Raw genomic sequence first — 142,106 nt, 5'->3', positions numbered from 1 at the left:
GTTCAAAGCAAAGTATTGGTAGCTTAGATTCTTTCTTGGTTTCACCATTTACTTGTGTCTCAGTTTCCTCCTCTGTGAAATGGGAGTGATAATACCTGCTTCTCCTACATCACAGTTTTGGGGAAGAGCAAGTTAGATAATTTACATGAAAGTGACATGTACTTAGTATAGACCATTACCTAAGAGCATAAGGGATAGTGTTACACATAGCAGTGATTCAGAAAGTGCTTGATTGATATTAGTCACTTTTTTTCTGCATAAGAAATGTCCTTTCCTTATTTAAAATATTCTGCTCTTTTCCTGTCAATCCTAAAGAACCATGTTATTAAGACATGATAGGGCCAAGCTCATAAAGGGTTTTTATTTTTTTCACATGCTTAAACTTTTTAAATGTTTTAATAAAAAACAAAATTTTTAGAGCAGTTTTAAGTACTTAGCAAAATTGAGTGGAAGGTGTGTAGATTTCCCATAGATATCCCCACATAAGCACAGCCTTCCCGGTTATCAGCATCCCCCACCAGAGTGATATATTTGTTACAGCTGATGAAACTGCATTGACATATCGTAATCACCCAAAGTCCATAGGTTACCTTAGCGTCATTCTTGGTGTTGTACATTCTGTGGGCTTGGACAAATGTATAATGACATGTATCCATCATTATATCATATAGAATATTTCATTGCTCCAAAAACTCTTTTGTTCTGCCTATTCATCCCTACTCCCCACCTCCCACCCCTGGCAACCACTGATCATTTTACTGTCTCCATAGTTTTGCCTGTTCCAGAATGTCATATAGTTGGAATCATATAGTTTGTAGCTCTTCAGATTGGCTTCTTTCACTTAGTAATATGCATTTAAGCTTTCTCTATCTCTTTCCGTGCTTGATAACTAATTCCTTCTTAGTGTTTAAGAATACTCAATTGTGTGGTTGTACTACAGTGTATCCATTCACCTACTGAAGAAGAGCATCTTGGTTGCTTCCAAGTTTGGGCAGTTATGTATAAAGCTGATATGAACATCTGTGTGCAGGTTTTTGTATGGACACAAGTTTCGGACTCCTTTGGAGCTTGATTGCTGGATCATGTGGTAAGAGTATATTTAGTTTTGTAAGAAGCCACCTATCTTCCAAAGTGGCTATGCCATTTTGTATTCCCCACAATGAATGAGAGTTCCTGTTGCTCCATATCCTTGTCAGCATTTGGTGTTGTCATTCTAATAGGTGTGTAGTGGTATTTCATATTTGTTTTAATTTGCCTTTCCCTGATGACATATGATGTTGAGCATATTTTCATATGCTTAATTGCAACTGTGTATCTTCTTAGGTAAGGTATCTGTTAAGGTCACTGGCCCATTTTTTTCAATTGGGTTTTTTTTTCTTATTGTTGAGTTTTAAGAGTTCTTTGTTTTTGGCTAACAGTCCTTTTTATTAGAAGTGTCTTTTGCAGATATTTTCTCTGAGTGGTTTGTCGTCTTGTTCTCTTGATACTGTCTTTTGCACAGCACAAGTTTTTAATTTTAATGAAGGTCCAGCTTATCAATTATTTCTTTCATGGATTGTGCCTTTTCTGTTGTATCTAAAAAGTGATAGCCACACCTAATACCATCTAGGTTTTCTCCCACGTTTTCTTTTTGGAGTTTTATAGTTTTGCATTTTACAATGGTCAGTTTTGAGTTAATTTTTGTGAAGGATGTAAGGTCTGCGTTTAGATTCATTTTTTTGCATGTGGATGTCCAATTGTTCTAGCACCATTTCTTGAAGAGACCATCTTTGCTCCTTTGAGATAAGTTGACTGTATTTATGGGGGTCTATTTCTGGGCTCTTTATTCTGTTCTCTTGATCTATTTGCCTATTCTTTCACCAGTACCACATTGTGTTGATTACTGTAGATTTATAGTAGGTCTTAAAGTTGGGTAACATCCATCCTCCAGCTTCATTTTGTTTTTTTTTTTCCTTCAGTATTGTGTTGTCTATTCTAGGTTTTTTGCTGCTTCATATAAACTTTAGAATCAGTTTGTCAATTTCCACAGAATAACTTCCTGGGATTTTGATTGGCATTACATTGAATCTATAGATCAAGTTGGAAAGAACTGACATCTGAACAATATTGAGTCTTCCTATCCATGAACATGGGCTATCTCTCCATAGAAGGTTTATAAGAAATTGCATTAGCAGTGCACAGAACATACAGAAACTCCGCTCATGTGGAGTGTAATTTCCATTTGGGGAATATGGACCCTTAACAAATGAGTAACTTATAGTACATTAGAAGGAATGACCTTTTTTTTTCTTTTTCTTTTTTTTAAGATTTTATTTATTAGAGAGCACACGAGCGGGAGTGGGGAGGGGCAAAGGGCGAGGGAGAAGCAGACTCCTTGCTGAGCAGGGAGCCCCACATGGGGCTCGATCCCAGGACCCCAGGATCATGACCTGAGCTGAAGGCAGACACTTAACCGACTGAGCAACCCAAGTGCCCCTAGGAGGAATGACTTCTAAGAAGAAAAATAAAAAGGGAAGAAGATACGGAGCGTTGGGAAAGGTGTGCAGTTTTAAACCGGGTGGTCAGGAAAGGGCTCTCTGAGGGGTTGATGTGTCCGTAGGATCTGTCAAAAGGTGGGACAGAAGGCCGTGAGGATGCCCGGGGGAGGAGGTTCCAAGTAGAGGGAACAAATACAAAGACCCAGAGTTTCGAGGAATAGAGGATGTTAGTGTTACATGACTTCTTTTGAAATATTCATTTAAATATGGAGTAGGCAACTCTGTGAAAACTAAATAAAAAATATTTTCAGTGCCCTTAAAATGTTGAAGGGCTACCAAAGGACCGTCCCTCAGTGTTTGTCATCCCTTTGCATTTGGGAGGGTGGAGATGGGGTAGCATTGAAATGCGGGGTGGTATAGTAGCATAACCAGCAAATGGCTGCCTCTTCTCCAGGCCTGGCTTCACTTAACGGTCTGGCTGGCTTGTAGCTGCAGCCTGTCACGGGGGAAAAGCCTAACTCTTAATGTTGAACTTTCATACATTTTTGTCAGGCATGGTTTGCAATCCCTTGGGAATCTCACAAGCTTCATTTCAGGGCTAAACAAACTGACCTTCTGAGGGCTTGAATGGCTGATGTAAAAGGAGCCTGTGAAGACTAGAAGCACCCCTCAGGCCTTCAAGTTGGCCTGAAGTTTATTTTATTTTTTGAAAAACGCTTTATAATGGTGTAATTTTAAATTTGCAGAAGAGTTGCAGAGAGAGTACAGAGAGTTCCCATACACCCTTGACCCAGCTTCCCCTGATGTTAGCGTCCTCCATGACCTTTGACCTTCAGCTGTGTGTGCTTGTGTGCACATATGCACACACACGTGCGTACGCACACATATACACACAAACACACACACGCAGGAGGGAGGCAGCTCTGTTACCACTCGGGCCTCTGGTAGCTCATCACCCTCACACCTCTTGGGTACAGAGTGGACTCTGGCTGCGGCAAAAGCAGGCAGGGAGCGACTTCGAAGCTCAGGGCTCCAAAGTGGGAGATACGGGGGAACAATCAGCTGTGTGGAGAGTGCCGAGGATCATGTGAACTCAGTGCCACTTGAACTTTAGGAGAAGATTGGCCTCAGATACTTAATATAGACATCCCAGCGATCATGTGAGAATTCCATTCTGCTCAAGCACAAATACAAGAGAATTTGGAAATGTTCACTTTTGCTTCTGTCAATGCTAAGTCATCCCACTTCTTTCCCATTTAATTTCTGAATCTGAAGACCAGCGAAATGTACCAATGTACCAATTTATTAGTTTCTGAATCAGGAGCAGCAGAGCTATTCATCCATCCATTTGTCTGGATTTTAACTTTGTCCAGTAGGATTTTGTTCTGGAAGTGGTACAGGTTGCTTTGGAAATGGACGTTCAGTCCAAATGGTGACAGCCACTGGCTCTCACTCTGGGGCTTAGGAGGGAGCCCACGCCCTTCTAGGATGTTCCTGACGCCATCACTCTGGAATGCAGCTGTCTCTGATGGAGGCTCTGGGACAGCTGCTTCTGACCATGGCTGCCCAGCTGTGGGAGAAAGGAACATGAAATTGCAAAATGTGTGGTGGCCAGGATCCTGCTCAGGTGTGTGCAGCAGGAAAATCTGGTAGTGGACAAGATGTTGTCAGTGATGCAATGGAATTTTCCAAACCCGGGAGTAGAATGCTGCCAGTTACTTATGGGAAATCTCTTATTCTCACAGAGGACTATTGGTATGATAAAGGGCTGCCCTATTAGTGGAGATGCAATGCTTTTAATTCCTTTTGGCTGTGGATAGATTTTTCAAAAAAATTTTGAATACTTTTTTTTTCCACCAGGGCCAACTTGAGGAACATAAAGCTTGTGCTCACATGTTTCAAAAATGCCAGTTATGCTTTTAGCATTAGATATATATACATTTAATATATATATATTTTTAATATACATATACTTGTCTCAGAGACTGTTTTCTGCTTAACCTCTCAGAAGTTATAAAACCAGCTTAAATACAGTATGATTATATTGCTGTGCTTCTGAACCAACTTTGTTTTGAGTAAAATACTTCTTTTGCTCATTTTGGTATTTTTTTTTTCCTTCTCATTGACCATGTATGCTCCTCATTTGTGACATACTGGATGTCTCAGTACTGTCTGTATGCCTTAAAATAAGGTATTTTGCTGTTGAAAAAGAGCGAAACAGTGCCAGGTCTTTAACAAAGAGTGTTCAGTCTGGTGAGAAATATAATTTTCATAGTGAAGGTTCCATTTCATTGAAAAACAGTCCCTTCTCTCCTGCCCAGCTGGATTTCCCCATGACCCCCTCCCAAGGAGCTGTTCTTTAGGCCCTGCAGGCTGGAACTAAGGCATGCTTGTTTTACTGAGGGGGCTGCTGTGTATCCTTCCCCCCAGCCACCATGGGAGATGGATGATATTATCCCTGTGTTGTAGATGCAGGAAATAAACCGGAAAGTTAAACCAAGGTCACGTGGGTAGCGAATAGTGAAGTCAGAATTCCAGGCCTGGTTTTCCATTCCCAAATCCAGTACGCCTTGTCCTAGACCAGGGGTCTGCAAAATACTCCCTTCCACCGCCTGTTGTTGTAAATAAAGTTTTACACAGTTTCACACAGCTACCCCCATTCATTTACATGTTGTCAATGGCTGAGTTCCTTCTACAAAGGCAGAGTTGAATAGTGATAGAGACTATATTGCTTCAAAGCCTGGAAAATTTCTATCTTGCCCTTTACAGAAAAAGTTTGCCAACCCTTGTCATAGTCCATAGCTGAAGAAGCATTCAAGTTCTTTGTGTTATCAGACTTGTTTCTTCCAGGAAAGCCTTTGTGGCTGAGTCCTGCTGTGAACGAAGACAAGGGAGGCAGGGGCAAGGCAGCTGTCTTACTGTCTCAGGGGCCTGATACTGTTGGCCATGTGGTAGGCCACAGATTGTTGCCATGCACCTGTGGAGAGGTAGAGTCTCTCTCCTTCCCCTGGAATGTGGGCTGGGCTTGTGACTTATTTTTTTACCAGTAGACTGTGGCGGAAGTGATACTGTGTAACTTTCAAGACTAACTCGAGAGAGATCTGTAGTTTCTGCCTCATACCTTGAACACCACCTACTAGGGTCTGGCCACCATATGAGAAGCCCAAGTAGCCCCATGGAAATAGCATGTTGCCCCACATGAGAGAGAAGTCCCAGCCTTCCCGCCATGCCTGCCAAGGTGCTAGACATGAGTGCACCCATTTTTAAATGCTCTAGCCCTTGTTATCATCTGACGCATCATGAGAGATCCAAGTGAGAACAGCAGAAGGACCACCTAGTGAGCCTCTGCTACTCCCACAGAATTGGGAGAGATAGTCCATCGTTGTTTTTAGCAAGCGTGTTTTGTGGTGGTTTTTAGTACAGCAAGAGAGATGCTGCTCCGAGACCCAGGGGAGATAAAATCTAGGGGACAGGCCACAGATGCCTTCTAGATTGGGTGGTGGTGACACATCACAAAGATGTGAATTCTTAGACAGCCCCGTGTTAGTGCCCGAGGACTTTGACGTGTGAAACAAACTTTTGAACTTGCCATCTGGGTTACCCAGGTGTAATTCTGAAGAACTCTAAAAGATTATCAGCTGGAATTTGGGAAGCTATCATGTGATTCTAGACTAATAAGAATAGAATGAATGTTGCTTAATTATGAGCTTATCATGGAAAAGCAAGTGAACAGTGAGCATTTTAAGGAGCTGACAGAATGTTTCCTAAAATACTGAAGTTAAAATATTTCTGTTAGACTTCCCGGAAATGAAAGCTTTTCTGAAAATGATTTGTGAGTTGCTTTTACCTTGGAATAATAAGGGTTTATTTCCAGTGGGTTAAGTAGCTGTGTTTTTGGTTTTATTTTTTTTTCCAGCAGTCACATGGCGTAGGGCTGTTCAGTTTGATTTTGCTTGATTCTAATCAGAGGAATTGTAGAAGGGCTGGAATTGGTTTTTAAAATACATGCCTTTCTGCAGATCTAAATCTATGGCACTTGTTGGTCCTGAGCCTTCCTGAGCCCCCCTGGCCATGAAGCTCTCTCCTATCAAAGCCCATGGTGTCATCTTAACTCACTGGGCATCTCAGGATGAACTTGGCAGCCCAGAGAATTTCTTCCATGGTAGATTATTTGCCTACTGGATAAAGGCCAATCTCTTTTTAGCATGGGGCAAGAAGGCCAGGATCATCTTAGTGTACAGTTACATAGATTACAGTGACAAGTGCCCCCCTGGAACTGTGTGATGATGCAGCCTGCACCTGCCCCTGCCTCTCCAGCTTCATCCCTTGCATCTTGAGTTCCACCCACATGGAACCTTTTTAGGGTTTTCTTGCTTCTGCTTTTCCTGCCCGTCGGACTAAATAAACAACCCCCTTCCGCCTTGTTATTAACAACAGCTGCTTATTATGCAACAACAACATGTTGACACATTGCACTCCAAATAATTTAAAATTGGCTACACCCATACCAGTGCCATCAACACACCTACTAAGTAAGATTGGCTTTGTGCAATTCTTTTTTTTAAAGATTTTATTTATTCGTCAGAGATAGAGTGTGCATAAGCAGGGGGAGTGGCAGGCAGAGGGGAGAAGCAGACTCCCCGATGAGCAGGGAGCCTGATGCGGGACTCGATCCCAGGACCCTGGGATCATGACCTGAGCTGAAGGCAGACGCTTAACCAACTGAGCCACTCAGGCGTCTCTGTGCAGTTCTTTTTCCTTGGAATGTATCTCGAGTGTGTACAGAGTATTATGTGCAAGAGTGACTTTGATGATTTCTTCTTCTAGTGCTAATGTTACTCATTTGCTCTATGACTGTGATCTCTTCCTTTTGTTGGCATGCAATTTCAGTCTCCCATCCTCACTGACTTAATTTTTTGATTATGTAAACCGTTAACCTGACCCAGGGTCCAAAATGTAGGAAAGGGTGCACCCAGAGACAGTGCATGTTACTTTCACCCTGTTCCTACCCACCTGGAAAGGTAACCAGTTTTCAGTTGTTTGTTCCTCCTGTGTTTCTTTTTATAAAAATAAGCAGTGTTGGGGCGCCTGGGTGGCTCAGTCGGTTAAGCGTCTTCCTTCTGCTCAGGTCATGATCTCAGGGTCCTGGGATCGAGCCCTGCGTCGAGCTCCCTGCTCGGCAGGGAGTCTGCTTCTCCCTCTGCCTCTGTCCCTTCCTCATGCTTATGCTCTCTCGCTCTCTCTCAAATAAATAAATAAAATCTTAAAAAAAACAGCTACTTGTATGTGAATGTTTTATTTCCCCTTCTTTCTTGTACAAAAAGCAGTAACCTTTTATACCTTTTTTTTCTTGCACTTAGCAGTATATTCCAGAGACTGTTCCATAATCTGTTTATGAAGATCTTACCTCATAGATATTTTTTTTTTCTTTACCACTGTGTGGGATTCCATTGTTTGGTTGAACAAACTACTTTATATAAACATTTCTGCTGCTTCTGATATTTCCCTCTTATAATTTGTGTCATGATGAATAACTTTGTATGATTTTTAAGAATATTCTCCTACGTTGTACGTAATCTTGTTCAGTTTATTTCAGAGTGGTTTATTTTGCCGTCATATGTGGGATTTCATCTGCTGTCCTAATTGCTGGTTATTGTTCGTGGATGTGAAGGCTGTTGATGTTTGTGCTAACATATCCTGTTACTTTACCAACTTCCTTTATTGAGTTAGTTTTGTTATTCTCTTGGTTTTTCTAGATATATCATCATATCATCTACAAAGAGAGCATTTTACTTCTTCTTTTCCCATTCTTATGCTGTTAATTGTTCATTTGTCTAATTGTGGTAGCTAACACCCCCAACACATTGTTACGTGGTAGTGGAGATAGTGGGTGTCCTGACCTTCTCCTAACCTCACTGAGAATGGTGCTATTGACGTGTATGTGTGTGTGTGTGTGTGTGTGTGTGTTGTCAAGGCGGTATTCATCAATTCCTGTTTTATGGACTGTTTTTACTAGATGTAGGTTGTTGAGCTATATTGAAGTCTTTTTTAGTATTTGTAGAGATAATCATTTTTCTCCTTAGACTTAGTAGTATGGTGGACTGTATAAATGGGTTTTTTAAAATGTTGAACAGTTCCTGGAATAGATCCCATGATGTGTGTGCATGTTTTCTCATTTTTTTTTCCTTTTTAATGTGTCCTGGAACAATTTTAAATGTGATTGGGAATATCTGGTCTTTGAAGGTCTAATAGAATTCCCCTGTGAAATTCTGATTGTAAATCAAATAGTAGTGTTTGATGGAGAAGATTTTCATTATGGGAAGTGTAAAGCTTTCTTTAAAAATTTTTATGTTGGGATATATGTTCTCTATTATAAGTATAAACAAGAAGGTAACCAGGAATTTATCTAAAACCAGTCCCTTTTCCACAGGTTGGAATTTTGCAAAATGATAGAAAAAAGGGGACCTGCCAAGATTGGAATCATGCTGTATTAAAGGCAAAGCTATTCCAGAGTGTGGCCTCTGTTGGTACAGAACACGCTAGTGGAGGCCAGGCAGAGAAACACCAAGGGGTGGACCAGCTGGGCATCAGATAGCAGGGAGGGGTGGGGACTGTGGCAAATGGAGGGTACCTGCTCTCTAGCTCCTGACCAAGTGCCGCCTCTCAGGACTGTGAGCCTGATGTTGCCAGATCTCCAAATTTATCGGGAGGCTGAGAAATCCAGGTATTTTTTATGTGAAAACTTTTGACTTTTAACACTTGGCAGTTAGTTCAAAAATTAACAACATGGGGTAGGCCAAACATAATAGAGTTGTGAAAATGTGACCCCGTCATTTTTCCCGGGACCACGCAGGTGGTGTGGTTTTGAAGTTGTGAGCAAGCTGTCTTCCTTGGGTCTGCCGTTAAACTTGCAGTTGTGAAGAGGACGCTCTGGGGTGCGTTAGACTCACCAAGGCCATGGAGAGATGTCACTTGTTTGTCCTGGAAAGTTGATGAAGAGGGAAAGGGATAGCCCAGCTTGGGAAAGCGGCGTGTGGGCCTTGATCCCCCCAAGTGAGGTCATGAACAGTGCAGAATTAGTGCCTCTGTGGGACCTCCACTGTTGGCACCCTGGGGGGCAGTGACTGGTGGGAGCCAGGGAGGTGTCAACACTTGTTTGCTTGGAGTTGACTTAGTCCGCCCTGCCTCCCACCCATCCAGGTCCTAGCCAGTGTGTTTCCTCCTTCTGTTTCCTATCTTGCTATTGCCTTTATGTTTTGTGGTTATCATGGCCCGTTTACCCTAAGGAGATTTTACCATCCCATGAAACTACATGTTGACTGCAAGCCAACTGTCAGGATTCATTCAGTGTGTACATGGCTGTTTGACCCCTTCCCTAGTAGCAACCCTGTTAATTTTGGAGAGAAAGACTAACTTGGTGCCGTGTGTGTGTGTGTGTGTGTGTGTGTGTGTGTGTGTGTGTAAGTAGGATCCATGTCTAGCATGGAGTCCAACACAGGGCTTGAACTCAGGACCCTGAGATCAAGAACTGAGCTGAAATCAAGAGTCAGATGCTTAACCGACTGAGTCACCCAGGCCCCCCCGGGTGCTTTTTTCTGTGGGGAAAGATATGCTTCCTTTAGCCCCTTGGTAGCTGTGGTCTCTGACCTCTCTGCTTTCTGCGACATCCCCCGCCCCCCCCCCCCACCACGGTATCCTCATACAGAAACTTTTGGCTTCTACTCTCAATACCATGCATTCCTAATTATTTGTGCTACTTCTTGAGTAATCTCAAAGTCTGCTTTGGATTACTTACCAAAAGTGGATGATAAAATTGAGCCATTGGTTTCCCACTTCTGTGCAGATGCCTATGTTAATGATTTGTAGAAAATTTCTTCTTTGGCATGATGATTCAAGCCCAGAATCTGATTTTTAATGTGGACCAATCACTTGCCTCTTGGGGGATTATTTCGAACTAATAAAATCAGGAATAGGAGATTTTTGTGTGTATGTACCAAAGTATGAGTTGTTAGATGAAGGAACTTTTGTGGGTACAATTTGTTTAGAGAGTTCAGATTTTAAGGGCTTTATTAATTATGGTTAAGCACATTTTATTGAAAAGAACAACCTCTGGAGCTGATTAGCTGTGTCCGAACTGAGAGCTGTTTCTTCTCAGTTGATCCTACGGTGAAGTCAGAATAGTGACAACTTCTGTTACCATAGCTACGGAGTCTGTTTTCAAAAACACAAGGCTATGATTTCACTATAGTTTGGTGCACATTGAGAAGATGATATGGAAATGGGAATGAAACTTTATTCAGAAATACAGTTGAAAATAAAAATTTCCTGTCCTCTGATGCTTAGATGAGAATTTTTCTTCTCTTTCCAGCTTTCAGGTTTTGTGGGTCAATTTTGGAAGCTGACCTTGGTTCTGTCACTCAGGAAGCCCCTCAAACATTTCCTTCTCACTTCCTAATATGACGGATGACTCAGTGGAAATCCATTGTACTTGAGAGTCACCACAGTTGTGATTAGCCTGTCATGTAGTTGTAATTAAGTCAGAAGATTGGGTTGGGGTTATAGTCAGTTGGGTGAGTCATGTAATTCTTTCTGCATTCATGGAGCTTTTACTGTCCCAGGCACTGAGGCACTATATTCCATCACACAGCAATGAACAAAAGAGGCAGAAGTGAGTATTTTAGTCAGGTTCTGTCCATATGATATGAAGCATAGAATATAAGCCGTGTGTACTTGAACTTTATATATAGCTTGATTGTAGGAAAATGCTTGTTGAAATAGGGTTCCCATTTTCTAAGCAAGTTAACTCCCGTTAGGGGAGCTGCTCTGAGCATTTACTCTGTGTGCTTAGAGTGCATTTGCCTTTAACATGTTATCTCATTTAATCCTTATGACAGCTGTGCACGCTTAGGTACAGTTATTACGTCCCATTTTATAGAGGAGAGCACTGAGGCTCATCGAGGCTAAACTAACTTTAACCTGCCCCACCCCACAATGACTAATGGTGACTCTTTCAAAGGGGTTGAACTTGTCCTGGGAGTGCTTTAGGAAATGCATTTGTTCCTGTGGTGAGGAAATGTGCTCATACTCAGACTGTTCAAAAGTTGTGGGCATCTAGGAAGGTGCAGTGGTGCTAGAACTCACCCAGCCATCGAGAGGTGAGGGCTGGACTGTTGTGTGGGAGGACAGCCAGGGACCTAATAAGGAATGGGTAGCAGAGGACTCTTGGGTGTAGTTCTGTGGGTGAGGATAGGGCACGAGGTTGGGATGCTTATGAAGAGGACATATCCTTTTATTATATTTATATGTGTCTTGTTTTTATTAAAACAGATAGCCCATATTCTGCACCTGCCTTTGTGGTCTGCTCTTTTCCCATTAAATCTGTCCTGAACATCTTGGCTTGACCACCATACGTTTCTTTGCACTGACATTAGAAATGGTGTTATGGGGGTACCTGGGTGGCTCAGTCAGTTAAGTGTCTGCCTTCAGCTCAGGTCATGATCCCAGGGTCCTGGGATAGAGCCCCACATCGGGCTGCCTGCTCAGCGGGAAGCCTGCTCTCCCTCTGCCCTCTTGTGCTTCCTTTTTTTTTTTTTTTTTAAGATTTTATTTATTTGAGAGAGAGAGAATGAGAGAGAGAGAGAGCACGAGAGGGAAGAGGGTCAGAGGGAGAAGCAGACTCCCCGCCGAGCAGGGAGCCGATGCGGGACTCGATCCCGGGACTCCAGGATCATGACCTGAGCCAAAGGCAGTCAGTCGCTCAACCAACTGAGCCACCCAGGCGCCCACTTGTGCTTTCTATCCTCTGTCCCTCCCCCTGCTGTGTTCCTGCTCTCTCTCTCTGTGTCAAATAAATAAAATCTTTAAAAAAAAAAACAAAACAAGAAAAAAGAAATGGTGTTACGGTCAGAAGTGTACAGATGTGTTATATGGACGGGCCATGCTTTATTGAATTGAAATCCGTGTTATTAGACATTTTCATTTTCTAGCTGTTCTCTGTTGTGCAGTGCTGAGAACAGGAAAGTTCTCTGTCCGTAGTTATGATTTTTTCCCCTAGGAAATAATTGTAGAAGTGGAATTGCTTTTGATGCACGCCCCTGAACATGAAGCTAGTTCATTATCTGCGCCCTTGTCAGCAGTGTAGGCTCTACCTAGGGGGGAAAAAAAGCGTGTCTGTTTGATAGATAACAAGATAGTATCTCATTTTTTTTTAAATTTTATTTTTTAAAAGATTATTTATTTATTTATTTGACACGGAGAGAGAGCACAAGCAGGGGAAGTGGCAGGCAGAGGGAGAGGGAGAAGCAGGCTCCCCGCTGAGCAGGGAGCCCGATGTGGGGCTGGATCCCAGGACCCTGGGATCATGACCTGAGCCGAAGGCAGACGCTTAACCGACTGAGCCACCCAGGCGTCGCTGTCTCATGTTTTAATTGCTATTTCTTTGATTTTGTGTGTGTGTGTGTGGGTGTGTGTGTGTGTGATTTTCTCCTAAAAACTAGTACTGAATTTCCTTTATTAATGATTGATAACTAAGCATTTTCATTGGGGATGTTAACATTTTTTAGTGTAAAATGATCTTCATGATTTCTTTGAAAGCGTTTGTCTCAAAACTGACATTATCTTATACTATTAATTTCTTTTTCATGAAGGGGATTGCTCTTTTTATGTCCTAACCGTCCCGAAAAATTTTTGATCTCCATGAGTGGTAAGAGAAGAATACCATGAACAAAGCTGACGTCCACCTTCTACATTTATTGGCATTTGCCGTGTACAACACATTTGCTATGTGCACTATGCAAACAGGCGTGGGTTCAATACCAGCCCCACCTCCAGGTCCTCGGACTGTGGGCAAGTTGTCTCCAGCCCCCGTTTCTCCATCAGTAACGTGAGGAGAGGGCCACGATGCAGGCCCCACTGCCGTTGAGTTTTACGTCAGCACGCCTGGGGGTAACGCACCCAGCCCTGACCAGGCACATGGTCACTGTGCAGTAATCAGGAGCCATTAATACTCTTTTTCCTTGTTGGAATCATTAAAAGCCAGACTCCTCCCAGGGACTGAGTGCCATAAAAGCCAGGCCCTAAGGAGGGGTCATGCACAAAGAACTGTTCCCTTCTCCTCTCCTCGTCTCCCACCCCTGTCCCACACTCCCGGGCCTCCTTCCCACTCTGGTTATTGTATTAACTTTATCCTGGAGCACGATAGCTTGGCAACAGCTGTTCTTGGCCAGGCAAGTCTTACTAATTAAGGCCTATACGTCGAGAGGGCAGGTGAGGCCTCATATGCTTGCCTTTCCCCAAGGATCTCCGCTCTTTCCCCTTCCCCATTTTTTGCTCCCCCGAGACCCCGTGCCCCTTCAAAGTGATGGACACATGCATTTGGGCTGCAGGGCTTCCTGATGAGGACATCTGGCTCTTTTCAGGGACTGTTTCCTCTTCAAAGGAGCAGTCCTCCAGCGTGGAATCGTGGAGATGGCCAGCGAGCCATCCCACCCTGATTCTGGATGAGGTTACCACCCTTGCCGCACTCCCCGGCTTTGGCCAGCCTCCAGAACTCCTCCCAGGCGTCCTGGGAATGTGAAGGGATCTCTGCTGTTATTTTGGATTTTCTGATTGGGTTTCGAGATAGGGCAGGGCACATACGGCCGCCTCGGTCCTGCCTGCCACCTGTCGGGCTGGCCTTGCGCCCCGGGGCTGGCCTCGCACCCTGGGGCTGGCAGGATAAAGTGTCCAAAGGCTGCTCTTTGTCCTGAATTGGTCTGGGAATGCAGAGTGACCCTGTGGTGCTGGGGAAGCTCCTCTGGAGAGCAACATGCTAGAGTTACCATTCCTCCCTGGGCCTGGGAGCTCCATCTCTGAGGGACCCACAGCTACGTTTTGAATGTCTTCTCCAGCGTTTTGGGGTGGGGGGTCGGGGTCTCAGGTGCCACATGTCTGTGCAGGGCCCTGGCAGCTGGTCTCTTGGAACTCGCTTCGTGCTGGAAGGCGCAGACAGTGTCCTTTGCGGACGGAAGGGGAGAGAGGCAGGCTGTAGGCGAGCCTCTCCTGCTCAGCCTCCCAGGCTGGTCCCGTTTTGCAGGAGAGGGAGCTATTTCTGGCGTGGTATAAATCTGCTGCCGCCAGCTAGGGAGAGCTGGGACTGTTACGTAAGGCTGTCCGCACACAACCTTTGATTTCCTTGCTTCCCTTCTTCTGGGAGACAGGGCTGGGAGGTGGCGAGGCTGGGCATTTCTCTTCTCTCCAGTGTGGCAGGATTATTTTTGGAAACTAGGGGATCTGCTCACATGACAGCACTTTTCATTCATGAGACCCGATCGATGAAATGGGCCTATCTTCATAGCATGGACTTGGGAGGGGGGCAGTGCCATGTGTGGGCAGCTTTGCTTCTCTCCTAAGCAAGGTTTAGAAAGGACAAGGGAGTTATAGGACCAGACACCATAGTTTTTTTTTCCCACTTGCCTGGAGTTATAAGCATTTTCTTTGATTCTTGATTTTCTTTCAAAACCATTTTGGGGATTCACTTTCTTTGGAACCAGAGAACGGTACAGCCTCGAAAATGGCATTTATTTCCTGTGTGTGTGCGTGTGTGTGTGCGCGTGCACGCGTATGTGCACAAGAGCGTGGGAAAGTGGGTATCAGGGAGGAAGACACGCATGACAGTCACTGGAGCACCGTCCCCCTTCTATGCCTTCACCCAGCCTAGTGGAGACCATGACAGCACCCAACCTGCAGTCCCTAGCTGTCCCCAGTCCTGGTCTCTCCCTTTCCAGGGCCCCTTTCCAGGCTTCTCGGAGGAGTCCACAAGAAGTCCTGACAGTCATCCTTGAGACCATATGGCATCTCCTTTCCTGTGCCTGGGGGTGCCCCGGTGTGGCCCTGACTTCCAGTGGCCGACACTGCCTCCTCCAAATATTCTTCCTCATTCTGCGGGTAGTCACACTTGGCCTCTTCCAGGATGCCCCCTCCCTTTGTTGTGTGGCGTAGTAGTCGTTGAAGTTTTTGTGTTAATAAGAAATGCTTCCCAGAGGCACCTGAGTGGCTCACTCGTTAAGCATCTGCCTTCGGCTCAGGTCATGATCCCAGGGTCCTGGGATCGAGCCCCACATCGGGCTCCCTGCTCCGCGGGAAGCCTGCTTCTCCCTCTCCCACTCCCCCTGCTTGTGTTCCCTCTCTCGCTGTCTCTCTCTCTGTCAAATAAATAAATAAATAAACAAATAAATAAATAAAAAAAGAAAAGAAATGCTTCCCAGTCCCGCTTCTGTTACCCGAGATGAAACTTGGAGCCAGGCACTTAACCAGTCCCCACCACCATTTTCCTGAATGAGAAGGGCTCCACCAGCCTCCAGCGTGGGTTTGGTTTTATGGGACAGAGGGCTTCAGGCATGTCGAAGCCTGCAGTGAGCCGTATTGTCCCGTGGGGCCAGCGGCTGCTTCTTGGCGGCCTCGCTCTTTCTCCCACATGACAGACAGCATTGCCGCAAAGTGGCAACTCATCCCCTCCTCATCCTCCAGCTGTTCCAACTGTGCATGATATTTTCCACTACTTCGCTGCCTGTCCAGTTATTTAAGAAGCTGGCCGGGGCTGGTGGGAGTGGCAGAGAGGTCAAATGAGGTAGGGAGGGAGCAATAAGATGGAGAAGTAAGGGAGGACTGGACCTGTGTGGTTGCCGCTGGGCGGCCTGCCTGCCCAGCATGGCCCTGGAGGTCATGACCCCACCTTGGGCTGGCTGGGCGGGGACGCATATTATGTGTAGTTGAATGGTTTCAGTGGGGTCTTCACTTTGGGTTCCTTTGCCCCTTTTATGGCAAGAGGGTTTGTTTGTTTGTTTTTAAAGATTTATTTGTTTTAGAGAGCGCACGCGAGCGTGGGGGAAGGGACAGGAGAGGGAGAGAGCATCTAAGCAGACTCCGTGTGAGCGCGGAGCCTGATGTGGGACTCGATCTCACGACCCTGAGATCACAACCTGAGCTGAAACCAAGAGTTGGATGCTTAACCCACTCTGCCAGCCAGGCGCCCTAGGAGGGTTGACTTGAGAGAGAGTGGACAGCTGTAGGAGAAGGGTCAGCAGTAAGAGATCACGTGGGATATGATTCTCCACTCGACTGAACGACATAGTCACACAGGATTACTCACAACTGTAATAGGGCAGTGTCTTTGGGGCCATTCAGATCTAGGTTCAAATCCTGGGCAAGTTATTTATCTCTCTGAGCCAGTTCCTCTCCTGAAAATAGCAGCTGCTGATATTACTTTTATGGGTTGTGAGCCATGAACGAGGTCATGCATGGAAATTACTAAGTCGAGTGCCAGGCCTGTGGCTCATTTTACAATTACAGGAGTGCTGAGGCCATCTGCATTCTGAAATAGCACACGAAGCTCTCACCACCTTCAAAGCACACAGCAGTTTGCTCAGAGAAGCAGTTCTAGAATGGCTGGCCTGGGAGTGGGGCGAGCCTAGTGCTCGTCGGACCTTAGTCAGGCACCTTTGTGAGCGAGTCAGCCTCCAGGGAGTGTCCGGTCCCGGGAGTGGGTGCCCTGAGTCCACAGCCTGCAAGTTACCTTATTCTTGAGAGAAAAACAGTGTGTTGTAGACATAAATATGCCTCCGTGGTATGTTCAGGTGCTAAGGCTTAGGCTCCCATCCCAGGCCTGGCAGGCCATCTACTTCCATTATGTCTACTTCTGGCTGCTTGGTGACCTGTTGGTGGCACCTGCATTTTATAGATGAGAGACGTCTTGGAATCCCCAGTGTTGGGTCTCAGTCATCGTCCTGTGGGGCCGAAAGGGTCTGGGCTGACTCTGATTTGCCTTCTCACCAGGCTGGGGGTGACATGGGGGGCTCCTGAGGTGTACTGTGGCTTCAGATCCAAAGGCCCTTGTGTGAGGCAAAATTCTGAAGTCATTCTTTCAAGATTGCCATCCCCTGGCTTTAATCAGTCCAGCACTAACCTAGGTTCTGGCTCAAAGGGGCCTGCAGTTGGAATGAAGGTTATTGATCACATGACTTTAAGACAGGGAGCCTGCCCTGGATTATGTGAATGTAATCACAGGAGTCCTTAAAAGCAGAGAAGGAAGATGGGAGAGGAGAGTATAAAAATGTGGAGGAAGGTGGGGGGGGGTAGGTTCCAGGTGTGAGAAGGATTCAACATGCTGTTGCTCTGAGATATGGGGGGCACAGGAAAGGACAGGGGAACTGTGACAAGGAAGGAACACAGGATGGCTAGGAGCAAAGACTGGCCCCCAGTGGACAGCCCAGCCAGGAAACTGGGATCTCATTCCTGCAAACACAGGAAACCAATTTCTGCCAACCACCTGAATAAGCTTGGATTCAGGCTCTTCCCCAGAGAGCCAGGAAGGAGCACAGCCCTGCTGACCTGTTGCCTGGGGCCCAGTGAGGCCCGTATCAGATTGCTGACCTAGAAAAAACTGCGAGTTGGTAAATAGGTGTCTGTGGCAGCTTGTCACAGCATCAGTGGGGGACTGATACAATCCTGAGGAGCAGTTTGTCCCTTTTTGAAAACTTTTGCCGTACTTGGACCTGTTTGTGCAGAATTGCTAAGTTATGACAGTAAGTCACAGTCCCAGATATATTGAATGCCTTTGCCCAGAAAATGGAAGCCTCGAAAGCTCAGGCACCTGGCTGGCCGTGGAGGGAGTCACCCAACACCGGCTTCCCCTTGTCACCTGTTGGGCCACCAACCTGGAGCCCTGGTCTAGTTTTTCCCCCCGACAGCCTCTGAGTTTGTCCTGACGGAAGCTCCTTTTTTTGGCCCTTGGGAAGTAGGTGATTCGTGTCCGCAGAGGGCAGCTGCGTCTGAACAGTATCACTTGGCTCTCCTGCCAGGGGTCCCCTGTATGTGGGTGAGGGAGGAGGGTTCATGCGGATAGTACTGGGGAGGGGGTTAGTGCGGGGGAGGGGCTGATGACACAGAAGCCTTCCCATAATATCCTGTGCTTTTTGGGCTCCTCATGTGGCTTAGCTGCAAGGGACAGTCTGGGTTCATGCTCGCTCAAGGTCTTCCCTGATCCGGATGAGGCATCTGAGGCCCAGAGGGGCAGCGCTACCTCCTCAGTGTCACACAGCTCTCTGGGTTTTAGTTCCGGTTTCCAAAACTCGCATGCTGGGGGGTGGGGGTGGGGGACGAACTTGCACACGTGTACTTGTCAGCAACAAACTGGAGCAAGATGAGTGGCCCGTCACGTCCCGTGACAACCAGGGGGCAGGATCGAGGACCACAAGTTGAGAGGAAGAGTGAGGCAGGGGAGCCAGGATTAAGGGCCTCAGGCCGGAGGCCAGAGAATTCTCTCAGCTCGAATGCGAAGCTGCCTCCGGGCGTACTTTCTCCTACTTCTTTCCCTGGCACCCCTTCGGCTGAAGAATTGACCAGGTTGCAGAATTTCTCACTCCTCTGCTGAGAAAAATCCCTCCTTGGCGCAGGCTCGGCAAGCAGAATTCAGGCAGGGAAACAGAGGCGCTTTCATGGCTCAGGACCATGCACTCTCACTTTGCCTAAGCCCTGTTTGTTCCCTCTGGCTGAAAGAGGCCTTTTGCTCGGGGTGCCAGGGTTTGCCGGAGCCAGAGAGCACCCAGGGCTGCGGCTGCTTTGTTCCTGGACCCCGTGAAGCCTCACAAATGCTCGCGTGCGGTAGACGGAGGGGAAGGCAAGAGACCGGGTGCTGGGAATTGTCTTCACGTTGGGTTTCCGTCACTTGTTGCAATGAAGACGTGGATTGCTGGCTCTGTGACCTTTGGAAAGTTACTGAACCTCTCTGAGCATGGCTTGCCTCAACTGTAAAATGGGGCTGGTCACAGGACCCCAGCAAGGACGGGGAGGTGGTGGTGGGTGGTGTAAGAGCTTCCAAAAACAAACTCTTAATAAAAGTTGATATTGGTGGGGCACCTGGGTGCCTCAGTCGGTTAAGCATCTGTCTTCAGCTCAGGTCATGATCCCAGGGTCCTGGGATTGAGCTCCGTGTTGGATTCCCTGCTCAGCGGGGAGTCTGCTTTTCCCTCTCCCTCTGCCCCTCCCCCACTCGTGCCCATACTGTCTCTCTCTCAAAAAAATAAAATCATAAAAAAAAAGTTGACATGGTTAAGACTTTACAGATGTGCACTGCTTCACAGAATACCGGTGTTCAAAATTGTGCACCTTTAGGTACATTCAAGGGTCACTTCTCTTAGTAAATAATTTTGGGGGGGAGCCAATTTGTGAATTTGTAAAACTGGAGGGTTTGCTGTGTGCTTAGCATGGTGCTGGCTACTTTACTTATATCTGTGTCTATAATCTGTTTAACAGTCTGAGAGATGTGGGTATTATTGCCTCAGAGAGGAGGAATCCGAGGCTCTGAGACATACAGGAGCTCATCTCTCCCCCCTCTCCCCCAAATGATGCTTTGGGATTGTTGGGGTCCCGTGCTGGGTGGCCTCCTTTGCAGCGGCTGCTTGCCTCTGGAGTCTGATTGGGTGCCTGGCTCTGTTTATTTCTGATCCTTGAGCTCTTAGAGACCCAGAGTTACCAGCAGAATACTGCATTATGAGTAAAAGCGCTGATAAACCACTGTTCTGGGAAACCTGATTTTTGAAATGTTAGGGTGTCTCTCACAGCACTCCTCACCTGCCTACACTTTGGGGAAGAAGAGAAGCATCGTCGCCCCTTCCCCACCATCCCTGAGGTCTCCCCAGGGGACATGGGCTCTGACTTTCTTCAAGCTAGAAACGGGGTGAGGAACTTGCAAGCCAACTTTTGAGGGGTTTATAGGTGAGACTTCCTGATTCCTGAATTGTTGTGTGTGCGTCATCTTACACGAAATCACATTTGGTGTGTATTGGTCAGTAATGGAAATGATTCGGTGAGGTTCGATTGGCGCCATCCTGGAGAGCCCACGGGGTCTGGTCCTCATCCCTGGAACACCTCAGGCGTGCTTCAGAAGGTTTCCTGTTGATTTTTGTTAGTCCTCAAGGTTAGCATTTGGAGTTGGAATTTGGGAGTTTAGACCCTTTGGTTCATATGTGGATCATAGAACTACCACTTCATAGCTTCAGAAGATCCTCAGCATCATTTGGACCAAATTCTTTGTTGTTCAGTCATTACTGTTTATTCTGTAAATATTTACTTAGTACCCAACAGGTGTCAGGACCAGCTTTCAAGATGCTCACAATGTGTGGGAGATGTGTGTTCGGGACAAGTGATGATGGAGGCATGGAGGTTGAGTCAAACACAGGGAGGCTTTTCCCAAGGTGAACTCCATTAGGTAAACGCCACACAGCTAGGTATCACGTGGAGAAAGGTTTCACAGTGAAATAGGATGGGAAGTGCTGGCAAGTGAATATTATGGTTGAATCTGCGAATCTGTGATTATTTTGAGAATGTTAGATGTACCTGGCACGGAGGCCTGTGTCTGAGGTGGATTATCTCCTCTTCCAGAATTTCAGTGGTTTGGGTTGGCTGTAATTTGTAACTTTTTTTTAAATTTTTTTTTTAAATTTAATTATTAGTTGACAGAGAGAGAGACAGCGAGAGAGGGAACACAAGCAGGGGGAATGGGAGAGGGAGAAGCGGGTTTTCTGCTGAGCAGGGAGCCCGATGTGGGGCTCCATCCCAGGACCCTGGGATCATGACCTGAGCCAAAGGCAGACGCTTAATGACTGAGCCACCCAGGCACCCCTGTAACTACTTTTGTATTGATAGAAGTTTAGGTTGTTTTCCATTTGACTTTAATGGGCTAGAGATTGGTCTTTTCTTTTCAAGAAGGGCTTCTCAATACAGTGGAATATTATTCAGCCTTTAGAAAGAATGAAATTCTGACACATGCTCCGACATGGATAAACCTTGAGGATATTATGCTAAGTGATATAAGTCAGTTGCAAAAAGACATAGTATGGTTCCACTCACATGAGGCACTTAGAGTAGTGAATTCATAGGATAGAAAGTAGATGGTGGTTGCCAGGTTCTGGCGGGAGAGGGGGCTGGGGGGTTGTTTAATGGGTGCAGTTTCAGTTCTGCAAGACGAAAAGCGTTCTGGAGATTGGTTGCACAACAGTGGGAATGGACTCAGTACTACTGAACTTTACACTTAAAAATGGTTAAGAGGGTACATTTTATGTTATGTGGCTTTTTTTAAACCACAACAAAACAAAAATATTATGACCAAAGAAAGTCACGTGGTGAGCATTAAAATTCACAAATTATGGGATATGATGTACCTCAAGTGCAGCATATGCATATGAATGCACATGCCTATGTACTTAATTCTCTTCACCGGGGTTTGAGATGGGAAAATAAATTGTAGTAGTTCTGTTCTGCTTAAAAAAGAGAGGCCTCTCGAGCTTCTGAAGGCTTTGCCAGTTGCGGCACATAAGAAGTGTACTTTGTACTTCAAAATGGTTGCTTGTGTTCCCTTTTGAGGCTTGAGTGAGCATTTGCTGATGTGCCCAAACTATGTTTTTTAGAAAGTGCTTATACTTTGAGCTATTTTTTTTTTCTTAAGATTTTATTTGTTAGAGAGAGAGAGAGAGTACACAAGCAGGGAGAGGGAGAGGGAGAAGCAGACACCCTGCTGAGCAGGGAGCCCGATACAGGACCCTGGGATCATGACCTGAGCCAAAGGCAGATGCTTACCTGACTGAGTCACCCAGGCGCCCTTGAACTATTCGTTTTATAACAATATGTTTCTGGAGTGAGTGTATGACTACTGTAAATTGAAGCAAAGGCGCCAAGAGGCAGGACAGTAGCAATTTAGGACATGTAATGAGAGTTTAGGCCAATTCCCTCACTTTATGGACTTTGAAAGCGAAAGTTGTATAATCCACGGTTGAGGTCTTCTTTAAGAAATTTGTGTATTTGAGGGCGCCTGGGTGGCTCAGTCGTTAAGCGTCTGCCTTCGGCTCAGGTCATGATTTCAGAGTCCTGGGATCGAGTTCCTCATCGGGCTCCCTGCTTGGCGGGAAGTCTGCTCCTCTCTCTCCCACACCCCCTGCTTGTGTTCCCTCTCTCGCTGTCTCTCTCTCTCTTTGTGAAATAAATAAAGAAAACCTTAAAAAAAAATAAATCTGTATATTTGAAACCCCTTGTTTAAAAAAAAGAATACATTGATTCGAGTGGAATTTTCCTAGCTTTCAGTAGAACAGTAGCATTTTGCAAAGGGAGAAAGTATTTCAAACTTCTGTGTTAGGATCATCTAGAATGCATCTGAGTACAGATTATGGAAGATTTGAGTGAGGGTTCAGTCTGTTAGCGGGTTTAAAACTTTTGGAGGGCCATGTTCATCATCTCCCATCTCTCTGGGCCAGGCATCTTTCCATGATGATAAACTCATATGGGCTCTGAAACTTCTTTTTTCGGCTGCATGGTTACCTTGTCTGTGGTGGAGCTATAATGGACCCCCTGCTCTCTGTAGCACATTGGCCGTTCTTAGCATTTCACAGTGATAAATATCCTGGGCCCACGTCCACCCGAGCCAGAGGCCACATACATCTAGCCAAGGCTGCCCTCCTGAATTTATCATCACCCCTCCCATCCCAAGTAATGCCTAAAACGGTTTCTTAAAACTCTTGCCAAATTGAACCTTTTTATAATTTTTAAATCTTTGTCAGTCTGATAAAGAGACTTTTTTTTTGGGCGGGGGGAGATCACTGTGACGGTTCCTTAACATATTTGGTGTGTGTGTGTGTGTGTGTGTGTGTGTGTGTGTGTGTGTTTGTGTATTTCTTTTTTGGGGACTAGAGAATCTTTATATCCTTTGACCATTTTTTTCCCTTTTGAGCTGTTTGCTTCAGGTTTGTGAATCATGCGCATTATTTAGACATTAATTCTAAGTGTCCCTGGTTTAATTTCACTGCCATTTTACTGTAGCAGGCCTTCCTCACCTTCGAGTTCTTTCCGTTCATCTGTTCATTAGTGGGAGCCCGTAAGGTGTGGTTGGCATACCTGGCTGGAGCTTCCCTGGGAGTATCCGGCATCAGATCTTTAAGCTTTTTAAATATCTGACAATGTCTTTCTGTTGTCTTTGCATAAAACAGTAGCTTCATTGGCTCACAGGTCTCTTCTGGAGTTCTCCTGGTCTGCCTCCTCAGGCCTCTGCGGCCTGCAATGTTTTTGGGATTCTGCTTGGGAATTCCAGACTTTTTCTTATCAGGAGGCTTATCCGTTTGTATTTGAATCACTGACTAGATGTTACAGTCTGGTTTTATCCCTGGTTACCTTTCACTTTTCACCAGGGATCTACAGGCTCCCCAGCTCCTTCCCACGTTGTATTTGTGTATTCACTCTAATGAGGGCTGAATTCATTTATATCTAATCGGAACTCTTGGTGTATTGTGGTAAATAACCTCTTGTGGAGGGAAAGGTCACAGACCTAGGGCTGTGGTTTTTGGTCCGGACTGACTGTGCCGTGTTGGTGTTGGGTAAAATGTCTGTTAGCTTTCCCCTCTTTTTGTTTTCTTTCTTGTTAAAAAAAAAAAAGAACTATACTGGTTATTAACTATTAACTATACTGATTATTGTTATACTTATTAAAAAAAAAGAACTATATAATGGAGCAGTAATTCTCAAACTTTGTTGGGCCCAGGATCCCTTAAAAATTAGTGAGGATCCCAGAGAGCTTTTGTTCATAGGTGTTATATTGATTCATATGTATTGTATTAGAAATCAAAACAGAAAAATTTAAGCCACAGCGGTACAGAAGTACACATGCCATTAATAAGCCTTCAGGACAAGGTGTCACCACACATCATGTGGTCTCCGGAAAACTCCCCTGGTGCTCTGTGAGAAAGAATGAGGGTGAACTACCTTAGAAAATCTGACCTGGTGAGCCCTTCAAACTGGTCTCAGGGAACCCCAGGGGTTCTCAGGTCGCACTTTGAGAACTGTTGTGCTAAAGCATGTCCACAATTTACTGCAGTTTCTTTTATCAAAATCGAAGAATTTGGTGGGAAATACCTTGGTTTGAAGGAAACACTTTGCAGAATTTGTGATCTGAACCCACATCATCTCAGGGCCCTTATTTTGTCCTCCCCCCCCCCCCCAGAGACTTTACTAACTCTGCTCTTCTCTCTGGATTGTCCCATAGATTCCCTGTAAGGAGCCCCTGCTGGTGTGCCAGACCTACCGGGGGCTGTCTACCCGACTGCCCCAGACTCCGGCAACGGGGCCCCCGATGGCAGTGGGCACCTCCCTGTGAAACCTGCCAAGCTGGACGCCACAGCTCCGCACGACGACACTTTGGCCAACTCTGTGCCCCCTTTGGAGGCGTGCAACCATGCAGTCCTAGCCTGCAGCCCGGGCATCCCTGAGGAGCACTATGTAAGCGAGGCTGTGGAAGATGCTCCCAGCTGCAGAGGGTACCGGGATGCCTGCACCATCACCGGTAAGGGGGCCTTTCCTGCCTGGGACAGAGTAGGGGGCCCAGGGGCGTGGCCACAGGAGTAGGTCTGGGGGAGGTGTGAAGGGCCGGGGAGAAAAAGTCTGAGTGCAGAGAGTCGGAGCTTTGCGATTCCGAGCCCCGCCATGCAGAACCCACGTGAGATGAAGAATCGCCGCGAAGTTTAAGGATGGAAATTTTGAACCCTGAGCAGCCTGTGGTGATGCTCAGTGTAGTTTGGTGCTCCCCCCCACCCGCACTGAGGCTCAGTGTCTGATTCACACATAAAGACAGGTGGAATGGAGATCACACACGATTGCCTTGTGGGGTGCAAACCTGGAGAACTGCTTGCGGTGCCCGGCACCTACTGCCAAGGCTTGCCTGGATAGCGCTTCCTACAGATGCTTGCATCAGTCACACCTTCCCCGTGTCCCAGGAGCAGAGTTCATCATGCTGGAGCTCTTGCTTGTTCCTTTCCTCCCCGAGGGATCATCGGGACAGCACACGCAGGGGCTCCGAGCAGATATGGTGTAGTCTGGGGTGCACAGACAGCAGCGAGGAGCATTGTTAGAGTTACATCCAGATGCCTTCATATCAAAGTTCGCCCTGGTTCTCATTTTGTCTGCAGTGTTTACTTTTCTCCTCCTGTTTGAAACAATGCCCGGTGACAGCTGAAAATGTGCAGATTTGCTTCCAGTAGCTTTCCACTGCTCTGTCTCACAGTTAAGGCTGGGGGACCTCCTGTGTATCAGGAGTGTCCCAAGTACGGAGGGCCACCGGGATGGCCCAGGATCCCAGCCTGGGTGCCTAGCCCTTATGCTGGGCTCCGGCCCCACGAGTGAGTGGCCCTCTGGCTGCTCGTGCACTGAATCCCGCCCCTGCTGGCCTGCCCACTTCTGGAAGGAGACATTTCCTCCAGCTCCTCTCCCTCCACGTCATCCATTTCCCCTTGCTCATGGAGCTCTCCTGTGAGCACAGAAATGTGCTGTGATCTCTGCCTTTGTAAAAAGACTCATTCGCGGCCCCCACGGCCAGTGCCCGTATCCATGTCTCTGCTCCTCTCTGTGCTCACTGCATCTTCTCTTCTGTTCTCACCTGTGTCCAGTGCGAGCAGGCTGCGAGCCCCCCATTCCCCCAGCACTGAGGGCCTCGTCCAGTGCAGGGGTCCGTCCTCAGGCTTCATCTCCTTACCTTTTCAGCAGGGGTTGACACTGCTGACCACTCCCTTCTCCTGGAAATCGAGTCCTCCCTTGCCTCCCTGATTCTCCTGTTCTCCTACCTTGCTGGCTGCTGGTCCTCCCGAGCCTGGGGCTGTTGGAGGGCCCAGGGCTCAGTCCTTCTAAGCCCCTCGGTCTCTCATCAGCACCCGTGCCCCAGGTGATCTCCCCCAGTCGCCAGGATTTAAAATCTGCCCCACGCTGACCCCTGTCCTCAGACTAATCCTCTCCCCTGGAGGCCAGACGTGTTGGTTTAACTCCACATACAACATCTTCGCCTGGATGCCTATAGGTATCTTAAACTCGAACAGCCAAAAATGAACCGATTTCCACCTCTGCCTGCTTTTCCTGTGGTCTACCCTGTCTTTATAAATGGTACTCCTGTCCTTCCAGTTGTCCAGGCCGGATACCTCGGAGGCATCCATGGCCTCTGTATCTTTCACACCCCAGTTTGCTGGGAAGTCTCTTGGCTGTGTCTTCAGCGTGTCCAGAATTTGACAGCTTCTCACCAGCTCTACGGCATCTACCCTGTTCTGTGCCACCTTCCTCTTATGTCTGGATTATTGCAGCGACCTCCTAATTGGGCCTCCTGCTTCCCTGCTTGCTTCTGTGCAGGCTGTTCTCTGTCTACCCACCAAAGAGGCTTTTTAAACACACAATCAGATGATTTATTTAACTCTTCTGCTCCAGACCTCCAGTGGGCTCCTCTCTGACTGTGGCGGGTTGTGGTCTCAGTGACAGGGCTTTCCTACCCCCCTGACCGTCTCATCTGTGCCCACTCCACCCCAGACACACTGGCCACTTTGCTAATCCTTGGACTCACCAGGAATGTGCTGCCTCAGGGCCTTTGTTCTTGCTGCTGCCCAGCACCTGGATCACTTTACCCCCCGATGTCCTCATGATTCTTCACTTTCTCCAAAGGGCATTTCATTAGAGGCCTTTTCGTGACTGCCCTTTTCCCTTTCCTGGGACTTAGTCATGAGCTACCATGTGTTCGTATTTTAGGGCAAGGACTTTGTGCAGCCCTGAATCCCAGTGACTAAAATAGCATCTCACTAAGGCCAGTGCTTGGCAAGTGGGGTCTGTTATCTCCTTTTTACAGGTAAAGAGACTAAATCATGAGAGGCTCAGCATCCTGCCTAAGATCCCTGAGCTCTGAGGGGTGAGATTTGCATGCAGGTTGTGACCCTGGAACAGGAGTTCTCACCTCCCCCCCCCCCCCAGGAATACAGTCCAGTGGGGTGGACAGATGAGCAAGTGAAAATGGACAGTGCACCGTGGTTAGCACAGTGATAAGCACGGGCACATGGGAGCACGCTGAGGGGGGTGCCTGGCCGAGCCTGGGAGGGGGAAGTTTGGGGGAGGACCCATAGGGCTTCCTGGAGGAGGCAGTGTCCCAACTGCGTCCTCATTTGTCCAAGCGTGTGAACTAACTCCCAGGCTTCCAGTGGCATCTGTGCCAGCGAAATCCAGGAAACGTCCAGCCTGTTGAAATAGTTTTACTTTCTCTGAACGTGACAGCCGAGGGCAAAGAAATGGTAGAATGCAGTGCTGAAACTTCAAACGCCACAGGGCGTGGTGCCTGGGGGCCCTTTGCTGGGACGTGGGTGGCAAGCCCCGAGGACAGCTGAGCAGCAGAGCTCAGTGCTGTCCCGTTTGGCGGTGGCTCAGTAAACAGGAGTGTAAGCACAGACCCTGTTACGTGTTCAAGGTGCTGGGCAGCCCGATGATGCAGGACCTGCTCAGGTTCAAGTCTTACTGGATGGTCACTGAGAGGAGGACACAGAGTGAAAAATATTCTTGGAGAGACCTGGAGTGTCCCCAAGAATGCCTCTGTGCCTCCAGGGGCTTCGCCAAGTGCAGTCCCGGGAGCCCACTTGGCATCCGGCCTCTGATAAATACCCTCCGCCCCTGGTTCCCAGCGAGCAGTGAGGTGAACAGCAGACTTTTTGTTCCTCTTTCATTTTTAGGCAGAGCCCAATGTCCAGCACAAAGCCCTGCTTCCCCTGCTCCTCCCCCCTCCCCTCAACTTAAGGATATCACATTTTGGGGTGCGTCATTTTCTCTTTGGGGCGGTTTAACAAGATGAGCCGATAGGGTGCCCAGGCTGCCTGGAGTTACGTAACCCATTGTGCCTCCGGAGCAGCTCACAATCTTAGGATTTGCCCCAACAAGCAAACCGAGAAAGCTGCTGAGGAAGGCACAGGAGGGTAGCTGTGCCGAGGTCCTGCCCGCGCTGGGGTTCTCATGGAGAGTCCCCTTTCTCACTGAACTGCTTTTGGAGTTGATTTCTGTACATGGCATTGGTACTTCAGTTCGGGCAGCCCGTTGGGGCCCAGCCTCTGCCAGGACTCGGCCAAGGCAAGCTCATTCGGACAGACTCCTGTGGTAAGTTGTCTGCTGTTTGTTTTCTCTGCGGTGTGGCCGGAAAGGAGAGGAGACCACAGGAGAAGTAGTGTCTCTCCTGCCCTGTTCTGCTTGGTGGGTCGTCCTTGGGCACGTGTGGGGAAATTGCAGTATCGCATCACCAAAGGGCAGAGCCGAGGATCCTTAGAGGCTGCTGCCGCCTCATCCCCTCGTCCCGGAGGCTCAGGGGAAGCAGTGACACGCGGCCAAGAGGGGCAGCTCTGAGTTGGGACCAGGCCTCCCGGGCTCCCACCACCTTCCCCTTGTGGTTCACTGCAGCAGCTAAACAGGGAGGGTCTCCAAGCCCTGCTCTGGCCTCTCCAACTCTTCAGTTTTTCCTAATTCTGTGTCTTCATCCTGGTTTCTCAGAACCTCACCTGGCATCTGGGTCAGTGAGGACTTTTTTGAAAGGCAAAGAACAGAGTTAGCGTCTCCCTTCCTCCTCCTCTCTTTTCTGCCTTTCCTGTTTTTTTTTTTTTTTCTTTACTAAGTGTGCTTGGCCCCGTCCGTACCTCTGATCCACACCCCAGTGATGGAGAGCTTGCGAATCAGCTCTGCTCTGGCTTGTCTCCCCTGCTGGGGGGCCGATCAGAGTCCGATGATGGATGAGTGTCTGGTATCTGCCCTGCCTACATGCTGTTACCAAGAGCTGTCTGGGCCCAATCCCAGTAAACTGAGAGGCGAGCCCCTCTCGGCCTGTTCGAATTGGTTCAGTTTTTCAGGACATTTAAGAGTTTGGATGAGAGATGATGGGGTCCCGTGAGTGTGTGAGCGTGGGGGGGCTACATAAAGCTCCTTCAGGCATGTTCCATGATTCTGACCGAATCAGAAGAGCTCCTCAAGGCCAGCATTTTGCTGGGGTCCAGCATGAGAACTGGTTCTTGCCCCGAGCGCTGGGGGCGGGCGGAGGTGTAGCTGACCAGCGGCGGCCCCATGAGAATTGCTCCCACTCTGCAAATCCACTGTTTAGGATTTGTTCCTTTTCCATCATTAGCCTAAGCCATCAAACTAGATGGTTTATCCTCTGAAAACATGCTCAGAGAAAATATTATGGGTGTTTTTTATGAATTCAGTTTAATGTCTTTGCTTTTATTGGTTCATGTCTGATGTAAAATTCCTCATGTGTTTTCCGTTGAAAAGTTATAACCTAAATGGTACTTGGCTGAATGAAACAGAAAAGAATGGACCGTGAACTATCCCTTCTTTCATGGGGTGAGAAGATGTGAATTAGAATCCAGGGAATTACACGTGTATGTTTTCTAAACTCTTAACTTGGAAGTGTTCTTTTCTTCTTCTTAGTGGAATGTGCTCTCTTTAGCAGTTGGTTTTTGCTCATGGAATGCAGGGGGAAGGCCTCGTATGCTGATTTCCAGAGCTAATGTTTAATCTTCAGCAAAACACGCAGTCATTCACGTCTCTTTTAAGTACTCTATAAGTGATTGTGGAGGCCAACTCTGATCCTCCTTCTCCATCAGTCCTTCATTGTGAGGTGAGTGGGGAGAATGTTTGTCACACAGGGTCTTTGACGTACATTGTAAAATTTAGGTAAGACGCATTAGTAAGATTCTTAGCATGCAGTCGGGAAGCTGTAGTTCCAGGTGCTTGATACATATATTTTTATCTTCCTAACTGGTTTTCGTTTTGAATTTGAAACAAGTTTTGAAAGTATCCAGTGTATTCCTGTTAGTCTTTACCCATTTTAAACCATTTCAGGAAGCTGGCAAATAGTAAATTATGTTAAGCAAAATTAAAGAAGGATCTTATTATTCTTTTTAAAGATTTTATTATTTATTTGAGAGAGAACGAGAGCGAGAGAGCACACAAGCAGAGGGGAAGGGGCAGAGGCAGAGGGAGAAGCAGGCTTCCCATTGAGCAGGGAACCTAATGCAGGGCTCTATCCCAGGACCCTGAGATCATGACCTGAGCCGAAGGCAGATGCTTAACCAACTGAGCCACTCAGGCGCCCCAAGAGTGATCTTATTTTAAAGTATTAATCAGGCGTGCTTTGCAGGGGCTTCAGAACATCGATCCCAGCAGCAAATAGCATTCCTCATGGTGTTCCTTCAGAAGCTCCATTTTCATAATGAATTTATATTAATTTGATTTGCAGGTATCAGAGTGAGGTCGCTTCATGCATGCTTTTGTCAAGGTGCCCTCTTTTCGATGTGACCAGACCAGGGTTCAGAGGCATTTGCTGGCTGAGGGGCCAGGTGTGGGCCTCTGGCCTCAGCACCCTGTTTGCCCCCTTGGCCAGGGTCTGCTGTAGGGGCTTTCCAGGGACTTGGCGAGAGAGGGTGTGCGGCTGCCAGGAGCAGGCCTTGCAGCTGGGTTCAGATGTTCCCCTGTCTGTGCAGTTCAGCGGTGACTCTGGGACTTGCGGCCCAGAGAGACCTGTCTGTGTTCCCTGCCCTCCCCACCCCCCGTGTGAACATTGACGGATTTGAGCCCTTCCAGCTGAGACCATCATGAACTGGAACTTTATAGCTGTAATTAGACCTGGAACAAATCAGATTTCATAAATCTTGTATTAGTCAGGGCTCTCCGGAGAGACAGAACCAACAGGATATACATATATAAAGAGGTTTATTATAAAGAATTGACTCACGGGATTATGGAGGCTGACAAGTCCCAAGGTCTGCAGTCAGCAAGCTGGAGGCCCAGGGGACCCAGTGGTGTAGCTCCAGGCCAAAGACCAGCAGCTTGCAAGCTAGGAAGGGCCAGTGTTTCAGTTTGAGTCCAAAGGCAGGAAAAAGTTGATGTCAGAGCTACAAGGCAGTCAGGCTGGAGGATTATCTTACTCGAGGGAGGTCTCTTTGTTCTATTCAGGCCTTTACCAGATTGGATGAGGCCCACCCACATTAAGGAGGGCAGTCTGCTTTACTCTGTCTACTGATTTAAATGTTGATCTCTTCCAAAGATTCCTTCACAGAAACAGCCTGAATAATGTTTGGTCAACTATCTGGTCATCCCATGGCTCAGTGAGGTTGACAGTTAGCCATCACAAATGCTAACAACAGGCTGACCTTACAAGTGGTTGCTCCATGCCTACCTAGCAGGCTTCCAAGCACCTCTGGGGAAACTCATTTCGTCCTTGGCACAACCCTGCTAGGGTAGGGGGTGGGGTGGGTATTGTTATCACCCATACCTTTAAGGAGGCGTAGAGTGGAGTGGCCTGTCCTCTCATGTAAAATAGGGGTCCTTGGGGTTTAGACCCAGCAGTGGCATTTGCTGAGCCTATTTCAATGAACTTCCTCCATTGTGAAAATTTTTTTTTTAGAGACAGAGAGAGCTAGAGCAAGTAAGCAGGGGGAGGGGCAGAGGGAGAGGGAAAGAGAATCTTTTTTTTTTCTTTTTTTAAGATTTTCTTTATTTGAGAGAGAGTGAGAGAGAGCGCGTGCACACAAAGGGAGAGGGAGAAGCCGACTCCCCGATGAGCAGGGAACCCAATGTGGGGCTCCATCCCAGGACCCTGGGAACATGACCTGAGCCCAAGGCAGACGCTTAACTGACTGAGCCACCCCAGCACCCTGAAAAATTTTTTTAATGATTTCATTTAATTAGGGTTTTAAATTATAAAAATAATACATTCAAGTGGTAAAACTTGGATTATACCAAAGCACAGCAATGTAGAATAACTCTATCATCTATGTAGTTTAACGGTGTTTTTTAAAAAATCATTCCAAGAAGTTTTTTTTCTAGATTCTTTTTCAGAAAAACACAAATGGGACCATACCCTATACCCTGATCTGCATTTTAAAAAAGTTGACACTACCACTTAACGATTGTTTCATTACGATACATGTAATATTGCCTTAATCTTTTAAAATAGCTACAGAGTCTCCTGTTGTTTCTCATCCTTATCATTTTTTTTAATCCAGCAATTCTCAGGTGTACCGTTCCTTTTTATAACATTTTAAAATTTGTCCTTTATTAATTGCAAATGGATAAATCACTCATCCTTCTCAAGACCACTTTTAAAGAACCAGCATCATGGCATGATGCTGCCCCACTGTAACGTAGACGAGAAGCTAAAGCAAACCGCTGTGACCTGGATTTCAGCTGCGATGGCGTGCACATGGCCTCGTCAGGGTGCCTGACAGGTCCTGCCTCTCTGCGGGTGGAATCACCCGGAAGGTGGCAACTGCAAGGGCAACTGACTGTGTGCTGGGCACTTAAGGTCCAAGCAAGAGCCGCTGTTTGGGGCAGACCCCTCTTGGTGGAGCCTTTACGTTATTTCCAGGGTTTGTGTTTTAACAGGACGCCTGGGAACATTCTTGCATGTGTATCTTTTGGGTCACTTATCCTATGTGTCTGTAAGGTAACAGGGGATGTGCATTTAGTATTTGGTCTATACCACAGCACTGCTTGCACCCATTAGTGCCTAGTGTGAGTGTGAGGGAGTGGCCGTTTCTTGCCAACTCTGGGCATCAACTCTTCATCTCAGTTAATCAGGTAGTCATGAAGAAAGGTACTTCATTTTATTTTGTATCTTTTTCATTATGAATAGTCTGTACCCCTTTTCTGTTGCATTTTATTTTCTGCAAACAGCCTGGTGTGTGTGTGTGTGTGTGTGTGTGTGTGTGTGTGTGTGTGTGTGTTTTGTTTTTGCTCATGTTTCTAATGGGTTGTTGACCTTTAAGAGGTATAATTGAGTTTCTATTGTGTGTACGGAGGATAGGGCAGTGTGCCAGGTTGAGATTCTTTTATGTTTCAGAAGAGGAAAAATGTCTTAAAAATAGTCACATGAATTACTATTTAACTACTATTACTATTTATTTGATATTCATAGAAGCAGAGGGTGATAAAATATTACATAAAGGGGATTTTTGAAGTGGCATTTCCAAGAAGGTTTCTATGGGAAAGCAGTATTTAAGCAGAAGTCTGAAGGGTACGTAGGAGTTTGCAGGGTGGGGATGGGAGAAGAGCATTCTAAGCGGTGAAGACAGGGTGAGCAAAGGCCCTGTGGTGTGAAGATTATTGACAGTAATAGCTAACATTGATAGAACACTTACTATGTACTAGGTGTTGTCCTAAATGCCTTTTATATCTACCTGCATTTAATTCTCCTCTATCACTTATGCAGCACACTACCCCAAACCTTGGCCGTTTAGAACAGCAAACATTTATAGTCTCACATATTTCTGTGGGTTGAGAAGTCAGGAGTAGCTTAGCTGGGTGGTTTTAATTCAGGGTCCCTCGTGATGTCGACAAAGGCTGCAGGGGATATCGACGTTCCCAGATATTTGAGCAACTATGGGATGAAGACACTTGTGAGAATTTCCGGAGTGGGGACTTTAGTTTTGATGGATGTTGCCAGAGAGGTTGTATTTTTTATTGTTCAGATAAAGTGGGGGTGTCTGGGCCCACACCCCCTGCACCCCCCTACACCCCGGGTATTAGCAAACACCTCGCACTTTGCCAACTGAGGTGTGAAAACAAGAGCGCAGATGGTCTCGATTTATATTCCTCTCAGTACATAGAAGGAGTTTTTATTTTTATTTTCCGTATCTGAGGAGAAATGCTTCTTAACAGTTTCTGTTTTTAGCCCATGGAGTAGTTACTTCCATGATTCCGTATGAGAGAATAGTAATTTACACTTCCCTTTCTCTCTTTGCCAACGGAGGAGAAGGTCTCCTTGTACCTGCCTCACTGGCTTGCCGTGAGGATTCACCGAGTTACTACACGCAGAGTGCTGAGCATGCTGTGGGCACATAGTAAGTGTTCAGTGAGTCAGTTTCAGTGTTGTTACAGTTGCCTGCCGTCTGTGTATCATCTGTGCTTTGTCTGTCTGTCTCGCTATCATTGTCTGTTCATCTGTGTGCATTTGGCCTGGAGGAGAGCCCTGGGCTGCCTGAGGCTGGGGCGGTAGGTGGAGGGTCGAGGGGAAGGACGGCGGGTTGCAGAGTTTCACCTGTTGCCCTTCTGCTCTCCCTTGGTTTGCGGCCCCTTCCTCCTCTTCTGTTTGTCTCTCTGTCTCTGAGCCTGGGCCCCAGACTTACCCTGTCCTTTCTGACATCAGCGCGCTCCCATCTGTCTCCCAGAAACGTGCTTATCTTTTACCCACCCATGGCTCTTCTCTCACTTCTTCCTTCCTTTGCCCGGCTGGGTTTGTTCTTCCTTTTTTGTTCTTTTACTGCTCTTCTTGTTCAGGGGCCGGCTTTGCGGGGAGTGGCAAGCTGGGCTGGATTTGGCTCCCATCACTGGAAGGCCTTGCCAGGCAGCCTCAGGGCGGGGCAGGTCTCCGAGGCTTCTGGGGTGCTGGGGAGGCAGAATTTGTTTCTCTCCCTGTCTGATGGGAATGATGGACTTACTAGAGGGAGCAAGTGACATATTATTGTGAAATACTTAGAAAATATAAGGAGCCTAGTAGCACCTTCTACAGTGATGGAAATGTCCTCCATTAAACGTCTTCATAGACTTGTAGCGTATGATCTCTGTGGTTTTTTTTTTTTTTAAAGCTTTAGTCCTTCCATTTAATAAGATATATAGGGTGCTCTCCTTTTATGCTTATTCTAACATAGTTCTGTTGAAACCTTAGTGGACATACATGGGGTTTGAGAGGAAATAGGGTTGACCCACTGTACTTTCTCAAGGTGCCATGAACTTGTTCCTGTGGGAAGTCCAGCCACCCCCATATTTCAGCCCAAACAGACTCTGCCAGTATTCCCAAGGGAGAAGCAGTGTGGCTTCCTGGGGTTCTCAGCCTAAAGCATATTGGCTTTGGGGCAGAGACATCCGGGTGTGTTTTACGGCTACAGCATTTACAGTGGGACCCGGGGCAAGTCAGCTGGTCTCTGAACCTGTTTCTGCGTCTCTAAAATGGGATGACAGTAAGAACCTCAGGGCCGTTGGTACTCATTGTGGTGATTCCTATTAAGTACCTGGTACAGCGGTGCAGGGAAGGTGTTCAGTAAGGACTGGTGACTCTTTTTACTTACAGGCTCTACTTAATTCCCATTTTGGTGAACGCTGCCTCCACCCAGCCCAGTTTACCAGGAAATCTGCTACAGTCCTTGCCCATCGTCCTCAGCTGGCGGTTCACTGCCAGCATGGCTTGATTTTGAATTCCAGAAGTGAGGAGCCAGGTTTTGGATCACCCGCTGGGGTGTGTCCTGTGCCTTATACAAACAGGGATCACTGTGTGTTTGTGATTCGAGTCTTTAAATTTCGCAGGTGTCTGTCCTGGGAAACAGACTGAACACATGCATGCGGACACGTGGTCAGTCCGAGGCTCTGGGAAGGCCTGGAGGGCCCTGGCTTTTTAAACTGCAGTCATACCAGGACCTGCCTCAGAGCCAGGGGCCAGTGGGCATCCCGTTGCCGGAGGGCTAGCTCAGAGGACTATTTTCAGTTTTCGTTTGCTCGTTTCTTTTTACTTCTCCCCTTCTTTCCTCTCTTGTCTTTGTCTCCCCTCTTCTGCCCTCCCTCCCTACTCCCTTTCCCCTTCTTCCCCTGCTCTCCCCCGCCCCCATAAGAGAAACTATTTTTTCTCTTTAAAAAATATTTAATTTTAGAGAGAGAGTGTGAGCGCATGCTAGCATGTGGGGGTAGGGGCAGAGAGAGGGGGAGAGAGAGAATCTCAAGCAGACTCCCTACTGAGTGTGGAGCCCGACACATGGCTTGATCTCGCGATCCTGAAATCAGGACCTGAGCCAAAATCAAGAGTTAGATGCTTAACCGGCTGAGCCACCCAGGTTTTCTGAAACCTGAAGTTCAGATGCCCCGTCCTGGCCACGACCTCTTTTTTCTTTTTCTAAAAATTTTACAACAGGGGTGGATCTAGCTGGGCAGACTCTAGAAGTTGTGCCACATTCGGCCAGAACTACTTAGGTAAAGACAGCAGGCTGCAGGCCCTGCTGGGTTAATGTTTTTTAGTGCTTTTCTGGCACACGGAGGAGGTGAAGGTGGCCTGTTGTAAACTAGTTCCTTTCTTGTGTCTGGGTAATAGGAGCCCTCTTCTGTTCTCAGACACATCTGGGATAATGAAGGGGCTACATAATACTGATTTGGGATATGCTGGGGTTTGGCTAGAAGAGGAAGATAAGTAAAGGTGTTTCCCAGCCATGCTGCTGGGTTCGTGCAGGTGAGCAAACAGACTAGAGAAGGGACTGCTCCTTAACACTGTGCGTGCAGCCATTGTGCAGTAGGTCTAGGGAATTCTCAGATGGAGCTAAATGGGAAGGGAGGGCTGAGCATTTGCATGTGAGCTCTGGAAGTCTTCAGGAGGGAACCTGACCACTGGGGGAGTGAAGGAAGGAGGGAGAGCATACAGAGACTGGCCACTCACTCTCTGGGCAATGGGAAGCTGCTGCAAGGTGGTTTTACCCTGAATTACTGCCCTGCAGAGAGGCTGTTTCAGACCTTACCCAGCCCATCTCATCCCCAGCCCTGCCACCCCAGCACTGTGTCAGAATAGGTGATGGGGTGCTGGGCGTGGTGGCCCCTCTGAACATGGGAGTCCCCAGCCTTCTGGAGCTTTCCACCAGCCCCGCGGTGCTTTGTGATTTCCCCTAGTGCTTCCGGGAGCCCAGGGGCAGGGCAGGGTAAGGCAGACGCTTGTTCCTGCAGAATTGGGTGAAAGTACTGTGGAATGAGGAGGGTAGTTGAAGCAAAGGGCTGTGGGATTCAAGCTGGAGGGAAGGGCACCATTGAGGCAAAGTGGAGGGATCACGGGGCAGTGGTCTGGATGTGGCACAGTGGGAATAAGTGAGGGGGAGCTGTGAGGAGAGGGGGCTGGAGGGGCTGGTCGTGGTCGGGAGGGGGCACCTGAATTTCAGGTTTCAGAGGTGGCCCAGGTGCAGCTGGCAGAGGTGGAGTGTGTGGTCCAGGGAGGGACTAGGAAGTGGACAAGTGAGCGTGAGCCAAGGGGTGGCGTGAGTCTCAAGTGAGCAAGGGTAAGGGCAGGTGGAAGAAAATGAACCATCTGTGGCTGGAGGAGCCAGAGAATGCGGACGCTAACTCCAGACCCCGTGTGAACCATCTCAGAGCAAGACTCGAATCTTCTTCCAGGGGGTTTTCAGCCCTCCTGGATTTTGATCTGTATGCTGGAACATGTTTGTGGGCTGAACTGAAACTTCCTAGTGGGAGAGAACCTTCCTTCTTCTTAATGGTTGGAAAGACGATGATGATAAGGCTAAGCCTAGGGGCATGGTGACCCTGACATTCCTTCTCTTATAGGAATTCTGTTCTCATTTTCAAACCAACATGCTCAGTTTCAGCTTGTCTGATAAATATAATTTTACTTCTTTTTCGGTATCAAGAAAAACCTTGACAACAGTCCATTCAGATGATCATAACTGCAGGTGTGAACTCCATTGCTCACTGTTATTTCAGCTCGATTTCTCCCTATTTATGGGGGGGGTTGTGGTGGGTAGAAATGGGAAGAGACACGTCTGATTTGAGAAAGGGTATGGGAGTCCTCTGGTGCCCAGTCTCCTTTTGCCTGGGACCAGGAGGCTGGGAGTGGCCCGCCCAGGTGTGCACGCAGCACCACCTAGTGGGCAAGGGAAGCACCAGCAACGGGAGTGGCAGCCTTAACCCGGAGACCAGATATGTGGGGTGCCCTGGGGTCCGCAACTTCTGAAAGGGACTGAAGGAAAGAGGAGGTTAATTGTCCAAAGAATCCGACAGGGAGGACAGACAGCTTAGCTGGGTAGAACAAAACAAATCTCCCTCCGTTCCTCCATGCCTTCCTCTGTCTTGTTCCTTCCACCTTTATTTTAGTTGATCCCCATCTGCTGTTTGCTGGAGTTCATTCCAGAAATTGTTTTTTTTTTTTTTTGCAAGGGGGAGGGTATTATGAGAGCCAAGCGTGACCATGTCTTTCCTGCTTAGGCTGCTGGTTAGGAGGTCCTGATGGTGGTGTGATTTCAGTGCCGTGCAGGCAACTTTATTCTTCTAGCTCTCAGTCATCAGACATCATATCATTTTATTTATTTTTTTATTTTTATTTTTTTAAAGATTTATTTATTTATTTATTTGAAAGAGAGAGAATGAGAGAGAGAGAGAGAGAGAGAGAGCGAGCACATGAGAGGGGGGAGGGTCAGAGGGAGAAGCAGACTCCCCGCTGAGCAGGGAGCCCAATGCGGGACTCGATCCCGGGACTCCAGGATCATGACCTGAGCCAAAGGCAGTCGCTTAACCAACTGAGCCACCCAGGCGCCCCAGACATCATATCATTTTAAACTGAGCGTATATATTAGTCAGGTTTTGTTGGGTAATAAACCACTCCCAAATCCACAGTGGGTGCTGCAACATTTATTCCTAGATCGTGGTCGTAGGTGACCTGAGGATTGCCTGGGCTTCAATCTGGGTCTGCTCCACTTAGTTCTTATTTGAGGATTTGAGCTCAAGGGTCCCTGGCTGTCTAGGGCTGGACCCTTCCGGCGGAACACAGGGCCGAGCAGACAAACTCAGCCAACACATTCTCACATTCCAGACTGGCCGAGGCAAGTTCTGTGGCCCCGCTCAGTCACAGAACTGTGAAGTGGTATTTTGTTCACAGTACACCAAAACCAAAGCCAGGGTAGGTAGTGAAGGAAGAATTGTGAATAAGATGAGGAGCCGGATTTGAGAAGATCCTCAAATGGCTGAGGCCCCTTGGTGGCCTTCAGGAAGCCTCGGGGAGTACACGATCTCTCCTATGGCCTAGAATAGGGGTTGGCAGACCTTTCTCCTAAAGGCCAGAGAGTAAATATTTCAGGCTTGTGGGTCACATGACCTGTGTTGCAACGACTGGCCTCTGCAGTCATAGCTGAAAGCAGCCGTAGACCATACCGAAGGAATGAGTGTATAGCTGGGTTTCAGTAAAGTCCTTATTTATGAAAACAGGCTGTGGCTGGATTTGACCATGGATCGTAGTTGGTGGACTTCTGGCGTAGACGTTCAAGCCCTGATTTCTCTCTGGGTGTCAACCTAACAGTACGAGAAGGAATACCCCTTGTTAGTTGGGAGGCTGCTGGTGAGTCCAGTAATACTCCACCCACCGTTCAGCATGGTAAAGCCGTAAATGGCTGTTCCATGTCATTGAATTTTCTAGGCAGCCAAAACTTCTTGTTTCTAAGTATGAAACCTCGTTTTGCTTAACCTGTTCTCCATAGAAATGTCTGGGAGGGGTATGAGAAGATCCTTGGTCTTCCCAAGGATGATGGGAAAGGCGATTTAACCTTCCTGGTGGATTCAGATTTATCTTTCAGGAACATCGTTTTTGTGAAGGACTTTGAAGTGTGCCTAAGTAAGGGTAGTGGGTGTGCTCGGTGACCCTACTTCCCCATCTCTTGTGGTTACCTTTTTGTGTGTGTGTGACCGCTCCATTGAGATATAATTCACCCCTTAAAGTGTATAATTTGATGGCTTTTTGTTTGTTCACAGGGTTGTGTGGTTATTACCACAAATCAATTTTAGAACATTTTCTTCACCCCCAAAAGAAACTCCAGACCCTTTAGCTGCCACCCCCAGTCCACTCCCATTTACCCCCCCCCCCAGTGTGACTGAATTTTTAATGAGCTTTTGGAGGGTCACCTCTTGGAATCTGCTACCCTGGTTTCTTGGCCCTAACAGGCACAGTCCTGGCCTTGGAGAGCAGAGCGAGGAATCATCATCATCATCATCATCTTCTTTTTTTTTTAAGATTTTATTTATTTATCAGAGAGAGAGCGAGCGAGCACAAGCAGGGGTCACTACAGGCAGAAGGAGAAGCAGGCTCTCTGCTGAGCAGGGAGCCTGATGCGGGACTCGATCCCAGGACCCTGGGATCATGACCTGAACCTAAGGCCGACGCCTAACGACTGAGCCACCCAGGCATCGCCTGAGCCAAGAATCTTCTTGAATGGTCATTGTGCTATGCAGGTGTACACCCAATACTTTCATTGCCCCTGAGAACCTGTGCATCAAAACTACATCAGCTGAGGACATAGCTTTAACATTTGTCCTTTATCATACCTTTCTATTTCTTCATTTATATTCTGCTTTGGAGGAGTCACCCTTTGTAATTGTCTACTTTTTGAATTTACATTTGTGTTGGTTTGAGACCTGGTTCAAGGAACATGGAATCATTTCACGCTCAGGTTTTATTGGTTTTATCTAGTTTGCTTAAATGCTTATTGTCAGGCTATAGTAATGGTTTTGGGGATGAGTTTATAGTCTTTTAATAACCAGATGATCTCACTTCATGTTTTGAGAAAGTAGCCATTGTTCGCTCATAAACAGAATTTCCTGCCTGGGAAATCATTTAGATGAACAGTAAAGCAGTGGACCGCATCCAATGGTCGAGGCACAGTAGGCATTATGATTTTATAAAATTGTGTTCTATTAATAAAATAAACTTCTCCTGATTTGACGTCTGACTGTTGCTCTCCGAGTTTAACCTTTGACATTAATTGGCTTTCATTCCATAGTGAAAGGTAACTCTGGGGAGGAGAGGACAAGTGGGAGGGTATGGGCCTTGAACTCGGGCAGCTGCTCGGCTCAGGCTGCCCTGAAAGCTTTAGAGAGGCTAACGATAAATATTGGGGATAGATGTTTTTGGAAAACAGAAAGCAAGTGTAAGTGTCAAAGGTTAATAATTTTAAAACAGGAGACTGGGTCCGAACCCACAGATTAAAGCAACAGGAGTCAAGGGAGGGGGAGGGAGATTGGTGAGGTGGAGTGTCATCGGCTGTCCTATCTTTGCTGTGGAGAATCAGGGAAATAGAGATTTATCTCCTGGTGACTCCACATCAGTAAGGATTAGGTTTGGCTTCACAGAGCAGCGGCCTCACCTGGTAGGATTTATTTAGTGATGGTTAACGCTCCATAAATGTTTGCCTTGTTATTACTGTTGTTTGTTATCATTGTAAAAAGTACAGCTGGATCCCTCCATCACTCTCACACGCAGTAAAATCCAGATGGCTCAAAGATAGACTGTCAAGAATGAAGCCATAAAAGTGGTAGAAGTAAATATTGCTGGATATTTTTAATAATCTTGAGATGGGCAAGGCCGTGCTGAAGCGGGACACAGAGGCTAGAACTGTAAAGAAAATGGGGGATCATTTTGACTATTTAAAAATGAAGCCTGAGACAGGGATTCTTGCTGTCATATGATGTATCTGTTCCTGAAAAGCTCGCATGTTCTGCAAAATTGCAGGCCAGAAATAACAGGAGTTAAGCGACTTTGTAACCAGAACACTAAACAGTACAAAGCACAAACAGGACGCTGGGGGATAAGGCGAGGCTGCAGAAACCAGTCAGTGAGACATGCAGGCGATGGGGGCTCTGAGCCCTGCAGCTTCCATGAAGGTGGGCATGGAAGGAAGTGCAGTCACTGCAAACTGAGATCCATGCAAGGCTGGGCTACACCTCCTTGGAGATGGAGCCCTACGGGTAGCGCTTGTTTTAAACTTATTTAAAATAGGGCTGAAAGGGCGCCTGCCTGTGCAGTATAAGAGCACTTCCCTACTTGCCACCGGCATATGAGCTCCTGCCAGGAAGTCCTGTTGCAGCACCCAACGCTGTGTGGGGGAAACCAGGAAACACGCGTAGGGTTGCAAGACCAGAGACAAGCCAATGGGGGGTGACGGGAACAGTTGTACTATATTTGAAAGAGGATTAATACAAAGCTCATCTGTGTCTATCAATATTAAAGTAGAGATAAGCAAGAAAAAATACGTATGAGCATCCTGTAAAAGAAAATGGCCAATATGTCCATGAAAAGATGTTGGATATTATTGAGGAATAAATGCAAACGGCCAAACAGGCACATGAAAAGGTGCTCAGCATCAACAGTCATCAGGGAAATGCAAACCAAAACCAAAACCTCACAGCTATTAGAATGGCTCATATGGAAAAGACAAGAGACAACAGGTATTGGCGAGGACCCTCGTGCACTGTTGTCGGGAAGGTAAATTGGTGCAGCCACTGTGGAATATTTATTTCAGTGTTAATTGCGAAAACGTGAGATGTTTGTGAATGGGGAATCACATAACTGAACTGTGTATGCCGAAAGTGGAACACTATGCAGCCCTTAAAAAGGAGGTGGACAGATGTCCGTGACATATTGATGACATCACCAGTGAATTTTCCCAGGCATATGGAGGGGAGAGAAATAAAATCACAGGAAGTCGAAAAGAGATTTTTCAGAGTGGTTTTGGAATTAATGACTGTCTCCAGGGCTTTTGGATGTCTTCCTTCCTTCCTTCTCCTTTTGAATCTGTGGCAAGCTCACCTGTGCTGTTCTCATCCGTCAGCGAGTGCTGTTACCTCTACCTCCAGCGTGTTTCCTGAATCTAGCCGCTTCTCCTCCCTACGTCATTCTAGCCTGAGCCACCATTGGTTCTTGCCTGGACTGTAGCAGTAGCATCCTGGCTTATCCCCCGCTGGTCGTCCCTCCAGTCTGTCCATACAGCAGCCAGAGAGGCCTGTTTCATTCCTGAGTCAAAACATGGCACTCTTGTGGAGCGGCTGCCCACTGTTCCCAAGTGGGTTCAGACCTCCTGCCATGGCCTAAAGGTTCTAGGTGCTGAGGTCTCACTCCCCTCTCCTGCATTGCTCTCCCTGCCCTAGCCCCAGCCACACAGGATGCGTCTGGCCTTTCTTCATATTGACTCTTCCCTGTGCTTGGAACACCGTCACCCTAGATCTTCGTTCCAGTTTCTGCCCCAGTGACCCTTCCCCAGAAATGAACAAATAATTGATATTCGTGGCTTTATAATATTCCATTAAGTTGGTGTGATTTACTTAAATACTGCCCTTTTGCTAGACGTGAAGCTTGTATTTGGCAATGCAGTGAACATCTTTTCGTTTTCAAAATTAATTTTTAAATTCAAATATAATGAACTTACAGGGTTCTATTAGTTTCAGGTGTACAGTATAGTGAGTCAACATTTCTGTACATTTCTCAGTGCTCACCAAGATGAATGCACTGTTAATCCCCTTTGTCTCTTTGACCCATCCCACACCCATCTCCCCTGTGGCAACCACCAGTTTATTCTCGGAATTTCAGAGTCTGGGTTTTTTTGTTGTTGTTTTTGCAATGAACATCTTTTTAAAAGTGTATTGAGGATGTGACTGTTAACATACAGGAATGTGCAGAAATAATTTACAGGTGCTTATGACCCCCGTTTGTATTTGATAAGCTTTCATTTTAACTTCGGATCTCCTAAGTAGTCGGCCCAAGTTATGGTGATCATTGTTCGAGCAAGGACAATTTTTAACAGCTTCGTTGAGGTGTAATTTACGGAACCATACGGTTGTAAGTAAGCAGTTGAGAGAGATTTTGCAGTGGACTTAGAGCTGTACCAGCTGCCAGAATACCTGTACCATCTCCCATCCCCGTCTGCAGTGTGGAAGGGTCCCAGTTTCTGCACATCCTCTCTGACTCATGCGACTGTCTTTTTTTGAAGCCATTCTAGCGAGTGTGCCATGGTATTGCCGTGTGGTCTATCAGTGGGGACACTTTTGTTATTAAGGTTTTTTAACTGTGTTAAAATCTGTATAACATTTCCCACTTAACCATTTTGACAGTGTGTAATTCACTGGTATTTGGTGCATTCAGATGTAAGCACCATCTATTTCCAGAACATTTCATCACCCCCAGAGGGAACTTCCCACCCGTTTGCGCTCACTCCCGTTTCTCCCTCCTCTTAGCCTCTGGCAACTGCCAATCTACTGTCTGTCTCTATGGCTTTAAGTATTCTGGTTATTTCCTAGAAGGGGAACCATATCGCATGTGGTCTTTTGTGAGTGGCTTCTTTCACTCACCGTGATGTTTTCAGTGTTCATTCACATCATAGCAGGTATCCTTTTTATGGCAGAGTGACATTCCGTTGTATGGATATACCACATTTTCTTCATCAGTTCACCCGTTGGTCGACATTGGGTTGTTTCCACCTTTTGGCTAGTGGGAAGAGTGTTGCTGTAGACGTTTGTGTACAAGATTTTCTTTGAATACCCACTTTCGGTTCTTCAGGGTACAAACCCAGGCGTGGAATTGCCGGGTCATGGGGTGATTCTGTGTTTAACTTATCGAGGACCCTGCCACACTGTTTTCTAGAAGGGACACCTTTGGGTATGACAGAGGGTGATAGTAATGCTTACATGGGAAGAGCCGGCATGAACTGGGGCTGTCCTGGGCACGCCGGGACAAATGGGTGTCCTTGCTCAGCCTTGCCCCTCCACCTCCTCTCTTCCCTTCCCTCCCGGTGCTTGCCGCCATCCAGACGGTTCCCTCACATGTTCTTCAACGTCTATTCCATGTGTATGTTTTCTTGTCCCCAAGGTGCTGAGGTCCCCAGGTTCCCAGTCGAAGAAAAGGAAATCCCTAATGCAGTGACTGTCTTTTATTTCTAAAAAAAAAAAAAAAAAAAAAAAAAGTGGTAAAATGTACATAACATAAAACTTACCATTTTAGCTATTTTTAAGTATACAGTTCCGTAGCATTAAGTACCTTTAGTGCTGAGCTAGTACCACCTTCAGCCCTCTCCAGAACTTTGTCATTTACTCTGATTGAAACTCTGTACCCTCTAAACACTAACCCCCCGTACCCCTCCCTCTAGCCTCGGGCCACCACCGTTCAACTTTCTGTCTCCATGCATTTGCTACTCTAGGTACCTCGTAAAAGAGGAAGCATGCAGTGTTTGCCCCTTTCTGACTGGCTTATTTCATTTTGTCTCATGTCTTCAGGGTTCGTCCATGGTATAGCATGTGCCAGAATTTCCTTCCTACTTAGGGCTGAAAGATATCCCACTGTATGTATAGACCACGTTTTGATATCCATTCATTCATCCGTGACCACTTAGGTTGCTTCTACCTTTTAGCTGTTGTGAATAATGCTGCTATGAACGTGGGTGTACAAATATCTGTTCAAGTCCCTGCAGTTGCTTCTAGATATATACCCAGATTTGGAATTTTTTTTTTAAAGATTATTTATTTATTTATTTGAGAGAGAGGGAAAGAGAGAACAGGCAGAGGGAGAGGGAGAAGCAGACTCCCGACTGCACGGGGAGCCCGATGCGGGGCTCAGTCCCGAGACCCCGAGATCGTGACCTGAGTTGAGGGCAGGCGCTTAACCGACTGAGCCACCCAGGCGCCCCCCAGATTTGGAATTGTTGGATCATAAGGTCGTTCTGTGTTTAACTCTTTTGAGGAAACTGGTTATGCATGCTTTTATCAGATGCGCTGTAAACATGCTTATATATTTGGCACTTTAGATTTTTTGGACTCCTTTCTTAGATTTGATCCTATATGTGAGAGTACTAGCTTGAGGGTCATGACACATTTTTGGTTCTCCAAACATGCTGTCAAACTGTGTACTGCCAGTGTTGTTCCAATTTATACTAGCTCCATCTGTCTAAACACTAATTCAGCTGTGAGCACTTTAATTGCAGTCATCACACCGACCCTGGCTATTTTCGTGTAAAATTATTTTCTCCCTGGTAATTTAACAATTATAGAATACGCACTTTTAAGAGAAATTATCAAGGAAATTAGAAAACCAAAGTATTTTTTTTCTATTCATCGCCCACTAAAACAAAGTCTGAGGGGTAGTAACACTCCTGATTTTTTTGTGCAGGTTTAACTGTGGGGAATTTATACACAGTACTTTTTTCCTTTTAAAAATCAATTTCTGTACAATTCAAGCTGTATGTCTCAGTATTAGAATCAATCCAACCTGTAATGTAGTATCATCTGCTTTTGTCCATTTCTATCCAAAGTCCACTGGGGGCACTCTTTCTGAAAAGCTGAATTTGGTTTTGCCATTTGGGGAGCCCGCGTAGCAGGATCCGCCTCCTTTGCTTTGCCCTCCCTGTCTTCTTGCACAACACACTGGTGTGTCCGGGTGGACGGTACCACGGTCAGTTGCACAAGATTGCGCTTTAGTGTCAGGTCGGCGATCCCGCTGGTGAACGTGGCCTTCCGGCGGATCGGCTGTCATTGCCGCCGTGCTTCTGGCGGGGGTAGGTGTCCTCCAAGCTGGCGGTTGTGTGTGATTATGTGACAGCTCGGGGCCTGACGCCCAAGTGCAATCCACCCCGTGTCACTGTTTATCCTTTTTCTTAGAAAGAGTCGCTTCTGTGGCAGTTAGGATCACAGCCATTGCTGAGAACTCCCCAGTGTAGGTTTTTTCTTTCTGTAGTTGGCCTTTTCTGTCCATTTCCCGGTGGGTTTCTCTGTGTGGTCCTGCCCCTCCCCGAGGTTACTTGCGCTGCCCCCAGCAAGGGAGCTGGCCCTCAGTGGGTTGGGGCAGAAGAGGAGGGGAGGGAAGACTTGGGCCTGTCCCCTCGTGTCCGGTCCGCCCTCAGCCCTGCACTTTGTCCAGCCTTTCCCCTGTGTAAGGGGAAGAGGAGGGCGAGGACGGGCTCGCTGGAGGCCCACGCCGGGTCTCGTGAGGAGTCTGAGAAGGGTCTTGTGTGCAAGTGGGGGCAGGGCGGAGGTGTGGGCGGGATGGAGCCCGCAGAGAGACCTCCTCACCCTTGTGTACTTTTGAGTTTGAATGTTGAGCCACATGCCTTACTTATTGATTTTGTTTTTAAAGAAAGCAAATTCAGTTAATGAAGACCACCAGGGCCGAAGTGTCAACTCTCAAACGCTGGTATGCAAGAACCCCTTGGAGGGCTTGACATAAAAGCCAGTTCCTGGGTCACACCGCCTAGATCCTGGTACAAGAGGTCTAGGGTGGAGCCTCGGGAACCATCTGAAGACCCCTCGTAGAGAAGCCTGCCGGTTGGCAACGTCACCCCCGTGTACGGTTCTTGGGAGGGTTCCCCAGCACCGCTCGGTAAAGGAAGGGAAGTGCTTTCTCGCAGATTCCTTCCCTGGAGGATCCTCGCCAGGACCCACCAGACGAGGAGTGAGCCATGTGTGAGTTAGGGTTGGGAGGAAGCAGGCTGGGGTGTGGGGTCCAGCTCAGCCCCTTAGTAGCGGGCTCCTCACATAATGTCTGGGACTTTGGTTTCCTCGTTTGTAAAATGTGTTCTTAATTCTCACCCTGCACTGCCTGCTGGTTCGTGAGAGTAGATGAAATTCAGGAATGGGTACCACGTGCTTTGCATTATTCAGCAGTGTTTGTTGAGTGCTTCCTGTTTACTGGGCAGGGTGCTGTATAAACTGGAGGACAAATCAGCATCCAAGATGGCACTGTTACTTTCTGAGGCCTCTCATGTGGTGGGCTGTGCACCAGTCTCGGGTTGTTGCTGGTTGCTCAGTGGCATTTGGCTACCACCTCAGCCTCTCTGAGTACAGTCTCTTCTCCGTTAGATGAAGCGGGTGAGCCAGTAATTTTTAGCTCTAATGGTGCCTTTGTAGTTTGTGAAACCGCAGCTTTTGTGGTGTAGAGCATAACTACTTACCCTGAGTTCCTTAAAGATGCTGAAGTGAGTCTCTCAACTGTGTGACTCTATAATAGAAATTTTCTAGAAAGACACCAGTTACAAAGTATCATGTGTGTCTCCGGCACCATTATGGCCCGTGTGTAAGTCTTTGCATCTGCACCCTTTAATCTTAATAATTTCAAGAAAAATGAATTGTTTCCAAGTCTGTACAAGTGGTTTACAAGTGGCCGAGAAGGGTCTCGTCCTGCGCAGTCTTTAAAACATTGCTGTGAGTTTACCGTCACTGCCAAGCATAATGGATGGTAGGAGGCTTACCTCCTCTCCAGAACCTCCTCAAGCACAGACCTGGGGTCACAATCCTCGACCACCACCCCTGTGGCTAACTGGAAACACGGTGGGTAAAGAAATGGAATGGGTTGGGGCGGGGGAGGAGAAAATAGAAGGTAGATGGGCTTTTAGAATATGGCCAGTTTTGTTGAGTTAAGGTTCCTTTGCTTTTTCTTTGATTGTCACCTTTACTGTAGTCTAGAACATTCCCCTGAGGCCCAGAGTGAGACACCAGGTTGGGAAATCCCAGAGCACAAACAGGAGGCACATATGTTTAATGTGGCCCTTGGGTGTTTACGAAATTCTAAGTGAGTGTCTGACATTGAGAAAATCAAGAAATCTCATGTAAAAATGCAGATTCCTAGCCTCTTAGAAGAAATCAGCACATCCGGGGCTCTGGGCCCCCCTCGGTGGAGCAGGGTGTGCTGTACACACAGTCCTTGGCCTGCCTGCTCAGACACCTGTCGGGTAGGAATAGAGCTTTTCTGCAACCTCCCGCCTTTGTTCTGTGGATGCAGAAACTGAGTTCCAGACAGACAAAGATGGGACTTGCTGGGGTGATGGGGAGAAGTTGCGGACAGAGCCAGGCCTGGGGTCCCCTCCTCTGAGCTCTCGGAACAGCGCTCCTGCCGTACCTGAGCCCCACGCACCTTCCTGCAGGTGGCAGTCGTGCTGCTGGCTTGCCTCCCAGTCTCTCTCTTCCCTGACTTCACCCTGCGCCCTTGTTCCCCTGTCTTCTGATTTTGCATTTCTTCTCAGGAAGCTCTCCTCTTTATCCAATGCTGTTCCCTCTCTCCTTTTGTTCTTTCTCCTCCCCCTGCTGTTGCCCCAGGATCTCCTGGAGCCTGGGTGAGTGTTTAGGAGGCTTCTCCCCTGCATCTGTGCAGTTCCCCACTCTCCCGGGCCCAGAGCCCTCCAGCTTCAGCATGTAGGCGGGAGGCCCAGAGACCCTGATGGAGCCACCCCCACCCCCGTCTGGGGGTGGCCACCACTCAGAGCATGTAACTGCACAGTCCTTGATATGCTGATTTCTTCCGAGAGGCCAGGGATCTGTGTCTTTACATGAGACTCCCCGATCTTTAAATGTCAGGCACTGATTTAGTGCTGCCACCTCTGCTGTAAAATGTTAAGCCTGATCTTGGGTGCCTGGCAAGTTCCATGAAGCTGGCATGTCACCTGTGTATCAGAGGGGCCTCCTTCTAGCCCTTCTGCGGGAATGAGGATCTGGCCCAAGGCAGGTGTCGAGTGGACATAGTGCCCCTGTAGCCCCAGACCTTCTGGATGCCTAGCAGTCTCTAGCACCCTGTGCCACCTCCTAGCCAGCCTTAAATGTAGCCCTCATCCTCGGGTAGGAGGACCCACTCCAAACTTAATGCCTTGGAGAAAGCCTGGGAGGGATTATAGCTCTGAACAGGTGAAGAGACCCCTTATGTTTTGCTCCCAAAGTGGTGCCGTAGGAACAGGGGACATTGGATTGAATCGGTTGTTGGCTGAGTAATTGAGGGGACATTCACTTCCCCGTGGGACTTACCTCCATGTTGAACAAAAACCTACGGGGTTGCCAGGAGGGGCCTGAAAACACGACACTAGATGGCTCTATCTTCCTTGTGCTGAATGCTGGGCGTTGTCCATCCTGGGGACACAGGGCTCACAGAGTAGCCCTGCCACCCATTGCTGATTTTTTCCTTGCCCTTGTCCCCATTATTTACCCAGCACTCACTGGGCACTTACTGTTTGTTGCCCGGCTGGATGTAGAGGTGGTGAACTCCATTCTTTTTCCTGAGGGGCTCACAGCTAGTGGAGAAGGGGCTGCAGAAAACATAACATTGTAGTGGAATCATCAGTGTGCTGTGTACCTAGCCACAGTCAGAAGTCAAGGAAAGCCTGAAATACAAGGTGACATTTGAGTGGTATTTTGAGATGGAGTTTGCTGGGCAGTGAAGGGCGTTCTAGGCAGCTAGGACAGCTGGTGTAAAAACCAACATTTGTGAAAAAGTATGTTTAGCAAATGGTGAGAAGTTGGTGTGGCTTAACTGAAGAGGTATTGGATAAAACAGCAGGGTCTGCACTTGCTGAGAAAGGCTGTTTTTACAGAGACCAAGATAATAGTGGCTTCAACAAGGTAGACCTTTCTTCCCCTCCTCAAAGTCCCAGGCGAAGGTTGGACTTGACCAGGTGGCCCCAGGTGCCCAGGATTGCTCTGGCGTTGCCTTTATTTGTGTGGTTGAAGATGGTTTCAGCACCAGCCCCCTCTCTGCGTGCGACAGCTGGAGAAGGCATGGCTTGGAGGCTCTCTTCACATCCTGTTAACCAGGCATGGGGACATACCTTCCTGCAAGGAAAGATGGGACATGTAGTTTTTATCCAGGTGGCCATGTGCCCAGCCACACCTTGGGAATTACATTACCAAAAGGAAGAAGCAGAAATTGGGTATTGGGAAACCTCCATCCCAACAGCCTCTATCTTAGGAAGGCGTGGGCTGAAACATGGAGCACTTTATAGGGAGCTGGGAGGTTTTTAAAGCAGGGCAGTACCATTTTTTAAAAAGCATCTTTCCACAGATGGCACCAGCCACAGGGTGGCCAGCAACCATGGGGCTGTTGTAGTAACCGAGGAAGGGGGAGATCTGCCCTGACTGTCTGAGTGGGCCTGGCTTTCTGGTGGTTTGACAGGCTGGGCGTTGGTGGGTTCTGGCCTGTGTGGTTGCTGAACATCTCCCAGGAGCCAGGGACCTGTTGGGTCCTGAGTTCAATCTGCAGGTTGGTGCTCTTTATTTGAGGTTTATCTGAGAATACATTTTTATAGCTTGTTAATAATGTGAATTGGGGGGGGGGCGCCTGGGTAGCTTAGTTGTTTAAGCATCCAACTCTTGGTTTCATCTCAGGTCACTATCTCGGGGTCCTGGGCTCAAGCCCCATGTCATTGGGCTCTGCACTCAGCCAGGAGTCTGCTTACTCCTCTCCCTCCCTCTTTGCACCCCCCGCCCGGCCTGGCCCATGCTCCATTGCTTGCGCGCTCTCTCTCTCTCTCAAATAAATAAATAAAATCTTAAAATAATATGAGTTGGAGCTGTGGAGAAATGACTGTCAAGAGTATAAAGGGGTCCTTCAGTGTCCTTTGACACTGTGAGCTTGAGTAAGCCCCAGGAGAGGGGGCAGGGCCATCCTTCTCGGGCCCCTGACCCTCCCTGGTTCTGCAGACAAGTTACTTAAACTTCACTTCTCCGCTCTGCTTCCTGGGTTCTAGAAGGGAAAATCATTCTGATGCCTCCCTCACTTGTCAGTGTGTTTAATTGCACATCCCTGTCATGCTTTTGAAGTCGTCTCCCTACTTAGAACAACAACTTCCTCATCGGAATACCCTGGGAATTCCCCAGCATTTCTTGTGTGCCCACTGGGAGAGATGGAAGGCAGGTGGCAGAAGGAAGGGATATAGCTTTCTCAGTCAGACAGTTGAGGGTTCCCATGCAGGATCTGCCACTTATTTAGCTGCGTAGCCTTGACCGACAAGATATTCCACAGCCCTTGTGAATCTCTGCTTCTCATCTGTAAAACACAACAGGTATTATCTGTCCCAGGTTGCTTGAAGGGTCAGAGAGGGCCCTGCAGGCAGCCGGCTGGTGCTTGCAACAGTGCAGGCATTCCTGGAGAATTCTTGAAGGCTCTCATACTCTGTTTACCCAACTTCGGGCCTTGAGTATGTCTTCTCCGTGGGGCAAATGTGGTGTTCCCCTCTTCACCCTGCAGCCGAGGTCAAGGAATGCTCCCTGCGTCTCCAATCCTTCCTTATGCTCTGATTCTCTGGGCCTTCCAGGTGGCCAAAAACTTGACTGTGTTTATATGGCTGGTCACATTATGGCAAAATCAAATACACAAGAGTTTTTTTAAAAAGGTATTTTGGCACAGTCTCACCTTTTGATACTTTATCTCCCCGGTCAGCTTGTGCTCTGAGGGAAACGATCTCTCTTGGACGTAAAGACCCACACTGTAAATAGGTTGACCTTCAGCCCTGGAAATGTGGAAGGACAGGTCAAGTCTCAGAGTTTGAGCCCCTGCCAACATGCTCAGAAGTGACATGGTATTCTTAGAAGGGATTTTTGTTTTAGATAGTTACCTTCCTCCCCCCACCCAAAAACAGTGACACCGGAAGATTCTAGCCTGTTGTGAGGGTGAGTCATGTAGGAATGTGTTAGTTCCCTGCCTGATCTCCTAGGCAGAGATTGGCACTGCCTTTTGTGGGGCCAATCCATGTTCAGTTAAGAGATGCTGCCAATTGGGTGTCAGCCCTCCTTGACCCCATGTCCCCTCAGTCACAAGGCTGCCATTTTATAACCATGAGGCCTCTCCCCAAGATGAGCTTTGTGGGAACTTATTCTTCACTTGATTGTGAGGGGAGGAAGTATTTGCTTAATTACGGGCCCTTCTTGAGCCTCTTGAGTGGCGTTTGTCGTTGGCAGGCGGTGAGAAAAAATATGAGGTCTGTCCTGAGGTTGGGCTGTTGGCTCTGGCCTCAGGGAGGAGGCATCTTCTGTTCGCGGCAGACCTTTGCTAAGTGGCAGAGCAGCTTGGGTCTGGTTTTCAGCTGGCTGAAATGCCAAGAGCGCTTGCAGTGACATTTCCCACATGAGGCCGAGAATCTTAAGTGTTCAGACGTTGTCCCCTTCCAGTCCCTAAAGCTCCAAGGAAAATTCTAAATGTCTTCACTTTGTACTTATTTTCTTCTCTTTCCTCAGTGCTTGAGAAACCACACTGACTTCCTGAATCGAAATGTTCTGCAGTGAAGCTTTGCATATTGAATTGAGCGAGAACGGGGTGTGGGGGGTGGTAGGAGGTGGAGGGGGTCTGACAGGCGCTTTCGGTGGGCTCTTGCTCGAAGGGAGACACTGGGTCACCGAATGCTCCCTTTACCTGTGATTCTGTATTTTTTTTGCCTGCTGTGTGGCCTTAAACACGAAGGACAGAGGGATTTTGGTAAGTCTCTGGCGTAGCTGTTCTGGGCACGGAAGGCTCCATACTCTCCTCGAGCGTGAGCGGCCCTGTAGCCACGCCCTGCTGCCGCGTTGTCTTTGGTTCAGCCCAGAAAGCAGCAAAGGGACTGGTCTTCCCTGCTGTGCTGGCTTTGGTTCCCCGGTGAACCCCGAACCCCTGCCCCGGGCCCTTCCTGCTCCCTCCGCCTCCCCTTCCAGCTTGCCACACCCCGGGATTCGCCCCCACTCTTTGCACCGCTCATTTTCCTCTGTGTGTGTTCAGGCTGGGCCTCTCTCCTTTCCTTTGGTGCCACCTTCCACGTTCTCAGAATGACTCATAATAGTGATCTCTTGTCAGCACCCCTTCCTTACTTCACCTTGCTGTTGTGTGGTTTCACATATGTCGGGAGGATTTTCTCCTCCTGCCCTTCCCTGCACTTTGGAGAGGGACGGGAGACTGAATCCCATGCTCTGCCCTCCACCGTGATCCAGGCCCCCACCTTTGTTTACTACTTCAAGGCTAAAACATTGTGCAATAACCTTCCTAAGAATTGCTCTGATTGTATTCTTCTTATCTTTTGAGTGGTTTTTCTCACTGAGGGCTCATTCCTAGGATGAAAGACTGAGTTAACTCTCTGGTCCAGCCAGGAGCACCATAGGTGCTTCAGTTTCTTTTTGGGTTCACAAGACCACCACTGCTTGTACCTGCCGTTTGCCATCATGGGTCACGAATACTCTGAACTGGGCCAGTAATGGCGACTGGTGTCAGAATTAGTTGAGAGATAATCAACACTCATCCATTAGGATTTATTTAATTCATTCTTCCCCAGGGGTAGAGAAGTTGCGGAAGACTGGTCTTGTCCTGGGTACATTGGATGTGTTGTTGTGTTTACAGTTTAATTACAAGGCCTCTTTGATGGGCTTTTTATGGATTGATCGACCTTCACAGGCATTACGGTGCGCCCCTTGAGCACACAGTCTAGGCCAGGACCTGTGAGGAGTACGGGTGGTGAATTGGGAATAACCACTGATGGAAATTGGCCATCGCACAGGGAGATGGGTTGGATACTAAAATACCCAGAAGACAGAACCTAATAAGGGCAGTAATAGAAGATCTGGCAAAACACTGTGGGAATATAGAAGGGAGGGAAGAGGTTAATTCCGCTTGAAGTGTTCAAAACACCAGCATATCCTGGAAGACCTGGCCTCTGCCTTGGAGGCAGAGGAACACCTATTGCTTTAATGGTTGGAAGCCCCACAAGAATACAGGCATTGCAAGAGCGGGACCGTGACTGTTGTGTTGTTTCTGTGCATCTCCTGTGTCTCAGACTCAGGATATATTTGGATGGATGAATGGAAAGAAATACAGGCAGATGAACAGTTGAGTGAATTAAATGAAGGCACAATCCCAGATGGGGGCATGGCTTGAATGGTAAGAGTAGCAGGAAGAAGTTGGACATACCGGTGAAATTGTAGCTGGTTTGGCTTACACGTAGAGTGATTGAAAGAGAATGGTCCGAGAAAGGGTTGGGAAGACTGACTGAGCCCAGAAAGCATAGGAATTGTGGCTTCACTTTGAAGAAAGTGGGCTGCTAAACAGTATAGGAAATGTTTCAGGTAGGTCTCGTACGTTTCAAGAATGGAATTTAAATTGGAAGAAGGTCCCCGATGTGGGCGCATCTGGCCGCTCCCTGCTGTGGGTACGGAGCTGAAGACACCCGTTGGGGCCATGAGGTTAGTTAGCTAGCAGCCGCCAGGCCACAGCCAGGTCTGGGCTCTCATATCCCTGTCTTCTTCTCTCTAGACGTGTGCAACAGCACCGATCTTCCGGAAGTCGAGATCATCAGCCTGCTGGAGGAGCAGCTGCCCCATTATAAGTTAAGAGCCGACACCATCTACGGTTATGACCACGACGACTGGCTCCATACACCCCTCATTTCTCCAGATGCCAACATTGACCTCACAACTGAGCAAATTGAAGAGACGCTGAAGTACTTCCGTGAGTAGTTCCCTTTCGTCTGGTGACGGTGCTGTGACGGCCAGTGGTCCTTAGCCGTGGCCCCACGTGGGACCTCGTACTGGCTAGCAGGGCTTATGGCCTGCCATTCGTGGAAGGGTGTCCCGAGAAATGTGGCTGTAGGGTTCAGCCACACACAAGGCCTTGATTTTGAATATTCTGAATAGAAATTTTAGGGTGGTGGGGACCAGGTACAAATTTTCATTTGAACCAGTTTTCTCTTAACTGTACAGGAGAATTTGAAAATGCTCCCATTTCCCCCCTCTTACCAAAATACCGTGTGAGTCTATAGAAACTCACTGGGAAGGAGTTTGCGTTTAAACCAAAGTCACTGGGAACATCTTGGCTGCTTAGTATTATTTATATGACATAGCAAGACACGTATACCAAGGCTGACCAATGAGGTTGGTAGGACAGACCAGCTCTCCTTTCTCTTGACAACCCTGACTTTAAAATTCAAGTTAACTTTAGCCTCGTCTAAATTAGTGATGTCTCTTTGGAAGTGAGATCATTTACATACCTGTGTATCATTGTGTTGTCTTCAAAAATAAAAAGTACAGCAATCCTGCTTCTATTTGATGGTAACTTGGTTCAAAACCAGCTTATAACATCCGTACGTTTTCTGTAATTATTGTCTCAATACAGAGTGATTTCCAATGTTCTTGAATTTGGGAAATCATTTATAATAAACAAGTTGGAACTACAAGTTTCTCTTTTAGAATGTGTCTGGGGCTATTCTCACTTTTTTCTTCATTAGATGTTAATGAGAAAGGAATTTTGTTTAAACCGACCTGTGTGTTTATACCTAAGAAGAATCCTACAGTCTCTGTAAACACGGCAGGTAATCAGTTTCGATCGGAATAAAAATAGAATAATCCACACCAGGGCAGATATGAAGCGTGTTAGACTTGTACCAGTGTTCACAGTGGTGCTTTAGACTTTCTGACGTGTCTGGTAGTGTATAGGAAGCTCTTTGGCAGTCACTTTTGTTGACTCACGGTATCTGTTATACCAAGAGATGTGGTGTTAGATAGAAAACTGTGTCCAGAGTCATGTCCTTGGCAGGTTCCGTCTTTGGTTCCTTCAGACTGCTTCACGGTAGAATTCACAGCAGAACAGTTTTTTCAGAAATCCCCGTGTGTTACTTCTTCTTCTTTAAGAGACCTTCCTGTGATTCTGTGGGACTCTGCATGGCCATTTCTGCCACAGGAGGCTCCTCGGTCCCTACACAGATGAATCACTTACAATCACAGTGTAATGGGAACTGTCCACGGACAGGACTTCAGTATTTTTGGAGAACTTTCACATGAATTGCTCCTTTCATTCCTATGCAAGGTCTGCATTCTGGGCAGGGCTGGTTTGATTATCGAGGAAGTGGAAGCGTGGAGGGCTCCTAGTATTTCTTCCATAGCACTGACCTCCAGCTTCTGAAATACTTGCCAACAGTAGACTTGAACAGACGCTGTGGCTTGTTTCTGTTTGTGCACTCTATTTTTGGTTATATATTTAAGAGAGGGAGAAAAAGGTCCTGTTGGATTTGGCAGTGGACAACACAGATTATGCCAAAATTAGAAGAAGCGAAGTAAATGCTGAGCAGAGACCCTGAAAGTTCTTAGACCATGGTCGCCCCCCCAAGTCTTACCTTAATTCTGTGTTTCCTTCTGCGTTACTTGTGCTTAGAGCAAAGTAGGTATTGATTAAAACTGTTGATTAAATGAACGATCGGGGGTAACTCTTAAATATAGCACACTCCTCAGCAGGGCTTTCAAACAGAGGTCCTAGGACCCCTGAAGAGTCTGTAGAGGGAAATTGGGGGAATCTGTGAACCTTTGAAGAAATGAAATGACATGACATCTTTATTTTCACTAACTTCAAACTGAAATGCAGCATTTCCTTTCACGGTGAACACAGGAACCAAAGCACGGTGTTCTCAGCAGGTCCTGTGACTTTTGTCACCAATAGAAATCAAGATTTTCATGTCCTGCTGCAGTGGAGACAGGACTCCCCTTTGAAATGCCACCTTTATTCATCACTGCTTTGAAATTACCTTCATTATGAGGCGTGCCGATAGATCTTGTTATTTAATACATTGACAAAGAAGCTCTTCTATCACAGTCTATTTGCAAGTTGTCATAACCGCATTGCAATACAATTGGTTTCCTTCCTAGTTCTTTGTGCTTTGTTATGTTTTCAACTCTTTCTTCTAAGGAGGGGTCTGTGAGCCTCACCAAACTGGCTGAGAGGTCGGTGGAAGGCACAGATCAGAGCCCTGCTCCGTGCGTGGTGTCCTTTCTGGGTTCCACTGTTTGTTTATAGGTATGTAACCCAGGAGATGCCGTGGCCGCAGCGCTGTGACTCACCAGTGTGTAAAATCAGTTGTGAGGTGTGGAGAAGGTAACAGAGCTGTTTCCTCTTAGATTTATTTTCTTATCAGTTAGGACAGTGGTTCTCTGTTGTGGGTGGGAGTGGGGATAAAGGGGTAACCTAGGGGCTCTGATAATAGGAGACGAGGTAAACCTCAGCTCCCTCTCTTACAGACTGTCTCCCAGAGTAGAGAAATGACGCTTTGCCTTTTGAATCTGGCCCTCCCCTGGCTTGTTTTTTTTTTTTTTTTTTTTTTAAGTAGCTTCCACGCCTAACATGGGCTTGAACTCAAGACTCTGAGGTTAGGACTCTGCATCTGGCTTGGGCCCGTGCAAGAAGCCCTCCAGGCCTCTGCTGGTATCCTGCATGGACTTGCTTGCCTTGCCTTGGGAGAAGCGAGTGGGGTCTGGGAACTTGCATATTCCGCCAGGTCCCTGTGCCATTTTAACTTTTTAAAGTTGAATTTAAACAACAACAACAACAAAATGAAAGACCATTGCAGAGCACCTGAGGCCTGTGGCAAAGTGCCTCACTAAGCTTATGTGTGGTGCCGGCCTTCCACGGGCCAGGGGTCATGGACGGGTCCCCCTGCCCCTCACCCCCATACTCTGGAGTTGTGCCCAGGGAGGACTGGAGCCCACAGTCGATATCATACGCCGATTTCCACTGTGGTCATTCACTTGTGTCCATGTGGTCCCGGGCATCACGATTGTACGAGCCTTTGTGTTACACTTTACCACCCTAGGACTATCACAAGGCAACTGGAGTCTGCTCAGGACAAGGCATGAAGGCCCAGAGCATCTGCAGGGTGCCTAACTGGCCAGAGCGTGGGCTGGACCCCAGCGTCTCTACCCGGCTGTCCCTGGAGGTCCTGGTGCCCCTGGAGCAGGCATGACACAGTGACCACTCCCTTCTGGACACTTGTCGTTCCTGCTCCTCTACTTTCCTCCTGTCTCTCTGGCCTGTCCTTCCAACCTCTTTGACCGGTTTTCCCTCTTCTTCTGAGTTCCTAAATTGGTAGGCGTTGACCCTGATGAACTGAGAGAGCTTTTTAAAAAATAAGCCCTCACAAGCCTCCCCTCTGGAAGTGGTCATCTGAAGCCCGTAACTGTGAGGGGCTGCTGGAAATGTGGGCATGCCCTGCGGGGCATCGCTCCGAACACTCTCCTCCTCCCAGCTCCGTGCTCGCAGCTCGCCAATTTCTGCCCACGTCTGACTCCCCTTCCTCCCTCCCGGCTCCAGGCTCCTGGCTCCTATGCCCAGTCATTGGCTTAGCAGGTCCACTGTCAACATTCCCCCTCCCCCCATCCTTACACACTTGTCTTGAGAAATGTGACATGCTTTACCCCAATTCTGCATCCTGCTGGCCATCAGCCGACTCTATTAATTCTTCGTGCACGTGCATCTTGGACCCCTTCTCTGACCCTGCATCCACCGGCATGGACGAAGCCAGTGCCATCCCGTCCCTGGGCTGCCATACCTGCTCGCCTGTATCCACCTTGCTTCTCTGCAAATACTCTTTTGTATCAGCAGCCCGGCTGGTCTTTTCTCGAGATCCTCTGGGGTTATGCTGCTCCTTTGCTTCTCCCTGCTCTTTGGATCAAAGGCAGGGTCTTCTAGAACCCTGTGACCTGGCTCTTGGCCCTCTCTGCCGCCAGCCTCGTTGCACCCTCCCCCTTCGCCCTGCACCAGCCCCACTGTGGATACCCCACGCTTGCCTCACGGAGGCTTCCTCCCTCCCCTTTCTTTCCTGATCTCTGTTTCTCAGCCCAAATGTGCCCTCCCTGAAGAGCCTTCCTCCAAGAAGCCTTCCCGGGGCACCCATCTGTGGTGCCCCCTCCCTTTCCTTTTTGCTACCGTCATGGCTCTCATCTGTCTGCTCCCATCATGATAATGCAAGCAGTAATAATAATGAGTCACCTCTGGGGAGTGCTTCCTGTTGGCCGGGCTAGTGCTCCTAAGCGCTTTACCTTCATGAGTCCACTAGGACACACACACTGGATTTGAAGTCCATGATCCCCTCTTTGTCAAGTGATTTTTTTCGGATACAGTGCAACCGTGTATCCAAATTGAATTGGCCGTTTAATCCTTAATTTAGTTTTTCAAGGTATTAAACTTCGCTTTCATAGAAACAGCTCTTTTTCTGTGTGACTCACGAAATAATAAACGTAACTGTATAATTACATTAACAAGCAAAACGGACACGGACGGGTTTGGGAACAAACACAAATGACCCTTGGTAGGGAAAAGAGCTCAATTCCTACGAGCCCACATGGCCGGGCTGGAGAGACACTGGTCTGTCTGTGGGTGGGCGGCAGGCTCTCTGGGGGCCACGGGCTCTCCGGGGGCCACGGCTCCTTGCTGTGGCTCTAGAGCGGGGCTGTGGCACCTCCGTGTGCAGTTGAATTATCCCCAGCAGTGTTGTAGTTCTGCCTCTCCTCGGACCAGGCCTCTCTGGTCTGGCTTGTTCCTGTTCATTTTTGGTAAATCTCTTTTCTCCTTCCTCTGCTTAACACGGACGCTTGTCAGTCTCCTGTCTTGGGGTCTCCTGCCTCCCCCACCTCCTTTGCTTTAGCTATTGCCTCTCTGGAGGCGGCTTCTGCATTTCTCTCTCCACCCACAGGAGGCATTGCCAGAGGCTTCCGGAAACTGAGCACGGGTTTGTCATCTTTCTTACCAGCTGCCTGACTTGCACGGAGGCCACCGCCCGTGCCACGTTCCTGTCGTTTCTGTCCTCAGGGGCAACTTCTCCCCGCTCCTACATCCACAGATGCTCCGCTCGCATCTCAGTCCTGGTCCTGCGTGAGCTTGTGAAAGTCGCCACAAGTCATGGAAACTCTTTGGACCTTGGTTTTCTTTTCTTTTTTTTTTTTTAAGTTAAAAGTTTTGTGACCCTCTGTTGGTGGCATGGCATTGGTAGATAGCTTCCATTTCTGATTTTCAGGGTGGAAAAAGCAGGGATGCTTGTCACTGTTTGACAGAATCATGGAGCCGACTCCATTGCTCAGCCCTTAGTGCCTGGCCATTTAGTGAACGTAAACAGTCTTTAAAGGGAGTGAAGTTTTTTTTTTTTTTTTAAGATTTTATTTATTTATTTGACAGAGAGAGACACAGCGAGAGAGGGAACACAAGCAGGGGGAGTGGAGAGGGAGAAGCAGGCTTCCCGCCGAGCAGGGAGCCCGATGCGGGGCTCGATCCATCATGACCTGAACCGAAGGCAGACACCTAATGACTGAGCTACCCAGGCGCCCTAAAGGGAGTGAAGTTTTAAAAATAATATATCCATTGGTCATAAAGGTGTGCTGATTGTAGATAATTTAGCAAAAATTAGGACAAAAAGATGACTAACTTAGCAACCACTTCTCATTTTTTTGTGAGGTATTTTTAAGTGGTTTTATTCCTCCGACAAATACATTACATATCTGGGGCAATAAAAATGCTTTTTTACCTAATTATATACATTGACCATTTCCCCATGGTGTTAAAATTCTTGAAAAGCACAATTTTCATTATTGCTTAATATCCCATCATTTATATCTAATCATTGGTCTGTTATTGGGAATCTGGGCTGTTTCTAATTTTTCCTCAGATAACACACCAGCGAACACCCTTCTGCATCAGTATGTGTGAACCCAACACATTTCCTTCAAGTATATTTCTAGAAATTTACTTGGCTTGAAAATGTGGCAATTTTTAAGATTCTTTGAACTATATTATTACTCTTAGATTAAATATTAACTCACTGCAAGAAAAGCAGCCCATTCTTGTTGAGCATATACTGAGTCATGAAATCATTAGGAACCCTAAGGAGTAAATGTTGAGTGAGTAGGGCATCATTCCATGAGGTGCTTAGAGTTCATAAACTTCCTGATGTTTTCCTCACCTAAAAATGGTCAGCAGAGATTCAGAGACTGGTGGATCCCTCATTCTTTGGATTCAGAATTCTTTTCGGGTTTCATCTCTAATTTCTGCTGATGGTTTGTACATGATGGTGCTTAATGATAAATGAAAAGGACATCCATTGAGTGTTTATTACATTCTGGGCACTTTGAGTCCCCCTGCAGTGCTCAGAGGTGGAGACTATTCTTACCCCATTTTTAAAACGAGGAGGCCAAGTTTCAGAGGGACCCTCTATTGCCAGCCTAGGGTCACACAGGATGGGCGAGAAACAGGGTCTGAGGCCAGCTGGACCAACTGTATGATATCCCCAGTGCAGTCCAGGCCTTATTATCTGGTTTGAAAAGGTCTTATGTACTTTTGAGATGCTTAAAACAGACAGCATTTTAGCTCTGATTTATGATCTTCTCATCTTTCACCAAATCTTTTTATTTCCAAGACATCTGGCTCCATAGTACTCAGGAGCACTTTGTCTGAAAACACTGTATTTGGTCTTTAAGAAGTCTGAACGTATCCTACATGTTTTCTTACAAGACACCTGAGGAAGAGTGTCTTACCCGTTTCTTGGCTTGTACACGTTGTTACCCATTAATGAATGTTTGGAAAATGACAGTAATAGGTAACGGCCTGAAGAAGACGATTGAAGTGCTCAGTTTATGTGTGTGTGCGCGCGTGTGTATTTTTTTAATTCAAAGTGTCATCAAGGGATCACCTAAAGCTTCATGAGAGAGAACAGTAATGTATGTTATCTCTAGAAGTTTGGCTAGGATTGAGAGGTGCAGCTCATCTGTGTGGGAGTAGGTGGTGTCTATTTGAGGTTTAGGTAACCTCCCTATATGGTGAAGGTTATCCTTTTCCGAGTGGTTCTTAGAGAAGACAAGCTGTGAGAGACCCAGCAGTCAGCCTTGTGTTAGAGGGCCTTGCCTCCCTCATCTGCCAACGCCATGTGTGACCTTGAGCAAATCTCATAGCCTCTTTGGGACTCAGATTTACTATCTGGAAATTAGTCAGCATTAAACATTCTGTGACTCTCCAAAATACGTCATTGAGAGCTTTTTACTCTTTTGTCAAAGGTATCCCAGGACAAAGTTCTTTTATTGTTGTTATTTCTTGTTTTTGTTTTATTGCATTTTCTTTTGTTTTTTCTGTATTGTATAATAGGAATTCTGAGACTTGGGACTTTAATTTTCAGTTTTAAGAAATTGTTAAAAAGTAAAACCAGCTTCATAAATTAAAAAAAAAAAGGTAGTGTTTGCTTTTTTTTAAAATAAAAATGCTATTATTGCTCTCAGGTGATAGTTCTAGGGAAAATTTTAAAGAATTCTCAGAACACTAGAAATATTGGCCTAATTCTCTAAGCACGTTTTAAATTGCCTAGAACTTTTCTCATTAAGATTTAGATCCCTGCAAGGCTTGTGTTCTAAAAGGCTACAAGCTGTTGCAAATAATTTCCGTATTCACTGAGTAAATCCCAAGGGGGCAGAGCCCACGTCTGCCTTGTGTTTGCATGGGCCAAAGCTCTCCGCCCAGTGCCTTGCGTTTAATAAGTGTTCAATAAATCCTTCTCGAGTAAGAGAAAATGAAAAGATACATGTTTTTAAGTTAAAGTTTTTCTCCTTTTTAAAAATAAAAACAAACAAAAAACCACATATGGAATACAGAGATCGTGTTGATTTTTGCCACCTTCCCAAGATCGCCTTCGTCGGATTACAGTCCTAAGCGCAGCCAAAACAGAGGCACTGCAGTAGGCTCTGAGCCTAGACAAAGAAATGGATAAGTAACACCTGGTGCTGACTTTCTGAAAGAGGGGGGAGTTAATAGTTACAGGAGGTGGTGACATAGGAGAAAATGTGGGGGAGGGGTGCCCTGTGGAACGCTGGGGATCTGTTCTCACCCAGGTGTTATGTGTGGTGGGTGGGGTTGAGTGAGGGGAGGAAAGATAAATTATAGGGTTGGGGTGGAGGGTGCGTTGGGGACGGAAAAGGGATCTTACGGCCAGGGAGAACTTCTCATTTTCATTCGCCAACAAAAATGATACCAAAATGCATACATTATGATATATTTATAAATAGTTGCCATGAATTTCTCTCCTGTAAACGCCCACGTTTTGGCCATGTCCTTCTGCCATTCCAAGACCCGGGGCCATGTTTCCAGGTGAGCATCCAAATGAGCCTTGGATTGTGCCCACTCCCCTCTCTTGCTCAGCCCTCGCATGAGTGGACTCTTCCTTGGGCGCATTGGCACTGCTTTTAGCTACCTAGGTGTCTGCAGGGGCAGAGGTGGGAGCAGAGTGGCCTTGGCTGCCTGGGCACTCAGCACGCATGAGCCACACCTGGTCACATTGTCCCCAGCCCGGTGTGGGCCCAGGCCCCAGGGGGGGCTGGAGGACTTGTGTCCGGGGGCTGGGGCAGGGCAGCCGCACGCTGGCGTGCCTGGTAGCACCTGCAGCTCTGGGCACAGGGTCCGGTCAGCAGGGTTGCCAGGGGCTTCTCCCCGGTGGGCAGTCTACCCACGTGGCCCCTGAGCTTACTCTGGCATCTGCTACCTGCCAGCTTTTTTTTTTTTTTCTCATCAAACCAGATTCCAATCTTGAGTATCTTTTCTTTTAAGACCAAAAATGCTTGGCAAGCGGTTCTGTACAGATTGTTTTCCTTTTCGCGTCACTCCAGCACGTCTAAGACAAAGTTGGAACGGACTCAGGTGGGAAATTGACATGACAGCTCAGCTCACACCCCCATTGGCTCCTCCTGGGGGATACGCTCAGGCCAGAGAGGCTCTGAGTCACAGCAGGAGCAGAGTTGGGGTTCGGTGGAGCTTCTGGTTTGTGTTTGAAGCCTGTGACACCTGCCCCATGACCCGCCGGTCCCAGGAGTGGAATGCCCCATGCAGCCCCCCGAGGCTGCAGCAAGCAAACTGGGAACTGTGGGACACATCCGAGCTCTGTTTCTTCTCCGTGTCCTTCTCGGATTTTAATAACTGCATCAAGGCCGGCTGCATGTTGCCTCGGTGGTGCCCTGCTGAATGCCATCTCCCTGCCTTTGGATGTGTCTCTGAAAGCCAGGCTTTGTTCTGCCCCAGAGAACCCTGGAGGTGGCATGGGGACCTGCTTTTCCTGTGCCTGCAATGAGGTGGAGATGGTTTGGGAGGGGGGTAGCTGACAGCAAGCTGTTTGCTAGCAGCCTGCCTTCTGCTGCAGGAGCTCAGTGACTGGCAGTGGCCATGTTTTAAAAAACTAAGGATCGGAAAGAGAGCTCCCCAGAAGCATCCTCTCTGTAGCAGGTGCAGGGAAGGTCTGCTTGTGAGGCTGTGTTTTACTCGAGCTCCAGCAGCCCTGTCTGGAATGGAAGGCCGGGAAGCCCATTTTTCTGTCTTCAGGCTCCTGGCCTCCTTTGGGTGCAGACAGGAGGCCAGCTGCACTATTTCCTGAAGGGAGGAAAGCCCTAGAGACTGGGAGCATGTTCCAGAGGGCATTGGGGCCGTCGAGTGGTTCTCCTTCCTAGCAGGAGGGTAGCATGCAGGGAGCCATCCTTATACCCACCTGCTTGAATGGGTGGCAGCGCGTGGCGTGTGCCAATCACCGAGGGGTACGGAGGAAGGAAAGTGGCATGTGGCGAGTGCCAGGACGTCAGATACTTTGGGGAAAACTCATAACTGTGTTATTTGTGCTTTAATTGTTCATTGTTAGTGTTTACTCATCTTTTAAATGTATTGAATAACTATTCAAAATTAGGTATACATATATGTATAGGTTCAGGTATATATAGAAAATCATTCATATGTACATGGATATTTACTTCATATGCTCACAGAACTAATTAGAAACTTAGAAGTTAAGTTCTTTTTTTTTTTTTAAAGATTATTTATTTGAGAGAGAGAATGAGAGATAGAGAGCACGAGAGGGAAGAGGGTCAGAGGGAGAAGCAGACTCCCCGCTGAGCAGGGAGCCCTATGCGGGACTCGATCCTGGGACTCCAGGATCATGACCTGAGCCGAAGGCAGTCGCTTAACCAACTGAGCCACCCAGGAGCCCCAGAAGTTAAGTTCTTTTAAACAGTTACATCTCATCACAAATGTATGCCTTAGATTCCCCTAACACTGCAGACCAAATCTATTCGATTCTCTTAAGTGCTTACAAAAGTGAACATACAGCTCACCTGGCAACACGGGACCCGACCCTCCTCCTGCCTGGGTGTAGTCTGTGACCACAGTGTCAGGCCTTTCTGTTCTCCTACCTGCCTCCTCATTCCATATCCGGTTGGCTTATTCATAGCCACCCTGCTTAGAGAAATGTTCATGTCATGCTTTATAAAAGATATTAGTGGCAGATACAGAACAGTCATACACGCCCACCCTCCCCTTACTTCTTAAGATGGATTAAAAATATCTTCCTTTTATCTTCTTTCCTTTATATATCAGTTGCTTCGTTCGCTTGGTTGCCCTTTCAGCCTTGGCATTCCCTGATTGTCATGGCCTTTACAGACTCAACTTATTCCCTTTAAATGTCATTAACTGTATTCTGTTTTTGATGTTCAAATTGTCACAACCTGGCCCTTGACCGTCCTTTTAAGCTGGCTTCTGCGCTTTATCACTTCTACCCCCAAGACCTTTTGGAGCCATCTTTGCTTTCTTGCATGCCCGCAGTTATAGGTGGATCTTGATTTTTCCTTCCTCAAGGCATGGAATTAGCAGCTCTCCAAGGAGCCCTGTTGACATTTCACCCAAAGCTGGACACTAGAATGTTAACCTGCTGGTCATGGGTGGAGTAGTATCCTTGCTGGGCCACTTTCTTGACAGAGCTGGAAATAGGATTTCCTTTTAGTATCACAAAGTCCCATTGATATTTTCAATTTAATTCTTTCGCGATCATTTTTTATTTTGTTCTTAAAAAAAAAAAGACTTCACAATTTTTAAAAAAGATTTATTTATTTGGGGGAGAGAGAGAGCCTTAGCGGGTGGGACAGGGGGAGAGGGAGAGAGGATCTCAAGCAGACTCCCCGCTGAGCCCGGAGCCTGACTTGGGGTTCCCTCTCACCACCTGAGCCGAAACCGACAGTGGGATGCTTAACCGAATGAGCCACCAGGCGCCCCCACAATTTGTTTTTGCTGGGAGATGCCAACTTGAGTTTTTATCTCCTTTGTCTCCCTTCTTTTTTCTTTCTTTTTTCCTTTCACATTTCATTTGTAAATAATCCTTGGATGTTTTCTTAATTATCAAGGGGGAAGACTTTAGAGGTGGAGCATGCCCAATTTATATCCAGATGCTCTTATTGTCGAGTGGTCCTGGACAAGCAAGCGACTTAAACTCTCTGGGTCCCCTGTCCTCATCTGCACAGCGAGGGGGCTGGTAATTAGGAAGCAGGGTCTGAGGAATGAGTGAGCTAGAAAGTGCTGGCTGCCTGGTGTGCAGCCTGCATATCCTAAATGGTATTGAGTGATGAGGGTGAATGAGAGGTGGCTTCTCTGAGGCTGCTCCTGGGACCTGTCCCTCATCCTGATTCTCCTAGGGTGGGGTGGTGATGGGGCAGCCCAGGCCGGGGGTGGGGTGGGGGGGGAGCTTGCTTTTTCAGCTGCAGGAAGCGGGGGCTAGGGGGGGGTGGGTGGGTGGGGAGGGAAGGCTGGGACCCTTGGGGCCATGGGCCTCTTGGAGGAAAGTGTGGATTTGAAGGCAGGTATACACCTGGATCCTAACCTCAGCACCATCTCCGCAGAGCTGCGGATGGATTGCTTTAATCCTTCTGAGCCTATAAAAATGGGAGTTTTGGTGTAGATGTTCACTTTGAATCTTGCTTGAAGCCCATGGAAGTCGCCCACAAGTGATGCTCTTTCCTTTGTACTTGTTGATACACACTGTTTTCTTTCCCATTTTCTTAAGACATGAACTGGATATGTATAGTCTTTGCACTTGATGTTGGTTGTATTCAGTAATATATTACTGTTTAGAAATGCATCCTCCGCCCTGCCTCCCGCCAACTGTCACTCTCGCTTATTACTGTGAACTCAGTGCCTTTTCATTAATCATGCGGGGACAGGCCAAGACGTGACGATTCTACCTCATTTCCCTAATTACAGCTTAGAAAATTGTACTCTCTTTTTAATTGCCTGTACTGGCTTATTTATGTTTTTAAAGAATTTGAGTGATGAAGGTGATCGGAAACTAATATTTATTGGCAACTCACTTTGTCCCAGGCACTGTGCTGAGTGCTCTGCCATGCATTAATTAATTAATTAAAACCTTGCCTTATCTCTGAGGCAGGTATTATAATCACCTCATTTCACAGGTAAGACTCAGGCGTCTAAGAGGTCACAGAGATGGTGGATGAGGAGCCTGGACCAAACCTCAGGCCATCTTACTCCAAAAGCCCACACTCTTAACTGTGAAATTAAAGTGCCTGCTATTAGTCCACCTGTTGTCTCTCTGTATGTCCATCTGTCCGTCCATCCGTCCATACATTATTTTTTGCCTTTATGATGATGTGTTAGGAATAAAGTATTTTTTAAAAATTCATAGTGCGGGAGGAAATGTGCCATGACTTTCTTTAGATGGTCTCTACCCTCATCTGACTTTCTGTGATGCTTTACAGAGTTTGCATTTCCCGTTCGTTTATTACATCTTCATTTTGCAAATTCATATTGGACTCTTTCCCCCAGACATAGTGGATTGAACCTGTTGAGCGTGCTGATATTTGAGGAATCTGTTAATTGTTGACTGGAGGCCTAGAATCATCTTTTTAGAAACACCTTAAGGAACTTTATTTATTTTTACTTTTTTTAGATTTCACTTGTTTATTTCAGAGAGAGAGAGAGGGCACAAGCAGGGGGAGCTGCAGGCAGAGGGAGAAGCAGGCTCCCTGCTGAACAGAGAGCCTGACATGGGGCTCGATCCCAGGGCCCTGGGATCATGACCTTAGCCGAAGGCAGACACTTAACCGACTAAGCCACCCAGGCACCCCCACCTTAAGGAACTTTTAACCTTGGAAGACCTTGGGGCACCAGCCTCTGCTCACGTCTCACATGGGGGTTTGCTGTGGGGCTGTTGAGAGGTGCTGTCCTTGCCAGAGAGAGACATGATAAGAGGACCAGAGGGAGAGATATGTTCAGATAATGGGGGCAGGTATAGCCGGAATTAAAATCATTGGCTGCTGACTTTAAATAGGCAGATGTCCTAGAAAATCTTAAATGTGTATCTAAGTTAGGGTCAGGGAGAGGGAAGGGCAGGGATTAAAGTGGGTGAAGGAGGCATGGGGTCTGCTCTCTATATTGCCCAGGAAGAATTTGGAATTGGGTGGGGAGGGGTGCAGGTCCTCCAGGGTGTAGGTGACAGCTGGGAAACAGCGTGACCAGAGACGTACCATTCCCTGGCACTGTACGTCTTCCAAACTTTCCCAAAAGCCTGTTTACAGCCTGAGCCAAGATTCATCACCAGCTGCCTTTAACTTTCCTTTCCCCTTCTGAGACTTGAGAAGGTTCTGCTATTTGATGTTGCTAACGAGGCAGGAACCCTGCTTTCCACTCAGGGCAGGACATGCTCTCACGGTGTGCAGGCTGGGCCAAGTGGGAAGAACTGCTTGTAGCCTCTTGTGCTGGTGGGCAGGCACGGCCTGGTAAAACCACAGGGCCCTGAAGTAAGGAAGGGGTACCTGGAGCTGGGAGAAGCTTCTGGAACCTACCCGGGGGACAGGAAGCCAGCTCTGGGGACCTCACAGCAGAGCATTAAAGGCTCATCTGCATCCCATGATTTAGGAAGGTTGAGATAGATCTATACGTAGTACAGATTCTGCCCAAGAGTCTATATATAGGGTTTGTAATTATGTGTGTATGTATGTTTATAAACTATATGTATGTGTGTATATATACATATATACACACAAAAACATAGTTTTCTTCTTAAAAAATGTTTTTACTCAAATGCAGAGAGAGAGACACACACACACTGTATATGTTACCCTCCCCAATCTATCCATCCTATTGACATACCTCACCACTGAAACTGTGGTCTGGGGACTAGCAGCATCTCCGTCCTGTGGGAACTTGTTAGAGATGCAGAATCTTGGGCCTGCTACGGACCTGCTGCATCCGAATCTGCATTTTAGCCAGAGTTCTGGGTGCTTCCAAGGCACATTAACTCCTGGAAGCCCTGCCCTAGACGGACATCTCCACATTTGTTAACTGAGGCATCATAGGCCACTGGAAGAATAAAGGGAAATTGTCCCTGTTCAGTCATTGTAGAAGGAAAGGAGCATGCCCTCTCGGTAGTGGAAAAGAGACCTTTTACTATTACTTGTTCACAAATTATATGGTCTTGAGTAGCAAATTAAGAGAAGAACCCATCAAAGCCCACACTGCTGCTGCTGACACCAGCAGATAGAGTATTCAGCCAACAGGCTGGTGAGATTCTGTAGATAGTTTTGTTTTAGGGCATTGGTTTTTGAGAGAGATTTTTGCCTCCAGAGGACATTTGGCAGTGTCTGGAGACATTTTTGGTCCTTACATCGACAAGGGGGGGGGTGATGCTCCTGGCATTTAAGTGGCTAGAAGCCAGGGGTGCTGCTAACCCCCACCTGCAATGACCAGACAGCCCCCCCACATCGAGGATCTGATCCTCAATGTCAGTAGCGCTGAGGTTGAGAAACCCTGGTTTAAGGGATGGAGTTATCTATAGTAAGTCCAAAATCTGTCTAATTATCCATTACTCATTTTAGTGAGATATTTAAAACATACCAAACACTTAGAACTAATAAATGGTAACTCCATTTTTTTTTTCTTTAGGAAATAGCACATTACCGATGCATTTATAAGGACAGTTGCGAAGCCCCCATTCCCTCCCTCCCTAGAGGCAACCACACCGATTTGCAGGTGGGCTGTTGCCTTCTGTTGTTTGTACTTGGATCACACACGTGAGTGTCCATGAAACAGTCTATCACATTGCCTGGGTCCCTTTGTGATGGCATTCTCCCCTGTTTGTATGTTGCAGGCTGTTTTCCCAGAAGTTTGAGCAAAGGCATGAGCAGGGGAGCCAAACTGCATCTCAATGAAAACATTTCCATTTTCTGAGTAATTTATATTTCCTTTAGGTGGTGGTCAAAAATGTTAAGGAAAGGTGTTTAATGTATTAAATCAGGTTGGCGAAAGAAAACCAAAAGTGATGGTTGCAGATTTTAGAAGGTGGCATTTTTCAAGTGCAGACTCCGTAGCGGCCCAGAACTGAGCAGATATTCTTGTCCTTAGGTTTGTTGGAAGTGATGATGGTAGCAAGGCTCCCGGCCCCCACCTGCCTGCACCCTCCTTTCTCCCTGGGTGGTACCTCCCAGCCCCTGCTCCTAGCATCCTTGGAAGACATTTCCTTCATCTCTGCATCATTTTTCAGAGCTGGCCAGTTTCTATGGCAACTGTTAGATTGAAAGATGATCAGCGAGCGGGAGGCGAGAGCAGGAGGCGAGGCTCGAGTGAGACCTCCCGGTGGTGGTGTGTGTCCCTGACGTCACCCTCCTCGCGTCTGGATAGGACGATAACGGATACTCCCATTTAGGGCGGCTGGCGGCTGCCGCTTTATTAGCAGGGCTGCTGGGGGCTCCGATAGCTCTGCAAATTGCCTCTCTTTCTGCCCCTCCTGTTCTCGCCCCACCAGAATTCTGCTTTTCACGGCCTCTTTTCTGTTTCGGCTGCAGACTGTCATTAAGAATGCACAGCTTAATTCCGGTGTGTTTCAGGATGCTCTTCTGCCCAGTGTTCTGGAAGGGCAGGGAGGCATGGCAGTGTTTTACTTGATGTTGATGGCGCTGTGAAGTCCGTTCTTTCCTCTGAGAGAATACTGACTATGCAGAAATTTATTGAAGCGGATTATTATGAACTAGACTGGTATTATGAAGAATGCTCGGACGGTAATTATGGCCCCCTCACGAAACAGAGCAGGAATGTGTAGGGGCATTGTCTCCCTCTGGGGTGGGGTGGTGGTCCTGAAACCTTTCCTGGGGACATGGGCGGGGTGGTGGGCATGGGAACCAGCAGCACTGCAGGCATGCATGGCTCTGACAGTTGTGGAGGCATGGTGGACGAGATGGCAGGTGGGCAGGGCCCATGGGGACTCCTCTGCGCTTAGTCGGTCTCTGCTCAGAAGGGCAGATGGTGTTGGTGTGCAGTGCTTGTGAGCATTATACTTCTCTTGGATTGAATTCTCTCCGGGGTGAGGCGTGAGTGTGGTGTTGATGTGCATGCAAGGGTGTGTGTGTGTGTGTGTGTGTGTGTGTGTGTGTGTGTGAATGCAAGCAAGGGGAGATGTGTTCAGTGACCTCTCTGCTATTGATGGGGCTGGGAGTAGTATATTCAGGAGGTGGCTCTCTGGACTGTTGGCAGCAGGCCTGGAAGAATCCTCCAACCCTCCCAGACCTGGGGGCCCATGGGGGAGGCTGGAGAAAATGCAGAAGCAGCTTCCCACCTGGCAGGCAATTCAAATGAATTTTGCAGGTGGGATCTCACCGAGCTATGGGGGTGGGGAGACGTTGGGAGGGGCAGGAGAGACTGTCTCCTTCTGTCACAGGCTCAGTTTGTGCAGGGAGGGTGTGGCACATTCCAGAGGAGACTGGGTGGAGTTTGTGTGGCCGGACAGGCCTCGGGAGGTTTCGGGTACCTGGAAAATAGCACTGAGGTGCGTTCTCAGAGAGGCCACAGGAGAGGGCCCTTAGGCTCCTGTGGTGTTGGGCCTCAGAATCGTGTGGGACACAGTGGATCTGTCTTCTTTAATTTCTTCTTCAAAATGACCCTCAAATCACATGTCTTTTGCATGTGTTCACGAAAAGAACACAAAATATGTACAGTCTGAGGGTCTGGTCCCTAGTGATGCTATGTTCCCTAAGGTAACTGTTTCTTAATTGAATCAGGAGTTTCAGACTGCGCTAACCATGACCACATTTGATAAACCTGAATGATGTAGCAGGCTGGGAGCTGGCCTCGTCAGTAAGCTGAGGAACTACATAATTATCTCTTGTTTGCTGGTTTCTCCCTTGACCAACGGCTGCAGGAGAGGGACCAAGAGGTTTCCTCGGGGATGGTGGGTGGGTGTGGGTGTATAACTGTGCTGAGGAAACTTCCCCAGTTGAGCCCCACTGTCCCCCAGCATTAGGTGAGGATGGCGTCACATGAAGTCCGTGTGCAGTTTTTAAATATCCTGAGTAATTGTGGTGGTGGGCAGCTCCAAGGATCTTCCAGGGAAAAGGTGGCTGGATCCTTTTTCTCATTTGGATATATCGTTCTTGAAGCAAGTTCTCATCCTGTTACCCCGCTCCAAGAGGCAATGATGGGGATGCTTCTTTTCAGAACTGTCACTGAATTTGTAGAGTTTCCTTGATGATTTGGGACTCACTGAGCAAGCCCTCCCTAACTTTTTGAAGTAGGGACCTCTGCTGGATCACTGGAATGGGGAGCGTAAGTTCCACAGAGTGCCTGTCCCAGACTGCTGAGGAGTTGGGTGTGGCCATGGCTCCCGCGGATCCCTCCTAGAAGTGGGGGAGGAAGGTTTCTTACTGTCTTGACCCGATTGCTACACTGTCCAGCTCTCTTTACACCCTCATCCTTGGGAATAAAGCCAGTCGTTGGTGGTAGTCAGTCTGAGGGATGAGAGGAGGCTGGCTGATTCTTATCTGGGTGTCTGTCAGAAGGATTTTCTTACCCAGCCATTTCTCAGTTGAGTCTTTTGGCCCCGGAGGCAGCCAGATCTCTCTTCTTGCAACCGAAAGGAAAATGGAAGGAGAGGCGACTCATCTGTCCAAGGGTCGATCAGTGTTGATTGCAGTTACTCTCTGAGTATGTGTTGAGCAAAATACTTGCCTTTACCCTCCATTCCAGTTTGGATGAAGGGGAGAGGGCCACTGGGACATAATTTACTAGGACAACTGGTATTTTCATAATCCCATTTTTAAAATAGTTAGCAAAACAGGGGACAGAAACCCAGAAATCATTTAGTTTAGGAAACCCAAGGGGATTAGGATTTCAAGTAAATGCTAATTTTGTAGTCAACTCCATTACTCATTTCTCACTAGTTGGGTTCTTTGCTGGCCTCTGCAGTTGGTCTGGAAATGCAATTTGCCTTTGTTTATATATGCATCTTTAAAATTGCAAATGAAATAGCCCTTTCATCTCCCAGTCCTAACCTACTGGGTGGTGAGAAGGCCAGGTAGGAGTAGACGACACAGCACTGCTTTGTCTCTTATCATTTGGCATTTGAATCGGTAATGAGGGAAACTTCTAGGGAACTTTCCATATTAATAACAAAAGATGAGTCAAATGTTTTGAAAAAGATGCAAAATCATCATTTATGTCAGAGTTACTGACTCACACTTACATTGCAGGGTTAGCACTGACAAGTAATATATATATATATATGTAGACCCCTCTTTTAAAACTGGAATAAAAAAATAGCTGCTGTTCTCTTTTCTCTCTGAGGTTTAGGAGAGCTTTATTTGGTGTCGAAGGACCGTATCCTCCCCCTCTTCAGTCTTAGTTACAGAATCTTACACACAATCTTCCCCACCGCCCCAGCCAAAAGCAGTAAGACCCCAGAGGGTGTAACAGGGGGCATGGGGTAGGGGCTTACAATAATAAGAAATTGGAGGGGTTGGTTGCCCAGTATATTAAGGTCATTTTTAGAGATTTGAAACAGCCGGCTCTCAACACCATATAGCATGGCCTTCGCGGAATTTGCACAGATAAACCGGTGCCTACAGTTTAATGTGTACTGTCAGATGGGGTCCTGGCTACCTACAATGGTTGTGTCCCCCCTCCCCCGCCCAAAGCCTGGTAGATTATGAAAATTGCCCACTTATTTCAAAAGAAGATTCTTGGGTTTACTCCAGATCCAGAGAGGTCCTGAGAAATCTGAATTTTTAGCACGTGCTTTAGGTGATTCTTTACATCAGGTGGGTTTGGGAAACTGTGCCAATGTCAGTGGAGACCAACCCCAGGTACCAGGGTCTGGAAAGTAATTTTTTAGGTCTGTCACAGAATCTCATGTTGTCTCTTGGCTATGCTGGTCACTTTTTTTTTTTTTTTTTAAGTATGCTTTTAAAAACTGTGAGGCCTTCTCAATATTTAAAAAGGCTTGTATTCAAGTGTATGTCTTTAAGTTAAAGAAAGAGAGTGTACTTTTGTAATGACTCTAGAAGTACGGAGATCACCAGAAAGGGCACTGGCCTGGAGCTTCTGTCTGAGGCCCATTTTGCACTCTGCATGGCCATGTGGTTTGGGCACATCCTGGGACCTCTGTGAGCCTCTGTCATCTCAGATGCCCCGTCTGGAAAGTGGGGATAGCCACACTGACCAGAGCCATAGTGAAGAGTTGTTGAGAAAGCACAGTTGACCCCTGAACAACGTGGGGATTGGGGGTACTGACTCCCCCCACACAATAAAAAAAATCTGTAGAACTTCTGACTCCCTCAGAACTTAACTACTAGTAGTCTACTGTCAACCAAAAGCCTTTCCAACAACATAAACAGTTGATTGACATGTTCTGTATGTTGTATATATTATATGCAGTATTCTTAGAATAAAGTGAGCTAGAGAAAAGAAAATGTTTTTACGAAAATCATAAGGAGGAGAAAATATATTCACAGTACTGTACGGCATTTATTGAAAAAAAATCCACATATAAGTGGACCCACGCAGTTCAAACCCATGTTGTTCAAGGGTCAACTGTAAAAGCTTTCTGTAAAACCGTGATGTTCTAGGCCAGTGCTTAATTTTATTTTCTCAGAAATAGTTTAGTTAGTAAGTTCTTTTTAAAAATCCCTTTCAGAAGGTGAGTGGCATTTTGAACAAGGTATAGTATCTTTTTTTTTTAAGATTTCATTTATTTATTAGAGAGAGAGTGAGAGAGCGAGCACGAGAAGGGGGAGGGTCAGAGGGAGAAGCAGGCTTCCCGCTGAGCAGGGAGCCCAACGCGGGGCTGGATCCCAGGACCTTGGGATCATGACCCGATCCAAAGACAGACACTTAACCGAGTGAGCCACCCAGGCGCCCCAAGGTTTATACTTTACCACCTGTTTCTTGCTAGTTTCTCTTGTGCCCGTGCACCCTCATTGCCTGCTGCACAACATTGCAGACGTGAATGTCAGGGTGCGGGGTGGTCTCGCTTAGGCTGATCTCATCACGGGGAAGCTCCCGTGGACGGCTGAGGAAGTTGTTCCTTGGGCTTCTTACTTCATAGTGAGAAGTCTGTGACGATACATGGGGGCCGTCATGCGTGCTCTGTTAGTCGCTTGACTGCAGTGACCTCTAAAATGCCACCCCAAGGTGGGGGGATTGGCTAGCTTGGGAGTAAAGTTTTGTTGGAGGTATTTTAAGCATTCATTGAAAAGCTGTTCCTAGATTTCAAGATGATTTTCTAATGTTCCTGCACAATGCAGACAGGCCCCATGTGTTCATCTTGTGTTTATTGTGGGATGCACCTTTGGAAGCGGAGGATGGCTTTTCCCTTTCCAGACACAGCACCCTTCTGAATGGCTGTAAAAGTGACTTAAAAAAAAAAAAATTAAGTATAAATGCATAATGTAACTACCCATTCTTTTGACTGGCTTTGGGAAAGTAGCAGTAATGTCCTCCCTCAGATGTTGATTCAAGCCCAGATCCCAGGTTTTGGAGCATGATGTTTCTCTTATTTATTTATTTTTAATGGCATAAGTGAGGTCCTTGGACCATGACCCTCAGTAATGGGGGCTCTGCAACAACGGGACCAAGAAGTGGCAGGAGGAGGGAGCTTGGAGCACTGAGAGAAGGCTGCAGGGTGGATGGCTGCAGGAGAGGGCAGAAGGACGCTCGGGGCAGGAGGGTGCAGTGCAGTAGTGTGGGCGGGGGCTTTGGGGGAAGCACAGACCGTGGAGGTCAGGAAGTGTACAGCTCATACCTTGAAACGAAGGGGCACCCTCTGGAGGAGGGTTGCCGTCCAGCGGGACTTGTCATGACAATGGAAACATTCTGTGTTGTGCTGTCCGGTATGGTAGCCACTAGCCACGTAGGGCTCTGGAGCCCTGGAGCCCTGGAAATGTGGCTAGAATGACTGAATTTTGGGTTTTATTTAATTTTAATCAATTTAAATTTGAACATGAAGGGCGCCTGGGTGGCTCAGTTGGTTAAGCGACTGCCTTCGGCTCAGGTCATGATCCTGGAGTCCCGGGATCGAGTCCCACATCGGACTCCCTGCTCAGCGGGGAGTCTGCTTCTCCCTCTGGCCCTGCTCTCTCTCTCTCTCTCTCTCTCTCTCAAGTAAATAAATAAAATCTTAAAAAAAAAAAAAATAGTTTAAATTTGAACATGAATAGCCCCAGTGGCTTGTGGCCATTCTCGGGACAGTGCATGGTAGAGCTTCAGGACAGTGACGTCTCTGACGGTATATTGAGTAGGTCTGGAGAGGGACACTCGCAGAAGGAAGCCCCTCTACCCTGTAAGAGGCCACACCTTCCACTTAACGGTCTTCCTGTCCAGTGTTCCCGGGGGCAGTCCGGAACTCAGTCCCTACCTCTCTTCCCCGGCATCCCAGTGTCTGGTCCTTGCCTCTAGGACAGCACGCATCCTTGCTTCGTGACTCTTCCTGGGGCTGAGCTCCATCCAGAGGTCCAGGATCTCCCACTTGGCACAGGGATTCCTAGGTTTTCTTGCTTTGGCTTTTGAAGAAATTACTCTGTCAGAGAAGATGTTCTTTGGCCTGTCGGCTGCCTTTTACCTTGAAATGAATGCAGGTGCGGATAAGGTTTGAGAATTCCTTAACATCCGGGGGCAGGGGGAGATTTGGGGTGGGTGGCAGGGAATATCCTGAAGGACTAAACCCAGAAATAGGGGGTGACATGAAGAGTCTAGGATGGTTTTATGTTCAAAATGCTGTGTCCTCAGTGTTTATTATATATATATAGACCTGGACATCATCTGACATCATTTGTTAAGGATAGCCTAGATTTGAGTTAAAAGCTGAGTAGAAACAACTTGCTGATGAGTCATCACTTGAGGGTATTTTCACATACATGAAATCAGCTTTTGTTTTCATTTGTAAACACCGTGGCCAGTACAGTATCCTACACATCTTACAGTCAGTCTGATATTTGCTGAGTGAATAATGCACAAGGTGGAGATCCTCCCTCCCATCCCCCCTCCCTCCCTCCCTCCCTCCCTCCCTTGCCAGGGCTTCAGACTCACTATCATTTGAATTGAATTAAGCCCAATTTGATACCATTTATTGAGATTAGATGGCATTTCCCCCCCCCCCGAGTGTGTGTCCTCATACACATTGTATTTAAAGCTTATGCAGATTTTCAAAATGTGATTTTATACCCCCTGCCACTGAATTTCTGCTAAGCTTCCTTTTTATAAAGAACACCTCTTTAATGTTGTACAATGTAGTAATCATTTTCAGGTTCCAAAATATTAACCAGACAATGCATATGTCTCTAGGGTTTTACTTTTAAATAGCATTTTTTTATTATATTCTGGTTTGCTATTTGAGGCACTCATATGGTCTTATATTCGTTTTTGTGGAGGTAGCAATTCAATGTAGCAGACATTTTTAGCTACCAAAACAGGATCTTCAGCCCTACGGATCCAAAGCTGAATGAGACCGAGTGCCTGCACCTGTGCAGAGAATTCTGTATGACGGTCTTGCCTCTGCTGAAAGCCTCCCTCTCCATACCTGGGGGAGGTGAATCGGCAGAGAGCTGGAATAGGTCTCCTGCTGTGGCTTTTAGGAGCAGGGACACCCGCCGCAGTGTAGCTGGGAGGTGGGCAGGCACAGAAATTGCAGAATGGGCTGCAGTTCTTTGCGGCCAGCGCTCAGGGCCACCTTCTAGTGGCTTTGATGGAAGAACCTGCCATTTTCACTGTTAAAGGCAAAATCAAACAGTACAGAGGAATTGGTACTGAGATACACAATTAAACTGTGGATTCTTCTTCCAGGCAACATTGTAAACTATTAGGCTTTAGGCTTTAGATTTTTCCCCCTTATCCTAGCAATTAGAATTTGTAAATCTGACTGTGAATACAGAGATTTAGGATGAGAGTGGGGGTTATAAAATGCACATTTAAAAACAGCAAATGCAATGTATTATTACCGAAGAAAGACTGAATTAAGCTTAAAACAGGTAACGGCTACTGCCACATCTTTTTCTCCTTCTGCTAGAAATCAGAAGGATCACTTCCTTCCCCTTTCAGCACTGTGTCAGGCTGTTGTCAAAGTCAGATTGGTCTCAGGGGCGCCTGGGTGGCTCAGTTGGTTAAGCGTCAGCCTTGCTCAGGTCATGATTCCAGGGTCCTGGGATCCCAGGTTCCTGGGATCGAGCCCTGTGTCTGGCTCCCTGCTCAGCAGGGAGTCTCGTTTCTCCCTCTCCCTCTGCCCCTCTCCCCTACTCGTGCTCTCTTTCAAATAAATAAAATCTTTTTTTTTTTTTTAAGATTTTATTTATTTGACAGAGACACAGAGAGAGAGGGAACACGAGCAGGGGGAGTGGAAGAGGGAGAAGCAGGCTTCCCGCCGAGCAGGGAGCCCAGTGCGGAGCTCGATCCCAGGACCCTGGGATCATGACCTGAGCCAAAGGCAGACGCTTAATGACTGAGCCACCCAGGCACCCCTCCAATAAATAAAATCTTAAAAAAAAAAAAAAAAGGCAGATTGGTCTCAGCTTCTGGAGTGTGCCCACCAAAATTCTCTCATCTGAGGGCATTGGGCAGTTATTCACCAGGGCGGCTCCTCTGCTGGAGTCCTACCTTGAGAGAGGTGTACTGCTTAAGGCTTGTTTGGTATTGCCCTGTGCAGTTGCTATGAAACTTCCAGGGAGCTACCATTCCTCATTGCTTCTGGGGGGAGGAAGAGTAGGGAGAAGAATCTGGAGGTTGAGAGCTTAACCTAAAGTCCTGCACTTGCCAGCCTGCCTCCCCTCTGCGTCCACAGCACCTGGCAAGGTCACCCAGGGGCAGGCAGGGCATTCCCATTCTGGCAGGTGCTTCACCCCCGCCCCACCCCACACCATCCCTCCTCCCAGCTCCTGGGAGCCGCCCCCTTCCGGTCCGTCCTGGGTGACGCTGGGCCAATTCCCTGTGCACACCCTCCACTCCAGCTCAGCCAGGGAATGTCCTCTGCCCCATCCCGGGCCTCGCGTGTGCCTCAGGGGCCTGGACTCCGATGGCTCCTCTGGGCACACAGCTGGGACCTACCCCAAGAACCGCCCCTTCCACCCCTTAGGGCAATGTTTGGGCTTTGGGGTGACTTCAGCAATGTCCCTGAGAGACGTGGGAAGGGAAGAAGAGCATTTTGAGTATGACTACCAGGATGAAGAGAGGAAGTCCCCCTGTGAGCGGCACGAAAGCCTGGACCTCTTGGAAGAGGGTAAATTCTGTACTTTGTTCAGATCTGAGCCTTTCCCTGTTAGTGTCTACTGATCTCACAGCATTCTTCTGATTTCCTGTTGAGGTTTCACTTCAAGTACATAGATCTCACATGGTGAGTGGCATGTAATGACCCCCGTGTAAAACCAAGACAGCGTGCCCAGCACCCTGAGAAGGCCCCTCGCACCCCAGAAGGGGAGACCATTGTCCTGGCTTCTGTCCCTTAAATCTGTTTGCTCCTTTGTTCTTGATCTGTGTCGCTGGAATTAAATAGTGGGTATGAGTTTGTCTGGTTTCTGTTGCTTACCCAATTCATTCATGTTATCGTAAATAACAGTAGTTGTCTAGTTGGTTGTCTCCGTTGTGGCATTCCAGTACTCTCTTTTAAGAGGTTTAGTCATTTTCTTGTGGCTGAATGGGTTTTGGGCAGGAGACTGAGTCATTATTAAATAAAGTATGTTTTTGTTTTGGCGTTATTTTTATTTATTTGTTTGTTATTTTTTACGTTTGAATTCAATTAATTAACATACAGTGCATTAGTTTCAGGGGTAGAATTTAGTGAATCATCAGTTGTGGACTACACCCAGTGCTCATTCCATCACGTGCCCTCCTTAATGCCCATCACCCAGTTACCCCCTCCCTCTCCCCACCTCCCCTCCAGCAACCCTCAGTTTGTTTATTTCCTATAGTGTGCTGGTGTTATTTTTAAAAAATCATTAATCACCAACCTTAAATAGGGATTTTTTTTTTTAAAACTTAGGATTCTTTTTCTTTCTTTCTTTCTTTCTCTTTCTTTCTTTCTTTCTTTCTTTCTTTCTTTCCTTCTTTCTTTCCTTCTTTCTTTCTTTTTTCTTTTTTTCTTTCTTTCTTTCTTTGTTTCCTTCCTTCCTTCCTTCCTTCCTTCCTTCCTTCCTTCCTTCCTTCCTTCCTTCCTTCCGAATTTATTTGAGAGAGAGAGTAAGTGGTGGCGGGGCAGGGGGTGGGTAATAAGGGGCAGAAAGAATCTCAAGCAGACTCCCTGCTGAGAGGGGAGCCATTACGCTGAGATCATGACCTGAGCTGAAATCAAAGAGTCTGTCACTTAACGACTGAGCCACCCAGGCGCCCCAAATTGGTTAAAGGCTCCACGCTGGGGCCTGAACTTAAAACCCTGAGGTCAAGGCCTGAGCAGAGATCAAGAGTCAGATGCTTAAGCCACCCAGGTGCCCCTAGGATTATTCCAAATAGAAAAGTATTCCAGATAGAAAAGGCTGATGTTGAAGTCACCTTGGGAACCCACCATCAGGCTCTACCAAAGGGATGCTGCTTTTGGACAAGTGGAAGAGTGTTAAATTAACGATAGGCCCAAAGGCTTGGTGTGAGTTTCCCAGTTGGGCTTCTTTGGCTTTTGCCCACAACCCAGAGAAAACCCAGGGAAAGGGATTTTTGGGGTGCAGTTGGATGTTTAAACAGTGACTGTGTGTATGTTCTTTAGGTCTTGAGTAAAAACAATGTGAATACCTTTTCAAAATTCTTCTCTGTGCTGATCTATTTTCATGTCTCAACATAGCTTTTATTTTAAAAATTATTTGTAGTCGGCCATATAGCAACAGCGTTTTTCTTTTGAGGTTTCTGTCCTGAAAATATTCCCATTTTACCTACAGGACTGTCAGAAGCATTACATTAGAGAAAGCAGGGAAAGGGAACAGCAGGAGAGAACCAGGGAGCTCCGTGCTGAGGCCTGGTGTCCCACCTGACCCTTTCACAAAGGAGACGGTGGAGGTGAAAGGAGAAGTGGCCGGTCGATGGGGACTGTGCATTAGTCAGGTTCCTGGAAATGCTCAGGAGAAAGGCATCCATGTGCTCTTGTAGGTTTACCTGGATCAGCTGATGTCCCTTACTGCTGTGGAACCCTAGCGTGTGGCCCGTGTGCCCACATCACCTGGGAACTGGTTAGACATGCAGACTCCCGGGCCCCAGACCCACTGAGTCACAACCCACCTTTTAACAAGATCTTTCGGGGCTTCCTGTGCAGATGAAAGTGTGGGATGAGCAGTCACCATAAAGCATAGTAAGATGATTTTAGAAACCAGTCATTGAACCATAGGATTCTAAATTAAAGGCTACACAAGGCTCTGGAGCAATGTCTTACAGTCTAGCCAAGAGAAGAAAAACATTTGTATTGCAAATATTTCATATATCCATATTTTTAACCTTAAGGAAAAAACTGTGAGCCAGATGATGATGATGTGACCCTGTGTTTGTCTTGTACTTACATTCTAAGTACTTTATATGGATTTGTGCATTTAATCCTTAACACAACCATATGAGGTTAAGTGCCATTATAATTTCCATTTTATAAAAGGAAACTTACGTGACCTTGTCCAGAGTCATAGAGCTAGTAAGTGATTTCAACCTGTGTAGAATGGCTCAAGGGCCTTCTGCTCTTAAACCATTATGCTAGCAGTTCTCAAAGTGGGGTCCCTGCCTGGCAGCATCAGTATCACCCAGCATTGTGTTAGAAATGCACGCTCTCGGGCCCTGCCCCTGACCTGCTGAGCCAGACACCCTGGGGTGGGGCCCGGCAGACTGGGTTTTAACACGCCCTCTGGCTGATTCCGATGTACATTGTCCTGTGCTGGTCCACATTTCATAGATAACCATGGGTGTTTGCTTTGCAACCCCATCTGGAGCTTCCTGGGTATAATCTGAAACCTGCCCCCATTCAACGTGGGTAAGGGGAGAGATGAAGGAGGCAGGCCACTCCAGATTGGTAGGTGGCAGGTTTTATAAGCAAAGAGAACTTTCATAGGAGGCTTCCCTTGGGCAGCTGAAAGACAGTGGATCCCCACACCTGCCTGCCAAACCTTAGACATTTTATATAGAGGCTTTAACTGGATTTAGTCACATACTGCACAGGTGTTCTCAACACCACATCACCATCTCAAGGCTGTGACCTTGGAGCAGCCTCTGGGAGCAGGAAAGGCAAGGGGAACCCACATTCCAAGGACAAGGAGGGCATGGGGAGCCTCCGAGTGCCCGGGTCCAACTCACAGGTCAACTGATGGTGGTCACATCTCTTTGTTGGCATCTCCTAACACAGGTCACCTACGTTAAGATCACATTCAAGGGGGACACTGCTCTATATTTGCCATCTCACGATAGACTTAAATTCTCTTTTGTTCCTTCCCATTCCATCTCCTTCCTTTCTCCAATGAAATGTTTAGGTGTCCTGGAGGGGTGAAGTGTTAATAATAATTTCAGGACAGTAAGCTCAAAAGAAGACTTATTGCCAACGTGCTGTTTTCTCTGTAAAATCAAATTCACAAGACTGGCTCCTGGCCTGAAGGAAGTCTGGGGCATAGATCAGAAGATGGAGTTTTGGTCTGGCAGGTTTGGTTTCTGTGGCCAGTCCTGTGTCCCAGAGCACGCCGCTTGCTGGGCAGGCCCTTGCTTTTCTCCGACACTGTCATACCACCTGTGTCTTGAGTTAATGGGAAGCAAGTCCTGTGTGTGGAAGAGAAATGCTCTTGAATAATGAAATTATGTGCAGGATGTGGACATAACTGTTCCGTGGATTCTGAACTGGTTTAGATGGTTTTCTTCCCTGTTAACTGATCTAAAAGAGGTGCTTTTGGTTGACAACTGAAGGACAGATTTAGCATTTGGGTTGCTCTGTTAGCTGTGGATATAGGAGACATTCTCTTCCGGTCACCTTGTGGGAGTGATAGTCACCCTTTAACCTTCAAAACAGCCTTTGAAAGAAATGCTACTCCCATTTGCAGTCAAAGCAACTGAGGCTGAGCTGGGTTGTCGCTGTCCAGGGTTCCGTCGCCCTGCCTGGGGTCTGCCTTCCAGCACAGCCAGGCACGAAGCTAATGGAGTCGAAGGCCCTTCCTGGCTTCATCTCAAACAATCGTTTCTAACCCGCAGGGTGGGTGCTCACAGGGACACCGGGCTCCCAGGAGAAGCAGCTTGCTCACACCACGCGGCTGCGAGGGGCGGCTTGGCTGTTACTGTCCTCAGAGAAAATGTCTGTGCTCTGTGTCTTCTGACCATTGAGGACCTGAACAGCGCAGACACGGAATTGACCTGAAGCAGTCTTGGGCTGCGTGGCGTTCTTGAAGAAGGCCTCTGCTTGTTTGCCCCAGGCCCCTCTGCTCGGGGTGAGAGCGGGCTGGGGGCAGGGCTCAGTGCTGCTGGAGTGAAGTCGCAGGTCGTGTCCCCTCGTGCCAAGCAGGGCGCTGGCATCGGCACCAGGAAAACACTGGCGAAGAGTGAAGTTCTGGGGTTGTTTCCTTGTGGTTTGCCGTGCAGCAGATTCCCACCGCTTTCTCAAGGGAGTGCCTAAGGAAACCTGATTTCATAATTTTTTTCTCATCTGGACACTCCTGAGGCTGTTACCCAACTGCAAGATTCCTCACCCGATCCCTGGCAGGTGGCAGGATTGGAAAAGAGCATATGGAATTCTCTGGGGTTTACCCAGTGCTCTCAAAGCAGGTTTTGGTTTTCTGAGCCTGTGTCTCAGCTGCAGGAGAGCCTGTGTCCGGTCCTCAGAGGCAGCCGCTGATGGCCAGGATGTAGGGGGCCACATCAGTGTTTTGCACAAAGGGCAGTTTTCAGGTGTTGAGCACTAACCAGTAATTATCATCTGGAAAAGCAGAGATGGAGAAAACACCAATTGGCAGTGGGAGCCTAGCTGGAGCTTGATGGGGAGCCCCAGGCCGGCCCCATGGGACTCTGTGCATAGCTGGGCTATAGCCCACCCTGCTGAGCTGTTCAAGTTCTCCGGCTGGTTCCAAGGTGAAGCCCGAGAAGCAGCACAAACTGCACATTCCTCTGGTGTGAAAGGGAAATCTCAGGCTGCTGGTGGAGGGCTGGGCTGCGTGGAGAATGGCTGGATGGGAGGTGGTTGTGACATCCGCCCCAGAGCAGGCGCCACCAGGATCCCACCCCGGTGTCTGTGTTGACACAGGATGGCCAGCAGCATGTGAGCGAGCCGTATAGGACTCTCTCCTGTAGGTCACGCAGGAGGAAGGAGCTGACCCGGCTTATCAGTACTGGCCTCAGCATCGTTTGCTCATGCTGTTCATGACCTTGGTCTCCATCCTGGGCTTTGGTTGGTAGTATCCACGGCCACCCCACGCAGGCCTCCAGTGATGTCAGTTGCTCGGGGTGGTCCTCTTCCTGGGGTGCAGCTACCAGCATAACCCCAGGGCTGGTTGGGGACAAGGCTCACTAGGGCCTGTGTTCTTTTGGGGTCCCCTTGCTGCTCTGTCCACTTCTGGCCCTTGCCATCCCCAGTCTTCTTGTATCTGAACTCCCAACAGCATCTCTCACCTGGCACTTCCTGCTTGCTCCTCTCTATTATGCCCATTTATGCAAGCATCTTACCTGCTTAAGAGTGAGATTCATGTATTTACTCAGCAGATGGTGTACCGTTAAGTGTGCCAACATGGGGGGCCCACCGATCAGGGCCTCCCATGATAGCTCTCTGACCTTGGGCAGTTTCTTCACGTCTAAAGGGTGGACAGCAGTAATGCTTTTCTCCTAGGATGAATGTAAACACCGAAGGAGATGGTAGCCATCCAGCACTTGGCAGACTACCAGCGTGTGGTGAGCAGTCATCAGTTAGCCATTGCTAACCACCAGGTTAGCCCTCATTAAATATCCCAGTGATGGAAGGACACCAGAGATCAACACTGAGTGTTCCAGCCTAGGGTGGGGTGGATGATTATGGCATCCAGTAGTCTCATGGTTATGTCCGTGGACAAGCCACTTGGCCTCTCTCCCTGTCCGGTGTGTTAAATGGGGATCATATTTATGTCATGGAGTTGTGCTGGGTTTTAAGTGAAATAGGCCATTCCATCGTAAGATGGCCAGGGTAGCAGTTGTAATAGAGACTCAGCAGTTGTTTCATTTCTTCTTCCCTGCCTCTTCGGGAGCTTGCCGTGGTGCTCTGCTCTCAGCTCTCAGCCCACCTCGGAGGGGAAGGTGAGCCAGTAAAACAGCAGCTAAATGTAGCCAGACTGTACTGTCAGGTCTGTGCTCTTGGCAGCGCTGCCCGTCTCCCACCCCCCAGTGCACAGACCGGGCCCCACGCTGCCAGTGGCCGGACAGTCCCTGAGACCAGCTCCGAGGCTGCGGTGACAAATGAGCACCTTGCACTGAGAGGAGTGGCGGCCTCGGTCAACCCATTTGCTTCTGGCTTGAGACCACGGCTGCTTATTAGTTGATGCCTTTCCTTTGAACTCTGCTTCTTTCTCAGCAGTTTCCTTCATCATCCCTTTGTTTCACATTGGACTTGAGCCTGCCCTTTTCCAGATGGCTTCTCTCCTCCCCGCTCTCCCCACCCCCTCAGGGAGCTAGGAGGGAAGGTGGGCGATTCTCTGGGACATTTGCTTCTCTTGGGGTGACAAGATATACACTGGGGCTTTTATGTTTTCACCCCTCTCTGGGCTGTCAGTCAGACACGAGCCTTTCTTTCCAAAGACTGGTCTGGGAGAAAACAAAATCTTCCTGTTTTTTTGAGTATCAATTATGTGTTGGTCTCCAAATAAGACTCCACTGCCTTCAGGTGACTTCCATAGCCCAGGTGGGAGGGGACGTGGGCCATTTGTAAAAATTACATTCAACCGGGCACCTGGGTGGCTTGGTCATGAATCGTGTGCCTTTGGCTCAGGTCATGATCCCAGAGTCCTGGGATCGAGCCCCGCATCAGGCTCCCTGCTCAGCGAGCCTGCTTCTCCCTCTCCCTCTGCCTGCCGTTCCCCCTGCTGTGCTCTGTCTCTGTGTGTCAAATAAATAAATAAAACTTTTTTTTTTTTTTTTAAGAATTATGTTCTTTATGGCCTTGGCTGTAGCTGTTTTCGGTGGGCCTCACCCTATTCCTATGCCCACTTCAAGGTCTACCTCAAAACAGTTATTTTGTTTGTTTGTTTTTTAAACCAAATAATGTGTGTCTTATGGGTCTTAGTAGTTAATCCACTTGGGCTGTTGGGCCAAGTCTAAATTATTTTGAAGCTAGATGAAAGGCAACAGCACGCCAGGGATGAGGCTCTAGCTTGGGAGGAGAGTGGAAGCGTCATGCCTGGGAAGACAGTCCAGAGCCCCTCTTTTCAAAAACTGGACTGAGGTGGCTCTCGGTTTCCTTACAGATGTATCCCCTGAGCAAATTTAAATGAAGTCATCTAAGTAAAAGTACATTTGTGTGCCTTGCCGGGTTTGGAGTGGGGGATTGCTGTTGCTAATCACTTGCTGTCTGAGTGTACCACTGTGGTCTGGGGAAGGCTCAGTCAGGGATCAAGGTAACAAAAGAAGGCTTTTCCACTGCCACGTAGTGGGGCAGTGTTTGGAACAGGTTTATGTAGTCCCAGTATATGTAGTTACGTGTTGTTTGGTAACTTAAAATATTGAGGTATAACTTACAGACCGTAAAACTCAGCTACTTTAAATGGACAGTGTAACGCTTTTTTTTTTTTTTTTAAGATTTTATTTATTTGACAGGGAGAGAGCAAGCAAGCACAATAGGGGGAAAGGGAGAAGCAGGCTCCCCGCTGAGCAGGGAGCCTGATGAGGGGCTCGATCCCAGGACCCTGGAATCATGACCTGGGCTGAAGGCAGACCCTTAACCGACTGAGCCACCCAGGTGCCCCCGGTGTAATGCCTTTGAGGAAATTCTCAGAATTGTACAACCATCACCCTAGTCCTGTTTTAGAACATGTGTATGCCCTCCCCGTGTGAGCTCCCTCATGCCTGCTCACAGCTAGTCCCATTCCCACTCCTGGCTGCAGCCACCACTAAGCTGCTTTCTTTCTGTCTCATTTGCCTGTACTGGATACTGCATAGGAAGGCATCCTACAGGGTATGGTATTTTGTGTCGGGCTGCTTCTGAGCGTACATCACTTGCTCCATGTACCAGTCCTTCATTCCTTTTGAAGGGAGGCTGTGTAGCTCTCCAGGGGGGCAGATGTACCACGTTCTGTTTATCCGTTCACCAGGAGAGGGTCATCTGGGTTTGTGTCCACTTCTGGCTGTTATGAGTAAGGCTGCTGTAAACATTTGTGTACAAGTTTTGTGTGGATATAGGTTTTTCGTTCTCTTGGGTAGGGGCCTAAAGGACTTGTAAAGTCTGTGGCCTTAGGCCATTCATCTGACTTCTCAGAGCCTGAGTTTCCCTGCCAAAAAGTATGGGGACACGTGTGTCTAACCTACCAGCACTGTGTGTGGCCGAGGTGACTGGGGCCGAGTAGCCATTGAAAGATGTCTCCCTGCCTTCAGGGAGGGTACCTGGGTGGCTCAGTCGGTTAAACGTCTGCCTTGGGCTCAGGTCATGATCCCAGGGTCTTGGGATCGAGCCCCACGGTGGGCTCCCTGCTCATAGGGGACCCTGCTTCTCCCTCTCCCTCTACCCCTCCACCCCACTCGTGTTCTTTCTCGCTTGCTCTGCTCACTCTCTCAAATAAATAAATTAAAAAAAAAATAAAGATGTCCCCCTCATCAAAATGCTTTGCCAGATCGGCCTAGTCTGGGAGTCTGCTAGCTGTCTTCCAAGGGAGGACTGACTGGGAAAGGTGCAGTTTTTACAGTGGTGGACCCGTTGTCCTGCTGGGCCATGGGGAGGAGCAGGAACACCCCAGATGGAAAAGCCGGTGAGACACGGTCCCTGCAGAAGGAAATAGGCACATGTGACACCAAGCCAAACCAAATTCAAAAGCATGTAGACAAAGCTTTAAATAAAGGACATTTATTTTGTAATGCCTGGAAACTTAGCACCAGTGGTGACTCACTTAGAATTTCTTAGGGCAGAGGTGGGGGGCATCTTTTTAGCCTGTGGCTTTCAGGTTCTGAACCTTCCGCCCCTTGCCAGGGGCAGGGCCAGACAGTAAGTACTTATTAGGTTTACTTCCTGGAGGATGGGGGGCGGGGAACTGTAGGGATGCTTTTTCAACTGACAGCTGCTGTTCCTGGTCAGAGTGAGAGAGGGATAACCCACTGATTTGTGGACCATTCTCTCTGACACCTAACTGCTGGCTCCTGTCTCAACTGGGCATATCGAAAGCTTATTCAATGTTTAGGGTTTTTATAAATATTATAGAAAACAAAACTTTTAAAAAAAATTTTAAGGTAAGAGGAGAAATTATCAGGGAGGGGACTGGAATCAGGTCCTAAAATAAGTTGAAAAACAATGTTCTAATTATTTAAAGAAATGACCTATGAATAAGCTAGAACACATAACCAAACAACCCAAAATGCAAATATAGTGGGCAGTCATGAGTATCTTTTCTCTATTCATGGATACTGGTGACTTGGCCTTTGTGTTACAAGGGGGCAGTGTCTCCTGAGGTCTTGGCGTGTGTGTGCGTGCGCGCGCGCGCACACACACACACATATATTTCTAATTTAATTGTATATATACATGTACTTATGTCTGTATATACACACACGTTTGTACGTGTGCAAAATATTCATTCATTTATTTCCTCCAAAGATATGTGAAACTGACATAGGAGAAATGTTATCAAAATTAGGTTAAGAAGTGATGAGAGCTAATCGTTCACACAACTTCAGGAGAATCTTTCCACCACAGTGCAGTACATAAATGAGTGGTGAGGGCTGCCAACCAGAGTTTCTCAGAGAAGTCTGATAAGGCCAAAATGTCAAGGGGGCCTTGTCGAGCCTCTTAATGTGATGAGAAGGCACGGGTTCCTGGGGAGATCAGGTTGTGTGCTGGAACCTTCTTGCCCTCCACTTCATTGGTGAGGCCTGCAGTTCTGCGTCAGACTTCCTCTCCGGCCGCCCCACCGCCTGCCCCGCCCCTGCCCCATTCTCCCACTGTGGCCCCGTGGCTCCTTCCCCTGCCCACGTCTGATCTGACCCTGGAACCCCACCCCCCCACCCCTGCTGCCCCTGGCCCCTTTGTTTTCTTCCCTGTGGGGTTTTCTCTCAGGCCCCAGGGCGTCGCCGCGAGCTTCCCACTGGCTACATCTCTGAATTAGGCAGGGCCTCACCTCTCTTCAGGGCCTGCCCACTTGTAGATATTGGGGATTTCTTGGCTGGCATCTCATGTCTATTATCGGGAGCTGTAAAATGGCTGCCAGGATTTATTCTCCAAGGTTTGTTTTGGGCCCAGTTTAATTTGCATAAAGTTTACATTGCTGATTTTCATCCAAAGCCAGTTAGCCGAGACTGCCCAGGATAGGCCGCCCTCTCTCTGCTCAGCCAGCCCAGGGCCACTCATTCCAGTCTGGCTTCATGATTCTACCTGCCCACCCAAGGATAGGCACTGGATTCTTTTCTCCTTGCAAACCATGATTTGGCACCTCCAGCTCCTGGGAGGGCGTTCCTGCTGCGGTGGGTCTCCTGCTGCAGGGGCTTGTGCATGGCCCTCTGCCTGGCGCATTATTCCCGTGATGACCTCAGCCGCTGTCCCCTTTGCCAGTGTTGTTTGGTAACTTAAATCTTCTGTCGCATGCGCCTGCCTTGCTGGGGAACAGCAAGCCTAGGAAATGGAGTGCCCATGTCCCCCTGTCCCGGCAAGAAGCCCAAATCCTATCTTTCTGATTTACCTCCCACCCCGTCCGGTCTCTTAACTCTCTCAAGAAAAGAGACTACTCGTCGCTATTTTCACAGCCATTTAGGATTGCCTTGAGTTAATCGACAGCCTTGACCACCCCTTCCCCCCATTTCTTTGTACTGTAGCCACAATTTTTTCTGAAATATAGCTCTTACATGGATACTCCCTCTTTGAGAACCGTCCAGTGTCTTCTGCTCTCCCAGCATGGAAGTCCAGACTCCTTTAAAGGGACTTGCCAGGCCTTGCACACCTTGGGCCCCTGCCCAGCCGTTGCCCAGCTGGGACATGTGGGCGGCCTGTTTTCTGTGTGCCTTGGAAGGGGTAGATCTCGTGTCCTGGTCGGCACAGAGCCTGCTGCACGCCTGATCCACGTTAGTTGGATACTGCAAGAGGGGTGCTATGTGTACGGTATATTTGCTTTGCTGCTGGAGGCATATTATACTTCTTTTTCTAGGACTTAGACCCTAGTTTTTTCATGTTACTATAGAGGTTTGTGGCTGTCCTTTTACTTTGGTGTTTGAACATCCTTTGAGTGGAAGTGGATTGATTTGCTAGCGCTCCCTTGGACAGAACTGGAGCCTCCCTTTGGAATGTTGTTCCCATGGAGAGAGAAACAGGACCATGGTTTCTTGTAGATTGAGTATTTAGAAAGTCGGTGCTTGGAAAGTGCAGCCTGTACTTGTCTTACTGTTTAAAGGCATTGTTGGTTCTTTTCCTACCTCATTGTTCTCACCCCTGCCCCCTCATTTCTTGGAAGAGAAGCCCAAGACACACAATTACAGGGCTTGTCCTGGGCCTCATGACCTTGGTAGAGTCTCCTATGGAAACTTAAGCCTCAGAGCCCCGGCGCCAGGGACCTCTCCCCTACACCACAGATGCTTCTTGCTCTGCTTCTGCTTCCTGAATGTTGTTGATGTGTGCTGGGCTCGGCCTCACCCTTGTATCATCTATGGCTCCCTAGCTCAGGACACAGCCAGACTGGCCCTCGCACAGTCCTTGCCACGCAGCCTCACTTGCTGTGACTTTGGCCGTGACCTTGGTCGGGTCCTTAATGTCTCAGTTTTCTCATCTGTGGAATGGCTACCATGACAGCACCTACCCTGCAGGGTTGCCGTGAGGATTAAGGAAAAAGCACATTAAATCCCCCGGACATAGCAGGGACCCTATGAATGTTAACTGCTGACCCTGCTGGGAGTCTCTTCTGATACTGAAATTCACCATGGTTCTCAAGCTGACATCAGAGGTGTTACTTAACCTCTCTGGGTCTCAGTTTCCCACTTTAAAATGGGGCGAGTTTAAGTTCCTATCCTGTTGTATTTATTGATAATCTGTACAGAGGGCTATTGAACATGACCTGGCCATAGGAAGTGTGCTCAGTAAAGGTCTGCTGCTTCTGTTACTGATTTCTCTAAAAAGCTGCATCAGGGAGGATCCCGGGACCCTATATTGTAGTCAACTGTATACTTTCTGAAAAATATTTTAAGTAATATTTTTCCCCATCAGTACACAGTCACCACAAAAAAAAAAATTAAAATTTGTAATGCTATCTAAATGTCAATATTTTTATGGCTGTCCTAACTGTTTTTCCTGTGTTTTTATTATAAATCAGTACATCTTCTCCCCATTGGGATTATTTGTATTTATAAAAACATAACAGGAATAACAATGCACATGCTTTAATAGCTCGGGGTCAGCAGTGGTTTTTCATTTATACCTCTGACTTCCGAAGCTGGGCTCTGTCAAAGGCCTGGGGACTTTTGGAAGGTCTCTCTGCAGCCCTAACTGAACGGGAAAGGTCACACTTGCCCTCCTGTCACTGTGTGCATGGCGGCAATATGTGTCTGACTGGTTAATGCTAGAAGAAAACCACTGGTCCAAGTGTACATCTTACTGGGTCAATGGTTAGAGCATGTTAAAGCTTTTTTTTTTTTTTTTTTGAAATGAGCTTTATAAAAGGAGACACGAGTGATCTTTGTGGTGGTGGATACAGGAACCTACACAGGTAATAGGATTGTTAGAGCTTACGAGTCACTTGTGGGCGCACAGTCAGATAAGTAAGAATTAGTCTGGGGATATCCGAGTCAGATTCATGGATTGTATCAGTGTCAGTGCCCTGGGTATGATATAATTTTATAGAATGTCACCACCGCGAGAAAGAGGTGAAAGGTATAAGGGATCTCAGTATTATTTCTTACACCTGCATGTGATTATCTACACATGATTAACTACACGATTAATTCAGAAAGTTAGCTTAAAAAATGTTAAGTGTAATTTCTGATTAATACAATCCTGGAGGAAAAAAGCGGCCCCGAATCCTGCTCTCTCACCTTCGGGTGACACGGAGCCCGATTCAAGTATAGCCCGGTTTTCTTTTTCTCCACAGCAGCGGAGGACTCAGTCCTCTAAGTTAAGGGCGGGTAGGCACTAAGCAGGCCCCCAGTCGCAACACCGGTTTCAGCACAGAGGCCTTTTGTTCCTGCTGGGGTCTGTTTCCGGTTAATGAGCCGGGCATGCTGACTCTTGTCTGCGGGGCCAGAAGGCTGGGGGGCCTCCCGCGTCTTTTCCTGCAACACTGCCGCAGAGCACCGTTGTCCAGTGTGAAAACTAACACCTGCAGAGGCACAGGAATCTTCACGTAAGGATTTCTCATGACCCCGCACTGACGAACAATTTACAGCAATTTGAGCTGGACCTCCCCCTCCATCAAGTTAAATTCTGGTTTAAACCAACTCTTACGAATCTCCCTCCCTTTTCCAAGCCGGCAGCCCCCACTGGAGGCGAGGGAAGGAAAGTGCCCGAGGCAGTAATGTACTTCTTTCCAGCTCCCAGAGAAGTGTCGGGTGGAGGAGAGAGCTGGAAGGGGGTTTCAGATTTGGAACCAGATTTCAGGTCTCCTTAAGCTAGAAAATCATTCTGACGGATCTGATTTCTCTGAGCTCATTCACTAGGGTGATCTTTACTTGCATTTAATAAAATATTTAGAGACCTATTGCATTCCTGTTGCAGCTTGCCATTAGCAATGCTACGGAGGTTGGCTTAGTAATACACTTAATTCCCACTGCCTTGCTTGGGCTGTTACTGAATGTGGGTCATTATGAAAGCTGAATCAAGTCCTTTGGCTCTTAAGGAATTATTTTGTAGAGTCTTAGTTATAAAGAGTTACCCAGACTTTATTTAGGGCAGAAGTGGCAAGTTTAAAAAATTTTACACTTGGGTCCTAAACCCATTTATGTTCATTCCTTCCTCCACAGAATAAAACCTGTAATACCCTTCTTGGTGTTTGTGGAATTGCAAATCGATTCCTTGCCATTGATTTAAAATAAAACCGTGCAATTTTTCCACAGACTAAAGTATTCTTTCCTTGCACGACCTTTTTCTCCAACAGAAGGAGAAAAAAGACCCACACGTCCTAAAGTGGTCTGCATGCAGCCTCTTATGACCACAGGCCATTATGTATGTGGTGAAATATCACTCCGTGCGCGTGCGTGCATATTCGTGTATGGTAGAAATGGTATCAACCTTTTTGGTGTTGATTAAAAAGAATCTACAACCCTAGTTTTCATGGTAGGGAAACTGGTTGCATAGCCTTAGAATGTAGGCCATTTGGAGAGGGGAGGGGAAGGGCTGCACCATTATGAAATGATCAGCTAAGATTGTTATTTAATAATTGTACCGATAGCCGCTTTCTGAAGGATCCCACGCTGTCCGTGTGGTTGGGTCTCTGTGGTTAGCGAGGTCTAGACCCTGGGATGTTTTCTGATCATTCACACACTGGAGGCTTTGCTGCTGACCCATTTCAGTTTGCTGAGTTTATATGAGGCCAGACCCCTTTCTATTCCAGTGCCTTGTCCTCAGCGCCATCAAGTGCGTGCACGCGTGCGCACGCGCGCACACACACGTCAGAACCTTGCAGGATTGGAAGTTAACCCCATCCCCTGAGCCGCCCTGAGGCTCTTCCTGGAACTGGGAAATGAAATCCAGTGGTGCTGAGCGCAGTGTGGGTCGAACCCGGCAAAACCAGCGACCCTTTGTGCCCGACACGCAGGCATGACTTGAAGACTGCTTTATTAGATGGGTCATTTGTTTGGCCGGTTTGTGACATTGGTAGCTCATCGCCACTTTTATTTCTTGCAGTTTTATGTGCTGAAAGAGTTGGCCAGATGACTAAGACATATAATGACATAGATGCTGTCACTCGGCTTCTTGAGGAGGTAAGTGCTTCCGGGGAGGCAAAGAACCATTTATGATCGACTGATTATAACTTCTGTTGATTAAAGCGTACGTTATTGTCGGTCTCAGTGAAGAATCCCCAAAATGGGGCCCTCTCGGGGTGCAAGGCCTTGCCTTTAGGTTTTGAACTGGTAGCTCTGCAGGTCTTTGTAGCTGTAATTTGCACAAGGCATGTTAGGTTTTAAAAGGAATGTATTAATGACACCAAATAGGAATACTTGCTAGAATACCCAGTCTAAGATCTTTAAAAACCCTTAAAGTATTTTGTAACGCTATATTTTAAGGGTATCCAAAAGTGTCCGAAAAATACATCATTATTATATCTTTGTAATTTTTTTTTTAAAGATCTTATTTATTTATTTGACAGAGAGAGACACAGTGAGTGAGGGAACACAAGCAGGGGGAGTGGGAGAGGGAGAAGCAGGCTTCCCACTGAGCAGGGAGCCCGATGCGGGGCTCGATCCCAGGACCCTGGGATCATGACCTGAGCCGAAGGCAGACTCTTAACTGACTGAGCCACCCGGGCGCCCCTATATCTTTGTAATTTTTTTGAACTTACCTCAGGTTAAGGGGATATTATGCAGCATAAAAATAACCAAAATCATCGTGGGGAAAAGAAATTAGGGAACTTGCTTAGAATGGGACTAGCTGCTGGTATTTTAGAGACTCTAGCTTTCTCAGTCTCTTCTTAGCATTCTGTTGGCAGTTGAGAATCCCGGTGCTGTGCAGACGTCTACAAGCAGATGAGCACCATATGTATACCCCCATGCCTAGAACCGGCCAGAACACAGCAGGTTCTTATAGATATATATTGAATAAGTGCCCATCTTTAAACGTTATCAGTCCTTAATGGCACCACTGCTAACTTAGACCCTCGTTTCTGCTCTGGAACCAAGGCTGACTTTGGGTCATGTTACTATTCATCAGCTCTTCTCCAGGAAGAGAGTAGCATAATGTGGGAGATCGTGAGACAGGGCCATTGCAAGGCATTTTAGGGCACAGGCCTTCTGGTGGTTCTCCAGTTGCCGCCATTATGGTGGCTGGCATTAGGCACTTGGAAGGCTAGCTTGGTTAGCACCACTGACTTTTGGAAAATGGTTCATCACAGACTCCTTCCCACTGTGTCCATCTCCCCCAACAGTGTCATGCTGTCCGGATCCGCTAGTATTTCCAGCCTCCACTCCTCACCCTACACCTTTAGCCATCAGTCAGATCTTCTGAGGGGGCTCCAATCTGGACCATTCTTTTCATTCCAAGTCCACTCCACTCCTCCAGCCCCCAGAGCCTCAGCAGGGAGATTTCTGTTTCTCTCTGCAGCTGCCCCATCCCAAGCCCACCGTGACCACTTTGCCCCCGACCCCCAACTTAGAGACACTTAGAAGTCCTCACTGTGGCATCCAAAGCCACACACGGATCCCGTTCTGGTGAAAAGAGTATTTGTGGGACGCTTTTTTCAGTGGCCTTGTTGTGCCTTCTGTGTTCTGTTTTTAGCAACTCATCATGGCAGTGGTCTGTGTGTATCTGCGTTTTATTTATAATGCCATTCTTCTCCTCGTCTGCGTTTTATTTATAATGCCATTCTTTTCCTCGTCCTGATAAGAACCACCTCAGAGTCACTGCCTTTCTTTGGAACTAGGCGGGTGCCCCCGCCACGCCCGGTGAAAGTCTAACTGCCTCTGTCACGTGACAGTCCTACTGGGCTGTGCTTGGCTTGGTTTGGCTTTGGTTCTGCTTCCTCTGATCATTTGCTTTGGTTTGCAGGCTTGCCACACGCAAGGCAGTGTGCTTGCGCCGGGCGGTGGGGGGGGTGTGTGTGCGGAGACTGTGCACAGGAAGCCAAAGCACAGCCCGTGGGCAGCGGGGAGCTTTTGTTTCTGCCTCTAAGGGGAAGAGGATCCCACAGCTTGCCTTGGCTTCCTGCCTTTGGATTTACCTTTGTGCAGAGCTTGCCTTCCCCTCCTCCGTCCCCCCCCCCCCGCCCCAGTTTAGAGAGGGGTGTTCCGAGGGCCCCTTAGTCATGCTTTCTATGCTGAGACTGGTGAATGAGATGAGTCAGCCGCGAAGTGTGGGAGGCTTGCTGCTCTCCATCTCCCAAGGGCTGTGTCAGACCTGCCCGAGCGCCCCTGGCAAGAGGGGCTGAGCCAAGGCACAATCTTTTTAAGCAAAGCATGAGCAGGAAGAGGGAGCGAGCAATTGGAATGAGCTCCATCCACCTAGGTGGCTGCATTTTCGGGAGGAATGAGGGAACCAGCTCTTTTAATAGTTTATTTCCAAGGGCCTGAATTACTTATTTGTAATCTCTCATTCTCACCGTAGTTTAACCCAGTGGTCATTTCCTAGCAGCTTTCCTGTTTTTAGAAGTAAACATTTACCCTATGTTGGCTGGTTGTAATAAATACGAATGTTTTCATTTCTGGAATCCTCCAGGGGAATCGCAACCAGTCTCTCCTCTTAGTAAAGAAAAACCAGAGCCACTGCAATAAGTTTTTAGTTACTGTAACTTTTAGATGAACTGTTTTTAGGTAACTTTTAAGTAATCTCCACACCCAACGTGGGGCTCAAACCCACAGCCCTGAGATCAAGAGTCGAGCCAGCCAGGTGCCCTCCTTAGATAACTTTTAGATACCACGTAACTTGTTTAATTTTTTCATTTCATCCATAAATAGTTTTACTGTAACTTCTTGCCCCCCCCCCTTTTTTTCCCTGAGCAGAGAGTTTTGTTTTACTATAAAGATTAGGTTTTAGGTGGAAATGGGGTGAAAGCTGCCCCGCTGTGGGGCAGGGAAGGTGAGGGGGGCCCCAGGTCTGAGGTTTGGGGTATCATGGGGAGGGCGAGGGGCTTCACTGAGTGCACAGCCCATCTGTTTTCTTCCCCTGCCCATCGCTCTTGGGCTCTGGCTTTTGTGTGCCATGGGAAGCCCTCACCGTCCTTCGGGTGCTCCAGCCGGCCTTGCCCAGTGGGCTTTCATAATTGTAATTTCTGCTTGATTTGTTTGCCGTGGAGTCTGCACCCAGAATGTGGCCAAGGCATTAAGAATGTCTGTGCTTGTTGGAACTTAGCACGATGCATGCATGCAATGTAGACCCGGGAGGGAGGCAGTGAAGCCTCTGGCCTTAAGCGCTTGCTGGGTATTCAGTCTGAGAATTTGTTCTGGTAGACAGATTCAATAGGCTTGAGTGAGATTTGTGGAGACCACTCTTCCAAAGAGAATTGGACACTGGTATTGCAGTTTTAATTGAGTGTTAGCCAGCTGAAAGCATTTGCACAAGATGTTAATTTTGAGTCGATCTGGAGAGGTAGGTTTCATCCCACCATTCCTTTGGGTCCTTCCCCCACGTACCAAATAACCACACATGTTGAGTCTCAAAGTGATGAAGGGTGACTGAGCAAAGGACCTTCCTTGGAAGACACCGTAGTCAGCCTGGATGAGTACACAGAAGAAACATCTCAGTTCATTGGGCAGAGTCACTGGTCCCCTTCGTGCCTTGGCAGGCATGCAAGGAGGTACAAATTGTGGGAATAAGGTGGAGGTATTTGTGGCTCCCATGATGGGACACCCGGCTGGCTTCTGGAGGGGAGAAGTGATAGCAGTGACTGGTTTCAGGACTGTGGGAACTGAAGGGAGAGTGACCATCATTTGTGTGTGTGTGTGTGTGTGAGAGAGAGAGAGAGAGAGAGAGAGTGCCAAATCCCCGTCAAATCCAGAGTCTTCCCAAACTGTACTTTGCCCTCCACTGCTCAGCTCCTATTTCAGTGAAACTCCTGGGATGAGCAAGGGGGAAGGTGTGCTGCTAGTGCACGGAATTGTTTCATGGATATATAAAAAGTTAGAAATAAAAACTCCCTTTCTTTTTTTTTTTATATTGTACAACTCTGAATCATAATGCTAGGAGATTTTTTCAAGGGTAGCTCAGCCAGTCTGCACCACCCCCCTCCCCATCTAACAGAGGAGGGAACCGGGTCCCAGGGATGTTCAGTCAGAGCCCGATCTCACAGCTGTGCAGTAGAAGGGCTTGCCTGGAGCAGGTAAGCTTTTGACCAATACCCGCTGTAAGAAACGCATATCAGGCTGTGACTTGGTACTCACATAAATAAATATAGGACAAGCAAAAGCAGAAACATGAACTAATAATACCCTTATGATGTGGAATGCACTTTGGTATTTCAATGTCGTGCTGTTGAATTTCATTTAAAACAAAATATCAGTTGCCATTATGAAAATGATTCTCCACCTACTGATGGTTTGTTTATAACCTGTTTGGAAAAAGCTAACCTGGAGTGTACCTGATCCTTGTTAAGTGGAAGCCATTGGCTCAAGGTCATATGGTTAGTTAGTAGCTGGTCAGAAGCTAAGACTCCTCCCTAGCTTTTTTTTTTTTTTTTTAAGTTTATTTGTCAGAGAGAGAAAGAGAGCACAAGCAGGGGGAGCAGCAGGCAGAGGGAGGGGGAGAAGCAGGCTCCCTGCTGAGCAAGGAGCCTGATGCAGGGCTCGATCCCAGGATGCCAGGATCATGACCTGAGCTGAAGGCAGATGCTTAACTGACTGAGCCACCCAAGGCGTCCCTTCCCCAGCTTTTTTCCTTCTCTAAGCTGCATGTTCCCATTCCTCTGCTTTTTACATCAGCTGGACAGAATAACTCGCAGAAGCTTCTTAAATGATTTAGTTTTCCAGAGTTGCCCTCCCCTTGCTAATCCCACTTATAAGGGAGCAAGTGGAATCTAACCACAGTGGCAAATAGTCTCTCAGGCACGAGTGAGTCTGCCTTTGGTGATGGGCCAGCTATACCATTATTTTTTTATTTTTAAAGATTTACTTATTTTAGAGAGAGCACAGAAGCAGGGGGAAGGGAGAGAATCTCAAGCAGACTCCCTCCTGAGCACAGAGCCTGACACAGGGCTCAGTCTCACAACCCTGAGGTGGGAACCTGAGCCAAAATCAAGACTCGGCTGCCCAACCAACTGAGCCACCCAGGCGTCCCCAGCAGCCGTACCTTTACATGCCACTGAAGATCTTCCCTTGTGTACTGCTTTGCTACATATATGTGATGTCATCAACTGAACTAACAGAAACTCCTGTGTCCTTAACACAGTCTTTGTCTCTGAAGTAAGGCAATTTTATGCGTTGTATCCATTTCGAAAGTTTTTTTAAGTTTATTTTTTTTAGTAATCTCTACACACAATGTGGGGCTCAAATCCCAAACCCTGAGATCAGAAGTCGCACGCTCCTCCCACTGAGCCAGCCAGGCACCACTTGAAGGTATTTTTTAAAAAAAATCTAAGTACGGGCGCCTGGGTGGCTCAGTTGGTTAAGCGTCCGACTCTTGGTTTCGGCTCAGGTCTTGATCTCAGGGTCACGGAATCCAGCCCCGCCTTGGGCTCCCTGCTCAGTGCAGAGTCTGCTTCAGATCCTCTCTCCCTCTCTGGATCTTCCCACTTGTGCTCTCTCTGTCTCTCTCTCAAATAAATACATAAATCTAAAAGAATAATAAAAAATCAACCTAAGTACCCTCCATTAAGTAAAAGAAACATGCTATTAGATTTTAGAGTGACCTTGAACATTTTTGTTTCATATGAAATAAACATAAATAGCTCAGTAAATTCCACCTTCGTTTGCTCTAACGAGCCTGCCTCCCTGTGTCAGCTCTTGGCTTTGTTGCAAGAGCACTGTGGAATTTCTGTGCTTGTTCACTGACCCAGCAGGCAGTTACTGAGTATTTCCAGGTGCTGGGCCCTGGGGGATACAAGAGCCCAGCCCTCAGGAGGACAGATTGGCAAGTGATTTCACAGACACCAAAAGCTTTTCACTGCGGAGAAATGTTTTGGAAGCACGTTTCTCTTGTAGGAACAGAGACATGTTCTCATTGGCTTTTGAGGTTCTCTCCCACTGCCCGAGGTCTGCGTAGCTTTTACACATTCTGTGGGCTGAACATCCCCCCTCTTTGGACAGGTATCAAACGTGGGTGCGTGGATGGTGAGTTATTAATACCTTTGTTAGTTCTCAGTGCCCTGTTTTCCTCAGTTGACCCTGAGCACCCTGGGCTCCTTCAGGAAGCACAGGTGTTCTGAACGTCTGTTCTCATTTTTGCCTTTCATAGAAAGAGCGGGATTTAGAACTGGCTGCTCGGATTGGCCAGTCGTTGTTGAAGAAGAACAAGACACTAACAGAGAGGAACGAGCTGCTGGAGGAGCAGGTGGAGCACATCCGGGAGGAGGTGAGCCGGTGGCAGTGGCCGGGGGCCAGTCGGTTTGGGCACAGACCCTAGCGCTGTCTGTCCTGGGGCGGCTGCCTGGAGGCAGAAGGCGGCCGCCTTCCTCGGCTGCTTCTGTTTAGGATCCTCCTTCGGACAGTGTGGACGTCACCAGCTGGGCGAGGACAGCCTTCACCTACTCGCTAGGCCCAGAGTGTCCATTCCCCCACCGTGCCTCGGTGTGCCGGACCAGTGCCAGTCGCTGTCCCCCAGAGTCCAGATCCTCACGTAGGCTGGGAAAGACACTCAGCTTGGGGCAGGAGCGCACGCAGCCTAAGGCGGCAGAGAGCAGGGGCTCCTGGGGCAGGGGGGCACAGGCAGGCCAGAGGGGAGCCCTGTCGGGAGGAGGCCAGCCTGTGCTGCCGAGTAGGGCAGCGGATGGCACATTCTTCATTCCAATATAATGTTGTGTGTGTAAAACAGAACGAAGAAGATAGGCTATTGTTGTAATGGTAGGAACCCTATCATTTTCATGATACAAATCTTGGCTGAAGGGCATCAGGGGTGGGGGTCTGAATGCTTTAGGCTTATCTTAAGGGGCTGAGATTTCAGAGGAGCAACACTGGTTTTCTGGAAGGTTGTGGTGTGGGCAGGACAAGGAAGGCTCTGCAGAGTTGGACGGGGTGGCTGGAACAAGACCTAGGAGTTAGAGCCGGGCCCTACTTTGTAGCTTCTTTCCCATCATCCTGTTCTTTTAACTGCGAATTTAGCTGTGAGGACTTTCACTTGACCTTCTTCTCCTGGTTTCCCTTATTTTCTACAAGAAACCTTCTAAGTGGGAGGGGATGCCCTGACTCACGTCTCTTAGATGTATTCAGACCTCTTCCTCATTGAAGCTGTTCCCAGCTATTGTTGCCTGGGTTCAGTGATTGTTTTAATATTGATGAAACAGAATTGCCAATATCTAAGAAAAGTTTTCATCCTGGGCAGCTTCCTTTGAAAGATGATACGGTAGAACGTGGTCATGTTTTGGAGAAGTCAAGTCGCCGCCTGCTTTCCTGGCACCCAGCATCATGACCTGACATCTCCTTCTCTTGGGCATTAGAGAGCAGAGGACCGTGCCACCCAGGAACCAGTAAATGGTCACCGACTGTCCCTCATGTGCTGCTCCTCTTCATGCCCTTGCCTGAGGCTCCCTCACCTCACACAAACAGCACCCACCTCTTTGGAAGTGGAAATGCCTCTTTTTCCTTGGAAAAGCTCTGAATTTGGCAGCTGTAATATGTTCCCCTTTGGCACGTCATTAAATTGTCAGTCTAGATGTTGAAACTAAACTTTTGTGTGCTTAGAATTTGCTTCTCCCCGGAAGTCATAAATACCCACTGTGTTGTGTAGGAAAGCTGGAATAAACCATAGACCCCAAATCAAATTAGAAACAAGAAAGAATGAAAACTAAATTGTAATTCTCGCTCGCAGCACAGGCTCCCTGCTCATCAGTAGTGAGTGGTGAAAGGGAAGTGAAAAATTTTATGGCTCAGGTTTGTTTGCTTAAGATGTTAAGTATAAATCAGGTGACTTGCAAAAACTGTCCTGGTAATCAGTATGGCCACTTCCTGATGGCTGCCTCCTTTGTCCCTGTGTCTGAAATTGCTATCTTGTGGTCACTGAGTACAGAGCAAGGTCTGGCCAGGCTTGGCGGTGAGCCCTGTGAGGGTGAAGCAGTCACAGGGTGGGGCTGGGAGTGTGCCAAGTGTGACAGCGAGGGTGGACAAGCTGCTTGTAGCTGCCCACCCAGGGCTGGCGTCGCCAGGGGCCCAGTCCAGGGTGGCATTTTGTTTCGGCAGAAGTGAATGGCCTCTTCTTTCATTTGGTAACAGGATCTTTTTCTCTGGCCATTTGCCTAGCTGGTCATCTGGCTACTTGCAAAGACCATATGCTGTCTTGTCGTCATCTGTTCCCCCCCCCAGCCCCACCCCACAAACATCATTCTAGAGCCTTCTAGTCTCCTTTTACCTCTTCTCTGAACCAAAGTAAGAACCATAAATTTAGGCAGAGGGTTTTCTGTCAAAACACAGTTGACTATTTTTCTTTAGTGGGATCAAATGCAACCTCTTCTTGAAAAGCACAAAATCAATGACATGCCTTCACTTTGCGTGAGGAATTAAACAAACGTTGTCACCAGCAGCAAGTGTTTGAACGTGACAGGGGCGTTGTCCATGCTTGGGGCTGAGTGCCTGTCCCCCCCCCGCACCCGGCTGTGTCTGTGCAGGTGTCTCAACTCCGGCATGAGCTGTCCATGAAGGATGAGCTGCTTCAGTTCTACACCAGCGCCGCGGAAGAGAGCGAGCCCGAGTCTGTGTGCTCCACCCCGTAAGTCGCCAGAGGGCCGTGGCTCTGGGGCTGGGGCACAGGCGGCTGGCTGTCATCCATGTCCTTGGAGGTGCCTTGGCAGGGTCGCTTCCCCAGCAGCTCAGGTCTGCTGCTCCCAGTCTTCCCCAGACCAAGCATCTCCACGTGCCTCCAACCAATTGCTTGGATGATTTTAGCAGGATGTGGAAGGGGACAGGGTTAGTCATCAATTTAGATCGATCCGGCCTGGTCACGGGTAACAGGGTGGGCCCCTCAGTTAGAGGATAGTACCAGGTTCTGGAGCCAGAGGTGTCACTGTGGGCCCTTGGGACTTCTCGGAGAGTCAGCAGAGCCTCACGTTAGGAGCATGAACTTTAGAGCCCAGTGGTCTCAGTTCAGACCTTGGCTCTGTGGTTTCCTAGCTGTGTGCTCTTGGCCAAGTTACTTAACCGTTCTGTGCCTGTTTCCTCATTTGTAAAATGGGAATACCAACAGTACTTAGTTCAGAGGGTTATGAGCATTAATTGACTTCATACCTGTAGAGTACTTATCTAGGCACATAGAATTGCACTGTAAATATGAAGTGGACTTTTAGGCATCTGGAATTGTGCGTCAGCTTCGAATAGTTGATTCTGCCGAGTTGGAGGCCATGTGGCTGTACATGGTGGCCAGAGGGTTGGGATGGGGGTCCTGAGTGCTGGCGAGCCTGTGTGCCGGCAGGTGCTGTTTCCCTGGAGCGAGATTGCACTTTCTCCCCCAGGTTGAAGAGGAATGAGTCATCCTCCTCTGTCCAGAATTACTTCCATCTGGATTCTCTTCAGAAGAAGCTGAAGGACCTCGAAGAGGAGAACGTCGTACTTCGATCGGAGGTCAAGTGCACTCCTTGCCCTTGTTCCATCTGGAGGGTGATGGCCCCTTGGCCTTATCTGTCAGGAGGAGCCGTGCTTACAGCGCTGTTCTCAAGGGTGACCATCTGTGGGAGAGTCCCCTGAGCTCTGCTCATAGTGGCACCCGGGGCCCAGCCAGCGTGCCTCCTCTGTGAGCTGGGCACTGGCTTGCGGGGAGCATGTACCCGTCTGGGGGGCCGAGGACTCGGATTCTCCATGTGGCTGGGCAAGAGTGGCGAGCCTCTCCTCCTTCAGTTCGGGCAGGGCTCTCTCAGCTCTTGAGGCTTCCTGACTAGTTAGTCGCTGTGCCAGGCACTTGGCCTGTGTTGTGTTTTTGTTTTTCAGTTTTTTTCAAATTTCACAGCAAGACGAAGCTGGTTACTTTGCTTCTCATTTACAGTGAGAACGCTGGGACCCAGGCTCCTAGGTGTTTGATTTGCCAACGTGGCACAAGTTAGGGAATGACAAAGGTGGGATTTGCAAGGCTCTCTGACTCTGAACCCGTTACTTCCCTTCACCCACGGCCCCTGTCTGGAAACACAGAGGCGTGCAAGTTTAGTAATTTTTGTCTTAATTGTCAGTGAGTTTATGCTCTCCAGCCAGAGGTATGCTTTGTCAAGTTTGGGCTGCATGCCCACCTGAGTTGGCCCAGGGTTCCCTGAAACCCCTACAATACGGCAGACCACCTTGAACTTGCCCACACATTGGAAAGAGCCTCATGTCTGGGCTTATCTCCTAGTCCTCATTGACTAGTGGGAAACACAAACCCAGAGCAACCAAGAGGGTTGTGCAAGCTTTCTGTGCCAGCCAGTGGCCAAGCCAAGACTACTTCCCAGAGCTTTGCATCCCAGTGCCCACCCCAGGTAAATGCTCCAGTCCTGGGTGCGCAATAATTCATCCCTCTGTCAGAGTGTTCCCCTAAAGCAGGTGGAGGGAATCTGATCCCAGCTACAAATTCCACCTCAGTTTTCGGGAGTGTTGTCTCTCCCTGGGGCCAGGGCCCGAGGGCTCAGAGATACCTGCTCTCCACCTGGGATAGTTTCTTCAGACCTTTGGATCTCTATTTTCTCACCTTGTCAGCTGGGAGCATGGCTATCCAGAGTCCTGGGATAGCTCTTGGGTCTCTGAATTTTAATGCTTTTGTATCATACCTTGTTTTTACTAAGCTGAATACAGTAGATCTAACTCCCAACTTAGATCTCATAGGACAGTGCCTTGCATAAAGCAGGTACATGATAAGTGTCAGCCATTCTTGTGGTCAACCTTAAATGGTAGGCAGAGCTGAGTCCTAGACACTGTTCGGGTCCAAAGGGGTCCCTGTCTATGAGCCGGGACAGATGCAAATGAATAGACACCAGGGGTGGCGCTTTGTAGAGTGCATATCGCTTTATGTAGCGCCCTCTGGTGGTACGCCTTTTTCAGCTCTTCAGCTTTGAGGATCCGAGATTCCTTAACTAAGCAGGGCATTCTGATGGACTTTCTGTATTGGAGGGTGTCCTGGATGGCAGGTGGGGAGAGGGTGAAGGGCAGCTTCCCAGACCCGGGTTAGTCCTTGCTCCGTGCCCCAGCTTTGCCCACCCCACCGGTCCAGGTGTGAATGTGGGGCCTCTGACCTGAGCCTTGTCCACAGGCCTGCCAGCTGAAGACGGAGACCATCACCTACGAAGAGAAGGAACAGCAGCTGGTCAACGACTGCGTGAAGGAGCTGAGTATGGCCTGATTCTCTTGCTCCATCCCTACCCACTCTTTTTACTTTCTGCCGCTGCCATCATTGTGATGAGATACCCACCCCCACCCCCCGATCTTGTGGGGCACCCTTCACTCTGATGCATGAGAAATTGGGTGCTAGGTTGTCAGCCATACACTGTCCTAATTTCTCACTGAGACGGATATTTAATTTTGATTCCAGCTTTCTACTGTATTACTGGAGTTATGTGAAGTCTAAGCTAAGCCCAGTTACAGAGTTCCCCTGTCAATATGCAAACACTAATCAATTATGGGTTCTCATAATGGATGTGTGCAAGGTGAGGCCAGAGTTCTCCGCTTTGCAAACAAGTACTTTCCCCACCCTCTCCATTGTAAGTTTAACAAGTTAAGACGAAAGGGCAAACAGTATTTTGAATTTCAGCAAAATGCTCAATAAGTGAAACACACCCTGTGTTCCAGTATAGTAAAATGAGTTATGACTCTGAATATGGGTTGGAAACATCCAAAGTTATTATAGTGTGCGGGCACAGTTCCTTCTAGAACAGGGTGCAGCAGAGGTTCCTGTTAATGATGTGGATCCATTCATGCATGAATGTGGGGATTCGGGCAGATGCACCTTTGTGTGGTGTGGCATTTCCCAGCTGACCCCCAAAGCCTTCCTGACTTCCTCTGGGGAGGGAGGCAGCTTTGGTCAGCGGGGTTGGGTCCCCACTCCAGGCCCCCCACCTCCTTCTCATGATAGACTGAGCCCATATGGGAAAATGGGCACCGTTCCTTCTTCACTGCCCTCTCCACTCGTCCCCCTGTCTGGTAACAAAGATGCTTTTGCTTGTGCACACCACAAAGAAACCATTCTCTCTGGGTCAGACTTCCTCTTGTTGTCATTTCTTGGTTAAAGGGGATGCCAACGTGCAGATCGCCAGTATCTCAGAGGAGCTGGCTAAGAAGACCGAGGATGCTGCCCGCCAGCAAGAGGAGATCACACACCTGCTGTCGCAGATAGTTGACTTGCAGAAGAAGGCAAAAGCTGTAAGGCTTCTGTTTCTCTGGATGCTGCAGATGGCATTTGCCCCCGAAGACCATGTCCTTTGGTTTCATAGTTTAGGAGTTTGTGCTGCCCCTTTGGGGAAAAGGCTTATTAGCAAATTCAATAGAATAAAGCTAGTCACCCTGAACTGGGGAGGGCATCATATAACCACTGACCTCCTAAAAATAATCCACACATTAATAGAATTTGTTAAGAAAGGTGCTGCAGAGATGGAGTCCTGGAATTTCACTTGTGAATTTTCTAGTCTAGGACTTGTTTTTACACAGAGCACCTGGTGTTCCTATAGCAGAATAATATCTCCTTTAGATTTGAGATGAAGCAGCTGCAAGACGACAACAACAACAACAACAACAAAACAAATACAGTTTAGTTTCCCATGTCAGGCCTTTGCTAGCAGCGTGAGGTGAAGCGCTTCTTGGGAGGGGCTGTGCCTACGGAGGCGGACGTAGGGTGAGCCATACAGCATGAGCACGGATGTAGGAAAGGCTGCCTTCAAAATTACAGAAAAGGTGAAATGTTACTCTGGCTTAAAAGTCTCACTGTAGAAATGTGATAGGATTGGAACAGATCAGGTAATAAGAGGAAACCAGTTAGACGTTTCCAGGTATCTTAAAGGAGAAGCTGATGGGCCTTTGCCCTGTTGCAGTGCGCAGTGGAAAATGAAGAGCTGGTCCAGCACCTGGGGGCTGCTAAGGATGCCCAGCGGCAGCTCACGGCCGAGGTGAGCGGCTCTCCCCCCTTTCCCCAGGCCCATCCCACTTAGGGTGACCAGCCTCCCTCTGATGGGCCGCGGGTCGTGTCCACCTCACTAGCTGCTTTTATTCTGAATTGAAAGCGTTCTTACCGGTAAATTCCCGCTGACGCTGTTGCGGCTGGCGAGCGCCCGGGGGGCAGGGCCCTGCACAGCCCGCTCCTGCTAAATGTCCCATGAGGGCAACGGCCCGGAGCTCACCACGGAAGGAGCCCACTCACAGATGTGTCTAGAAACGAGGGTGTGACAATTCGCTCTCCCATTCGTGGAAAGTTGGCTTTTTTTTTTTAAAATACTTTTTTACTTGAATATCATTGGCACGAGGTTCCATGAGTGTTAGGGGTACAACATAGTGCTTGGACATCTCTGTACATCATGCTATGCTCACCAAACTGTCGCCCCATCTGTCACCACACAACCCGGTTACCGTACCGCTGACTCGAGTCCCCGCACTGTGCCGTTCATCCCCATGACTTAGGCATCCTGTAACTGGAAGCCTGGGATCTCGGTTGCACGTTAGAACTTGGGAGGTTTCTGAGGCTAGAAGCACGCCCCAGGGGGAAGCCGAACTGAGCCTCGAGGGCCCTTTGGTGTCGGGCCTGGAGGCACAGGGCAGTCCCGTCCCCCCCCCCACACCCCCCTGACCGTGCGTTACTTTCTGGTGTGTGCAGCTGCGAGAGCTGGAGGACAAGTACGCAGAGTGCATGGAGATGCTTCACGAGGCGCAGGAGGAGCTCAAGAACCTCCGGAACAAGACCATGCCCAATACTGCATCGCGGCGCTACCACTCGCTTGGCCTGTTCCCCATGGTGAGCGCCCGCCTGCTCTGTGCCTCTGCTCCCCACCAGCCTGCCCGGCCGCAAGGGGGGCCCCTGGCAGGGAGGCGGGGTCTGGCGCCGAGACTTGGTGGATGGGCTTCTTGTCCTGCAGCTTAGCTCTAGATCTGTGTCAGGGGCTCGCGTGCCCAGCTCCTGGCCCCTTGACAACATGAGGTCGACTGACTCTTCCTTTGCCATTCCTCTGACTCAGTCCTTTTTTTCTCCTCATGTCCTTAATTGGTATATTTCCTAAGAACCTCAGATATTTGGGAGATGTTATTCACACATTGTTATTTTTCTAACCTTATTAGAGTATGAGCTATTTTGGCCTCACAGTGCATTCTAGAATTCTTAAGTTGCCCATACAGTTCTGCTGGTTCTTTCTAGGCTTACTGATCATCCTCTTGGGGGCTTTCAGTGTCTGTGATCTGAAAAACTCTCCCTCTCTAGCTGGAGCGGCATTTCCATTTCTACAAAATGATTTCCCCACAATCTTACTTCATAGCTCTGAAGGCCTGATCTGTTTCATGCTTGGGCTTTAAGGAGACATGATTGAGAAGGGGTTTTCCAGGTTAGCCCCTCCCTGCTGGGGTCCGCAGCACAGGGCAGGCCTCCTCTGCTGGTCTTTTCCCTGTGACGTTTGGTGAGCTTCCTCACTGTACCTTCTTCTGTCAGACTAAAGCCCCTCAAAGGTGGGGGCCGTGTCTTATTTGCTCCTTTCTTCCTTCCCTCTGTAATACTTTTCTATCTGCTCAGTGCTTGTTATGTTTCACAATTGTACATGCTTAGTAGGTACTAGATTTGGATGGGTGGACAGACAGACCAAAGAACAAATGACCAAGAACTTTTATATTCAGGCTCTGTTTCTGTGGTTTGATGAAATACCAAATTCTCTTTGAGGAGACAAGAACTTTTGAGAGAAACACTCCCAATGAGATACAAGTGGATAGTGGCTACAATGTTTGTGACACTCAGTCCTTTGGAATTTGGCCTTTACTTGGGGCTCTTTCCCTTTACACTGTCTGGCCCACTTTTCCTAAATCACAATCTCATTTTATATATAAAAATCAGGCTAGAACTCTCTCTCTCTCTCTCTCTGTCAGCTTGATTGAAACCTGATGAAACCAAAACGAAAGATACATAAACATAGCTTTCTAGGGAGCAGATTGGTGATCCAGTGTGTCCAGAAATCCAAGTAAAGGCAGCAAAGAACATTCGGTGCCCCCGATTCCTCCATCGAGAGCCGATGATACTTAGCTCACAGACTGGCCTATGTAGTGATATATGCTCCCTGCCTCAATTTCCCTCCTTCCTGGCTTCCCACCTTGGCACAGTGGCCTCCTGGGGGCACCTTATCTCCCGTGCACTTAGGATGCACTCCACTGCATTCCCCATGCTCAGAAACAGAGCTGTTTTAAAACAAAGCCATGACATAGAAAAGTCAAACTGAAAATTGGCATTTGGGCGTCTTCAGAGATTCTCAGCTATTGTATTTGCTGAAATGGAGCTTTCGCTTGCCTTTTCCTGTAGCTGTTGGCACGGCTCACTTTTTGAAGGTGGCTATTTTTAAAGTGCGCGATGTATTAAAGGTATTTGCGGCACTGAGTGGTGCTGTGCCCGTGTTTCTGGAGCAGAACGCCCCAATCTGAGTCAAATGGTGGGTAGCAGTTTCTGCCCGAGGAGTACGTTGCCAGCTCTCTTGTCTGTGGCAGGAGCTCCTAATCGGGGATCCCCAGACAGGACTCAGGGGACCCGTGAACTTGAGGGAGGGTCACGTCTTTTATCTTAGTCCCTAATTGTATACAGTGCTTCCTGCTCATACGAAGGTGGGCAACAAGCCACAGTGATATTAGCACCCCGGTGACTTGGTCACCAGTTGAGATCACATCCGCTCTCCGTTGTAAGATGTCTCCAAATCCCTTTTGTGCTAAGGCCCACTTCAAGGTGGCAGTCATTACCAGGACCAAAGCCAGATCCTGTGTGTTACCGTACCACGATTGTTGTTATTAATAGTCTAGTGACTAGTTCAATATATCAGGCTTCCTTTTTGTCCTAATTATTTTGTTCACTTAAAGATACTATTCTGAGAAGGGGTCCATGGCTTCCCCAGACTGCTAGGGGGCTCAGGGCCAAGAAAAAGTCACAGAGCCAGCTTGCTCTCTCCTCCAGGCACAGCCTTGAAGTTAGTAGTTTGGTATGTCGTCTCTCTTAAGTTGTATGAAGGTCCTTTCCTCGTGCAGAACTCTGAATGTAAACTATATGGTGAATTACAGTAGTAAGAAGTAAAGCGGTGGGGCGCCTGGGTGGCTCAGTCGATTAAGTGTCTGCCTTCGCCTCAGGTCATAATCCCAGGGTCCTGGGATCGATCCCTGCATCAGACTCCCTGCTCAGCGGGGAGCCTGCTTCTCCCTCTCCCTCTGCCCCTCCCCCTCCTTGTGCTCTCTTGCTATCTCAGTTTCTCTCTCTCTTGCTCAAATAAATAAAATCTTTAAAAAAAAGGAAGAAAAGTAAACTGACTAAAAAAGCTCACTCAGGGAAGCCCTTTACAACATGGGTTATGTTGAATGACAATCTGTACATAATTACTAAATGAAGTTGCATATTTATAAATAATAGTTGAAAACAAGCCCATTAGCCCCTTTATGGACCCAGCTTCTTGCTACCTCCTGTCAAGTCTCCCCACTTGGTTCCAGCTTCTAGCCTGGAGCATTGCTCCCTGACTGTGGGGCTGTGGAGGTGGGTGCTCTGGAGTTCCCATGCTCTGTCTGCTGGGAATCCAGTGGCCACAAGTGGCTATGTGAATTTAAGTCTGTTAAAATTAGTACAGCGAATTCAGGTTCTCAGTCATATTGGCCATGTTTCAGGTGCCCAATAGCCACCTGCGGCCTGTGGCTCCCACAGTGGACAGTGCAGAAAGAACATTCCTGATCATCGCAGGGAGTCTTCAGTTAGCACAGTAAGCCCTTCCCTTCAGGCTGTTGTAGGTGGTGTCCTCCTCTGAGGCCCCAGCAGGTGCTTTTCTGCACACACCTGGTCCTCCTGTTGGCACCGACCTGTGCCAGTGTGTGGGATTGCTTGTTAGGCTCTACCTCAGAGGGTGAGGAATGGTGGGTCATTTGGGGAGGGGGGGCGCTCATCAGGGAGTCTGTATCGGTGAGTCTCAGCTAGGGGCCTGGCCATCCGGGAAGGGAGAAGTCATCCGTGACCAGCCTTGCCCTGACCCACAAAATCCACAACCTAACTAGAGAAAGATCTAAGTGAACTAACTGTTCAGGGAACTCGCAGGGACTTCATGTGTTTGGTGTCTTTCTTCGGGGAGGAATGAAGGATTAGTAGTGGAAACGAGGTATGAACTGGTCATTAAAGGTGGGCAGGCAATGGGTCGTTGGTGGGGAGAGGAGCTCTCCTTGCAGGGGAGGCGGGCGGCACCAGAACAGAGGCTCAGATGACAGTGCTCACAACTCAGGTCCCCTCCTCCACAAATTCCCCGCCTCTCCTTGTGGGCAGAGTCACAGCTCTGTGGTGTGGCCAAGGGAACATGGGGTTTGCTCTCAGACCCGCATCTGCAGGGGAGTATAGGGGCTGTACACTCAGTGCCCACTGGGGATTGCTCCATTGAGAACCCGCCATGGGGATTGCTCAGTTGGGTTCCCCCGGTGATGAATGCTGGAAGCCTAGTGGCATGGGTGGTTTGCAGGCTCTGAGACCTCAGTTGATGCTCGTATGGCTAGCCAGCCGTGAGCCTCTTCTAGAGACTTGAGTTGCTGCTCACTCAGTGTGTTTTCTGGCTTTTCTCAGGACTCCTTGGCAGCAGAGATTGAGGGAACGATGCGCAAGGAGCTGCAGTTGGAAGAACCTGAGTCTCCAGATATCGCGTACGGCCTGGTTCTAAGCTTCCCAGAGACTGCTCATGCCCTGTGGTCATCAAAACTAGCAGTGTTTGGGCTTCAGACACCAACAGTGATCACGGTGGTCCTTCCACAGATTTGGGTCCAGATTAAGGGAGATAAGAGCACACAGCCAATAATATCCCCCAGGTCCTCTTCCTGAGTTTTAAAGCTATATTATTAACTTACAGGAAGTTGAGTAAGGAGAGCTGTTTCCCATCTCTGTTAATACAGGCCCTGTCTTGATACCACCACTTGGTTTTATCTTTCCTTTCAGTGAAAAACAGTACTTAAAAAATGTTTACTGTCTGTTAGAAAAAGCAAACTAGCATGCAGTAGGAGATACAGAGGGCTCTTTGAGGGGTGCACACAAGGCTTCTGCTTCCTTTCTGGATACGTTTATGGATATTGGCCTCTACCAACTCTCTTCCTAACATGAGACCTTGTGCTAGGCCTGCCCCGAGTTTCTAAGGAACGTGTGGCTCCAATTTCATTGTGTATTTTCTGTACCCAAAGCCCACAGCCAGAACTGAAATGGGATCCTGGGTGTGACCAGAGTCCCCGAGCCTCAGTGCGTGTGTGAAGCCCTATGCATCCCAGAAGAACATGGCTGTTATAGCAACGTGCCTACCTTTGTCTCCTGAAAAAGGAACAAATGAGGGGATGCCTGGGAGGCTCAGTTGGTTAAGCGACCGACTCTTGATTTCAGCTCAGGTCATGATCTCAGGGTCGTGAGATCGAGCCCCATGTTGGGCTCTGCACTGGGCACGGAGCCTGCTCGGGATTCTCTCTCTTTCTCTCCTTCTCCCTCTGCCTCTGCTCATGTGCGCTCCCTCTCTCTCTCTCTGTCTCTCTTCCTCTTAAAAAAAAAAAAAGAACAAATGAGCATCAAAGGGAAGTTCCACTCTTAGAAATAGCAATTTTTAAAAAAGATTCCTGTGGTATTTATCGTCTCATTACTGAAGTGTAAGACTTTGTCTTGCTTTTTTATATATATATGAACAGTCAACAAATACTCATTCTACAGATATTTATGGAGCCCTGTTATGTGCTGAGCAGGGAACACTGCCCTCTTGGACTTTGCATTCTAGTGACCATCGTGAAAGAGGAAAAGTAGCCGGGAGACCAAAGCCCTACTTAAGTATTTGTATTTGTGGGTCAAGCCTCAGGGAGAGAAAAGCAGTATCATCTTGCTAGCTTCACCTGTAGGACACAACCGCGAATTAGGGCCCGGAATTCAGTGGGCATTGAGTCTCTTGAGTTTCAACCAGCACACGGAAGGCAGGGGATGGCAGGTTGCCTGGGGGCTCGCGTGGGCCAGTAGCCTTTTGGCTCCTTGGATGGTCGTTTCTGGAGGGCTGAACTCCACGGTCATTCCTGCATTTGTTTATTCATGGATGTTGTGCATTCCCTCCCCTCCTCCCCCCAGTCACCAGAAGCGAGTCTTTGAGACGGTGAGAAACATCAACCAGGTCGTCAAGCAGAGGTCTCTGACCCCATCCCCCATGAACATCCCCGGCTCCAACCAGTCCTCAGCCGTGAACTCCCTCCTGTCCAGCTGCGTCAGCACCCCCCGGTCCAGCTTCTATGGCAGTGACGTTGGCAACGTCGTCCTGGACAACAAGACCAACAGCATCATCCTGGAAGCAGAGTCAGCTGACCTGGGGTGAGCCAGCTGGGAGTTTGTAATCTTTGGGTTTGGGAGACAGGTAGTGTGGATGGAGGATAGGTTCGGACATCAGAAGAGGGGGGCTGACAAAGAATCGCCTGAAAAGCATAGACCTTTCGGTCTGTCATCTGTTTTGCTAGCCCTCTGAGTTTACACTCATTCTTGATTCTGCTATTTTCACCAGTGTAAGGAGGTATGATAGGAAGTCTGCTTTTCCGTCAAATGCTGAAGGGGAGGATGAATGAGTATTTTTTCTGTGATTAATCTTCACTGTTGGGCTACAGAATAGACATTCGTTTCAGGGACCCCTCTGTAGCTTGGGTGTTTGAAAGGCTGAGGAGGACTCAGGCTCTGTCTTGTGACCAGAATCTAGTTTGCTGCTAAAGGTGGGGTGCAGGGCCCCCTGCAGGTGCACATCACACCTCCTGTCCCTGCAGTGGGGCCTCCTCAGCGGGGGGGGGAGGGGGGGCGGGCAGTCCCTCTTTGTCCTGAAGCCCTCCACACATGCACGCACACACACATGACCTCAGCTGTGTTGTACAGCTTTTTTCTGTGACAATGAAATTGGTTCTTCTGACGGACTGGGTCAGAGGGGAAACAGCTTGATCAGAACAGCTCTTTCAATTCAAGAGGAAAGAGAAATGCCTCTTGAACCAGTGGCCCTTCTGGTAACTATGACCTGCAGCCTGAAGAAGTCGTCTTCCTGAGGGCTCAGGAGGGAGATGTTGCTAGGGACGGATTTTTTTACATAGTATGTGCCAATTTTCTTTGCACCTTAATGCTCTCCCCGCTACCCAGCAAGACACCCACCAGAGGAACTAGTTCTCCCGGGCAGGCATTTACCTCCCCATTTTTGCCTAAATTTCTGCTGCTTGCCTTGTTGGCTTCCCTAGCAAAAATCCTGCGGCCACCAGGAAACATGTCCACCCATGGCCACCTAGCAGTAAGGCCTCCCTCGCACCGTGCACCCTGCACTGCGCCCGCTGCAGGGTGCGCCACGCTCAGCCCCGTCTCCCTCCTCGCAGGAACGCTGAGCGGAGCAAGAAGCCCGGGACGCCGGGCACCCCGGGCTCCCACGACCTGGAGACGGCGCTGCGGCGGCTGTCCCTCCGCCGGGAGAACTACCTGTCGGAGCGGAGGTTCTTCGAGGAGGAGCAGGAGCGGAAGCTTAGGGAGCTGGCGGAGAAGGGCGAGCTGCTCAGCGGCTCCCTCACGCCCACGGAGAGCATCATGTCCCTCGGCACCCATTCGCGCTTCTCCGAGTTCACCGGCTTCTCGGGCATGTCCTTCAGCAGCCGCTCCTACCTGCCCGAGAAACTCCAGATCGTGAAGCCTCTGGAAGGTGATCCCCGGGGGCCTCGGCCCCTCTCGGCCCTCCTCGGCGACCGCCTGTGGTCCCTGATCCACCACCAGCAAGCAGGCAGCCTCTGTCACACCTACTCCTTTTTCTTCCGAGACAGCCTCCCGCGCTGCTGGTTTGAGTTCCTCTGACGGTGGCGCCCAGCCTGGGCTTCCATCTCCCGGGGCAGGTGTGGAAGTGTGCACGCAGGCCGACTCTCACCTCGGCCAGCTAGGCCAAAGGAAAGGAACGAGCGCCTTCACGCCAGTTCCCTGGTTCTCTTTCTTGTGCATCTAGAACCTTAGAAGTCAGCATCTTTTTGAGAGGCAGAGGTACTGCTACCGTACTAGAAAGTTAATTAGGTCATGCCTGGGGTCTGAGAAGCGCAGGGAATTATTGCTGTCACCTCTCAGAAACGTTGGTGTCAGGGAGGGGTGCAGAGCACATGCTAGAAGTTGTTTTTTTCAGGAACCACCTGAAAGCCATCTGCAGTTCATGGGCTCACATGTTTTGCTTCGATCTTCCAGTAAAGAGAGTGCGGCTTTCTTCCAGTGCCCTGGGTTCTGAGCAAGATGCCCAGACCTCTACGGTCTGGGGACCGGGAAGAGGGTAGTCGCGGAGGCGAATGAGTTCTGTACCTCCTCAAGCCTGCCTTTCCCAGGGGTAGTTTACTTTTTAGTGCCAGGACACCCCAGATGGTTAAACTCCTGGAAAAATTCTTTTCTGTTTTTTGCTTTTTCTTCCAGGCATTATAAAATGTCTTCCTTTTACTTACCCACTTACCCTGTCAAGAGCCACCGAGGGTTTGTATTTTTCACTTTTGACTCCTTTAGTTTGGAAACCCATGTGAGTTTGAGAAGGTATTTTAGAATTCTGTATTACATTTCTGGTGCAAAGTCAAATCAGAATTTCTGTAAGGCTGTATTTCCTGTGTTAGACCTGTATTCTTAAGGAGTCATTGTAGACATATATTCTCAGTTACTCGTTCCCGCAATTTAATACCACAAATACACTGTTGATGGGTCATAGCTTTGCTCTCTGCCTAAAAAGAGTAGGATTCTTTTTACCCCAGAAGAACCTGTTTTCAACCCTTTGGGGGCAGTATTATCCCTGTTGAGAATGTGTGGTGTAAAATGAGGGTGTGCTTGTTAAAGACCCAAGACATGCTGGGTCCCGTAGCCTCCAGAGGAAGGAAGAGGGTGGGCTGACGTTCTTTCTTCATGATTATTTTTTAATTGTATTAATTTAGGCCCTTATTAGATTTCAGAAAAGGGATGGCTCGTTCTTTTTTTAATTGTTTATTCAGTTGTGAGCTTGGTGATTGTTTCCTGATCCATAATTATGTCTGTTTTTCTTTCAATAAAATCTTCCATTTCTGCAATTTTACTTTCTGCCTTTCTTTTCTTTTTTTCTCCTTTGTCTCTTCAAGCTCATTGGAATTTATCATCTCTATTTCGTCTGATTTCTGTATTTAACTTTGTGTTCCATTAGATCATCTAAGAATATGTCTTTGGATTCATTTTCCAAGCATATTACAGGAAGAGATTTTTAAAAATTTATTTCAACCAATTCGTCTTTTTTTCTTTTAATCTAATGACTTAGCGATATTTTTTGTGTTAATAGAATAAGAGGAAATCCCATGAGATTTGCTAGATCAGTTTCATCTAAAGTATCCTGCTCACCGGGAAGCTAAATCACCACCGTTAAGAAGTCATGTCATATCACTACGGACTGTGATGCATCCTCATGATAGCGATCCCTCGCCTCCATTTTGTAGTTCTCTGACTTCTCAGCAATTTCAGATACAACCAATATTTTCTTTCTTCCTTACCGCCACAATTTTTTTGTTTATTACTTTGTTTAATTTGACAAGATGGAGTGCTGACACAGAAGTCTGCCTGACACTGGATTCAGTGCAGCTCAAACTGTGGCAGTAGATAAGTTAGCCTTTTGAGCCCCGTTTCCCTTACTTGTGAGGTAAGGCTTACATCTGCCACACAAAATTGTGAGGAGTAAATGTGATTATGCCTGGTACCTAATAGGTGCTAATTAAAACTTAGGTTCCCCGCACTTGCCCTGTTCCAGCAGCTCAGGTCTAAAGGGTGGCCTTGCCAGTGTTGAGAACCTGAACCAGCATTGTGCTGGGGCCATGTTCTTATATCATCCTTTTCCACTGGCCCCTCAGAAGCTAATAGGACTCCCTTGATCTTCAGTGGCTCAGGCAAATGTACCTGGGGTGAGGTTTCTGGAGAGTGTTGGCTGGGATCATAGCAGATAGCCAATCTGGGTCTTCGTCTGTGTCTCCCTTACCTATTTAATGCATCTTGGGATCTGCTTATTGGTGTCAGCCAAAATAGCTGGGCTTGGTGTTTAAGAAGATTAGCACTCTTGTCTCTTCATCTTACCTTAGGAGTTTTAAGCAGGCCAAGAGCAAACAAAACTTTTCAGACTAGAAGAGAGATGAATCCGGTAATATCCCCCCCACCCCATGATTAATTAAAACCAAAATGGTATTTCTCAGTAAGTTCATATGTAATTAGGGGAAAGCATATACTTCTCAGCTAAGCTAGACATTGTCCAGCAGGTTAGTTCTAAACTTTTAAGCCCCGGATACTCCTCTGACATAAATGGATTTGGTTTTCTTCTCCTTTGATGATATCACAGCTTTTAGTTAGAACAGTGAGATGTGAAAGGAAAGCAAACAGGGAAAGGCGTGGTAACCATAACTGTTCCCTTCTGTCCCTACCCTTGTTTCATAGAGCTTCATCTTGGTGCCAACTAGGAACGCAAAGCTTCCTCTTTCCCTGACCCCAGCCTCATTCTCGCATGGAGGGGAGGCAGGGGCTGGTAATGGGAGGTAGCGCTTAGTGCAGTGATTCTCTCCTTTTGTGCTTGACAAATAAAGGAAGCCAGGCCAGCGGGGTGGGGGTAGGGGGTGGTAGGGTGTAGAGATGGGAAAGAGGCAGCCAAGGCTGAATAAGATGCTGTTCCTATTTAATTTTTGATCTGTGCTCCATTTTGTATCAAAGACAGAACCTTAGGCAGCCAGGAGATCAGTAGGATTCCTACGTGGCAGTCCAGGCAGTGGCAGGGGGAGGGAGTGCGGTGTAGGCTGTTTTCCTTGGGTGCTGGACCCGGGAAACCCTCCTGGGGCCTTAGAACCAGTTGGGAACAGAAATGGTCTGAGCCCCACAGCCTGATATAACTCAATAACAGGGCTGTGGGGGCTTTCACCCATAGTCAACTTTTGCAGGACGGAAGACTGCAAAGGTATGGGGATTGTAAAAGCCAGCTGGGTGTGTTACTGGCCTGATTTCTGAGACACACACCCAGGAGGGCCCCTCACTGCTGGCCCAGAGAAGGTGTATATGGTTAAGAGGTTGGACACTGGAGTTTGGACAGCGTGGGTTTGAATCCTAGACTAGCCATTTACGAGCCATGCAACCTCTGGCAAGTTACCTGACCTCCCTGTGCTCAGTTTCCTCACCTGTAAAATGAGGACAACGGGGTTATCGTAATGATTGAGTGACTAAGTATAGGCCTCTTAGAGGGGTGCCCGATACCTGGTTACTGCTCAGTAAAGGTTGGCTGTCCTACCTGAGTAAGGGATGCCCAAGGCGGGGGTAAAATCCAAGTACCATGCATCTTTCAGCATAATCTCTCCATTGTAATCTTGGCTCTGCGTGTTCAGGGAAGGCAGATAAGCCCATGTACTTCTGTAGCACCTTGAACTCCAAACAGCAAACCCCCTGTAGCCTCGTTTCTCTGTCGGGCCCATGCCCGGGGTGGGGAGAGATGAGGGCAGTCTGCTGAACAGAGGGAGGATGGAGGCCCATGGGACTGGTGTCTGGGCCCAGACCTCCAGCCTCCCTGACTTCTTTCCCAGGGCATGGTAAACACCTCCGCGCCCTTCGGAAGGGTGAGGACCTCTGGCACTTCCGGACATGGTTCTTCACTTGCCAGTGTCTGTCAACTTTCCCTTTCCTCCCCTTCCACAAGTAGAGGTGATGTGGCCACACCGTACGTAGGGATTTGTCATCATCCTCCTCAGACCAGCATGTGCGTCCCAAGCTGGATGTCACGGTGTCTTGTTAAGTCTTCTCCCCAGTGCAGTGTTTTTGCCAGGAATGTGCCTGGGCATCCAGTGAACACACGAATAGGGAGCTCATTATGGATCATGAATGGGGTTCTCCAGGGGTGGCTTGAGAAATCCCATTCGCCACAGTGTGTGTGCCTCCTGGCTGGCCTTGGACGGCCACCTAGAACTTCTACTGCCCACCATCGATGCTTCTCACTTAGTGTGGGTTCCCAGCTGGAGCACTGAGGTCCTTGCTTGTTTACAGGCCTGCGAACTTTGCAGGGGGGCAGGCGGTGTGAACTCACTCGAGGAGCCTGGCCTTCAGCGCCACCACTACTCAGGGACTTGGGAAAATTGTCTAACTTCAGGGAACCTCAGTCCCCTCATTGGGTGCTTCTGAGCTAGGAGTTGATGTAACACAAGCTGTTACACAGACCCGTTCGATACAGGGTAGCTTAAAAAAAAATGATCCTATGGCACCCCGGCCCCAGGATCCCATGAGCTGCCCTGAGCACGTCTGCCAAGCCCTGGTCGGTTCTGCACGCTGCTGCTTGCACGTGAGCTCCTCCGGATTCTCCAGAGATCCGAGAATAGAGGACCACAGCTCTAGGTCAGGGTTTCTCAGTCTCAGCCCTGCTGACACCTGGGGCCGGATCATTCTGTGGTGAGGGGGCTGCCCTGGGCATCATGGGGTGCAGCACCCCTGACTCTGCCCGCTCGGTGCCATTAGCACTCCCTCTTTCCCCACAGTGGTGACAACCAACAATGTCTCCGTTGGTTTACCAGATGTCCCGTGTGGGGCAGGATCATCCCTGGTTGAGAACCGCGGCTCTAGAAGCATCTGAGCACCTCGTGAGAGAACAGTATGTGATGCTCTTTTGTCGTACGGACCTCTTTATTACTGCGTTTCTTTTGCATGTAGAATATTTGCTATTTATATGCAGTAGATTCAGGTGAAGTAGGTTGTACTTGCGCACACTTAAAACTGGGACAGACCTCCAAGTGGGTGTCTGGGGACTTCCCTAAACATGTACTGGCAGCGTGTACAGCGTTTCTCTTTAAAGTGGATGTGAAATTGCCCACTTACAAAATGCCTTCAAGACTCGTTGGCTGGGATTGCCCTGGACGCTCCTTCCCGGCGGTGTGTTGGGGGCCGCGCACTGACTGGGCACACCAGAGGGTCGGGAGCTCCTGTTGAGGGGGTTCTCTGCATCTCACTCACGTTCCTGGACCGGTCCCTGACCCCAACACCTGCCACCATTTCCTTCTCTCTTCTCTTGACCCTGAGCTGCTGGCTCCTGGCATCCCTGGCTCCCCTCTCCAACAGGGCGGCCCAGAGGGGTTCTTGCCTGCCTGACAGAGGCCGCCCTTGGTAAACCAGCGGTAACCAGGAGGCATTTGTGTGGGAAGGCCCCTGCTTTCCCACGCCTGAGAACTGCTCTCAAAGTCTCTCTCTTAAGTGTAGGGTAGGCATTTGTGTGGCTAACTAATTCATCTGTAGATTGGGGACAGACGCCCAGCCTCACGGGCTGTCATCCCTGGGCCATGTGAGGTGTGAGAAGTGTCCTGAAGGGAAGAAAGGGTTGCTCTGGCAAATGGACTGGGCAGAATCCCAGGACACAGCAACAGACTGAAGGTTCTGAGGTGTCCCTCCGTAAATCTGCTTCTCAAGCCTGGTTTGCAAAGCATACTCATTCTTGGGATGCTTCTCTCTGTGAGCCGCCGTGATGCCCTCAAGGTCCTCGGGGACACACTCCGGTGTTATTACAGACCTTGCATGATGTCATCTGAGCCCCGGGGTCTGGTGTCACTGAGATCTCCTCTGCTTCAGACCTCTGTGTGGACTTACGTGCTCATCGATCACACCTGGCTAGCACCATTCCCTCTCCCAAACCTGCAGCGCCTCGGGGTTGCTGCCAGAAAACAGAAACCCTCATAAGTAAAGGAGGCGACAGTCATGCATGCGACTCTCATTTCCTTTTGCTTGTCTCATGTCGTGCGTCCCGGGGTCGGTTCCACATTGTCTTATGCTGCCTCAGCTTGGGTCTTTCCCTGTCCCCAGCCATGGGTGCTTGGCACAGAGTCAGTACCCAGACACCCCCTTGTTTTACTTGTCTTGCTTATCTTTCCCCTGCTCTTCCTACGTTGGTACGGTGTTGGGTTTGGGGATTGACCTCACTTGACTAAAGTAGTTTGTCACCAAACATCCTTGCCCCACCAGATGGCACTAGTCTTGCTTCGTAAAAAGATTTGTTTGGGATTCCCCGAATGGGTGGTCCTCCCAGGTGTGGCGAAGTATCAGCCCCTGTGGCACAGTGGCCCGTGGCCGGGACCCCTCTGCCAGCGTCCCTCCCAGAGTTCACCTGCCGGGCTCAGATCCTACCAGGGGTCGGGTTCCACACTTCGGGGGTGGTGACAGCCATCGGCTCAGGCCTCCATCCTAACCGTCTCTTCTCCCTGTCCCCCCTCCCTCTCTGCGCTTTCTCCTGCAAGGCTCTGCCACCCTTCACCACTGGCAGCAGCTGGCCCAGCCCCACCTCGGGGGCATCCTGGACCCCCGGCCTGGGGTGGTCACCAAGGGCTTCCGGACACTGGACGTTGACCTGGACGAAGTGTACTGCCTTAACGACTTTGAGGAAGACGACACAGGTGACCACATTTCCCTCCCGGGCCTAGCTACCTCCACGCCAGTTCAGCACCCAGAGACCTCAGGTGAGGGGTCCCGAGCACGCGTGACTGGCTCAGGCAGCAGAAGTTACCCGCGCCGGCCTCAGGCTTGCCCAGAGGAGATGCAGGAGCCGCCAGCGGCCGAGGAGGAGGAGGAGGAGGAGGAGGGGTCTGGTGAGGGCACCTCGATAAGTCCTGTAAACCTGGCATCTTTACCGGAGGCCGAGTTCCGGGCCATTCTCACCTCTGTTCCGAGCACCATCCGTAGTGGCTCTCTGTCTGTAGCTTCCGCTCGTCTGTGTGGGTGATGATTAAAGCATTCCCATCACGCGGTTGTTTTTTAACGCAGAGTCCGATGCCCCCGTGGTGTAACGAATGGGTGTAGCTCCCTGCCCATCTTGGAGGTGCATGGCCCACCAGGGCTCCTGACCAGGGAGCAGGAAAGGCTGCTAAAAAGAAGTGGCTTGTTGCCCCCCACCCCGCCCCGCACGTCAGCTCCCCTGTTCCTGCTATGGGTCTCTCCCTGAGGCTGGGGGCAGGGGGGCAGGTTCCCGAGTCCCGCAGTGATTTCCAAACTGAGCTGAGCAGAGTTGGGCATTTTAAGGGGAAATCAGGAGTGCTGGATCGCTCAAGAGAGTGAAGGAGAGAATCTGTTACCTCTGAGGAGTGTCGAAATAGGAAGAAGCCCAGAAAGTGTTCAGGATTTCAGACAACACTGGGATAGATCGGCCTTTTCACATTTCTAACTTCAATCAAGGTATATGCATTTTCTTTCCAGCTTACACATGTGTTCAAAGTGGAGTTTTCCCAAAGTGTTTTAGCAATACTCCTTAACTCCAACAAACCCAAGGAGTATGTCAGTAAGCTTTTCCAGAGACAGGACCCCAGATGAATCAGGGGAAGAGCTCTAGCCGATCACCCACCCCTGCTACCCCATTAAAGATGGGATCATGAGTTTGCAGAATTACACCCTAGGTGTCACTGGGGTGAAATGGTTTGGGCTTGGGGCCCTGGGACCACAAAGGTTATGTGGTTACCACTTGCCTCAGACTTCCTGGGTCCCCCGGCTGCAGTGCTGAGAAGACAAGGAAGCTCTCTCGTGGGATCAGGGCAGAGACGCAGAAAAAGATGAATTCACCCAATGCTGTCATGCTGATGGCATCTCGGAGTCACTAGACTTGAGGAGAGGACACGCATCTTTGTGATTCTTAACTTTCGTTCATGAAGGCCGCAACACTCCGGTGAAGGACAGGGCAGGAGAGAGCTGAGGTGCATGAGGGCGCCTCCCAGCCTAAGTTCGGATGCCTGTGGCAAGGGACTTTATTTGGGGCCAACTTTCCTTTTTTCTTTGACGTAAACTTTAGAGATACCACCAAGTAAAAAGGATTGGTTTAGCACATAAGCTTACGGTTTGTTGATTTATTTTTTAGCAATTAAGTTACCAGATTAAGCTTGCAAGTGAATGAAAATATGTTTTATTTAATATCTTTCACACTTAAAGGGAAACCAGCTGTGGTATCGTTACTTCCCTTTGTTCTCGGCACCACTGTCCTTCTGGAAGGCAGACAGTGGTACGGGAAACACAGTGTCTGCTGAGTTTTGTGACTGAAAGGGTAGGAATCATGTCAAGTGTGATGACCCCTCCCTGCAGTCCTACAGGTGGACCAGAAGGTGAATGCTATAAGTTTAAAGTAGCACCATTAGGTGTGTCTTCAAAAAGTTGTACAGAAGGAATAAAACTCATCAGTCAAGTCAGCTAAGAACTTCCCTCAGAGGTCAGAGGGAGAGACCAATTATGACATAAATCCTGACCACTTTCCTTACCATAAACAAAGACATATTTATTGCTTCTTCCCTCCTTCCTCAAAACCTGCAGCAAATTCATCTTGGCAACTTGGAGGAGAGGCACACCAATCTAGAGTTGAAGCTTAGAGGAGCCCCAGGTTGGAAGTATGTGATCAAAAAGAGTTCTGTAGATTGCTGAAGGTAACTTAGGAAGGGCCTGATCATTTAAGACAAGAGTTCTTTTGGGCTCGTTCTAGGTCAGACTTGTTAAAAGCTCAGCACAGAGGGGATCGGTGTGAACAGTGATTTGGCTCTTTTTTTTTTCGTATTGGGAGTAACAGGACCCTTTTGATTACTGGAAGGTAAGAAACATGTCACTCTAAGTAAATCACCCCCAAGACCCATAATAGTGCATAGATATGCACTATGTACATAATCCTGGAGTCACAGGTAAATAGACAAGCTTCAGCAGGGAGGGCGGGGGCATTGTCTGTCTTGGGATTTGTATCCAGGCTGGTCTGGTCCGCCTCAGTCCACCCTTGATGTTTAGGCTTTTCTCTTGCCAGATAGCACATTCCCAGAAGCTGCCATCTGGGAATACTGTGTAGGGAGGAACTTTGAAGACAGAAAAAGGTTTAGCCTTTTTTCTTGCAACTGACACTCTGGGAGGAAACTGGGGAGACTTGAATATTAGGCGCTTTTGTCTAGAACCTGTTAGCTCATGGAGAAAAAGTTCTGAGTACTGAAAAAAAAAGTCCATATATTTTAATGTATTATATCATTATTTGCTGATTTTTATAATCCCATGTCTTAAAAAGCATGACTCCTTGTTTCTATATTTGTAAATAATTTAGATGATTAAAATGGATTTTTTAAAAACAACTTTTAGATTATAGTTTTACTTTTCAGTGACTTTTACATACTAACTCACATAGAAAGGGCAATTTATCAGAAGTAGTCATGATCTTGTACTGTCCATGTTCTGAAGTTTAGGTATTTATGCGGAGGGAAGAGCCAGCATGTGGGGAAGGATTAAGATCAGTGTTTTAAAGTCATACAGTTACGCTAGTAGATGGTTGGTTGGACAGTTTAGTTGGGTTATCGTGGACGCCGGGATCCTTATAGGGGAGAAGGAAGTAGGATTAGAGCAACATAGAAGAAAGCAAAGGTCCGTTTATTTTCATACGCATACCTATGAGGGCCACTCGCGGGGGTGGGGCGGGGGGCGGAAGTGCCTGAAAACAGGCTCCTAGCAATCACAGCTGCCTGTCTGGCAGTGGCCCCACAGTGGAGCTGTGTCATTGGGGCTAAGGTGCAAAAGTAGGTGTTGAAGGCAAAAATCACATTTGGTCAAATAGCCCTTGAAAAATCCCCTGAAGCTGCAGCACATGGACCTGTTCCCCGCCCCCCCCCTCCCCCGCCAAGCCCACTGGCAAAGGCCAGGAATTAGCTTCTTTTATAGCATCCTTACTTGATACATAGGTCCAGGTTCTGTTCAGGAGTGGCTACTGAGCAAGGCAAGAGAAGGAAGAGCTTGTGGAGGAAAGGAGCCAGAGGGCCAGTGGGGCCGGCAGAGTATTTCTCCAGCACCTGTGTGGGCCAGGAGCGGGTTGGAGCAGAGCCCTACTGCCATGTCCTGTACTTTCTGCTGTCCCAGGACCCCAAGTGGGTCCTGAGGGAGAGTGGGCCGTGAGGGCCTGATGGGTCTGGAAGGAAAGCCCGATCCCTCTGATTCATAGACCCTCAGGTGTAGGACAGGTTCATATTTGTCTCCACGGAGAGTTGACCACGCAGTCCCGCTCTGATGGGAAGACTTTCCAACCCAGCCCTCGTTCTAGAGTGGTTACAGGAGTTCGGTCCTTGTGCACAGGGCAGATGGTCTGCTCACACCCACCTGTGTTAGGCGATGCTAAGGAAGCCCCCATGCCCTTGCCTCAGGATACCTATAAAACCAGAGCAAAACAGGCCAACCGAAACCTGGAAGTGGAAAAATGAATGAAGAGAGGTCATTGGCTCCTCCCAAACCAACAGCTGGAGTCAACCCTGCTGACAATGTCCTGAACAAGCCCCCTTTTTGGGAGCGCTCTCTTGATGGCATCCTCACCTCTGAAAACCACAGGAGGGCCCTCCTGTGCTCTAGGAGCACCCCTGTGGACCACTGAGGAGTGTGCTCCAGCAGCAGACACTTCTCAGTGGAGGAGGGAGCGCTGGGATGGGGTGAGGGGGTCCAGCGGCACCGCCTAGAGGCTGGTGGGGGAAGCGCGCTCCTGAACTGGCTTGGAAAGCACTTAGCGGGGCAGTGACAGGCACCCCGCCCCCCCCCACAACGTGATTACTCTTTGAACAAAAAGTAACGAAGTCATTAGAAGCTAGTCAAAAGGTCAAAACAAAAAGACAAGAAAAGGTATGGATGGTCTTAGTTCAAGCCACGCCTTTAAACTGGATGGACAGTGGCTTCTCTTTTCAGTGGGTTTGGTTTGGCTTGGATATAAAAGGCCGGCCCGTGGGTACCACTGTTGATGTGGTGGCAGCTTCCGGAACTGGTGGGGGAAGGGAAGGGGGTGGGGAGAAGATATGTGTGCGTGTGTGCGTGCGTGTGTGTGTGTGTGTGTGTCAGCTAATGAGTTCGTAGAAATGGCAAAGCAGATCCAAATGGTGTGACCGCAGCTTCACCCTAAGTGTTCAAGTTAAGAAAAGGAAATTGTCCGGCATTCTGTTCATTTCACATGGATTTGACCGCTTCCCGTGAAAAGCGGTAAGAGACTCTGGAAACGTGTTCAGTGCATCACAAAGTCCTCTTTTTCCAAGATTTGGATTGGTGTTTGTAATTTTGACTTTTAAGAAGTTATTTATGTTAGCAAAAACATGGCTTGGGGGTGTGGTGTGGCCAGGTTTCTCCGTCCTCAGAGGGCCCCTTTGAAGCAGCCTCGTACAGGTGTGTATTTCACAACTCCCCTTAGAAACCTCTGGGAGCAGGCATGCTCTTTGGCATCTGTGTGGGTTCACGTGGGGGCTCTTTGAAGGACTGGGTGCCACGATGGCCTTTAGAGGGGCGAGTTTCTGTTCTCCCCAGCATGTTAAGTTACCAGCCTGCCTGTGGATGGGGGATGGAAAGTGCCATTGGGATTGACTGAAATGCATGAGTTGGTATATACCAATCACATCACTTGGGTGGGAGAGGCTGGTAGAGTCTTGGTCGGGCTTCAGGTCCCCACCAGAGCAACCCCACCTTGTCTGTGCTCCTTGTCTCTCCTCACAACTAGAGCAGGGGGCTTTCCTGCCCATCTCCTCTGGAGGCCCGAGCATCCCACTGAGCAGCGATCACCCAGATCTGCACAGCACACTTGCAGATAACCTCCAGTATAGTCTCAGGGCCATCCAGGGAGGAAGCCCCAGCTCACTGGAGACTGTGGGCCCTCTCAGGGCACCCCCGTGACTGGCTGCAGCAGCAGGATCCCAAGCACCCAGTTTCCAGTCAGTACCGGGCACCCTGTGCCCCCCAGAGGAGCACAGCCCTTGTGCATTTACCAAGTGCACCTGAGCCAGGCAGAAAGCACACAGGGTCAGATCAGAGAGCAAGTGAGCAGGGTGACCCTTGTCCGTCGAAAGCCCTCCTATGCCCCACCTGCACCTAGCTGAAGGGATGTGCCTGCAGGCGGCCTGTGTTCAGAAAAAAAAAAAAAAAAATGTGCGCGCTAGCCACCTGTATGTAGTTCACCAACTCAGAAGATCTTGAATAATCAAGGAATAACTAAGTTTATAGGTTCTCTTTGATAGATTCGGAGTTTGTACCAGTGTCAGAACCTGGTGGAAAAGGAACAGATAAAAATAATAAAATTTTAAAAAACTTAAAAAATGTAGGATTAGGGGATGCTTGATGGAAGCCCTTTCCAGTGTGAATACTCTAACCCGTTTAATACTCTCTCCTTGCAACACTGTGGGGCCACCATAGTCCGGGGGATTGAAGTAGGAAGTCAGAGCATTAAATCCAAGAAACCCCGTCCCTTGGAGGCCCTGAGTGGGCAGCAGGAGGAGACCACACAGCACATGAGGCAGGGCTTTGGTGCACTGTGGGGACGGGGGACTTGAGTAGGGAGCCCTCACCACGAGCTTCCTGTCTCTGCTGAGGAGAAGGCATCCTGTGCATCTTGCTTGGAGAAATTGCTCTCCTGCAGGCAGGGCTTTAGGAATTAGCCCGTAGCTGCTGGGCAGTGAGCACAGGGGGCCTGGGGCGACTCACTGTCTCTGTATTGTGTCCCAAGGAAGGGAAGCACCGCAGCAGCCCGGCAGGCAATGGTGACACGCAGAGAGCTGGCGGGGCCAGGCGTCCCAGTGGTATTGCGGAGGGGCCGAACCTCTGACTTGGCGCTCTTGATTCCTGTTGATCTTCCTATCCGTGGCTTCCGGGGAATGATGACTTCTGAATTTTAGCAGCCTTTTCCTATCCCCAAAACCCATTTGCGTCAGATGGGTTTTGCTTCTGCTAATGCCACCGCGTCTCTAAAATGTCCATCTCGTGCTACCTGTTGCACTCAAAGATCCCATGTGTGATGGGGTGGAGGAGGAGTGGGCCTTTGGGACCTTTTGATTCGATATCCTGGCCATGTATTGAAAGGGGCTACACTCCTCTAATTTTAAATCCAGCCTTGCCTTTGATTTAAGTTTCACTCTTTCCACTGTTTTGTCTTAGTTACCTCTCTTTACTGCCTTTTTCTCCCCCCCCCCCCCCCCCCCCCGCCAAATAACCCCTCATGCTGGTTATTTGGGATGCTTCTCTCAGGCCTTTTGTTGCTTTTGTTGCTAGACCTTATTGCAGTCAGAGAATCGTGATTGTTCGGTTGCCTTTTCTTCATAGCTTATTCCATTTTTGTTTTGTTTGCAGCAGTTTTCCAGTTGCCTGAGTCCCTAAGCCATCCCATTTATTGGTTGAGAAAGATTCATAAAGGCTGTTTTCATGTGTGTTTTTTTCCCCCTTCCTGCTGTGCCCGGCGCTCCCTGTGGTTGAGAGTTTGCTCTGGTGGCCAGGGTGCTGGCTGCCACGCCAGGGACTACGGGCACCTGCCTGGATCCAGAGAGATGGGTTGGACCATAGTAATCGGGGCAAAGCAGTCTTACATTGCACCTCTAGTCGCTGCCACCATTTTTGTGCTCTGCCTTTGTCCTGCCTGCCTTCAGTTTGCCTGTCTCGGACATTTTTTGTTTCATCTGGTTGCTGGGTTTTGTTTTTGTTTTTGTTTTTGTTTTTTAAAGACACAGTTGGCTGTGTGTGGATCTGTAGGTTTAGGGCACCAGTCTCTTCTGTTTTGTTTTCCTTTTCCTTTTTTGTAAAATCCAAGAGAAAAATTGCCATAATGAGCTAGAAGATTCTAGTTCACAGCCTTCTGAATCTTCAGAGTGCTCATGGCATCTGAGAACCAAATGTGTTTCCCCCAAGAGGTCTCTGGGGGCTGAACTGCTGCAGGGGGTGGGGTGGGGTGGGTGGGTGGGGTTGTCCCAATACCTCACTGTGCATGCTATTCAGAGCAGCATCTTTCCCCCCCCTTTTTCCTTTTTTTCTTTTCTTTCTTTTTTTTTTTTGCATTTGAGTTATGAATGAGGGTGATCTCTACAATCATGATGTCTCCCGTAGACTATCTCACTCCTTACTTTACCGTTTGCCAGCTTCTTGATGCATAGTCTTAACGCTTCTGTGATTTACTTTGCTCCAAATCATAGTCTTCAGCTGCCTGAACAACAGCTCTTTAGAGCTTTAAAAGGAAATAAATTGAGGACAGCTTGTGGCTGTCTTATTTTCTTTAGAAATCAGACATTCCAGAGATGCCAAGGAAGTGGCCTGGGGGACAGGGGCTGTATGCACTAGAGTGCATCAGACCACACCTGATCCTAGGGCTGAAAACAGCCCCGGGCTCTGGGAGTCTTACCCCCTGTTGCTGAGGCAGCTGAGGCCCCATCTCCCACCCTGCCCATCACCGACAGACAGTAGTGGAGCCAGCTTCCCCAAGCCCCTTTTCGTGTACTCTGGAAAGGGAGCCATGCGAGCCTTGCCCAGTTTCCAGGTGGCAAGGCCCCTCCCCACCCCCCACCTCTCCCCTCTTCTTGGCAGAACTTGGCACCTGTTTGCCAGTGAAAAGGGTGAAGCACCACAAGAAGGAAGCCGATTCTGACCCCTGAGGAGGGAAACCAAATTACCCCCAAGGGCTCATTAGCTCCTCAAACTGGATCCACTACTGGCCAAAGAACACTGATGGGGAACCTTGTTTGGATTGGGTCGGAAGCTGGAATTCGATGCACTGCATGCCAGTGCTCAAAAGTGTGGTTATTTTTGAAAGACCACCTTCGATCCAGAACATTTGCATTACACCTTCCTTGCCCAGATCCAGTTAACAAGGTAGCTCATTGCTTCTTACGTCCGTTGAGAGCCATGCTGGAATTTGACTTTTCTCATGGGTTTACTTGGATGCAAGGAATATGTTTTGTTCCCCTCCCAATGTAGCGCACCACCCTGGGAAGTGCATGTCACAGACCAACTCCACCTTCACCTTCACCACATGCCGCATCCTGCATCCTTCAGACGAGCTCACACGGGTCACGCCAAGGTAAGGGACCCAGGCCCCGGGGTGGGTAAGGATGCGGTGAAGTTGGGGCACTCCCCGCAAGACTCGCTGTCAAGGAAAGTCAAGTAGAGAGGCTCATTCGAAACCAACTCTGGCCAGCTGAGGTATCCTGTAGCACTTGCTGTCTGTCACCTGTTTGGGGTCCCATCTTTCCTCTTGACTTGAGGCCCCTGTTGATTCAGATCCACCACAGAGACAGACCTGGACCTACCTATAGTTGCCTTTTTCATTGGCCACGGAAGATTCTTAGGTCCGTCCTTAACCAGCTGAAGCTGACAGTACCACAGGCGGTAAGGCCAAGGTTGCTGGCATTTTGTCCCCAAGTTTGTCAGTAGAGCATGGAGTTCCTTCACAGAATGGAGTTACTGAGCCCTGTGGAAGCCCCTGGTGCCTCTGGAATAGACCGCAGGAACCATGCACCACAGCCGCCTGATAATGACTGAAATGATAAAACCCGAAGACTGAACCGTGTGCCCAGCACGGTCTGTTTCCCTTTGGTGCCTTCAAGAAGTGATAGAGGTTGGCACCATCTGGCAAGAGGACTTGGATGGCGTGGGGTGGTCCACTTGGCTTCCAGTGGAAGGGCAAAATGGTGAAGTGGCCCCCTCAGCTGTTTCTGGTGCAGTCGAGCAAGATGCTGGGGTGAATGGCAGGTAACGCAGAAAGGGAGGGAGGCGAGCAGGGCCCCCGGAGGGAGCAGCCGCCCCAGGGAGCCCCTTAAACTATGAATAATTCTCCACAGGTCATGTGAGGAGGACGACGAAGCGGCCCTATGCCCTGTTGAGCTGAGAGGAGATGTAGGGCAGAGAGTGAGCCCACAGGCGAGGCAGGGGGTGAGCACACTGTCAGCGGTGCCTGCCCGGGCAGGGCCTCCTGGAAGGAGCTGTGTGTGCACGCGTGGCCGCCACTAACCCAGGACTTAGGCGTGGATGTGTCTCTGTGGTTGTGCCTGGCTAACGTGGCCTTGACAGTGGATACCCCTAACCCCTCTAAATGCTCAGTTGAGCCGAGTGCCAGCACTAATATGGGCCTAACGGAAGTTCTCGGCAGAAAGGGAATCTAAACGTTAGCTTGTCTTCTCTGTCTCCTTCCTGCCTCTGGAGAAGCCGGCATCCCCCTCCCCCTCCCCCTCCCCCACCCCCAGCCCCCCCGAGCACCCCCCAGGGCTCTGCGTTGGAAGAGCTCTGTGTTTTCATCGTGTGATAAGAGCTTCCCCTGGGAGAGGCTGGTGCCCAGTGCTCTCCTGCCTGAAGCCATAGGACGCCAACCAGCACACCTGTCCCCATCTCTTGTCAGGGACGGCAAAGGCCTGGGCAGTCAGTAGCGAGAGAAGGCTTTTTGTGTGAGTTTGAAGGAGCGGCTGCCTGACACAAAATCACAGATCTCCCCAAGAATGGCCCTGTAAACAAGATTTTTGAGTCCAGGCTGTTCTTGTCCTCTGTTGCTGTAGCCCAGTTTTGTCGAATCCCACCTGTGCCTTTTGAAGAACCCACTTTTTAACCTTAGGAATCTGCTGTGGCTTCTAATCTCGTGTTTCTCTGAGTGCTCCTGCCCCACCAGCATCCCCACCCCTGAGCTTGCATGAGGTGGACCTGTTCCGGGTTTCTCGCCCTGTGCTGACCAGCCAGTGGCAAGGAACCAAAGGATGCCTTAGCTCGAACTTGCTTGTGACCTTCCCTCCCACGGTGGGAGGCCCCTTCCTGCCCGTTCCCCTGGTTGGTGTCTTGCCCCAGGTATCTGGCCCTCCCCCTGCCAGGCTGGGGACAGAGGGTCCCCCAGCTCTTGGGGATCGCCCAGCTGGCTGCTCCAAAGGGCACCTGCAGCCCCTGCCATGTCCTTGGGTGGGTAGCAGGGCAGGGCTCACAAGACTATAAGGGGAAGGGTATGCTGCTTTGCCCTTGGCGGTTCATCCAGCAGCCACGAAGGGCCTTTGTGCCTGTGTGGCCTCCCAGCCCCATCCCTGTACCAGCTGTTAAGAGAGGGCCTTTCCTGTTTTTTAAGCAGACAGCAATGCCTTTGCCCCTGCAGCACCAGTTGAACTATTTTGTCATAACTCCCGTTACTGTGGGACCCCAGCTTCTGGAACATACTGGGTCCTCAGCCAGCCTGGCAGGAGTAGATGAAGGAATCTTCCTGCTTTCCTTTGATGACGCACGTTTCATACATCCCATGAGCCTTTTCTAGATCGCGCCACAGATAGAGGCCTGATGACACATGACGTGGCTGCCGCTGACCCCACATCTCCACCCCCTGAGGTGGACTCAGCAACCATGGGAGGAGGACGAAGGGGTAGCGTGGCACGGAGGGAAGTCTACAGTGGGAGTCAGGAGGCTGGGGTCTGCTGCTGACGTGACGCATGCCGTCAGCCTCTGCCCTCCCCCGCCCCCCCATCACCCAAGGGTCCTACCTGCTGGGGCCATTCCTGAGATGAGCTGTCAGATCTCATAGTCCTGGTTAACTTCTTGCCTCAGGGAAGTAGTCGTTAGGAAGGAACGCTGAAATTTGAGTACATTTGGTAGGGAAAGGAAGCCTGTCTCCTGAGGGGCTCCCCCCAACCCCCATCCCTGAGGCCTGAGCCCTCAGACTTGGGCTCAAATCCTGGGTCTTCCAGTTAATAGATGAGTGTGACATTGACTAGCCACCTAACCTCCGAGTCTGACTTGCCTCACCTGCAAAGGGGACAGTTATCCCTGCCCTCTGGGGCCGAGACAAGGGAATCAACGTGCAGCTTGTCAACTTTAAACCATGCCCCCATGCAAGGGAACCTAGGGCCCTCTTGGGTAGGAGGGAGGAACAGACAGGGAAGGAGGCATCTGGGGAGCCTGGGCTGGGGGAGCCCTCCCTGCACCCCAGCAGGAGACTGGCCGCAAACCTTTCCGGGTGCTTGTGGGCTTTTGCTGACAAATGACCTCTTGTCTTTCCTTGTCAGCCTTAACTCGGCTCCAACTCCAGCTTGTGGCAGCGCCAGTCACTTGAAGTCCACGCCGGTGGCCACCCCATGCACTCCACGGAGACTGAGCCTGGCTGAATCCTTCACTAACATCCGTGAGTCCACGACCACCATGAGCACGTCTCTGGGGCTGGTGTGGCTGCTGAAGGAGCGGGGCATTTCCGCGGCTGTGTATGATCCTCAGAGCTGGGACAGGGCCGGCCGGGGCTCCCTCCTGCACTCCTACACCCCCAGGATGGCTGTGATCCCCTCCACCCCACCCAACTCGCCTATGCAGACGCCCACGTCCTCCCCGCCCTCCTTTGAGTTCAAGTGCACGAGCCCTCCCTATGACAACTTCCTGGCCTCCAAGCCGGCCAGCTCCATCCTGAGGGAAGTGAGGGAGAAGAAGAACGTCCGGAGCAGTGAGAGCCAGACAGACGTGTCTGTCTCCAACCTCAACCTCGTGGACAAAGTCAGGAGGTTTGGCGTGGCCAAAGTGGTGAACTCAGGGCGAGCCCACGTCCCCACCTTGACTGAGGATCAGGGACCTCTCCTCTGTGGGCCTGCAGGCCCCGCCCAGGCCCTCGTCCCTGGCGGCCTGGTCCCCGAGGGCCTGCCCCTCGGGTGCCCCGCTGTCACCAGGGCCATGGGCGGACTGCAGCTCAACAGCGGCATCCGGAGGAACCGCAGCTTCCCCACCATGGTGGGGTCCAGCATGCAGATGAAAGCCCCTGTGACTCTCACCTCGGGCATCTTGATGGGTGCTAAGCTCCCCAAACAAACTAGCTTACGGTGAGGAGGGGAGGGGGGTCCTTCCCCTGGAGGAGACCAGGCTTGCTCCTGCCTCCCTCTCTTCCCTGCCCGCCCCCGCCACGAGCACTCCCTCTTTCCTCCTCCGTCCCTCCCCTCTGGAGCTAGACAAATCAACCTCGTGCCTAATGGGGGAAGAGTGGAGACTTTGTAAAGTGTACATAGGACTTGCGGACCTTGTATCCACCTGCCCTTTCTCCCCATCGTGCGGGAGGGGCCCCAGCATCATCCCTGCTCTTACCGGGACTGCACCTGTGCTAGCCCGAGGGCAGGGGGGTGGCCGGGTGTCCTGTTCGCCTCCTCCTCTCCTTCAAGAAGCACTGAAACTCCCAAGGGTGTTCTTATCCCATGGATAGGAAACCCGTGAATCCGCGGCTGGCTCCCAGTGCCGCATGTGGTGAGCTGGCACGCGGCCCGGGGTGGGGGGGCGAGGCCTCTGCCGGCTGGTGTCGCTGGGTGGGCACAGCGGGAGCCTCTGTCTGCGGCCACTGCAGCCACCGAGCAGCTGATGTCACTTCCAGGATGGCAGGGCTGTTCTTCCTTCTCTGCCTCCAGACCTTCCCTCCTCTGCTTCAGTGGAGAGTCACTTCTTTTCTGAGGTGTGACTTTTTCTTTCCACGCCTTCAACCCAAATCACCCTTCGATGTCCTGTCCCTGGTCGTCAGGCCAGAGGTATGGCCTGAAAGAATGTATCGACACTCCCGCTGTGTTCTGTGTGAGGTCTTATTTTTTCCATTTTTTTATAGGCAGGGAAGTAATGGTACTAGATGGAAAGTCACAGTCTCTGTTCTCTCTGTGGCTCTGGGCCACGGAAATAGGTTTCACGCATGCCCGGTGGCTAGTGAGATAGCAGTGGAGTTTGGGGACCCAGGGTCACAAACCAAATTAAGACCAGACCCAAGACAATTTTCACAATAGGATGAAAAGGAACGGGGTGGCGGGGGGAGGGCGGGCAGGGGAAAAAGGCGTGGATGGAATGTGTCAGTGGGAAAAGTAAACAGAACCACCCACCTAATGCAATACCAGACTGGTTCACGAGAGCAGTGCGGCTTGGGCATCCTGTTGGTTCTGGTCCTCGCTGCGGCGTCCGAGGCTGGCCCGTGTGCTGGCACGGACGTGGTCTCCACGCACACAGTCGGTGCCCCCACAGCTTGCTCTCGTGTTTCAGGACAGAGTGGTCACAACAAGATGTTCTCCCCCACCCGCTCCCCCCAAAACCTTGGTCTCCGTGTGCCCACTCTTTATCCCTAGGAAATCAAATAGAGGTGCTCATGGGAAGAACCAGAAATGAACGGGGGAGCCTGGTCCTGTTGCTGTCACTGACCGTTTTGAACTTTTATTTATTGTGTGTGTGTGTGTGCTGTTCTCTCCAGCCCTGGTCACAGTGTGTCTGTGGCCTTCCACTCCAAGCAGGTAACTTATTTATTCCTACCTGAGGGCTGCACTGCCCGGCACAGTGCTCCCTGGTCCTTTGTTCCGGGTGACATCGTATGCAGATGAAATTGTCACGTTGCCATCCCTGTTCCCCGACCCCCCTCCCACCCCCGCAAAAATGTGTCCAGCTGAGTGTAAACGTGCCCACTGAAGACTCTTTGAGAATGTCTCAAAGGAGCAAGCTTCAGTCCCACCCTTTTAGATTATTTATTCTCAGAACACGAGGGGGTTGGTTCATTAGTTTCAGTTCCCCTTGTGGTTGTATGTGTGCACTCACTGCAAGGAAATTCTTTGTATTTGAATGTATTTTAAGGCAGTAGGTAGAATAACAAAGGCATATGGAAACCACGAACTGAACGGACCACTATATGTATTCAGAAAGGAGCTACCCATCACCACAAAGGAAATACCAGTGTAAAAAATCAGCAATTCGGAGGTTGCAGTATTTAGTATAGTTCATGATCAACCTTGTGCAACCACTACCAACAGAGTGTGTTGTTATGCATCAAAAAAAACCGATACAATTTTATTCTCTAATGAATATCAATAAAAGAAGTTCAAGTGATGGAAACCACACGGGGATTCTGGCTCGTGTTTCATTTTTGTCTTTTTCATTTATGTGAGTCGTAAAGCTATTCAGCTCTTCTGGAAGAGTAAATGTCCCTTAGACACCTGTCCAGTTGGAATCCAAAGATCTTCCCTACTTTTCAGGGCTGTGCCCTGTTCCACCATGCATACATACCCACGGTGAATACATTCACACTCCTGTGGACCAGTGCCCTGTGGCGACACATGGAGTTCCTTCTGGCCTTTTCTAACACAACACTGTAACGAAAAATGTTGGCATGTATTTGATCTTTCACATATGTGAGCACATCTCACAGTTACCAGATTGCCCTCCACAGAGTTGTGTTAAGAAAGTTTTGAGGGGCATCTGGAGTGGCTCAGTCAGCTAAGCATCTGACTCTTGATTCAGCTCAGGTCATGATCTCAGGGCTGTGGGATCGAGCCCCACATCAGGCTCCATGCTCAGCGCAGAGTCTGCTTAGGATTCTTTCTCCCCTCACCCTCTGCCCCTCCTCCCCACTCCTCTGAAATAAAATCTTTAAAAAATGTTTTTTGAAAACCAAGGACAGTGGGGGAGTCGTCAGAAAATTGAGAGAAAAAGGATCAAACTTACTCTGCCACCTCCGTCTGTGGACACGGTGAAATTATGCAGACAAACTGTAGTGGATGGTGGCAGCATGGATTTTAAATCAGGCGCTACCATTAGGTCATGATGTGACCGTGGGCGAGCCACTTACGGTCTTCTGGGGCCTCTTAACCTGCAGGATGTGACTAGTAATACCCCTTAGGGTGAATCCATTGAGTAAGTTTGTCTTGATCTACTGTGTGCCAGGCCCTGTTCTAGGTAGTGGGGGTCGAAGTAGCTTCTGCTCTTGTGGAGTGTACATACAATCTGTTACTGGGAGAAAGATGGCACCTAACACGGCATGATGAGGGCCAGGCAGAGAATTCTAGCGGCATGTTGTGAGGGCGTGGGTGGCAGTCAGGGAAGGCCTCTCCAGGGAGGTGGCACTTGAGATAACTGTGTGAGAGCTGGCACAAGACCACGCGGGCAGAGAGCAACCATGGCAAAGGCACAAAGGCTGGAAAAGCGTTTGGTGTGTTTGAGGAGCAGAAAGAAGATGCACCTGCTGGGAGAGAAGGGGAGCACGGTGGTGGCCGGGAAGCCAGGGCACTCACCCCATGGTCCCTCTGATCCCTATGCTTCCCAGCCACTGTGCAGGGGACAAGGCACACAATTAGTTCTGGCCTGTGGGCTGTGAGCAGAGAGATCCGTGCCTGACTCTCCATGCCCCTCCCTTCCCCTGAAGCGCAGGTGGAAATGGGGTGACATGTTGGTGCAGCCTCCATCACCCTGGGTTGCCCAGGAACCACGTGGGCCAGACTCCCCGCCAACCCACATTTTGCACGTGATCTGAAGGAGAAACAAACTTGTTAAGCCAGTGAGATTCTTGGGCCGGGCATCAGAGTCCAGGGTAGGACCCAGGCATCTGTGTTTTACCAAACCCTTCTGGTGATTCTGGGGCTAAAGTTTGAGAACCACTGTGCTGGGTCAGGCGGTGTTGGGGTGAGAGTCTTGCTATGGGAGGAAGGGTTTTCCCTCCACAGTCTCTCCCGGTCCCGGAAACTTGAGATGGCCAGACAGCTGCGGCCCATCTTGCTTGAAGGGAAGAGGCAGAGTGAGGGGTTTATCTGCCCAACTGGGGCCAGGAAAGGCTTAGAGACAGGTGACTCTGGATCTGGACTTCAAGGATGGGCAGGATTTGCCCCGTGGGGGGAGGCATTTCAAGCAGAGGGTGAAGATGTAGGGGAGGAATGGGAAAAGCATCCTAGCATAATGCATTCCTCTAAGCCCTTCCTTACAGTAGCCTGGTACCTTATAAATGGAGAAGGGGCAATAGAGTTAGGAAAACCACCATTTTGTAGGCATAAGACTAACTCATCTTGACAACGATGGACGCCAAAACCATAGGGTTGGGAGAGAGTGTGTTAGATAGCAGGAGATAGTTACACACATATCTTCCTGTAGAATGTTTATTAACTTGCAAAGGGGGAGATGGTACCTTTGCAGTGGAGAAACCGGTCATGCATCACTTCCAACAAGTCATTAAACTTTACCCAAATGAGACAAACTGATAGGAGTACCTCCCGATGTGATGTACTGGGAAGGACACATCACTTCTGTGCTGTTCTGCCAAAATTGCAAAACCTGAATCATGAGGTTGACAAATTGACTAACCCAGATTGAGGACATTTTATAAAACAAGGTACCTGTTGCCTTTAAAAATGCCGATGTCATGAAAGAAAGACCAAGAACCTATATCAGAATAAAGGAGAATGAAGAGACAACTAATGCAATTCGTGGTTTTGTACTGAAAAACAGGCTCTAAAAGATATTGGGATGATCAGAGAAATTTGAATATTGAACACATTTAAAAAATACTGTGTCAATGTTAAATTTCATTGAATTCAGTTGTACTGTCACTATGTAAAAGCTTGTCCTATTTCTTAGGCGATACTAGCTAAAGAATTAAGATAGAGGGGCTTGAAATCTGTCTGCAAGTCATTTTCAGATGTTTCTGGCTGGCTCAGTTGGTAGAACATGCAACTCTTGATCTTGGGGTTGTGTTCAAGCCCCATGTTGGGCATAGAGCTTAATTTTAAAAGATTTGGGGCACCTGGGTGTCTCAGTCGGTTAAGGGTCCAACTCCCAGTTTTGGCTCAGGTCATGGTCTCCTGGTTGTGAGATCAAGCCCTGTGTCAGGCTCCATGCTCAGCACAGTCTGCTTCAGATTCTCTCTTCCTCTCCTTCCGCTCCTCTCCCTGCTTGCTCTCTCCTTCTCAAAATATTTTTTTAAATGCAAGAAAAAGAACCCTTAAAACGTAGGAAGCAACCTAATACCATTAGGTCTTGTAAACCGTAAGAATAAAATGCATTCTTCTGTCTCATGGCTGTGGCATGTGGCAGGAGGGATGCTTGGGGCAGCTTGTTTCTTCCTCCCTATTCTGTGTTAAATTTCTTCATGTACATCCTGAACCCTACCCCCAGCCCAGGGAGCTCAACCAGAAGGCACCAGGGCCCAAGGGGAAGTTCTCAAAGAGGCAGGTGATGGGACCAGGAAACAAAGATGTCAAATTCTTGGTATTTTTAATTATGAGTACAGAAAAAGCTGAGTAAATGTTTTAAGATCAAAAGATTCAGGGGGCGCCTGAGTGGCTCAGTTGGTTAGGCATCTGCCTTAGCCTCAGGTCATGATCTCGGGGTCCTGGGATCGAGCCCCGTGTCCTTCAGCAGAGTCTGCTTCTCTCTCCCTCTCCCTCCCTCTACTCCTCCCCACCGCTCATGCTCTCTCTCTCAAATAAAAATCTTAAAAAAAAAAAAATCCAAGATTTGAGATGAAACCTACTGAGTCAGTTTCCCTTTTTACTGCTTATTGCCCCTCTGCTACGCCAGTGGCCCAGCAGCTCCTTCAAGCCGGTACATGAATGAATACTGTTGGACAGGTCTCCGACCCACAACTAACATGGGGGTCCTTCACCTTCCCGGACTCTGGGCCAACTCTAGGGTCTTGGGAGAAGCCCTGGAGGAGGCTGAAGATCCAAGTACAGATGAACTAGTTTCACAGAGCGGGGGCAAGAAAGTGAAGATATTCCAGAATACCACCCCTCCTCACCCCTACTTAGGCAATGACCACACAAAAATAGAAATGGCAAGTGGGTCTCCACAGAGAGATGCCCCAGGGGATCACCAAGTATCTGCTACCAGACAGATGTAGGACTCACTTCTAACCATTGCCTGGGAGCGGCAAGGCAGGTATGCCCCAGGGGCCCTTTCCAACAAGGGGAAGAAAGTAGACCCATGCCTCCCCAAAGCTTGTATGAGTGCTGTCACCCCGAACTTAGATTCATCTGAGGAGAAGTCTGTGGAGGTGGAAAGTTATTCTGATGACCTAAATGGAATGGAACTTTAGAAAATTAATTTTTTGCTCATGTGGGCTCCTGGCTGGCAAACATATCCTGGGAGGATTTATTTTCTGTAGCCGGTAGAGGGCACTTTAAGACAGCAGAAGACCTGAAAGAATCTACCCTGAGGATCCAATCCTGAATTCATATGGGTTTGCTTTTCCCTGGAAAGCAATTCAGGGAGGGCAACCAGGATGAACAGGGACACTGAGGGAAGTCAGGAGGCATGGTCTCAGTTGACCAGGTGAACTGGAAGGAGGCATTCCAGGCCAAGGGGTCGGCGTACGCACAGGCTTCGGGTATCAGTAGAGAAATTCAGCAGATAATGGGAAGGAAACCACTTCCTATGTCCTGCCATACCCAGGAGACAGAAGAAAGCAAAACATAGTTTACGAAACATTCTATGCTAGGAGGGTGTTTCCACGTTTGGAAATTAACCCACCCCCCTTTTAATGCACCTTCCTTTTAAGAATAATTTTTGTTCCTTGCTTTTTCCAAAGACATCTGAGAGTGGGCTATAGATAGCATGCCTCTTTACTCTTTAGTACATTAGCCCATGTCTCCTGAGCTTGACAGAGCCACAGCATGGGGACCAAATCCAGGGTTGGAGGAAGTGGCTATTCCCTGGTACTTGGGCATTCACCATGTCTAATACCCAAGGTTCAGGCTGATTCTGCTCTCAAGTCCCAAAGAACTTCAGACCAGAGAGGGAAAGTAGGCCCTTGAGCTTAGACCAGCAGCATGGAGACTCAGCAATGCCTGTGAGTAGACATGAGAGACCCAGAGAAAGGAGGTAAGACAGGAACTGGGTATCAATTAAGAGCAGGGCAGAATGCCGCAGGGTTTCCTATGGTTGGCAGCTGCACCACTGAAGAACCACCAGGAGAGGTGACTCGCAAGCAGCAGGCCAAAGTTTAGGGACATCTTTACAGAAGAGAAAAAACAGGGGTGCCTGGGTGGCTCAGTCGGTTAAGCGTTGGACTCTTGATCTCAGCTCAGGTCTTGATCTTAGGGTTGTGAGTTCAAGTCCCATGTTGGGCCTCACGCCTACTTAAAAAAAAAGAGGAAAAACAGATGTGTTGTTCTCCTAAGCTCCCAAGTAGATAAAACCTTAGTCTTCCCTGGGGCTCCCCCTGGTTGCCTGTGACAATAAGGCCAGGTGTAACAATAGTTCTATGTGACCCCTGATTCTCCTGGTTGCCTGACTTCCAGCCGGCAGTGGCCTTCACGACCCTTGGGTCATAGCTTGTGACAGGGGAAGTAATTGTATTGTGTGCTCAGCTGTTCTGAGAGGTGCAAGAAGCTATGGAACTGACCCACCGGAGAGACAAGGTATCTGGCTGGCTCAGGAAGTGGGTAAGTAGGTACCTCCACCCTCATCAGCTGTCATCCAGTCTTTGGTCCCCCTGAGGCTGCCTTGTCAAAGCTGGAGTCCTGATTCCACATGAATACACAGGGATGAAGAGGGGATCACTGAGCCAGGTTGTCAAGAGCCAGCCAAGTAGCTAGGACTCTATGGACACGTGAAATGGTGCTTCTCAATTCTTAGTGGTGAAGGATTGTTTGTTTTGCTTTAAATCAATCCCTGTGGGTCAATATTTGTAAAATACAACAATGAAAATACAAAACCAACTTTTAAATTACTATATTCAAGATATTAAATTACAAGAATATAAGAACACAGGAAAAGTAAAATTATGAAAATAGTGCGTGTTATTCATTGAAAGTACACATAAAATATTTAATATAGAGACTCACTACTACACCCAACTTTGTCATTCTGCAATCATAACTAAACAGTTGTAAGTAGTGATTTTCCAAATTAAACACTCGTACGCTCACTTGGAATGAACACTGTATATCGAAGTTTTTAAGGTGGTGGAGGAGTTGGATTCTTTTATTTTATCTCAGCTGGTTCAGATTGACAAGCATGCTCCTTGCAGGCGATAGGGTGTATCTACAGTGCTTGCATGTTTTCTTTTAATAATACCCACCATAGAGAAACTAGCCTCAGAGAAGGAATATTGATAGGAAAGGAAGAAAGATTTTTCAAGTAACTTCTTAACAAATAATTCTAGTGGGGCTTACTTTACAATCTGTAAATACTGGCTAAAAAAAATAAGCACTACAAAGACTTCAGGGAAGATGGC

The 142,106-nt window shown here is 48.5% G+C and overlaps 1 protein-coding gene across 11 annotated transcripts; it reads left to right on the top strand.

Annotated features, from left to right (window-relative positions):
- The first annotated feature begins 24,555 nt into the window (after window positions 1-24,555).
- Window positions 24,556-136,002, top strand: TRAK1 (trafficking kinesin protein 1). 11 transcript variants are annotated; one of them, XM_028107173.2, is made up of 16 exons: window positions 24,556-24,834; window positions 54,853-55,047; window positions 94,367-94,443; window positions 100,559-100,675; window positions 102,921-103,021; window positions 103,761-103,869; window positions 105,518-105,596; window positions 106,493-106,623; window positions 107,289-107,363; window positions 108,065-108,202; window positions 112,010-112,086; window positions 113,528-113,764; window positions 114,793-115,109; window positions 121,678-122,025; window positions 130,130-130,232; window positions 133,180-136,002. In XM_028107173.2, the coding sequence occupies exons 3-16, from the start codon at window positions 94,393-94,395 to the stop codon at window positions 133,976-133,978; spliced, it is 2,682 nt and encodes an 893-aa protein (XP_027962974.1). In that variant the 5' UTR covers window positions 24,556-24,834; window positions 54,853-55,047; window positions 94,367-94,392; the 3' UTR covers window positions 133,979-136,002. The 11 variants fall into 11 exon arrangements, 10 of the variants coding, with proteins under 10 accessions (XP_027962974.1, XP_087882672.1, XP_027962970.1 ...); XM_028107169.2 differs by lacking the exon at window positions 24,556-24,834 and adding an exon at window positions 28,112-28,433 and having other exon boundaries at window positions 121,678-121,896; XM_028107167.2 differs by lacking the exon at window positions 24,556-24,834 and adding an exon at window positions 28,112-28,433.
- Window positions 136,003-142,106: the final 6,104 nt, after the last annotated feature.

Source organism: Eumetopias jubatus, unplaced genomic scaffold (genome assembly GCF_037043125.1).
Source record: "Eumetopias jubatus isolate StellerSeaLion01/CBP00866 unplaced genomic scaffold, mEumJub1_p1.0 scaffold_1, whole genome shotgun sequence".
NCBI classification, from domain to species: domain Eukaryota; kingdom Metazoa; phylum Chordata; class Mammalia; order Carnivora; family Otariidae; genus Eumetopias; species Eumetopias jubatus.
Note: the sequence above shows the minus strand (reverse complement) of the source record. Positions and strands in the feature narration are given on the sequence as shown.

What these genes read in the sequence shown, in the direction of transcription:
- TRAK1 (XM_028107167.2), top strand. Translation starts at nt 28,343, where the DNA reads ATGGCATTGGTACTTCAGTTCGGGCAGCCCGTTGGGGCCCAGCCTCTG. An exon ending in CATTCGGACAGACTCCTGTG is followed by an intron (nt 28,434 to 54,852) that starts GTAAGTTGTCTG and finishes TCTTCTCTCTAG; the next exon opens with ACGTGTGCAACAGCACCGAT. An exon ending in TGCAGAAGAAGGCAAAAGCT is followed by an intron (nt 106,624 to 107,288) that starts GTAAGGCTTCTG and finishes GCCCTGTTGCAG; the next exon opens with TGCGCAGTGGAAAATGAAGA.